The following is a 144,179-nucleotide window of genomic DNA, read 5'->3' on the forward strand; positions in this document are numbered from 1 at the left end:
CTAAATGCACATGCTGAATGTGGAGAGTTTCTTCCTGTGGTTTAGAATCATAGTTGGCTTGCTCCCATGTCCCTCTCCTTGTAGGATCAATAACTCTTGAACATGGTATAAGTGTACTGTTCCATTCCCTTCTGTCAGCAAGGCTGCCCAAGACAGAAACCCAGGAGAGTGAAAAGTAGGGATGTGCAAACTGATTCAAATTTTAATCGATTCGACTCAAATCTGGGTGATTCGAGTAATTCAAATTTGAATCAAATCACTCCTTAAAAGGGCAATTAGATTTGAATTTGAATCAAATTTTTGACATTTGATTTGAGTTCTATTAGAGAGCCATTCCACACCTTTTTTAAACCATTCAGGCCCAAATGAGACACCAAAACAAGCTTGAATCAGATGTAACAACTACCACATATAAAAGATGCCAAAACAGGCTCAAATAAATTCAAATCAAAAATGAATTTTCACATTCAATTCGCATTCAAAACAAATTGTCAAAATTCGATTCGTGCACATCCCTAGTGAAAGGTTATCTATACTAAATGAATATATAAAGCTGTCCCATACTGGTCTACATCCAGACTATCATTGTGCTAGCTAGCATAATGCTGTTGTACTAATGCGAATACATGCAAATTAAGGAATGTCTGTTCTAGACTAGTCCTCAGGCTAGTTTTAGCTGTGGTTTTAGTAACATAATAAACCATGGATTGACTAACACTTGGGAGCTCAGGCCACTTGCTTTCTAATCCCCCTAGAATACTGGTCACTGCAAAGGTTGGACTTGCTGCTGGAATTAAGAGATACTGTTCATAAATGGCTGTGGATAATGGGTTGCATCCAAAGGTTTCTTTCCTTTGGTGGAAAAGGGTCCCTCCAGAGGAAGTAGTCTTCTCTGAAGGATCCATTGCCCCAAGGAAAGACTTTTACCTGGCTCTGGTCTTGTGCTGGAGAAATATCTTTCCTTTGAAGAAAGGGAACCTTTGGATGTAGCCCATTACCTTGGGCATGATGTAATTTGGCCCAGTCCCCCCAGCAGCACAGAACAGGCTCACTCCTGCTGTGACATCTGGTGCACAATAGTAAGACAGAGTGGAATGATGGAATAGGGAAGATGCTAGTTGTTGTTGTAGTAGTTTTTTAAAAGTCAGACGTTTAAAGTCTGACCAAGTTTTTAATCACACTTTTAAAGTAAATGACATGAATCAAGAGTTAATTTACATGTGAGATTTAATAACGCACTCACTGCATATTAATTGTATAGAAATGGATCATTTGCCAGAGTCTTTAATGAGGTGTAACAACTACCGCATTAAAAATTTGCAGACATTATTATTATATCATGCTTAAATCTCTGTAAATCTGGTTGAACAAATGTTAATATTTCAGTAATACCGAGTGACTAATAGATGAGCCATACCTTAACAGTATATCTGTTGTTGACCCCCTATATATGTTTATAGAGTACTAACTTAGGCGGCCAATTCTTTAACTCTCTGCTCTGTCACAATTTTTCAAAGATTACATTGAGTCTCTGACTGTCCCTCTGTCCCTCAATTATTCATTTAGCTATTAAATGAGAGTCATATTTCATCCTGGTACTTTAAGGATTAAAGTATTTAAGATTGTGAAGTGCTTATGTATAATTACAAGGTGAATGTACAGCAGGACCTAAAAGTTACCAGATTTGAAGGGTCTATCTCACCAGTGGCAGACGTGCTTTAAATGCAGAAGATCCCAAGGTCAATGTTGAATGTCTTGTTACCGAGAGATTACTTATGCTTCCTGTAATTATACAGGAAGCAACTTTAGCTGAGAAACAAGAGTTTGATATTTATAAGAATCATTTCAGTGTTGAATCGATTCAACTTGAATCTGGTCAATTTGAGTGATTCGACCTTGAAACAAATCTGCCCAAATCTGCCCAAATTTAAGCTTGAATCAAATCTCCCCAGATTTGATTTGAATATATTCAAGATTTGATTTTCCCTTATTCATTCCCCTGGATTCCCAGATTTCTTTCTTTCTTTCTTTCTTTTAATTTTTAAAGCTAAGCCCTAGCCCTTATAGAAATGGAGTTATGGAGCAAAACGTGCAGTCACTAATCTGCTCAATTTTTGAAGTGTTTAGACTCTTTGGTGTGTTATGGCTTTTCCTCATAATGAATGCCTGTGAGGATTCAGTACACACCAAAGAGTCTAAACACTAAAGAGTTAAAAAAAAAAATCCTTAAAAAATGAACTAACTACATCATTGGCTTGTGTGGTGGGGGGAGTGGCACCCATGTGCCAACATCCCCCAACATGCAAGGCAGTGGGGTACTCAGTTCATGGTGTTTTTTTGGGGGGGGATTTTTGAATTGTTTACTCAGTGTATAATGAAACTTCATTATGATAGCCATAACACACCAAAGAGTCTAAACATTTCAAATATTCCTAAAAAAAATAAATAAGTGGAGTGCCCCACTGCCTTGCTGGTTGGGGGGTAGTTAGCACCCAAGATGCCCTGCTCGCAACCCACTTTTGACCACTGGGCACAACCCACTGGGAATAATGGGCCTGCTTTGAATCCCCATTATTCTCTATGGTGCAAATATACAAAATCACTAAAAACTTTAAACAACAAGAACAACAACAAGAAGAAGAACAACTGAGTGCCCCCACTGCCTTGAATTTTCCATCCCACTTTCTTAGAAAAGCCTGAAAACTCAGATTCTTTTGCTTTTAGGAACTGCAGGTATAAATTGCATGTGCATTATACTGTTCATCGCAAGTCGCTTTACAAGAGTCACCCTCATCCTGCAACAGCTTCATTGGTTACCAGTCCACTACCAAGCTAGATTCAAGGAGCCAGTCTTGACCTTTTAAGCTCTACATGATTCGGGGCTTGTTCACCCATATGAACTTGCCAGGTTCATCTCAGGCCCTGCTCATGCCCCCCCCCCCCCCCCCCCCGGCTATGGAACACCCTCCCTGAAGAGCTTCACCATGTTCCCCACCGCAGGCTTTTTAAAAAACTAAAACCACATCTTTTTAATGTTTCACCTGTTGCTTATATCTGGTAGGTTCTTTAGTGTTTATAATTCTTAGTTTTTAGCTTTTAAAATAATTATTAATTTGAAACTTAAACTGTAATTCTGACATTGGTTTTAGCTTGCCTTTCTAACTTGTTTAACTTAATTTGCTTAATTTTACATTGTAACTATTTTATAAATGTTGTGAGCCACCCCGAGCAGTAGTGTACTGGAGGGGCGGGGCATAAAGATTTTAAATAAATAATGAATAAATAATTCATCCAGACATGGATGTTGTCAATTGCTTTCAGAGGGATCAGCACCCAGGTGGGCATTTGGATGTAGATTCTCATCATTCTCTCTTCCCATTTGTTTATACAAGAGTTTGCGCATCCACTCTCTGGTAATCTTTTTCCCCAGTGGAAAGAAAGCTAAGTAAAATTGATCAGAACATGGGTTCAGGATGATTTCTGCAATAGCAGAACTAAAAATATCCATGTCAGACATGGATATGAAATCTCTGGAGTACCTCAACAATCCTAAATAGAGTCATTTTTCACTTAAACAAGTAGAAGGGATTGTGGCAGCCACGAATATTGTCTGGTATGGACAGCTGGCATGTGAGCTGAAGAATGAATCACACATTATGAGTATATCTACACTACAAACATATATTGATTTTATATTACTTTAACTGTCATGGCTTCCCACAAAGAAAACTGGAAATTGACATTTGGTAAAGTACTGACAATTCCCTACCTGCCTCACTCTTGCACAACTGCAATTCTTGGGAAGAATCGTTAGTGTTAAACCAGTTTAAACCTGTAGATGTCTTTGGAAGAAAGCCAGCAAATACAAAGAGCAAGTAACATGCTGATGCAGGGCTCAGATCAGAATGTGTTGTCCTTGGGACATAATGACGAACAGCTATGGCAGATGACATCCTACCATCGATGAACATAGGATTCCTCTCCTAGGCACACATACATAATTTTTACATCTCAGTTATTGGTAATTCAGTACCAAGGGAATTTTCTTGAGGGATACTGGGACCAAGTGTTCTGCAAGGGTTTACTTAATAGATCCATTCTTTACTTAATGGATTTAGGGGACAGGACCTTATAAACAAGGTCCACTATTTGATTCTTCATGGACCCAGATAAGTACAGAGGGACATTCAAAGTAAAAGTCAGGTTTTATGAAAACAACTTTAATACAGATAAATATGGTCCACTACATGGGCTGATGATGGCTGGAGCAGAGAAACATCAATGCCAGAGAGGAAAAATCAATGCCAGCTAACACTCCTGACATCTTCACCCTGCAAAACAAATGGTCATCAGACTGGATTCATCGACTGTTTTGCCAGTGGAAAATATATACAGAAAACACACCTTCTAAAGCCAGTCTCATGTAATGTGTGCTCTTTCCATATGAAAAACAAATCCAACATATCAGCCAAAATGTTTCCACCCACACCCTTTCCTTCTATTAGTATTTCCATTTCCATACAGCTAGATACTGTATGTATATTTATCTACTACAGATAAGTAGTAGTAGTCGTCGTTGTCGTCACAGTCATCGTCATCGTAGTAGCTGCTACTATATGTATCTAATAGAAGTATTAAAACCATACTGTTAACAGGGTCAGACTGATATATTGGTTCTTTCCCCTGTGAACTATTTCATTTCCCAGAAAAATATGTCACACCTCCATCTGTTAAATTCCCAGAAGCAGCATATGGAATAACATACCTGAAATTTTTAGAAGTGATTGATTTATGATTTTTAAAATGGTATACATGACAAAACCATCTCTCCATGTAAATCTACGGAATAGGAACATAGGAAGCTGCCATATACCGAGTCAAACATTGGTCTATCTAGCTCAGAATTGTCTTCACAGACTGGCAGCGGGTTCTCCAAGGTTGTAGGCAGGAATCTCTCTCAGCCCTTTCTTGGAGATTCCAGGGAAGGAACTTGGATCCTAGATGCTCTTCCCAGAGTGGCTCCATCCCCTGAGGGGAATATCTTTTATAGTCTCCCATTCATATTCAACCAGGGTGTAGGGATATGCAAACTGGCTCAACGTTGAACGGGCTTGATGCCGAGCCAGTTCAGTTCGACGGCTCAGCATCGAACCCAACCACCCAGTGTTCAGTCCATCCCTGGACCGGACCCGGGGGGGGAGGGGGTTCATGAATTTTTAAAATAGTTTTTTTTTAAAAAAAAACAAAACAATTTGTTTGTTTGTTTATTTGATTTATATACCGCCCTTCCGAAATGGCTCAGGGTTTACCGTTTTGTTCCTCGAGGCGGCGGGGGGCGGGGCTGCGGAGGTTCCCTCTCCCTCCCGCCGGCTAGTCAGCCTCTCTGGCTAGTCAGGCCAGGAATTCCTCATAGAGAATAATGAGGATTGCAGCAAATGTATAGCTTCACATCGGGGGGAAAGGGGTGTCCTAGAGTGGAGTGTGGTGGGTGCTAGTTCCCAAGGTGGGCAAGGAAGCTATCAGAATTATTTGAAAGGAACTGGGCAAAAGGCTGATTTTTAAGTGATTTTTGAAGTTTACGCGACTTTAAGGTTTTTCTCCATAAAGAAGCATGGAGGTATCAGCAAATGTATAGCTTCACGTCAGGGGGAAAGGGGTGTCCAAGAGCAGAGTGTGGTGGGTGGTAGTGTCCAAGGGGGGCCAGGTAGCTATCAGAATTATTTGAAAGGAATTGGGCAAAGGGCTGATTTTTAAGTGATTGTTGAAGTTTGTGTGTCTTTAAGGTTAGCAATGAGAGTGGATTCATAGTTTGTCATTGAAAATCTTATATGCTACCAAAGAATCTACACACAGAACACTTCAGAAACAACAAAACCCAGTACCCCATGGGTTAGCAACTCATGGAATTGGTTGGCACCCTTGCTCTGGGCCACCCCAGCACCCCCCCCCCCCCAAGTGCAGTTATGGGGCTGCTGAAACCTCCATTGTTCACTATGGAGAAAAACCTTAAAGCCACTTGTGGGGTGCTGGGGTGGCCCAGAGTGAGTGGTGGTCTAGTGCAAAGAGGGTGCCAACCACCCCCATGGGTTGCTAACCCATGGGGTACTGGGTTTTGTTGTTTCTGAAGTGTTCTGAGTGTAGATTCTTTGGTAGCATATAAGATTTTCAATGACAAACTATGAATCCACTCTCATTGCTAACCTTAAAGACACATAAACTTCAAGAAAAAACCCTGGGTGCCAGCTACCAACCTACCAATTTATGGGTGTCCAAACCGGTTTGAACCGGTTCGAATCGATTTGAACCGGTTCGAATTTGAACCAAACCAGGGGGAGGTTCGAACAAAACCAAAACCGAACCACCCCCTCCTGGTTCAAACCTGGTTCGAATTCAAACCGAACCAGGCAAACCGGTTTTGTGCACATCCCTAGGGGATTATACCTTCAAAAATGTGTCAGATGTACCACTGCTGCAACTCCATGCCATTACCCATGGGGGGAGAGCTGGTCTTGTGGTAGCAAGCATGAATTCTCCCCTTTGAGAGTGTCCGATTGCTTTGGGGTTTGGGTGGCAGGTACCCCTGGGTGCCAGCTACCATCCTACCAATTTTTGGGTGTCTGAACCGGTTCAAACTGGTTCGAATTGAACCACCCCCTGGTTTGGTTCGAATTCAAACCCGCAGCTCGAACCTGATGGCTGGTTTGGTTCGAATTCGAACCGGTTTGCACATCCCTATAATCCCCATACTCTAGCCAGTGCCAGCCACCAAGAATGACTTTGGCACCTTGTTGCCACATTCAGTTAAAATTATGTTCTGCATGGTACAGAATATAATTTTGAGAGAATGTGGGGGGAGGCAAAGTCATACATTGCATAGGGCACCAAAAACCCTAAGGGAAACCCTGGTGTTTGTTGCTGCGACCACCACTTCTGCCCTTGCCCTGTCATAAGTAAGTCTGAGAGAAAAGAAAGGAAATTAAGGAGAGCATGCTGGGAGGAGAGCAAACTCCAGAAAGAGAAAGCATTGGAATGGAGAGCTATTGCTGGAATGGAAACAGAATCTACCGAGGACTCTCTTTTTCCTCATTAGTTAAATCAGAAATTTCTTCCAGCACCATTGGGCCCAGAGAGACTAGAGGCAGACCTACAGGGATGTGTTTACAAATGACTGGACTCCGGAAGGTCAGCTATCTAATGCCATCAATAATTAAAGAACAGCAAGACTTCAAATTAGCATCATTAATTTTGTTGCAACGTTTTAACCTTTCATCTGTGTTCTCCCTTACGTTTTCCAGGAGGTGTCTGACCCTGCTGGAAACGAGGAACTCTCTCACTATTAATTAGTTAGCAGGAGGAAATGTCTCTTCTTGGCCATCCTGTACAAAAGCACTTGATCAAAAATACACCCAACCCAATACCAGGCAAGAGAGGAGTCTTGAGTTCATCACTTTCACACTGCTGAATGTTTTCCTTTTGGCTCTCTGCATCTTAAACCCTGGGAGTTTTTGGAACAAAAGTGGGTTTCCCATGACCACTGATCGACTTCCTAGAGAGAGCAGCCCCATGATAACCTTGCAGTCTTTGCTGTGCTGTAACTCCAACATCAAACGCCCTATAATGATTTCAGCCTGTGATCTCTGCTACCAGCTCATACAGTGAAAGTTGATGATTTCTCCCTCATTTAGAGCTGCAGTAATAAAACACAGCTGGCATTTATTTTCATGAGAGAAGAAGAAGTCAGCCTCTTTCCAGGATTGTGCAGAGGGAACAATACACAATACACAGCAAAGCAAGCAAATACAAGATTTTACAAAGCTCATTTTTTCAACAATTTCTAGGGCAAAAATAGATGAGATGTTTCCTTTTTAAAAATGCTGTTGCAGAAGGGCACAAATCAGGCTAGTATGTAGTACTTATCTTATGTTTAGCAGGGGGAGAGAAACTGGCCCTATCCAGCCCCTGCACTGCATCCCTCCAGTGATGTTTGCTGATGTCTTCTTTATGTTTATTTTTTTAGATTGTGAGCCCTTTTGGGGACAGGGGAGCATTTTATATAATTATTATTGATTTTTTCATGTAAACCTCTTTGGCAACTTTTGCTGAAAAATGGTATATAAGTAGTAGTAGTAGTAATAGCAGCAACAGCAGTAGTAGTAGTTAGAGATGTGCATGAAACAATTTTTTAGATTAATTTAAAATTCAAATTGAATTCCAAAAATTCATTTTGGATTTGAATCAGATTCAAATTTGGTCCAAAAATCCAGTTCAAATTTGGATCAAATTTGAATTGATTTGACCCTGTTTGGGCACCTTTTTAAACCAATCATGGGGACCTGAATGGTATTTTTTAAAGTGCCAAATGGCTCTTTAATCAAATTTGAAATGAATTTCAAAAATTCATTTCGCATTCACATCAAATTGCCCTTTTAATTTGATTCAATTTGAATTCAAATAACTGAATTTAACCAGATTCAAGCTGAATTGAGTCAAATTTGAATCCATTTGCACATCTAGACGCAGTAGTACTTGGGGAGAGTGGATTTAGCACTTTTTCTGACACTGTTTTCCTATCGAAATGCCACCCCCTACAAGCTGCTATCTGCCTTACTGGAGAAAACATAAAAGTGTGTAAACATGTGACATGTGTGTGTCACAGGATAAGGGCTGGAAAAACCCAAACCTCTGCACCATGGCACCAATTGATTTGCCTTATTTTTACCCCCCTGAAAACCAGCAGAACAGTAAAATTCTGTTCAGGAAAAGATATGAGATCAATTCTATTGTGAGCTGAGATTAATTTCTGGCCAATTAACATTGTGGTGTAATAAGACACACATATTTATTTGTTTGTTTGTTTTATATACCACCCTTCCAAAAATGTGTTCTCTGATGGGCAGTAAAGGCCATCAAATATGCCCTGTTGAAAAATGTGAGCGAGGACCAGAATGGAGAGGCGGGCCAAATGCGAGAACAATCTGAAAGCCACACAATTTGGCTTGGAAGTGCTAGCTCTTAGTTCCTAACCTGGGTGTCCAAGTTAGTGGTGGGCTAGTCCCTTTAGCTGAAATTCCTTTCAATAGAAGTATTAAGTGGTGGGAGAGACAAAATATGTTCAAGGGGAGGGGAAAAACAGATGATTTTCAGGTATGGCGAATGTAGCAGCAGTGCTGGAGGATTTTCAGACAGATGGTTCATGTTGGTCCCCAATATTTTTTTACCCAGAATGCACTAGGTACTGAGACATGTATTCCAGGTTTGTTTGTTTTTAAAAGGGATCTTCCAGCAATTCTGGTGCTGCTGCTACTGTGTCTTCTACTGCCTGCACAGAACCATGCTTTTGAGACACTCTGGCTGCCAAGCAGTGCCGCTCACCATTTGCTGCTGCTCTCCACTTGAGGTGGATGGCAACAAGCCACCCTGCTCCCCCCTTTTCCAGCATCCAAAATGGAGGAGCCAATATAGACAAACTTGGTGCTGGAGCAGAAAGACAGTGGAAGAGAGAGAAAGACAGGAGGGAAGAATGGGGAAGGAAGGGAAGGATGGGATGGGGTGGGCAGATGGTGCAGTTGGGAAGGAGGCAGCTGAGCTGTGCTGGCAGATGCTGGAGAAAGGGATGACAACAAGGATAAGCTTGTGAGCTGCTGCTGTATGGATGCTGCCTGGCCAGCCTGCAACACCAAGCATGGTGTACCCTGCAAAAGATGAGGCCAGCAGCAAGGGGTGGCTTTGGGGCCAGTGAAATGGGAGGTAAGACCAGAGAGGGAGGTGAGGAGCAGGAGGGGGAAACAGGAAGACTGGGGGCAGTGGCAACAGGTAGGTGGGGTGATGCCAACAATGGAGTCAAGGCAGAGCGCTCACACTTGTTCCACATTGGTGCACTCACCATCTGAGGCTGTTGCTTCACTTGGCTTCATGGGGAAGTCACCTCTGCTGCCACCACTGCCTCCACTAAACCCCTCAAACCTTTTTGGCAAAAATCTCATGAAAACCCCTCCACCATTTTTATCACCACCAAACCAGGTGGTGAAAATGAGAGGGGAATTTAGGGCCAGCAGTAGTCCAGTGTTTGTAAGATCTTGTGAGATTTAGTGAAGCCAATCAGCACCAGGATTGCATCGGGGGTGGGGGGGTGGGAATCAGAATTCTGAACAATGAGCTACCTGCACAGGCTCTTCTCTAGGACACATTTATTTTATTTAAAATAAACTTGTTGGCTGGTTGGTTGGAACATAGGAAGCTGCCATATACTGAGTCAGACCATTGGTCCATCTAGCTCATTATTGTCTACACAGACTGGCAGTGGCTTCTTCAAGGTTGCAAACAGGAACCTCTCTCAGCCCTATCTTGGAGATGCCAGGTAGGGAACCTGGAACCCAGAGCAAGCTCCATCCCCTAAAGGGAAGAACTTACAGTGCTCACACATCAAGTCTCTCATTCATATGCAACCAGAGCAGACCCTGCTTAGCTAAGGGGACAAGTCATGCTTGCTACCACAAGACCAGCTCTCCTCTATGGTTTGTTTGGTTTGTCTGTCATGTTTATATACTGCCCTATAAAAAAATATCAGGGTGGTTTACAATTTAAACAAACAGCCAACAACAGGTACAATCTAAAAGTCATATAACAGATTAAAATCACCATAAATAAAACTTTAAATTTTTCAAATATCATAAACTAAAAGCCTGATAAAATAGGTAGGTTTTCAAAAGTTCTTTAAAAACGATCAGAAATGGGGAGATTCAGATGTTCTTTGGGAATGAATGCCAGAACCCCAGGGCAACTCTAGAGAAGGCCCAGTTTTGTGTCACTACCAAGTGAGTGAGCGGCAACCACAACCAGACTTCCCGAGGATTTTAATAGGCAGCAGAGTTCATGAAGAAGAAGGCATTCTCTTAGTCTTACATACTAGGGATGTGCACAAAACTGGCTGGCCCGGTTTGGTTCAAAGCCAAACTGGCCTCGAACCCAACTGGGCCAGTTTGGTCTGGCACCCCTTGAAACATCCCCCACCCCAGGTTGGTTCAGTCTGGGGGGGTTCGCAAACTTTTTAAAGTTTAAAAAAAACCCTTAAAAGTGCCCATCGAGGCGTCAGGGGGGTGCATGGATGTTCCCCCTCCCCGCCGCCTGCCTTCAATATGCCCGCCTTGGGCTTTTTAGGCTCATTCTTTGGCCAGTTCGGTCCTTGATAAAATGGTGTGGTGGCCAAAATGGTGCCCGCCGCGCATGCGGAAATGGCCTCTGTGAGGCCATTTTTGTTTGCCAGCCATTTAAAATTTTTTATTTTTTAAAAAATGGCCACCATGCATGCGCAAATGGCCTCTGCGAGGCTGTGGGCCATGCCAGGCCTCACAGAGGCCATTTGCACATGCACGGTGGCCTCCATTTTGGGTGCTGCGCTGTTTTAGCAAAGCCCTAATGGACCAAAAAATGGGCAGGGGGAACCTCATGCACACCTCCCCCACCGCCGCCTCGACGAGCACTTTTAAGGTAAAAAATTTTTTTAGAGAAAACTTGAAAAAGTTCACAACAACCACCACCACCCCCGGAACCATCGAGGTTGTTTGGTTCTAGACTGATCCAAACCATGGGTTGTTTGGTCTGAGGGTTGAAACATCGACCCGAACCTGTTTGCACATCCCTATTAAATACCCTGGGCCCTAGCCATTCAGGGCTTTATAGGTAATAACCAGCATTTTCCATTTCCCCCAGAAACTAATTGGCAGCCAGTGTAATAGGAATAATATGTTCTCTACAGGTGGCCCTAGAGACCAACTTGTCTGCTGCATTCTGTACCAGTTACAGTTTCTGAACTACATACAAAGGCAGCCCAACCTAGAAAGCATTGCAGTAGTCAAGCCTGGATGTTACCAGCATATGCATCACAGTTTTAAGGTCATTTGTCTTGAGAAATTGATGTAGCTGGTGTGTCAGCCAAAGCTGATAAAAAGTGCTCCTGGCCACTGCCTCAACCTGAGGTATCAGCAGAGAGATTTGGGTCCAAAGTAGTCCCAAGATACATACCTAATCTTTCAGGGGGAGTGTAATCCCATCCAGAACAGGAAGAAACCACTGCCAAATTCTGGCCTCCCACAATGATTTCTTCCTTCTTGTTTGGATTAAACTTCAGTTTGTTCTTCCACATCCAGCCCATTACCGATTCCAAGAAAGCCATCTCCTGATGAAGATGAAAAATGTTGGAGCTGGGACTTTAGCAGCATCAGCTCTCAGCAGCAATATCTCCTAATTGGAGATTGGCCTATAATTGCCTAGCTCTGAGGGATTCAATGCAGGTTTCTTCAAACGTAGTCTAACAATTGCTTCCTTGAGACAAGGAGGCATCCTGCCCTCCCTCAAAAAAGCACTGATGAACCCTCTCCAATAATTTCCCTGCCACATTGTAAAAGCCACACAGGGCAAGGGTCAAAAGAACAGGTGGTACTGTGAATGTCTGTAAGCAACTTGTCCATGTCCTTGAAAGTCGCAAACTGAAACTGATCCAACCTAATGCTACAAGAGGATTTGCTGGACATCTTGACAACAAACTCTTCAATAACCATTTTATTTCATTTTATATTATTTTATTTTAAATAAAAATACTAGATAGAGAATGAACTCTCAAAACTTGAGAGACAGAAAGATTTGTACCTCCTTTTGTGATACACACTCTAGAACTATATTATGCTACTCTGAGCTCTTTGGAGAAAGTGTGGGATATAAATGTAATGAATTGCTTCATGTACCAGCAGATCATGCCCTCGCAATAGGATTATCAGGCTGGTCTGATACCGTGTTTTAAGTATTCCTGACATAATGTATATGAAGTGCTTTGAGGAACAAGAAATATAAATAAGAAGTACTATCGTGAAAACTGGAATTGGCTGAGCTTTTGGAAATCAAATCAAATTTGATCGATTCAGCTCGGTTCTAGGTAATTTGAGGGATCTGAATGAGTCACCCATTAAAAAAGCAATTTGATTCAAATTCAAATCGATTTTTCAAAATTTGATTCAAATTCAAAATGAATTTTTGGAATTTGATTCAAATTCAAAATCAATCAACAAATTCATTTCGTTCACATCTCTAGTTTTTGTTTAACAGAAACTGGGCTTACATGTTTAGAAAACCCTAGTAGCTGGTCCAGACTAGGGGTGTGCAATTCGGGATTTCGGGTGATTCGGCTCGGACCCGAACCGAATCACCCCTGTTCTGTTTTGTGCCCGAATCTGGGTCACCCAAATCACCCTTGATTCGGTTCGGATTTGGATTTAACCCGAATCCGAATCTGAATCGATTTGGGGGGTAAAAAGGGGCCCAAAGGCAAAATTTTGGGGTGGGGTGGTAGTGCCCAATGGGTAGAGTCTACCACCCCAATTTCAGGGGGATTGGGCAAAATCCTGATTTTTGGTGAATTTTTAAAGTTTTAGTGACTTTGGGGCAGTTCAGGGGCATAGCATGGGATCTGGGCAAAAGGAGTGGGGTGGGGTGGTAGTGCCTAATGGGTGCAGGCTACCACCCCAATTTCAGGGGGATTGGGCAAAGGGCTGGTTTTTGGTAAATTTCTGAAAATTTCATGTCTTTGGGGCAGATTGGGGCATATTGGGGCAGAAAGTGGGGCCTGGGGCAGAATAGTGGGGTGGGGTGGTAGTGCCTAATGGCTGGAGGCTACCACCCCAATTTCAGGGGGTTTGGACAAAGGGGTGATTTTTTGAGAATTTTTGAAGTTTTAGTGACTTTGGGGCAGTTTGGGGGCAGAAAGTGGATCTGCCCCAAAATAGTGGGGTGGGGTGGTAGTGCCTAATGGGTGGAGGCTACCACCCCAATTTCAGGGGGATTGGGCAGAGGGCTGATTTTTTGAGAATTTTTGAAGTTTGGGTGTCTTTGGGGCAGATTGGGGGCAGAAAGTGGATCTGCCCCAAAGGAGTGGGGTGGGCTGGTAGATAGCGCCTAATGGGTGGAGGCTACCACCCATCCCCAATTTAAGAGTGATTGGGCAGAGGGGTGAATTATGGTGAATTTATTTGTATGAGGTTTGTCTTCATAAGGTGAAGTGTGCTAAACTGATTACTTCCTCATATTATTCATAGTAAAGGAAAGTGTGAAAAAGTGAAAGTGGGGTCATGAGAGTTGTTTAATTGAAAAAAATCTCATTTGCTATGATAGAATGAGAATTTACACCTCAGAAGTCTGCCCCAAAGACACCCAAACTTCAAAAATTCTCAAAAAATCAGCCCTCTGCCCAATCCCCCTGAAATGGGGGTGGTAGCCTCCACCCATTAGGCACTACCACCCCACCCCACTATTTTGGGGCAGATCCACTTTCTGCCCCCAAACTGCCCCAAAGTCACTAAAACTTCAAAAATTCTCAAAAAATCTCCCCTTTGTCCAAACCCCCTGAAATTGGGGTGGTAGCCTCCACCCATTAGGCACTACCACCCCACCCCACTATTCTGCCCCAGGCCCCACTTTCTGCCCCAATATGCCCCAATCTGCCCCAAAGACATGAAATTTTCAGAAATTTACCAAAAACCAGCCCTTTGCCCAATCCCCCTGAAATTGGGGTGGTAGCCTGCACCCATTAGCCACTACCACCCCACCCCACTCCTTTTGCCCAGATCCCATGCTATGCCCCCGAACTGCCCCAAAGTCACTAAAACTTTAAAAAATCGCCAAAAATCAATCGTGCATCGAATCACCCGAATTTTTCATGCCCGAAATTCGGGTGATTCGGCTCGTGCCCGAAAAATATCGGGGGACATCGGAGGTGATTCGGTTCGGCCCCGAATCACCCGAAATTGTTCGTTTCGGGCACAGATTGTTCTGTGCCCGAAATTTTTTGCACATCCCTAGTCCAGACTTGTAAACCTTTCTATTTTCAATGACTATCATGTGCTTTCCCCTCTCCCTTCAACTTGAGATATAAATCTCCTGGGTGATTGCTGCCACTTGCTTCTCAAGGGCCAAATATGTTTCCCTGGTGCCTCTCCTCTCCTCTCCAACCTCACCTTCCATATTTGTTAATACAGTTGAGATTCTGTGAACATGGTTTGTGTAAAATGGGAGCTGAGTGTAGTGCCATACAATGAGGATTCCATGAGAATCCTGGAGCAACAGTTATGTCCATCTTTCAAGTTCAGACACATTCGTAGATACACTGTTCTGTGATAAGTATTTTGCAAAATAAAGCTACCATGTCCTAGTTATAGATGTTTCTCCCCACATGGTAGATGTCATCACAGGAACTATTTATCACCTCTATAGTATGGGAGTTCTTGTTCAGAAGCAAAAGCGAAAGGAAAGACCTGCAAGGCAAGATAAGGCAAACATTTATTTTTTGATACTTTCTTTTGGACCTTTATTATCATGCAATTACAGGTTCATTTGATATGGTCCCTAAATATGAATAAGACAATGAGGAATTTACCCTGGTCTGTGAGCAGGCTGTGAGGAGAACAGCAATTTATATGAGGAAATCTAAATGGAACTTCAAAATTAGGGTTTAAGGCTGCCTAATGTGCCTGTGTCCATGACATCACTACCTCTAAATACATCCTCATGACCCAGCTAATATTTCTAGGCCTAAATATCCTCCCAGAATTCTCTCAAAAGCCTCTTTGACATTTTCATTATTCCTGACTATTTGCTAGGTTATTTTAGTTCTGTTTTGAATGGCACTCTTAATATCTAAAATGCCACATCCTGATATATATTGGGACCCCCCCTCCCTTCACTGAGTCATTTACCAGTATCAAGTGCCATGTCCTTCTCTCCCCTTGCTGATGGGCCCCAAGGTGAACCCTCATGCTAATTGCTGTCTGTACTAGATTTACCATAGCAAATGTGGGCATGTTTATAGTATTGCTAAAAATTAGTCACTCTTGAGTGACCTCAGCAAGCATCACCCTCACTGCTTTCAAGCCAGTGTGAGGCTTTGTTTCCTAAATTCCTTCTCATTAAAATTCATTAAGGCACATAATCCCTATCCAAAAATTCAGATCAGTCGCCAGCCATAAAAGATGACTCAAGGCGAAAAGGATTTTTTGTTGTTGTTTCCTTGACACTTTGCATCAAACAATAGCGCCCCCCCCCACCATCCCGCTCTCTCTCTCACACACAATTTCATACTGTGAAGATAAATGGGACCATTATATGTAGAGTCCCATAGACTAAACTACAAAAAGAAGACCATTATATGTAGAGTCCCATAGACCATTATATGTAGAGTCCCATAGACTAAACTACAAAAAGAAGAAGAAAAAGTATAAGTTCAGTCATGTCACAGGACCATATAGCATATGCAAAATATGATTTTAAATGGACTGTATTACCAATTTACCTCAAAGCAGTTTGGTTTGGGTTCCAATAGAGGGTTATCCTTTTCTATACTATGTTAACAGTTACATCCAGTCCATGCTTTCTTTACAAGTCATTCTCGAAAGACATTCTGCATCAGTGACTGCAGAGGTTTACAAACCCTAAAATTTCCCTACACTGTACTTACTTGGTACTGGTTAGGGATGTGCGAACCAGCTCAAGATCGAGCCAGTTTGCCATTGAAATGGGCCGATTCAAGGGATCGCCCTCATACCGGAATAGGCCCAGTTCGGCTTGACCTTGAGTAGAACCCGCTCAGCTGGCTCAGGTCCAGTCTGGGGGTTCTAACATTTTTTTAAAAAAATGTTCTTTTAAGAATCACTCACTGGTGAGTGACCAGTGGCCTTGGGGGGTGCTGGCGTGGCCATGTTGGGTGTCCACAGTCTCCCCCCCGCTGGCCTTCCCCCTGTCCTCTAAGGGCTGTTTCGGCCCATTTTGGGGCCATTCAGGCCCTTTCCCTGGTTGTAGTGGCCATTTTGGAGGATGCTGCACATGTGCCCTGGCCATTTGCATGGCCTGGGTCAGACTCGAACCAAACTAGGCAAACTAATTTTGTGCACACTCCTAATAGTGGTTACCTTGACAATTCTCCCCCAGCCCCGGGACATTTTCAGATAGCAGTCTTCACCATGAGTATACTGTGAGTTTTACTGCGAGTTTGAAGTTGCCTCCCAAAACCAATGCAAATGTGATTTTTTTGTAAACTCCAGGTATTGGGATATACTCTAATGTGCAATGAAAAACCCAAATTGTGCGTGAATTGCTCCCCAATAACTCGCAGGGACTTTAGGGTAAATCTGGCCAATATGTGAATGCACACCCTCCATTCCAGAGGAGATGCAAACTAAAAGCCTTGTGTGAAAATAACTCTTGGTTTGTACTGGTGCATTTTAGATGAGCTGCATCTCACTGTATGTTATTGTACTTTTTACAAAACAATAAAAATAATAACAAAGAGAATAATTTTTCAATGCATTTAAAGGAAAACAAAACAAAATGAGAAGTAGAGTACACTTGGCAAAATTTAAGGCACTTTCATATGAAAAATAGCATCTACAAGTCTATTTACAAATTGCTGTATCTTAGTTATTTCTCAACAGATCTGCACCAAATCTGGACAGTTAGTGGAATTTATCATGTAGTTGCTTTTTGCCAAATTTCTGCTTGCTTGAACAGGTGGTTTGAATGTTGTGACCGATAATACATACATATATACATACATGTATAGTATGTATATATACAATATGTATACTATACAATTTGTACTAACATATTGTATAGTATTGTATTTTTGCAGATATCTCCTTCTTCCTGCAACGTTCTGTGTCTCCAGAAAATATGTTCCAGAGGGTCTCTCAACTTTCAGGGACATATTTTTGGAAGGCACAGTGGGCAGCAGAGGGAACGGTCAATCTGTGAAAATCACTCCTTCCCTTTGTGCACAAAATGGTTTTCAGTGCATGCAATATTAGCCAGGATGTCAGTCAGTCAGTCAGTCGTCATCATCATCATCATCATCATCATCATTAACAATATTGTATGGATTGTAATAGTCCATGTAAGATATAGAATTTGAAGAACTGGGTGGGAGGCATACAGAGACCTTCCATCCCTCATAACACCCCTATATTTTTTAATAGATAAATGCAGAGGGAAGAAAAAGACTGATCCAAACTTTTTATCATTCTGAGTTTTCTTCCCTCTAAAGTGGAATAATATGAACAAAGCAAATTTTCACTGTAAAAAGCTGGCCTTATTTTTTTCCAGTTAGTAAATGTAGCGGGACTGTGAGTTCTTTCATCCTTTCACATCCAGGTCACTAATGGAAAATATGAAGATGGACTGGTGTTGACAGTTGAGTTTCACCTGAGAACCAGCCTGTTTTGCCAGCCTAAATGAAAAAGGAGATGGCCTCATCTTTGTTCTTTGTCCCACTATTTCTGGATATAACCTTGATGTCTATAATAGTGAGAAATTTGCTTCCTTTAAGTTCTGCCTAGTGCAACTCAAAGGTTTTGATACATTAACATCAACAAAATTACAGCAGAAGTTGGTGAACTGAAGAAAACCATTGTATCCAGACCTGCCTGAACAACCTGTTAGCTTCCAAGTTTGCACTAACCATGGGTCTTGTACAGGGGTCTCCTGAAAGGCTGAGAAACCTAATATAGCCTGCTGTGCCTGGATCAGCAGAAACAGAGGGATTGTCCAGCCGCTATCAGACCCCAGCACGTGGTTACTGCACCGCTTTCTGGGGATGTGCAAACGGGTTCGACGTTGAAAGTGTTCTACGTCGAACCTGTTTGTTTCAACGGTTCAGGGTTGAACTGAACCATCCCCTGGCCTGGGTCACACAGAGGCCAATTGCAGGCATGGTGGCCTCCAAAATGGCCACCACACCGGAGGGGGGAAGGCCTGAATGGGCTGAAGAGCCAGCCAAATGGGCCGGTTTAGGCTGTAAGGGAGGCCGGCAGGGGGAGGGGGTACCTCTACAGACACACACACACACACACCCCGTTTCCAACAACTCCCCCAAAGGGGGTAAGGTAAATTTATTTATTTATTTATTTATTTTTAAAAGGTCCGCGAACCCACCCAGCCCGAACCAAACGGAGGGGGTGCTGTGCCGAACTAGCCTGGTCTGGTTCGTGTTTGATCCAGACTTGAACTGAACCGGGCCAGCTGGTTCCATGTACACCCCTACTGCTTTCAACTTCCTGGTTATCATGTTGTGCAGGCCTGACTGTACCTCTGCAGAATGTCTTATTCCATTTCCCTTATTATGATTTTCAGTCACACCTAATAGTGGAGTGTAAATGGCACATTTCTGGTCATGTGGCTACTGAGAAGTTGGGGTTTCTGACTGTCCATGATGTCCCTGGGGGAGGGCCTTCTGGTGATATAGGAAGCTGCCTTCTACTGAGTTGGGCCATTGTCCATCTAGCTCAGTATTGCCTACACTGACTGGCAGCAGCTCCCCAAGATTTCAGGCAGGAGTCTCTCCCAGCCCTACCTGGGGATGCTAGGGAATGAATTTCAGACCATGTCCTTGCAAAGCAGATGCTTGAGACGTCAGATGGAGAAACTAATGAAAGACAAAACAAAAATATTGATAATCTAACCTGTTCTGGTGTGTATGTGTGTGGCGGGGAGGGGGTGTTCCTGGCCTCTTTGATTATGCTATAAAGAAATTATGACACCTCCCCATTATTCTTGGTTGTGGGAGAATCTTTCTTTGGAGGTCAAATATCCAGAAAAATAAGCATTTCCATATTCTAAGTTGGTCTGGCCTTAACTGATTCACTGATGCCCCAGAGAGTTTGCTGGACTCTGAAGATATATCACAGCACAGAAAAAAGAACACTTAGTTTTAAGTTGCAAATTCATAAGTCATTATAGATAAGCTGTCCCTAGGATAGCATCAGAACTAATATAGTCACTAAGATATGTGTGGGGGAGGGGAGTACCCTGAAAATAACTTTTCCAGTTATTCTGATAAGGCCGAAATAATAATTGCACAGATTTCACAGCACATCTATTTCTTCAACTCCAGTTAGCCAAGGGTATACAGTGATAGCCATATATAGGTCATTGCAATTTCCAACTGGAAAGGCATTACAAAGGAGAGCCAAGCATTGTGGGTAGTAGCATGTAAATCACTCTATCAGTAACCCTAATTAAATTTAGGCAAACTTGCAGAAGGAGAAAGGAGTGAGGGGGTGATTCTTCCATTTAGGCTGTCTAATCTGAGGCAAGTCCATTTTATAGTCTGTTCTTGTTCAGATGTATCGTATAAGTTAACGAGTCGAAAGAAAGACACGTATTTTGGAAAATGTAGAGCCAGGGATTTTAAAAAGAATTCTGTCAGAGGACCACAATTTATATAGTATGTTGGGTAGTTATCCTAATTACTTCAGACAAAGAACAGGAAGGACAGTTCACTTCCCAAGAAGAGTGGCTCATTGGTTAAAATGCATTATACTGGCACTCTGGCATCTGTTCTAGCTTTCCCCAGCTTCCTGGGCCCAATTCAATATCCCAGATTTAACCTGCAAAGATCATTAAAAGGATGGGCCCTATAAAGAATGTCCCATTTTGTTTTCCCCAGTGTAACTGAACTTTACAGCTTCAAGTATCTAGGCTATATTAACCTGGTTTGTCTTTTCCTTTGAAATGTTCTCTCCTTTCATCACTCTACAGAGCCAATGGGAAGTCATAAGAACATAAGAACAGCCCTGCTGTATCAGGCCCAAGGCCTATCTAGTCCAGCATCCTGTTTCACACAGTGGCCCACCAGATGCTGCTGGAAGCCTATAGGCAGGAGTTGAGGGCATGCCCTCTCTCCTGCTGTTACTCCCCTGCAACCGGTACTCAGAGGCACCCTGCTTTGGAGGCTGAAGGTGGCCTATAGCCCTCCGACTAGTAGCCATTAATAGACCTCTCCTCCATGAATTTATCCAAATCCCTCTTAAAGCCATCCAGGTTGTTGGCTGTAACCACATCTTGTGGCAGAGATGTCCATGCAATAACTCTTCCAAAATGATTACTCACTATAAACAGGGTGGGATGGGAGAAAATACCTACAGTGAACTGATGGAGGAGGTAAAGTAAAGTGTGCCATCAAGTCGATTTTGACTCCTGGCACACACAGAGCCCTGTGGTTTTCTTTGGGTAGAATACAGGAGGGGTTTACCATTGCCTCCTCCCACGCAGTATGAGATGATGCCTTTATATATCTTCCTATATCTCTGCTGCCCGATATCGGTATGAGAAAGTCTGGGAAACATACCAGTGGAGATTCAAACAGGCAGCCTTCTGCTTGTTAGTCAAGCATTTCCCCACTGTGCCACTTAAGGTGACACTATAGAGGAGTGTACCATAATACAATTACTATAATTGGTTCAGTTTATCCGTGGGCTGTCCTGTTCATGTGGGCTTGCCTTTATGTCAAGTGATCAGATCTCTTTGTGTTTGTTTGTAATAATCAATGAATTGCCCCCACACCCCCAGTTGCAAGGATGACACACAAACCAATACGGATGTGCAAAAAGGTTCGATGTCAAACCTGTTCGACGTCAAACCTGTTTGGTTCAAACCATCCCATTCAGTCCAACCCTGGATCGAACATCCCCCAACTGTACGGGGATTTTTAAAAATTTTTTTTTAAAACTTACCCTCTTCAGGGGAGTTGTTGGAAGTGGCGGCGGGGAGGGGGTACGTTATCACCTCTTCCTGCTTTTACTCCCCTGCAATTGGTATTCCGAGGAATCTTGCCTCTGAGTTTGGAGGTGGCCTATAGTCCTCCGACTAGTAGCCATTGATAGACATCTCCTCCATAAAGTTATCCAAAACCCTTTTAAAGCCATTCAAACTAGTAGCCAACACCATATCTTGTGACAGAGAATTCCACAAGTTGATTATGCATGGTGTGAAAAAGTATTTCCGTTTGCTGGAGCTAAATTTCTTGGCAACCAATTTCAGGTGTCCACCAGCTTCAGGTGTCCACCAGCTCCCCAGTGTTGAAGGAGGACACTTTGCCCCCACCGCTGCAGGTGTCAATTATGACATCACTGTTGATTTCTCTATTATGATGTGCTCATTGTCTCCTTGGTGATGGCTAAAGCTCAATGGTCAGGCTCAGTGGTGTGGAGGATGCAGAAGAAGCAGGATCTTGCAGGGGCAGCTTGATTATCCTATCCCAATAATAGATTGGATAATCATGGCAAAGCTGTTGTGCTCATTTTAAATACAGAAATGAGTGTAAGGTAAGAAATACTTTTCTGTTCTACAACAGGAATTTGTAACAGCTGGAGGAGGTTTGAAACCAAGTGATCCAGCAGATGAGGCAAGTATTTCAGCACCTCTAAATGCCAAATTCTTCCTCTTCCCTTTGCCAAAGCTTAATTCTAGAGAGAGTAGGGGAAAAGATGCTACATTGCCTGGAGAAGAATGCATGGTTTTCAATTAGCTCAAAAATTCATAACAAAAAGTCTGATAATACACATCATTTCACTGTTTCAGGAAGAAGGAAGTGTAAATGATGATTACCGCCAACTTGGAGGTAACTTCAAGGTGAAACAGCACCAATATGGACATAGAACCTTTAGAAGCAATTCATTTATTGCTAATGGAACTGGCTGCTTGGTTCCATTTCTAGTCCACTTTCAGACCACTCACTGAAGCCTAGCCCGATTTTGGCAGAACGTGAGAACCACCGGGCTCACAGGTGAGCCCAGTTTCTCCAAAGCGGGTAACCCGCTAACTTACCTCTCCCCTTAGATGAGGTTAGCGGAGCAAGCGCTCCGCTAACCCTGTCTTTTTGATCATGTATTACTGCGATGTGGCTCTGCTCCACAGCAACACATGAGGAGACCCCCCTGCTGGGATGCTGAAACAAGCCTCCCGGCCCTGGGGATCTCTCCAGGATGCCTCACACACTTGCACGGGGTTTCCTGAAACTTCTGGGGGCCATGTGGCCCCCGATCCCCACAGCTCTCTGCGGCTCCGTGACAGAGCCGGCAGTCATGTGGGTGGCTGATCCTGCCTGTATCATCTGCGGGGAGAGCAGGCCAAGCCCGCTCTCCTCGCTGACCTCATTTCGGTGAGTCTCACCGATCGTGAGACTTGCCTCTAAGTGTGCAGACTTTCAAGGATATTGGTTTACTCATTTTAATATTTTTTTTCAAGTTTCTAAAAGGGTTTATAAATGCCATGGCTGCTTTGTTTCATGGCTGAAAGTTACAAAAATTTCTGGAAATTAATTCTCCATACTGTCCATTATCCAAGCCTCATTTGCAGAAAATTGATCCTTGCCTTTATATAAAAGGAATAGTAACCCCATTTTCATACCCCATACTATAACTCCAGAATGACTGAGCAGAAAGATCTCATAATTCATATGGTAGTAGGACTTAGAAACATAGGAAACTGCCTTCTACTGAGTCAGACCATTGGTGCATCTAGCTCAGTATTATCTACACTGACTGGCAGCAGCTCTCCATTGTTTCAGGCAGGAGTCTCTCCCCCAGTTCTACCCGGAGCTGCCAGAGATTGAATCTGGAACCTTCTGCATATGCAGATGTGCTTTCACTGAGATATGATCTCATCCCCTAAGGGGAATATCTGACAGCGCTCACATGAAGTCACCCATCCGAATACAAACTCTGCTAAGCAAAGGGGACAACTTGCTTGCTACCACAAGACCAGCTCTCCTCTCTTGACTTACTTCTTAGTAAACATTCATAAGATAACACCAGCTGGCATCCAGAGCAAGGATGTACAGTGAGTGAACAACCCAAATGTCCCTGAAGGTTGTGTAGTCCTTGCAGACATATTTTTGAGTGGTACAGAGAGCTTCCTGGGGAAAAGAGGGCATCAAAAATTGCCACTTCCCCCTGCACTAGTACATTTAGTTTAAATGTTATGTTCAACTAACTGCACTCTTGCTGCACTGGTGCATCCTTGCTCGGAATATCAACTCTGGATGTCAGCCAGTCTTATCTTATGCATAAATAAGTAAGCCTTATTTATTAAGAGGCTACAGGAAAATTAGGAGCTGTACAATGGATGATAAAGAGAGGCCTTTGCCTGCTGCTGAATAAAATTGCAAAATAAGTGATGTTGTTTTGTATGTAGCATTTAGGAACTCTGCTTGTGATGAAGAGAATTACTCCGTCTGCATCATAAGACAATCACACTCATCTTTGCAAAGGGGCACTATTAAGAGTAATTCATTAATGTCTTTAAATGTTTACTTAATGAGGACGGCTGTATAATTGCAAGCTATTATTGTAATTATTCCTTGTTCCAGGCAGGGATATGGCAAGAAAGGCTCTTTTTTGTGGCAAAGATCTGAATAATTCATTTGAAAACATGGATGGGGAGAGATCACACTGCATTATATCCAACATTTTTACACACACCTCTGACTTTTCAACGTGTTTGCTCATTATATCCCATATACTGTTACTTGGTGGGGGGAGTACAATAATACACAAGGATGAAACAGTATGTGAAAGGTGAAATAAGGGATGCAAAAATAGAGTTTGAGGAGCATATAGCTAGAAGTATCTAGAGGAATAACAAAAATGTATTTAAATATATCAGAAGCAGAAAGCCTGCCAGGGAGGTGGTTCGACCCTTAGATGATGAGGGCATGAAAGGGATTATTAAGGGTGATAAGGAGATAGCAGAGAAGCTGAATTAGCTTTTTGCATCTGTCTTCACAGTGGAAGATACTGACCATATACCCACTCTATAACTGAGCTTTTCGGGCTTGGAGGCTGAAGAACTGGCCAATTAGAGGTGATGAGAGAGAATGTTCTAAACTTTCTTGAAAAACAAAAAATTAACAAATCGCCAAGGCTAGATAGCATCCACCCAAGAGTTCTGAAGGAACTCAAATGTGAAAGTGTGGCTCTCCTAGCAAAAATATGTAAATTTTCCCTACAGTCAGACTCTGTTCCAGAGGACTGGAAAGTAGCTAATGTAACTCCGATTTTCAAAAAGAGATGGCCAAAGTTGTGCACCCCTCTTGTAAAGTTTACTGAGTTTCTTTTCAACTTTCTCCCCTTTCTGTAGGAATTCCTCAGGGATCAGTGTTGGTCCTTCTTCTCTGTTTTTTGCATTCTCCTCCTTGGTCCCATTATTTGGCCCATTTATAACAATGAACCATCTTCTCAATCCTTTGGCTATGCAAACCGCTTTTACAACTATTTTTTTGTTGTTAGTAAAAGTGGTAGCAGTAGTAGTGGTGGTGGTGGTGGTGGTGAGAAGAAGAAGAAGAAGAAGAAGAAGAAGAAGAAGAAGAAGAAGAAGAAGAAGAAGAAGAAGAAGAAGAACCAAATTTTATTTTTAATTAAAATTTTATTATATGCCGCCTCCTCCAAAGACTCTAGGCACAAAATGATGTTTCTCTCATGCAATAGGGTTGATGTTCATCAATCCATCCCCTCTATGCCTCCCAAAAATATGTCCCTGAAGGCTATAGTATCTTCAGGGACATATATTCTAGAGGTACCAAGGGCTGTAGAGGGAGAAGAGAATCAGTGAAAATTGCCTTCCCCTGTTGTGCATACAAAATGCTATTCAGCACATGCAATGTTATTATTACCTGACATGGAGACTGATGGTGAAGATGATGATGAACACAGGAACATAGGAAGCTGCCTAGTATACTGAGTCAGAGCACAACCCATAAAGTTCAGTATTGCCTACAATGACTGGCAGTAGCACTCCAGCGTTGCAGACAGGAGCCTTTCCCAGTCCTCCCTAGAGATGCTAGAGATTGAAACTGTGACCTTCTGCATGCAAGGCAAATGCTCTGCCACTGAGCTATAGAACCAGGGAGACCCAAGTCCCAATCCCCATTCAGCCATGATACTTGCTGGGTGACTCTGGGCCAGTCACTTCACTCTCAGCTTAACCTACTTCACAGGGTTGTTGTGAGGAGAAACTTAAGTATGTAGTACACCGCTCTGGGCTCCTTAGAGGAAGAGCGGGATATAAATGTAAAAATATAAATATATTAAAAAATGCCTATGAAATTGGGGGGAAAGAAGACATTATGTTGCCCAACCTTGCCTGTCTACCACCACAAAAGAAATTTTTAAAAACCCTAAGCAACTTCCTCTCTTCTGGCCGTATTTGATAGTGTTAAAAAGTGCCGCCATCCCTTTAATCTGCACGGCACTTTTGTATTTTAAATCCCTCATTCCTAACTCTCTGTGGTTATTAATAGGTTTTAGTCAAACTGAGGCTTTGGCTCGGTAGGCAGTAAAGTCAGCTAAATCCTTCAAAAGCTGTACTTCATGGAAATCACGGAGGACACAGAGGTCATTGCTGCAGCTCTCTGCCCAACCACAGTGTGTAAATAAGTCTGAAGACTTCATTGTATGAACAATAGCTGTCCATGAAGAACCATTTTTTCCTGCATATACAGCAGCCCCCCCACACACACCTTTTAACAAGTTAAGTACAAAGAGTATCCCTCTGAACTATCACCAAGAAGATTGGAATGAGACTGTCATATTTCAGTGGCACTGGCTGAAATCTAAAGTAACTCCTCTAATGTTGGTGATCTGTCAAGGAAAGGAGGATTTGGCTTAATTCATGTTTACGATCTGATGACCATCAGAACAGTTGGGGTTGTATCTATTCCTAACTTATCCTTGCACAACAGCAAAAGTGCAAGTAACTTCCCCACCCCTGCTTCCCACAATAGCAAGGGCAAAGAAAGTTTGGAGGCAGCCCTAGGACAAAAACATGTTCTGGGGCCCTGCCCTCTCACCCCACTGGTTTCATCTTTTGAGAGGCAGGAGGGGGGAAGCTGGCAGGCACCCTCTACCTCAGGGCCCAAGGACATTTGTCCCCCCTCATTCAATTATAGCTATGCCCCTGCACAGATATCCCCCAAGCTCCAAAATTGTCACTCCTATGAACTGAGGACCCTCAGAATTGGTGTGAGGTGAGGTGTGGGGAGTTGCAGAAGGAAAGGGGAATTCCCCTCAAATGGCACAAGCACCTCTGCTCATGAAACATGGGTGTAGCATCCATTGGACAAGGAAGTGCAAATGTCCCTGGGCCTGGAGGGTCAAGGGGCCCACAATGGCCTCACGACCCCCCACCCGCTGCCATTTCCCATTTACTCTTGGTGGCAGGGTGGGTTTCTGCCCCCTCCCCGGCCAGCATGTGGGCCTCCCATTCCCTGGCTGGCACCCTAGCTTCTCTTGCACCTGAGCATGGGCTTCCCCATTTGAGTAGGGAGAGTGTTGTGTGCCGTGACATCATGGGGAGAAGCTGGTGTGCTGGCCGGGAAGAAGCCAGCACGCCAAGAAGCCTGCCCACCAGCCACCACAGCCACAGGTAAATAGAGTGGGAAGCGTGGCAGGGTGGGGTTGGAAAGTAGGGGGTGTGGCTTTGGCACTGGGGCACGTGGGGAGCCCCACAAATAACTTTGTTCCTGGGCCACCAGGACTCTTTCATGGAAAGTACATGCACCCAGTTTGGGGCAAATCTCTCTCCCCCTGCAAGTCCCCATGTCCCATCTCACCCATTCTCAAAGGTTCACCAACCATCAGGGGGATTGGGGCTGCTATGGGGAGAAAGGGCAGGGAAGCTCACTTGCACATATTCATGCTGCACAAGCATGTGGACACAATGCAAGGATGTCCTTTCTGATTCAGAGCAGGACTCATCCATCCAGCTCAGCAGTGTTTCCAGCAGTGGCCACACAGAGGCTTCTGGGAAACTGCCAATAAGAGTACAAAAGGGGTAACCATTCCCTATTATTTGTTCACACCTTCAGCAAACCAGGGGTATACTGCATCTGAACATGGAGGTTTCATGTATTTCATGTTTTTATTGTGTTTTCAACCATGCTATCATCAGCTTGATAATCCCACATTGTGGTGTCTCATTTTTATTTTATGTTTTGGTACTCAACGCTTACACCAATTGGACAGTTCTGTGTAACTCGTGAGCGTGTTACATTTCCATAGGCTAGTTTGTTCTTTAAAAGGAATTACCTCTTTCAACTGTTATTTGAGGCCTAAAGGAACATGCTTGGGGCGGGGGGGAGGCATTATGGTGACAGGCTCCTCCTCCAACTAATTTACATCCATTAGAATGAATATCTAAGCATGTCTATTGTCACCCTTGTTCTGTATCCGTCATTTTGTTGTACCAGTAACAAACTTGATTGGACTTGTGTTTCAAGGCAACAAGAAGCTACACAAAAGCCTGCCCTTCTAATGTGGTTTTCAGCTCTGTGGAGATGGCCTGAGACCTCAACAGGGTCATCCAAAACATGGGAAACAGAATTCCCAGTTGCTGTTTTTTTAATTTTCAATCGAAGTGCATGAATTAAACCACCATACAAAGCATTCTAGCCTACTGAATTAACTGTCCCTGTGTGTGATGGGAAGAAACAATCTTTCTGCCTTCATCCTCTCCGTAGGTAGCATAAGTCAATCCAGTTGCCTTTGACAGCAACCTTTGAAGTGGTGGTTCTATGGGAATTAACTTAAGGGAAAATAATTCCATTACCCAGATATCGCAGCTGCTTATATCTATCATCATTTAGAAAAGGGCTGAAATGTTACCTGGAGGAAGGGACCATAAGGAGCTGAATAAATGCTAAATTGGTTCTGAAGGCCCTCTGCTCATGGTCGGCAGTGGAAGGTTGTAGATCTTTTTTTTTCAATCTCTCCAGCTATATTCAACATTTATCCATTATTATAGAAACAACTCAATTAGCGACTCCACTGGGACCAAGGCATAGCCCTGCTATCTACAATTTAATAGCTACCATACATCATAGAAATCCAATTCCCAGGTACAGTAGAATGTAAATGGCAGCAGCCTGTAGATAAAATAAAATAAAAATCTTAAATCATTGCATCTTAGCAAAGCTCTTGTAATCTGCTCATGTTTTGCAACTTGTAATTCCCATATAATTCACTCCATGCATTTCACAAATTAATAGTACTTGGCCACATTTGCAGTGAGACTCCTTAATTTTCTGTTGCGTCATTAAGTGAAAACGATTTGTTTGCCAATTTGAACTTGTTGGCATTATGAATGAGCTGGTCTTCTGGTAGCAAGCATGATTTATCCATTTAGCTAAACAGGGTCCACCTTGGTCGCATATAAATGGGAGAATACATGTGTGAGCACTGTAAGATATTCTCCTTCGTCCTTAGGGGATGGAGCCACTCTGGGAAGAACAGAAGGTTTTGAGTTCCCTCCCTGGCATCTCCAAGATAGGGCTGAGAGAGATTCCTGCCTGCAACCTTGGAGAAACTACTGCCAGCTTGTGTAGACAATACTGAGCTAGATGGACCAACGGTCTGATTCAGTATATGGCAGCTTCCTATGTTCCTATGAGTGGTTATCCCCCTACACACTATGCCTATACTGTCCCTTATGTTTGAGATGGTCTTCATCATGCCATTTCTTTCAATTGAGTAATGCATTTCCACTGGATTTTTTGGTTTTTGGACATGCTCATTTAGCATTTCTGAGACCTAGAAGTCACAAAGTCACATATAGATGTAACCCTCACCATTATTACCAGTATTATTGTTAGCTTATGGTGTCAACAATAGAGGCTCCCTGAATTTAGCAAGCAAAGGGTGTTGTGATCTCTCCTCCCCTTTCTTAATTGGTAGTGGAGTCAGTATGCTCAGAGAGGGTCCTTAGAATTTTCTGGAGGTTCCAGCCCCAACAAGAAGAACTGAGAGGGAGAAAAGGAGATTTTGGAAACCCTTTGTGTTTTATGAGCTTGCTTCCTTATTGCAGGTAAAAGAGAGAGGGTCCTTCCTTTCAAAAAGGGAAGGGTAAATGGTTTTATGTAGGATAGTATTAGTCAGACTCTGAGAATAAGCAGAGTTGATTGGAAAATTGATGTTGATGTAGCACAATATTGCTAAAAAAATATCAATGAATGCATATTTTAAAGGTTATACGCATTTGTGTGTAGCAATGCAAAAGTTTAAACAGATGGTCTTTGGAATAGGAACATAGGAAGCTGCCATATACTGTCAGGCCATTGGTCCATCTAGCTCAGTATTGTCTACCCAGACTGGCAGCGGCTTCTCCAAGGTTGCAGGTGGGAATCTCTCTCAGCCCTATCTTTTCCCTATGGGAAAAAGCTTAAAGACACATACACTTCAAAAATCATTTAAAAATCACCCCTTTGCCCAATTTCTTTTTGAAATTTGGGTAGTAGCTTCCACCTATTGGGCACTACCACACACCCCACTTTTTTGGCCTTGGAACCCTTTTTTAAAATCCAAATCTATTCAGATTCAGAAAATTCGGGTACAAATAGAATCCGGGGTGATTTGGGAGGGGAGGGTGAGATTCAGACCCAAAACAAATCAGAGGTGTTTTGATTTGGGTACAAATTGAAACAAAAAAATTGGTTTGTGCACACTCCTATCCACCCCCCCAACTTTTCCTCACTCCTTTTTGCTGCCGCTCTCAAGGGGCAACTGCTTCTTGGGGGGGAAAGTGAGGGTCATTTTTCTTGTTGGCTATTGATCCATCCAATCAGAGATCATGAAACCACTTTGATGGGCTGTGTGACCCCAGGTCAGTAAGGGCCATGGGATCTAAGAGGATCCAGAAGAGATTTATGCAGCCATCATCATCTACCACCTGTGCTCCCCACATGTTAGGAAGAACAAACCACATGTTAGGAAGAACAAATGAGAGGCTACAAAGGATGAGGGCTTGGAATGGTGGGGTTGGCCCCAATCTTAGTCACTCCTGGGCTGAGAGTACTGGGCCCTGCCTGCTCAGAATCCCCTACAGCTCATAAGGAGTTGGACTGAGGAACAGAGCGGTCTAGTGGAATGTGAGAGACTTGAGCAAGAGAAGGAGAAACTGAACCTGAAGGAAATACAGTATTGTGTAGACGATCCAGTGCTACATCCCCCAACTATTGTGGCCGCAGCTATCCCAATCCTGCTGTATGCAGATGCTGCTGCTATCATCTCACAGACTCCAGTGGGCCTTAGTAAAGCACTTGGGCTCTTGGCTACTTACTGCAAGGACAATCACTTGGTAATTAATTTCCAGAAATCCAAAGTGATGGTCTTTGACAAGAGACCTAAGAGATTTAACTGGCATATAGAAGGTCATTGTATAGAGCAGGTCAGTAGTTTTAAATATCTGGGTGTGATTTTTCATGCCACTGGGTCACGGAAGGCCTACATGGACTAAGTTGCCCAACAGGCACAGAGGAGCGCTTCAGCAACATTAAGATTCTTTCACTCCAAAGGTGGAGATGTTATCCCTGCAACATTAAAGCTATTTGCTGCTCAATCTTCGGCCCAACTTCTATATGGTGCACAATTGGGCCCCTACCCTAATTATAGGCCATTGGAGATCATCCAATCTAAGTTTATTGGAGCAGTATTTAGGGCCCCTCGATGTATCTCTAGTGCAGCGTTGAGGCTGGAAATGGGCCTCCAGAGGAACAAAAGCATGGACTTTAATCCTCAGTTATTAGCTTCGGATCCATTTCTCCCCTCTAGGACTGATCCCTCTGATGTTGGCTGATAGGTTTCAATCTCCCTGGACATGAGCACTATGGGCAAACTGTAATTACTTGGCCTTTCTACTGAATATTTGTCATTACTAGATTACAGTCAAGCCAAGGAGATCCTCAAACAGAGGATCTTGGACACTGAACATCAGAATGATTCAAGCTCCTTCTCAGAGACCTGCTAGTTACCTATTGTCCCTTTCTTTACCAAACCATCACAGGGTGTTTCTCAGAGCAAGATATGATGCCTTTCCGTCAGCAGTTTTATCTGGAAGGTTTTTGAAAACCCCTCTGGCCAGTCTGTTTTGCCCCTTTAACTCAGGTGAGGTCAAATCTGTCCCTCATGTGCTGCTGTTTTGTCCTTTTTATAATGATAGCTGGTGCAGTCTTATTTCTCCCCTGCTATCACATTTTCCTAGCCGCACTGCTGAATTTTAAGCCACACTCCTTCTGGGCAGATAAGAAACTTTCTATCTCCTACAATGTTACCAAATTTTGTGCAGCTGCTGTTAAGACCCACCTTCTAATTTCCAGCCCTTTATTTTGAATGCTGCTACAAGAGGCTTCTATGTTGGTGTATTCTGTATGACTTAACTTTTATCTGAATGCAGTATCATCCATTTGTATGTATAACTGATCAATGATTGTAATAAAATCATTTATTTAGTATTGTGTAGAGCCCACATTAGCCCTGAGCCTTAGAGGGAGTGGCAGAGGTAGAGGATAGCCTTGTGGAGGTGACAGAAGGTCCAGGGGAGCAACAGAGGCAGTGAAGTAATGAGAAGTAGGGGGTGTGCATGGAACTGTCTGGCCTGGTTCGGTCCAGCCCCCATCGAACCACCCCAGTCCGGTCCGGCCGGTCCGTGAACTTTGTTTTGTTTTGTTTTGTTTTTAAAAACTAAAGTAGTTTTTAAGTACCTTTAGCCCCTTCGGGGGGCTTGCTGATGCTGCAGGGTGTGTGTGTCCGTGCGGGTTCCCTCTCCCTTTGCTGGCCTTCCTCATCACCACCGCGGCCCGCCGCGGCTGGGTAACTGAGCTTTTTCAGCCCTTTCGGGCCTCCGTACGAATGCGCGGCCGCCAGCCCGAAAGGGCTGAAAAAGCTCAGTTGCCCGGCCACGGAGGTGATGAGGAAGGCCAGCAGGGGGAGAGGGAACCCACGCAGACACACACACACACACACACACACACACACACACACACCCACGGCAGCAGCAAGTCCCCCGAAGGGGCTAAAGGTACTTTAAAACTACTTTAACAACAACAACAACAAAGTTCGCGGACCAGATGGACCGGACCCAGCGGTCCAGTTCCGGTCTGACAGAACCAGGGTGGTGGTTTGGTTTGACCCCGAACCCCTGAACCTCCAGACCAGACCGCTGGACCGGTTTGCACATCCCTAATGAGAAGACCAAGTTAACCCCTCTGAAGGGCAGGGAAGTAACAGTCCTGTCTTGTTACTACTGACAGAGGAAAGAAAGGCAATAAAAGTTATGTGTTTGAACATTTGCTGTGTCAGTGAGCTGTGTGTCCCATGCTTCCTAGACCAGTTCCCAACCCCTACAATGTGGAATCACCCCATAAAGGGAAAGTGAACCCACAATGTGGCTCTGAAACTGTGGAACTCATTACCAGGAAGTTTAAGACTGAGAAAAGGAAGCACTTTTCCTCACTTTGCTGGACTAGGACCGGAGACACCTGAGTTCAAATCCCCATTCAGCCATGATACTATCTGGGTGACTATGGGCCAGTCACTTCTCTCTCAGCATAACCTACTTCTCAAGGTGGTTGTGAGGAGAAACTTAAGTATGTAGTACACCGCTTTGGGCTCTTTGGAGGAAGAGTGGGACAAAAATGTAAATATAATAATAATAATAATAATAATAATAATAATAATAATAATAATAATACAATCTCTGGAATTCTCTGCCAAATGCTGTGGTGATAGCCACCAGTTTGGATGGCTTTAAGCAGGAAATAGATAATTCCATGGATGTCAAGTTTATCAGTGGCTATAGGCTACCTCCCTGTTCAGAGGCAGGGTGCCTCTGAATACCATTTGCAAGGGAGCAGTGGCAGAGAGGGGGCATGCCTTCATCTCCTGGTTGTATGGCTTCCCAAGGTACTCTGGGGTCACTCTGTGAAACAGGGCACTTCACTATAGCCTCTAGTAGGGATGTGCAAGGAACCAGCGACAGCTGGTTCAACGGAGGAGGGGTTTACCTTTAAGGAGCAGGGAGGGTGCTCTTACCACCTCCCACTGAATTTCTCCTGCCGGCACTGTGCTTAAAAATGGTCCCATGGGGCAGCAGTGTACCTCCTTGCCACCCCGGTGTGCATCAGACAGGAAGTGCCATGTGCGAGGTGTGCATATGCACCAGGCACTTCCAGTTCGATGTGCACTGGGGCAGCAAGGAGGTACACTGTTGTCCCTCAGGACCGGTTTCAAGCACAGCGCTGGTGGCGGAAATGTGGCCGGGGCAGGGAGTAAGAGCACCTTCCCTGCTCTTTAAAGTTAACCCCCCACTGTTGAACCAGCCAAACAGCTGGACCTTCAAACTGGTTTGGAGGTCCGTAAAAGGGCCTCTGAACTGGTTTGTGCACATCCCTAGTCTCTAGGCCTGATCCAGTAAGCCTGTTCTTATGTTCACTAAATGCATGGCTGCTTTCTCCTACCTCTCACATGCATTAAGTCAAATGCCTGAAGAGTGCTAATCAGAATCCCAACACATCTCTAACAACAATGAAATCGATATATACAAGCTGGACAAAAGGAAATAACAATGAATCCTCAAGCCTATTACAGTGGCAAAAGCTATTGTTGCACTTAACAATGGCAAAAGCTATTGTTCCACTATTGTTTCCTCTGTGGATTTGGAAAAGAAAATACACAAAAGACATCTCTTGATAAAGACAGTTTTGAGATTTCATCTCTTTGTTCTTTTTTGCTCAGCAGGTTTCCATAATCTGTGAAGCCCTGATGAAAAGAGCTCTTTCAACCTCAATCCTGCAGCGTTTAAAAGTCCATCCGTCCACACTTTGGAAGGTAGGGGCTCATTTCGATTCTGCTTTTGTGTTAGGTTTACATTTGCTTAACATGGCCTCCGGAATTTTGGGTAGAGGAGTACAGAAAACTGTAATACATGAGATAATTATTAGATGTAACAGACTTTTATTTTGCCTTAGGATGTCTGGCACTTCATATAGCATCTGAGCTACATCAAACATGACTCATACGTAGGCAAAACAAATCTTGAAGGAGGAGGAGAAGCCATAGAAGATGTGCTTTGCATCTTGAGAGTCCCAGATTTAATCACTGGCATCTCCAGTAAAGCATCTCAGGCATCAGAGCTGGGGGGGATATGTCTGCCTCAGAACCTAGAGAACTACTGCCACTCAGTGGACCAATGATCTAACTTAGTATAAGGTAGCTTCAAAATACAGCATATATTAACTTGATTGATTATCATGGACATCATCATGTTCAATATGATGTACCTTCATTGACCACCCCTAATTCATTCCTTGGGCTTTGGCACATATTTAGTTTTTTGTGAACTCTTAACTCTCTCATTGGGAGAGAACCAGGAACACTACCTCCCCCCGCTTGTTGTTCAGTTTATTTATAGTAAAGAGTACATGTTTGAATAATTCAGTGTATATGTTTTTTTCCTCTGAATATATTCCAGTTCTTTCTGCCTGTTATTTTGCTGTGAACACCAGGAAACTCTGAGGTATCATGTTTTCCCACAGCTGTTTCATGCTTTTCTTCAGAGATGAAAGGCCATTTTTTATTATTTGCCTTTCCTGATAGCTTTGGCAAGTGCATATAAACATCTCCTCCCTTTCAAAAATATTTTTGCCACCCTCCAGAACAGATTAATTCCAAGCTTGTATACTTGGAAACACTGAAAGTTTCAGAGTTTGTGTGATGGTCCAAGACTGAGATCAGGCTGATCCACTGGAGTATGGCAGCTATTATGTAGTATGCAGAGAAAAAATAGACCCAAGATGTTTGCTTGGCATTTGGCTCTAAGGTCATGTGGCTGGAAAACAGTTGATGGGACATGTTAACAGAGCTTTAATAGACATGTTAATAGAGCTTTTACATTTACCCCTAATGTTGACTTCAAGCACATGAGTGTAGAATTGCTCCTGGAAAGGTGAGATGTCAATAACAACCACTACTACTTCTTCATATGTCCACCCCATACCAAATTGTTCTCTGGACAGCTCACAAAATGAACAGTAAAAAAAAAATATCATTAGAACACGTAAAAGCAAACAAATACAGCTAAAGAGACTAAATTACCCCAGGTAATTGAGCAGAGAGACACCTTTTAAAGTGGTGATTCTCTTATGTTTAGCAGGGGGAGAGCAACTGGCCCTATCCAGCCCCAGCACAGCACCCCTCCAGTGGCTGTTGCTTATGTTTCTTTTTAGATTGTGAGCCCTTTGGGAACAGGGGGCCATCTCATTTGTGTAATATGTATTTTTCTGTCTAAGCTGCTTTGAGAACTTTGATTCTCAAAGTAAAGGTAAAGTGTGCCATCAAGTCGATTTGGACTCCTGGCAACCGCAGAGCCCTGTGGATTTCTTTTGGTAGAATACAGGAGGGGTATTGCCTCCTCCCACGCAGTATGAGATGATTCCTTTCATCATCTTCCTATATCACTGCTGCCTTATATAGTACCAGTGGGGATTCAAACCTTCTGCTTTTTAGTCAAGAATTTCTCCGCTGCGCCACTTGATTGAAGAGCGGTATATAAATATTAATAGTAGTAGTAGTAGCAGTATTAGTAGTAGTAAAGGAGTAAACCCCTGCTAACTGTGCCAAGGCATCTTTTAAAACCTCCCTGAGCCTTTCTGGAAGGGCGGTATAAAAATTGAATGAATGAATGAATAAAATGGTGATTATCTTATGCTTAGTGGGGAGGGGGAGCAACTGGCCTTATCTAATCACAGCACAGCATCATAGGAAACTGCCATATACTGAGTCAGACCATTGGTCTATCTAGTTCAGTATTGTCTTCACAGTCTGGCAGCGGCTTCTCCAAGGTTGCAGGCAGGAATCTCTCTCAGCCCTATCTTGGAGAAGCCAGAGAGGGAACTTGAAACCTTCTGCTCTTCCCAGAGCGGCTTCATCCCCTGAGGGGAATATCTTACAATGCTCACACATCAAGTCTCCCATTCATATGCAACCAGGGCAGACCCTGCTTAGCTAAGGGGACAAGTCATGCTTGCTACCACAAGACCAGCTCTCCTTTCATCCCTCCAGTGGCTGTTGCTGGTGTCTACCTTATGTTCTGTTTTAGATTGTAAGCCATTTGGAGAAAGGGAACCTTCTTAATTATTTACTTTTTCTATGCAAACTTCTCTGAGAACTTCTGTTGAAAAGTGGTATATGAATATTACTAGTAATAGTAGTGAAGTTGTGTCGTCAAGTCGGTGTCGACTCCCAGTGATCCAGATCCATGTAGTTTTCTTTAGTAGAATACAGGAGGGCTTTACCATTGCTATCTCCTGCACTGTATAAGCTGATGCCTTTCAGCACCTTCCTAGATTGCTGCTGCCCAATATAGGTGATTCCCTAGTCTGGGAAACATACCAGCGGGGATTCGAACCAGCAACCTCTTGCTCCCTAGGCAAGTTACTTCCCTGCTTTATTTAAAAGCCTGGATGAGCAAAAAGGGTCTTCTTCTGCATCTAAAAGAGCATAGTGGTGGTGTCAGGCAAGCCTCACTGGAGAGGCTATTCCATAAATGAGGTGCCACCACCAAAAAAGCCCCCTCTCTAGTTGCCACCTGCCTCACTTCATTTGGTGGCAGTGCTCCATTCACTTGTAGCAGGGCCTCTGTAGAGGACCTTAAGGTCCAGGTAGGGATTTATGAGGCAAGGCACTCTTTCAGATAACACGTTCCTAAGCCATTTAGGGCTTTAAAGGTTCAAACCAGCACTTTAAGTAGGGCTGGGAAACAGTCTGGGAGCCAGTGCAACTGACAAAACACTGGTGTGATCACAATGTCCACTCCCAGTTAATAATCTAACGGCTCTGTTTTGGAACAACTGCAGTATATCTAAACCATTTTTAAAGGTAGCTCCACATACAATACACTGCAGTAATAGAAACGTGAGATACCAAAGCATGACTGACTGTAGCCAAGCTGTCTCCATTCGGCTAAGATTGCAGGTGGCCTATCGGCCAAAGCTGATTACAGGTGCTCTGAGCCACAGAGGACACTTCAATGGGAACCCCAGACTGAGAACCTGATCCTTCTAAGGGACTGCAACCCCCATTAAGAACAGGCTGAACATCACTCATCTTGGTGGATGAACCACCAATGAGCAATACTTCCATCTTGTCTGGATTGAGTCTGAGTTTCTTCATCCTCATCCAGGCCCTTATTGTGCCCAAGCATTGATTCAGGACAGTCACTGCCTCACCTGTATCTGATGAAGAACTGAGATACTGCTGCCACGTCTCAATGTGCCAATGTCAGGTGGAGAATGTTGGTAACCCACCACAGCCTGACATTTTAAGTTTGCTTGACAAAGTTGGACTGAGGTGGGTTACCGACATTCTCCACTAAACTCAGGTGGGTTTGGATGTTATGGAAGTGGTGGCAGTAGTGGGATCATGCTCCTGGGAGGAACTGATGGCTCTTCCATACACACTTGCCACTGTTATTTGTGAAGCCAAGGATAAGCACAGCTTCTGCTTTCACTACCATTATCACCAGTACACTTGTTATGTAGTATTTCACTTCTTTGAAACAGGAGAATTTTGCTGAGAGTCTTAATACACTTTCCCCTCCATTTGTTATTCCCAGAGAGCCAGATTCTTCTGTCTGACTTCCAAGGCTACATCAACTAATTCATGCCAAGAGTAAAGCCAATAAAACTAAGAACACGATGTGGCACCTCATCCAAAGGCTGCTGGAAAGATGGGGATTGTGTTTTTAAATAGTGTATACATACTGAGACCTGGATCAGACTCACAGATAGACCAAGGAGGCACATCTTTTGTTCCCCTTTAATTTTACTTATCTTCGGACATAAAACATGTATTCACCATTGAAGCTTTCCAAATAAAAGTCACAAGCATAAATTACTCTAAAGAAAAGTTCTACAGCACACCAGGTTGTGTTCGCACATCTCTTTTCTCAGCTCTTGATATTGTTCTGAATTCAGAACACAGCAAAACAAGCTTTCGTTACATTTTAAGGGATAATTGCTACCGAATAATTTATGGGTGCCAAACGCTACACACAGGGCAGAGAATACAGCTACTTATAACTCGGTAAATTAAAACCAGCCCGTCTGCCTGCCTAGTATCTTGCTCCAGATTAATTGGATCGTATCAGCAGGCTCACATTATAAAGATCAAATGCAAGGAGGAAAGACATAAACTTTGGGTATGCATCAATGTATCCCCAACTCAGCAGTTGCTGGTTATTTATTGTGCATGTAAACAGATGCTCTTTCTAATGTGGCGATAGAACTTGCATAGTGGGGGTGGGATCCCTGCCGTATGCTACAGGTATACAGAAGAGGCCATTTTCTGAATTGTGCTGAGCACTCTAAGATCAGAGTGCTTTCAAATGGAAGATAATTATGCATGAACAGACCAAAATACATAAAACAGATGAGAACAAATGCTGTTTTCAGTAATTGTTAAGTGTGATGTGCAGTTAACACTACAGTATAATGAAATCAACATGTTTCTTGTCCTAAAACTTGACAAAACACCATCTTACCTTCCTCCTGTTCACAGATCATTTGTTTTTCTTTATAGAACCTCTTGTGTTTAATAAGCCTATTTCTACTTGCAGTTGATGAGTAGCCTCTTTTATTCTGCTGTGCCTTATTTGGGTTTAGGGAGTCTTTCCCCAGAAGACTAAAAATGGGTAACAACACGTAGAAACTCTACAACAGGGAGGAAGATATAAAGCTTGTCAGATCTACTGCCCCCCCCCTGCCCTAAATTCACCACTCCAGGTCCACCAGCTGGAGCCAGGTGCAAAAACAGTGGCATAAGGGACAGAGCAAGAAGCAAAATGGTGGCTTTGTAGGCAGACGCAATTACCCTGCAAGCCATATACTTAGATGACTTGACTATACAAGCACAAATCTACTCTTTCTATTACCATACTATTACTATTATAGCACTGTTCAACAAAAATAGTTCTCAAAGTGGGGGCTCTAAAAAGACCCATGAAGTAGCCCAGCAACAGCCACTGGAAGAACTGTCCTAGGGCCGAATAGGGCTACTTGCTCTCCCCTTGCTAAATATAAGAGAATCACCACTTTGAAAGGTGCCTCTGTCTGAGTCTGAATCCAAATCCAATTAATATTTATAAATATTAAAGATTAATATACTGTAATTAACATTTTAAATGTGGTATATAAATATTTGTCATATTTGTATTGAATCCAAGTTACTACAGATCAGGGAATCTAACATAAAGCTCTAAAATTGGCTAGCAGAGCTGTACAAATACCTAGTAAAAAGAACTCAATGAATACAGGCATACCTTATTACTTGTGGGGGTTCTGTTCCTCACCTACTGCTGCGAGTAATGAAACTGTGAGAAACGAGGCCTTATGCCTATGGTAAATGGGAAGTTAGGTTCCAGAATGGACCAAAAAGGTTAAAAAATCATGAAAAAAGTTGGGAAAGTGGTGAAAATAATTCTTTACTACACCATGCTCTGTGGGGTCTATATGGAGTACCCCAGGAGTGCCCCCGAATCTGAAAAATGCCCCCTAAAACCACGAGAAATCACAGAAAAATCATTTTTTTAAAAGAAATGAGCCACAATTCACACTGTGTGTGTGTGTGTGTGTGTGTGTGTGTGTGTGTGTGTGTGTTTAACACTGTGAGCCCTTTTAGGACTGGAAATATTCTTCTATTGTTCTGAGAACAAAAATGTTCTCGAAGCAGTTTAGTTTAAAAAAGAAACCTGTTTTGAGAACATTTTATGTTGAAAACTTGTATAATGTTGTTGTTGTTGTTGTTATTTGGAGAAAAGCAAAACAAGTCCCAGAGGTGTGCTCTCAGATAATTTGCAAACATGTAGTGTATTTGAAGAATATTAGTTATGGTTACTTTTTCATACCTCACAATAACCAGAGATATAGGTAACCCATGAGGAATAACCACATCTCTCCACCTTTCCTCAAAGGTGTCCCTCGTGGGCAAGAGTGGTCATACAGGCAAGGGACAGAGATGACAACATTAGAGTCAATGTACATTGACCCAAAAAGAAAAGACTGCAAAGGATACAAAGCGTAGAGAGAGGAAGCCAAAAATCTTGGTTGTATATTTTAACAGGAGATGTGTTTCATATGTACAAAATGGAGCCCGATCTTATGTAGATTCATTGGAAGTAAATCCTGCAGAGTCCAATGGAAGATATTTTCAAGTAAGGGTATGAAGGAACCCTCCTAGACATACAACATCTATTTTGTAAAAAAAAAAAAAGGAAAAAAAAGGGGGGGGGGGCAGCATTGCACTGAAAAAAGGCATCACATGATATCAGGATATGCTTGCAGAGAAAGAACCAAATTGTGCCTCATTCCATGAACAGCAGTTCCTGAATAAACTATTTATTAGCTCATTAGCAATACATCATCCAGAAGTTTTTATGAGACAATCTTGCTAATGTTATTGTGACGTATTGTTTGTTTAACTGAGGCTGATAATCAGAGCCAACATTTCGAAATAAGCTCTATCCTTTATTCAACCTCAGATTGTACTAATGGACAATCCACTGTAACTAATGCAAAGAAAGACAGCATCATCTGTTCTTAAATGTCCCTAAGAAATGGGGCTTATATCCTCACTACGGAAGTAACAAGCAAAGTTATGCTAGCACAAGAAGAACACACAATTGTCCTTAAAAAAAAACAAAAAACAGGGTAGGGATGTGCCCGGATGGCTTGGGCAGCCACTGGTGGGGTGGAGAGCAGTTCTCTTCAAAAGCAGGTAAGAAGTTCCTTATCTGCTTGTCCGCTGCCTCACTGCTTTTCCGGTGGTGGCGCTCGCTCTCCAAAAGGCTGTGCGCAGCTGCGGCACTGTTCCCTGCGGCCTCTGCTTGGTGTCAGCATGCATATGGCTGGCCATGCACGCCAGCCATGTGTGTGTCGACGCCGTGCAGAGGCTGCAGTGGACATTGCCTTTGGGAGAGCAGGCACCACTGCTATAAACGCGGCAGGCTGGAGGACGAGCAGGTAAGGAGCTCCTTACGTGCTTTTTAAGGGAACCCCTCCCCACCCTGCCAAACCGGCTTGAATGCCAGTGCCCAAGCTGGTTCACACACTTCCCAGATGAGGCACTGAACTGGCTCATGCACATCCCTAACCCAGGGATTTGTGCAGTTGCCCAGGTTGTACAATTGCACAAAAGTATGCTTATGTTATTTATTATTTATTCAACGTATCTATATACCACCCCAAACCTGCGTCTCTGGGCAGTGTACAGCAAAAACAATACAAATTAAACAAAACTTTAAAATGATTACAAAAGCCTAGGTGAACAAATATGTCTTCAGTGCCTTTTGAAAAGTTGCCAGAGATGGGGGAGGCTCTTATTTTGACAGCTAGCACATTCCAGAGCCCAGGGGCAGCTATGGAGAAGTAAAGTGTGCCATCGAGTCAGTGTTGACTCCTGGTGACTACAGAGCCATGTGGGTTTTTTTGGTAGAATACAGGAGGGGTTTACCATTGCCATCTCCTGCACAGTATGAGATGATTTCCTTTCAGCATCTTCCTGTATCGCTGCTGCCCGATACAGGTGCTTCCCATAGTCTAGGAAACATACCAGCAAGGATTTGAACTGGCAACCTCTGGCTTGATAGTCAAGCCATTTCCCCGCTGTGCCATTAGGAGAAGAATTTAAAAGTTCCATTAGTGTCCCAGTTGCACAGTGTTGCCCAAGCATGCCTGCTTTAGTGCAACACTGGTCTGGAATGCAAGCTCCAGACGTAGCACAAGTAGCTAGTGCAGCAGCTTTGGGACAGTTGATGTCCTTCTTCAAGTGTTTCATTAGTCAGGATGTCAGCTTGTCAGACTCTGCAGCTCACTAATGTCTGGAGGGTAAGGGATAAGATTTCGTAGGAGAAGCTTACCAGCCCTGGTTGAGCTGGTCATGTGATTTGCCTCCACATGAAGAATGTGGCTTGTGCCATGTTACCACAAACCACCATAAAGGGGGTTCATGAGTGCCAAAACCTAAAGCCTGAGTGCAGAGGGCCAAAGTCTAAGGCCTCCACAGCCCCTGGGGCCTCCCAAATCATCTTCAGTCTGTCCCAGGTGGTGTGGTCACCTGGCAGAGCATGATGATGCTTAATTTGCAGCGGGGGGGGCTTCAAAGGCCTTTAGGTCCTGGCTCCAAAATTACCTAGGTGCATCTCTGCCTGTGTGTGGCAAAGTGTGTGCATGATTAGTTCAACACAGGGGCGTAACGATAGGTGGGGCAGGCAGGGTACGTGCCCTGGGCGCCACTCTGGTGGGCCATGTGGGAGGGGGCCAAAAAGTGGCATGCCCCCCTGACCCCCCCCCCAGATTGCGTGTCATCGGTGGCGGACGGGAATGAGCGCAGCGGTGGCGGGCAGCGGCGGATCGCCGAGTGCGGCGGTGGCGGGCGGCGATCCAGTGCGGCGGTGGCAGGCGGCGGTGGATCGCCGAGTGCGGCGGTGGCGGGTGGTGGCGGATCGCCAGCCGAGTGCAGCAGAGCGATGCCGAGGCCTGCCGTCTGGCCCGGCGTTGCTTCCCAACTGTGAGGTGCGCCTGCGCAGTTCATTCTATGAACTGCATTCTATGAACTGCACAGGCGTGCCTGTGCAGTTGAGAAGCGACGCCGGGCCAGACAGCAGGCCTTGGCGTTGCTCTGCTGCACTCGGCCGGCGATCCGCCGCCGCCCGTCACCACCACACTCGGCGATCCGCCACCACCCGCCACCGCCGCACTCACTCCCGCCGCCGCCCGCCGCCCGATCTGCCGCCGCCCGCCACCGCCACGCTCACTCCGTCCAGCCCAGGGGGGCGCAGGTATGTGGGGGGGGGGCAGGGGGCGCAATTTCAGGGGCAGAGCTTGCCCTGGGCGCCGTTTCCCCCCATTACGCCTCTGGTTCAACACAAACTAAGAGGGGCAGATGGTAAAGGAATTGGGCTTTGACACTTTGTATGGAAATAGAGCACAATCTATCTGGAAAATGCACAGTGGAAGTCCCATTCAAATAAGCAGGACCATTTCATAAGCACAGTCCGTTCTCCAGGGCTAGAAGCAGCACACATTGCTTCAGACATTGTGCAATGCTAAGGATCTCTGGCTCACTGAGTTATGTGGGTTGGCCCAGGGAACCTGTTAGAGGTGTGCATGGAACCATCTGGCCCGGTTCGGTTCGAGTCCGGACTGGCCTTGAACTGAACAGGGGCAGTTTGGTCTGGCCCCCATAGAACACTCCCCCCCCCCACTGCAGTCCGGACTAGTCCCAGACTGGTCTGCAAACGTTTTTTTTTTTAAAAAATTTAAAATGTAAAGGGTAACTACCTATAGCCCCTTAGGGGGCTTGCTGTAGCAGCGGGGGGTTGTAGGCAGCCTCGCAGAGGGCATTTGCGCATGCGTGGTGGTGGCCGAAATGGTGGCCACTCGCTTTTACAGAGGCCCGAAAGGGCCAAAAAGACTACGTTTACCCGGCCGCGGTGGTGATGAGGGAGGTCGGCGGGGGGAGAGGGAACCCGTGCGGACCTCCTCGCAGCTACAGCAAGCCCCCCAAAGGGGCTACAGGTAGTACCCACAAACCCCCGGACTGAACCGTTGGACCACGGACCACTGGACCGGTTCCGCACATCCCTAGAACCTGTAGCAAGAGAGTTGAAAGACAGAGTACCCTGCCCACCTAACTCTGGTGTGGTGGGATGAGGGTCTGGTCCTATGAGAGACAGTGAAGAAAGCTGCTTCTGGCCAGATGGACTAGAAAGAAAAAGGAGGAGGAGAGCACCCCAAGTCACACTCCCCTCCAAAATTCCGTTCAACTTGCACGCACTTGCTTTCCCTGATTCTGATTTCTCTTCCATCCCAGTTATTGAGTGGGAGCACAAGGGAAAGTGATGGCAGGGAAGGCCAAGGACAGCAGAATGCCCATTTTCAACTTTCCAATGCTCCTATTGAGGCAGACTCAGTTTTATGGTCAAGAAATGGTTAAAGAAGGTCTGCATAACCCAAGCTGCTCTAATTGCAACTTGCCGGCAGCATAATAAACTCCTGTCCACTGTTGGTATGCAGGCAAGGGGGCACCTTGCTATCTGTAGATAACAAACTGCTGGTAGACACTTGCTCAAGGCCACAGCTGCAGGGAGAAGGAGGGGGGAATGCTTAAGTTATAGTTTAGTAGAGAACTGTCTGATTGGTAGAATTGTTAAGATGACGATTAAGTGATGCTTGCCAATGAGAATTGTGCACACTATATGTAAATTTTTATGTGTATAAAAGGCGAGGCCGCAGTGTGATCAGGGTCTTAGCCTTTGGAAATTATTCCGCTGGGGCTATTTGCCGGCAAATAAATAAATCTGCTTTCTCTCACCTTTGGTGTCAATCTCTGTCTCAGAACCCGGGGAATTTCCGCTACACTATTGGCAACATGAAGGGCTCCTAGCATGTTCAAAAGCCTCCAGCATCAGTAAGAATTCTGGGAGCTGCTGCAGTTTTAATTCCTCCTGGCTCAGTGTATTAAGGCATGAGAAATTAAAGTGACAGATTCCAGCATTCCTGGTAGTAGTGGAGGCTTCTGAACATGCCCGGGAGCCTCCCTTTTGTCACCAAGAAACCTGGAAAGCTTACGTTGTTCCTCCACTCTCCACAGCCTTTCTGCCATTGATTTCCCTTTTCTCTTCCTTGCATGGTAAGTTTGAGAATCGAGAGGTAGGGGACAGCAGAGGGCTGGTAGGGAGCATTGGGAACGGGCCTGGACTTTCCTAAGATTTCAGAGAACTTTCAGAAAAAAGCCCACCTTCAACTGAGAATTCTCAGAAAAGGTTTGGGAAGACCTGGCCCACTCCAAATCAAGATTGTGGAGTTTGCTATTTTGTAATGACAGGACAATAGAACAACCTATTAACTGGGGCTGTGGATCAAGCATATAATCAGCATCTGTACTGGTTCTGATCTGACACATTATTTGAATTGTGTTGACAATATACATCGGCCAAATGCATCAAATTAAGTCAATATATATTGGATCCATTCGATGCATTGAAAAGGGACTTCCCTGAGTAGCTGGCTCTCCTTCTAGCTTTTGGCCAGAAATCTGCTGCCTTTCCAGTAGTAGCAGTAGTAGTGTTTTTGAATGTCACCTTCTTTCTCCAGTGTAGCCTCACAATGCACTGAGGAAGGAAGCAACATCATGACATTGCGTCCTTTGTTTGAGGCATTACTGGGGGGAAATATGCTGAACCCTGGAACATAGGAAGCTGCCATATACTGAGTCAGACCAGTCGTCCATCTAGCTCAGTATTGTCGACACAGACTGACAGCAGCTTCTCCAAGGCTGCAGACAGGAATCTCTCTCAGCACTATCTTGCAGAAGCCAGAGAGGGAAATTGGAACCTAGATGCTCTTCCCAGAGAGGCTTCATCCCCTAAGAGGAACATCTTACAGTGCTCACATTTCTAGTCTCCCTTTCATATGCAACCAGGGTGGACCCTGCTTAGCTAAGGGGACAAGTCATGCTTGCTACCACAAGACCAGCTCTCTTCTCCCTTCAACAATAGAGTGCAGCCTCCCCCCCCCATTAGTATTCTAAGGAAAGGATGCAACATTGTGACATTACCTTCTTTCCTGGTGCACTGTCGCACAAGTGTTGGGTGTCTTAAAGCATCATTGCTGCCACTGCCAGGAAAGCAGCAAATTTCCAGCGAGGGAGGTTTTGAGACTTCCAGATTTCCTCAGAAGGGACAGCCCTGATCTGTTTAAGAAAAAGGATATACTCCTGTGTTTTCTCCTACTAAATGGGAACCTTCTTGGTTTGATCTGGATTAATAAGTATCTTGCAGGATACATAGTTGTGGGGATTTTTTTTACTGACAAGGAGCCCCCAATTAGTACTCTAGCCAACTTCTTGGCTCTTCCCTTGCACAATGAGAAATCATGGCCTGGGATTCCATCTCAAAAGTACACAATTCCATCTCAAAAGTACACAATTCCATCTCAAAAATTCAAAGTGCTAGTTATAACTTATAAAGCCCTAAACGGCTTACGTCCTGGATATTTAAGAGAGTGTCTTCTTCACTATGAAGCCCACCGCCCATTGAGGTCATCTGAGGAGGTCCCTGCTGAGTTACGATCCTCCCTATCTCTGGCTATTTTTTTAAAAAAAATTGAAAAACCCTTTTTTTACCCAAGCCTTCTCAGGTTTTTAATTAAAAATACTGTGTGTTAATTTTATGGTTTTTAAATAATTGTATTGTTTTAATGTTTATATGTGTTATATGTTGAACTGTTTTAACTTTTATTATGTGTTTTAATTGTTGTTAGCCGCCCAGAGACGTAAGTGTGGGCGGGGAAATAAATAAACAAACAAACAAACAAACAAATAAATAAATAAATAAGTGTTCCATTTTCTTACTTTTGCCACTTATCAAGCAGCTAGCAGGGTTGAGGTGGGGTCGGAAAGGAGAGGAGGGGAGAAAAGAGCATAAATATAATTACATGTATTTTCCCAAGGCACTATGTCACCCTGTCCAAGCCCTGTGCCACTGGCACAACCAAGCTCACTCCTGACTAACAATGAGGAGCACATTTCATTTGCCAGCACCCCACCAGTGGTTGCATCAAAGGGAATTGGAAATGGGAAGGTGGGTCATCTGCAGTTTGCCAGCACTGCCCAGCTCAGACTGAGAAAGGGAGAGAATGAACAGGGAAAAGCAAGGAGTGGAGGCTATTGCAAGTCCAAGGGGGCAGTTTCACAAGAATCAGGAAGCAGGCTAAGAATCTGCAAGGAATGTGCATGGCTATTTAAAAAGGGAAGTCCAAGGGTGAAGGTGGTGGTGGATGAGTCAAGACTGAGGACCTTGGCTTCCAGAGAGGGACAATGTTCTGTTGCTCACTTATCCAAGGAGGAGGATCAGGATTGATTAAAACCTCCTCTTCCTCCCCCCACATTGAAGTGCAAGGGTTGCAGAGGTGCAAACACTAAGGTGCACACCCCAGTATTCTAGTCAAGAAGCGAGAGGAAAGGAAACATTCATATAATCACATATGGACAATTTCCAACAAACTAGATTACCACCAGATCTGTTGTAATGAAGATTGTCCAGTCCTGTTCCTGACAGGAGTCATATGAGCTTTCCCTTAATTTTAAGCTATAGAAAACTGTGTCCATTTTTCTGACGTTATTTAGCCATTTAAAAAGAAGATGAAATGCCTTTGGCAATTTATTTAAAGATATGGCATTTATTTAAAGACAGAAAAATGAAGCCCTGAACTTACTCTTCAATCCACATCACCCTTCACAGTGGCTGGAATATTTCTCCCCCACCCCTTGGATCCCATTTAAATTAGTAGGTGTGATAAGAAACTAAATCTCTCTTTTGATTGCTTTACTCTGTCAAGCCCATTCGACATTTTATTCATTAATTTTAATTACTACATTCGTAAATACTTTATGGGACTCTGGTTGGAAGCCAAGTTTCTGTCCTCCATCAGCACTGCTGGGGCGATGATACTGGTATCTCTTCCCTACAGCACAAGACACAAAAGAAGTTATTCTGCTAATCTGATCAATTCCATTTTAACATTCCTGGTTTTATGATTAGAATTTACAAGCTATTCATGGCCTTTTATGCCCTTTTCTTTCTATAGTGTGTCAAATAACACCGCAATAACTTACTTTCAGCTTCAGAAAAGAAAAGAACAAATCAAAAGAACCCTGGAGTGGCAAAGAGAGTATCACTTTAACTCCTAGATGCTACTGTTCTCAGGGACCACTGATAAGACAGCATACGCATCACATTGCTACAATAATAAAAAGTTGTATGTGTGTGTGTGGTGTGTGTGTGTGTGTGTGTGTAATCTGCTACACACACACACCTTAGACTCTAATCTGGCAGAGGTGTGTCTCCATCACAGTAACCATCAGAGCTGGTCATTCATAAGAACATAACATAAGAACAGCTCTGCTGGATCAGGCCCAAGGCCCATCTAGTCCAGCATCCTGTTTCACACAGTGGCCCACCAGATGCTGCTGGAAGCCTACAGGCAGGGGTTGAGGGCATGCCCTCTCTCCTGCTGTTACTCCCCTGCAACTGGTACTCAGAGGCATCCTGCCTTTGAGGCTGGAGGTGGCCTATAGCACCCCAGCCTCAATTCCATTAGGTAAGGTCTAGTGATTGTTTCAAGCACTGCATTATTGGGGTGCCAGTGAAGTGTCAAGTTGCCCCTGCTTTATTGCTTCAGCTGCCTTCCTTTGCCTCCCCTGCCAACATTATAACCGTCGTCATCGTCGTCATCCTCCTCCTCTTTTTCATCACTGCCACAGCCTGCTTGAGTGGGTGCAGGATGTGCATGCCTTTATCTATCTCCTCCCTTATGCACTGCTGAGCTCTTTATAGAAAGTGGGAGGAAGAGAAACTGATGAAAGGGCAGTAGAGAGACACTCCAAAGTACTTCACTGTACTTTCCTCATTGCCTATGCTGCTTCCTCTCCCTTTTCATAACTAGTCCAGTGGTGCATGAGGGAGGAAGCAAAGAAGGGTGTGTGTATTGGATGGTGGTAGTGATTGCAACCACAAAGGAGGAGAAGGCAGAGGTAGTGGAACTGAATGTGTGTGTGTGCACACCCAAAATTCAAGGGGAGACTATTGCTACAGCCACCACCACCACTTGAAACAAAGAGGGGAAGAAGGGTGTGTATGAAAAGGGGGCAGCATTTGGCACCATGCCTCAGGTGCACAGAGGTTTTGGCTAACATTACAAACCTTGGTCAATGTCAGACTGCTACAAATGCACATATAAACTCATAGTACATAGACATGTTTTGATTTTTAATTATGAACTGAGATAATATATTTGCTTCCGGGACGTCTCCTGACCTTTTTCCAATGGATTTCTGTCGGATCACATCACATCATTCATCATTCACTCCATTTGCTGAAGAGCAAGTCTGTTTTTCAATTGTCCAGCTGACAATGGTTGCTGTCCAAGCTACACTGTCAACCTGCAATGTTCCAAGGTGCGATGAATTTTAATATCACTAATTATTCTTCTCCTTTGTTTCATGAATATGAAATAAAAAAGAACACTAATTCAGTGAAATGCGTCATCCATATCTCAATTCTCAGTCTGCTCCTTACTCAGATTCATGAGAACAGAGGCTGTGGTGATGAAAAATTAGATAATCCAGGAAATTACACAAAATTTATCAAGTTGTGGGTGCTGTGAACAAGTTAGCTACTATGTGTGTTTTTGCTCTTCTTTTGTCTTTGGAAACAATTCCAAATATTAACAATATTAACAATATAATTTTCTCAAAAATGTACTAGACCTGACTTAGATATTATTCACAGCTGGTAGAATATGGAATGAAGTAATCCAGTATAGAAAACCCAATATCAATATACCCTAAAATCTATCAGATTCAGCTGTCTTAGATTCATGTTTCTGTTTTCTTCACTAACCCCTCCCACCCCACACCACCCCCAAAAGTATTGTGAGTACATTGGTGACTTGCTATCTAATACTATCTTTGTCTTGATTATAACTATGCCAATTAGTAATGCCATCAACTTAATGCCAGTTCAGTTCAGATGTTTTGGGGACAGCCTAACATTGAACAATTGGGGCAGGATGTGAAGCTAATATTTATATTGTTCACTAATTAATTCCAAACTAGCTATGTTGGGGTCTATTGTAGCCAGAGGCACTCTTAGGACTGGACCTCGGGGATCTGGCTCGGTCCTCCACCACTGGGTGCGGGGGCTCTGAACACCCCCCTCCATGGTGGCAGCTGCCCCGCAGCCACCCCAGCAACTGTGCGGGTGGCGCGCTTGGCCTGCCTGGTCAGTCACTGAGTGGTCGGCCTTCAAAAGTAGCAGCAATGTTTGTGCTCCCGTGGGGGGTGGGGGATGGGCTCACGCTGAAAGAAGGGAGGAGGATGAGTCTGTCAATATTTAAAAAAAATTAGATTGTGAGCCCTTTGGGGACAGGGAGCCATCTTATTTAATATATTTCTCTGTGTAAACCCTCCTGAGCCATTTTTGGAAGGTTGGAATAGAAATCCAATGAATGAATGAATGAATGAATGAAAATCCCTCCCCACTATAGTATCACTGTAGCCTCCTTGGACACCCATCCCATTCTCCTTCCTTGCCTTGCTTCCCTCACCCTCTCCATATCTCCCTTCTTTACTTTGGAGTCTCTGAAGCCGGGGGGGGGGGGCGAAGAAAGCAGAAAGGATCTTCACTTCGCTGCTATGGAGTCCTGTATGCCAAATAGGCCTCCCCCACCCGGTGTCAGCAGGCAGAGTGGGACTCGGGAATGGCCATTGGGCTCACGTGCTTGTCCCAGCAGCCCTTGAGAATTGCTAGGAGCAGTTCCAGTGCTTTGAAGCTTCTGCCTACTGATGCCAGGCCCACAGGGGTGTGGGAGGCTTACTGGGCTCATTCATACACACACAAACACGGAGTGTTGGACCATATCGAATGTGTGTACTTAAATCTGGGGACCAGTGATAGACTGGGACTTCTGTTGGTGTACCGATCGCCCTGCTGCTCAACAGCGTCAGCCCTAACCGAGCCGATGGACTTGCTCTCAGACTTGGTGTTGGAGTCCCCCAGGCTTGGGGTGCCGGGGGGCTTCAATATTCACTTTGGGACCAATTTGTCCGGGAGGGCTCAGGAGTTCATAGATGCCATAACGACTATGGGCCTATCCCAAGTGGTCCGACAGATTGCAACATAGAGCTCATTTGAAGACCTATGATCAGGCAATATGTGTGGCAAAGAAGCTATTCTTTTCTGCCCGTATTGCATCCGCAAGTTCACGTCCGGTGGAGTTGTTCAGGGTTGCGAGAGGCCTAGTGAGTGCCCCTCCTCCCTTGAATCAGAATCTGGAACCATTGATTACCCGCTGTAATGTGTTTAATGAATTCTTTGTGGGGGAAATCTCTCGTATTCGGGCCGAATTAAACTCCGTCTCCACACTTACCTCAGTGTCTGATGTGGAGGTGTCCGGCGACAACTATTGTGTGATTAGGTTGGATCGGTTCCAGTTTGTGACTCCTGAGGATGTGGACAAGCTGATTGGAATGGTGCGGCCTACCACCTGTTCTCTTGACCCTTGTCCAACATGGTTTATATTATCTGGCAGGGGGGTTGTTGTAGAAGGCCTGGTAGAGATTATAAATGCGTCTCTGAGGGAAGGTAGGATGCCTCCTTGTCTTAAGGAGGCAATTATTAGACTGCTTCTGAAGAAGCCTACCCTGGATCCCTCGGACTTGAACAACAACAGGCCTGTCTCCAACCTTCCGTGGCTGGGCAAGGTAATTGAGAGGGTGGTGGCCTCCCAGCTCCAGACAGTCTTGGATGAAACTGATTATCTTGACCCATTTCAAACTGGCTTTCAGGCTGGCTATGGGGTGGAGACTGCTTTGGTCAGCCTGAAGGATGATCTCCAATTGGCAATTGACAGAGGAAGTGTGACTCGGTTGGTCCTTCTGGACCTCTCAGCTGCTTTTGATACTATCGACCACAGTATCCTTCTGGAGCGTCTGCGGGGGTTGGGAGTTGGAGGCACTGCTTTGCAGTAGTTCCGCCCCTACCTCTCAGGCAGGTTCCAGATGGTGTCCCTTGGAGACTGCTGTTCTTCAAAATCTGAACTTTTGTATGGTGTTCCCCAGGGCTCCATGCAGTCTCCAATGTTGTTTAGTATCTACATGAAACTGCTGGGAGAGATCATCAGGAGATTTGGTGCAGGGTGCTACCAGTATGCTGATGACACCCAAATCTATTTCTCCATGTCAGCATCATCGGGAGAGGGTATAACCTCCCTAAATGCCTGCCTGGAGTCGGTGATGGGCTGGATGAGGGATAACAAGCTGAGATTGAATCTGGCTAAAACAGAGGTACTCATTGTCCGGGGTTGGAACTCGAGAGATGATTTTGATCTGCCTGTTCCAGATGGGGTCACACATCCCCAGAAGGAACAGGTACGCAGTCTAGGGGTGCTTCTGGATCTGAGCCTCTCCCTGTTCACTTTGGTGTCCCAGGTTGAGGCGGTGGCTAGAAGTGCCTTCTTTCAGCTTCAGCTGATACGCCAGCTGTGTCCGTTTCTTGAGGTGAATGACCTTAAAACAGTGGTACATCTGATGGTAACCTCCAGACAGGATTACTGTAATGCGCTCTATGTGGGGCTGCCCTTGTACATAGTCCGGAAACTACAGCTGGTCCAGAATGCGGCAGCCAGGCTGGTCTCTGGGTCATCTCCGAGAGACCATATAACTCCTGTATTGAAGAAGATACACTTGCTGCCAATATCTTTCCGGGCAAAATACAAGGTGCTGGTTATAACCTATAAAGCCTGAAACAGTTTCGTCCCTGGGTATGAAGAGAATGTCTTCTTCGTCATGAACCCCAGCACCCACTGAGATAATCAGGAGAGGTCCGTCTGCAGCTGCCACCGGCTCGTCTGGTGGCCATTCAGGGACAGGCCTTCTCCGTTGCTGCCCCGAGGCTTTGGAATGCGCTCCCTAGTGGTATAAGAGCCTCTCTATCTCTGACAGCTTTTAAAAAATCTTTAAAAACACATTTCTTCACCCAGGCTTTTAATTAATTTTGTTTTAATGGTTTTAATGGTTTTAATGCTGTTTTAAAATATTATTTAAAATATTTAATTTGTTGTAATGTGTGTGCCCCCCCCCCACTTTTGTCTTAATGAATGTTTTACTTTGTTTTTATTCTGTTGTAAACCGCCCAGAGATGTAAGTTTTGGGTGGTATAAAAATGTTTAAATAAATAAATAAATAAATAAATAATTAAAAAAAAAAACACCCAGGCCCCTGGCTGAAGGCCCCGTTGGACCTTTCGAGGACCCCTGGACCTTTTGGTGCCACTTCAAAAAATGCAGTTATAACTTAAAAAAAACAAAAAAAAACCTTTCAGTTTATTTTAACTTGAGGGGTGTGGCTCCAAAGCCCTTCAGGTCCAGGCACCAAAATTAGCTTGGTGCACCCCTGATTGTAGCCATTTTTGAACAAATGGGATAATCTGAAAAAATGTGTAGTGTTCTTTAAATTGGTTTTTGGATAGTAACCTTGTACTGCATTGGCTTTTAAGTTAGGAGGATGAAGACCCTTTTGAAACTGCCTTGTAAATGAATCAAAACACTGGTCCATGTAGCTCAGTATTGTCTACCCTGACTGACAGTGGCTCTCAAAGGTTTCAGCCAGAAGTATCTTCTCTGCCCTACTTGGATGCCACAGACTGAACCTGGGACCTTATGATGCCAGGCACTGAGCTGTGACCTTACTTTAGGACAGCATGATATTTCTGGAGAAAGAAATTCTAGAGATCTATTAAAGAAGCCTGCTTGAATGCAATGGAAACATATAGCTGGTGGCATATTATTATGAAGGCTTCAGTAACTGCTTTTTCAGGATACTACAGTTGGATCTCTGAAATGAAATCTGCATATTAACTACATTCTAAAAGGCCTGTATCAGAAAACTGCTTAAAGAGCTGGCAAGTCTCAGAGACCATATGACCTCCATTGCCTCCAGCACTCACTGGGGACAAGGCCAGCGACAGAAGATACTCTAGGCTTCGATGCAACAGCATTCCATGCGAATAGATGAAATGCTAATTGGCTTATTGTAGTGCTTTGGTGAAAGTAATTGTCCTCTTTGATCTGCAGTATAATGAGATTTATTTTGAAACATCAAAGTGATCTCTAAAAACTGAACAAGGAGATGAGAAGCTACATAAGCGCCATATTTTCACCTCCTTTGAGGAACGGGGGTGAGCACTCAGCAATACAAGTGCTGAAAGAGTAGAAACTTGCTGAAGTCTTAGAAACAAATAATGGAGATCTCATAAGGGTTTGTCTTTGTCCTCTGTGTTCTGCCAAAGCTACACAAAAGGTTTTCAAATCAATCCTCTTCTCAGTGTAACTTACTTTACTGGAACTCTAATTACTTACACAGCAACTATAGTAGCAAAGGTAGTGGTTTTCAGACTGTGAAGCAGGCCTCACTAAAGAGATGTAGAGCTGGGTCTCACAATCAGTGAGACCCGGTTTTGGAGAGTGAGCTGGGAGAGTGGCTAAGCCTGCTCTCCCTGCACACGAGCAGGGCGGGAGCCCTGGGCATCCGGATTGCCCACCCACATGAATGCCGGCTCTGTGACGGAGCCAGCAGGGACTGGGGGGAGCGGGAGCCGATTGGCCCCCGGAAGCTCTAGCATGCCGAGCGCGGGCATGCTGGCGAGACCCAGGAGCCGGGAGGCGGCTTTTGCCTCCCCTCCATGGATCTCCTCGTGAGTAGCCCTGCCCTGCGCTGCGGCTACTCGCGATTTTAAAAACCAGGTTTGCGGAGTGCTCACTCCGCAAACCTGGTTTTAGGGGAGGAGTACTTAGGTGGGTTAACCGCCTGGGAGCCACCAGGCTTGCCTGCGAGCCTGGTGTCTCCCATGATCAGGCAAAATTGGGCTAGGCTCCCCTAACCCGATTTTGCCTGATTGTGGGAATAGCCCCATAATGTTGTTTGGAGCTCCTCCTTGATACCCAGATAGCTTTTGGGGGTGCTCCCAGGAGCACCCCAACACCTGATTTGGAGCTACAGACTTGTAGTTTCCATTTTGCCTTTCTGAACCCATGGGATTGTGAGTTCAACATTTGGTTCACATGAGCTAACTCATGGGGTATGTCACTTGGCATGTAGCTTGAGAAAGGTGGCTTTAGGTCAAGTTTCCAATTCAGGGGAGGAAGCCAGAGTAGACACAAGTTAATTAACTATTCTTTTAAAGAAATCGCCCCCACTTTGTTGGCACATCAGATCACTTCAAGCTTATCACCTTTGCATGAAGGAATAAGATAAGAGGTAACAGGCTCATCTCCTTCTCTAACACAAGTGTTAATGGCTAGCTCAGAACATGGGAAGCAAGCTTGTTAAAACATTCCTAGGCACTCCCATGGTCCTTCCTGACCAAGAGATAAACTCTGATGGCCCATTTCATTCCACCCTGCACAGGTTTCTTAACCTATTCACCTCATTGTGCTTGTAGAAGCACACCCAGCAAAGTTTGAATCAGACACAATACATTCTTTTGTTCATCACAGTTGTCACCCTTTCCTACAGAAAGGTGTGGTCAGCATTCTGCCTCGGGGCAAGATGAGGCCTATTTCAGCCCTGGTATCCACTAAACCATGGGTCTCTTCCTCGGAATCACTTGTTGTGTGTTCTTGCATTTGGGCATTAGCTACACCACCTTGCTGTCCCTGGACTCTTGTTCCCATCCTGCTTGTCAAACTCCAGATCTGCCCTGCCTCCAAGCCTGATCTGTGCAGCACGCTTGGCTGCACCCAGATACTGGTCTTCCGAGATCAGACCCTCTTTTAATCTTGACTGCTCCTGTGACCCTTCTGTGGCACTTAGGACCCCACTCCTGCTTTCTGCCTTCCCACTTGTTCCAGAATAAAGAGATCTCTTGACATTAGTCAAACTACAAGGGTGCACACACCCCACCGGACAGACTTAGGTAAAACTAATCTTTGCTCTAAAGCAGGGATGGAGAACCTTGTTCCTCCAGCTGTTTTTGAACTACAACTCCCACCATCCCCAGCTGCGGTTGATGGGAGTTGTAGTTCAACAACAGCTGGAGGGCCAAAGTTCCCCACCCCTGCTCTAAAGCCTTTGGATCCCCTCTAATTCTGCTCTCTTTAAATTCAAAGCTGTTCTCTAGGAACATTTCTCTGGTCAGCCTTGAGTGGATTTAATTCAGACCTCAAGCCAAAACACCTCTCTGTGAGCTTCAATTTAGTCCTAGATTTATTAGCCTTGTTAGTTTGGGTAGTTAATATTGTGTTGATTAATCAATATTTCCTTCCTGTACCACGAAACCTTGAAATAAACCTGATTCTATTTTTGAACTTCAAACTCTCCGTCAGTCATTTCTACGACCAAAGCTTTTCACAAATTTATCCTGAAAATGAGCTTCTCCATCTAAATTTGCTAGTTCCCCACACAAGGGGTGTTTGCCAGTTCCTCCAGGAGTAGTGTCATTAACATCTATCTATCTATCTATCTATCTATCTATCTATCTATCTATCTATCTACCAAATTTTTTATAATGCCCAAAACTCAAATCTCTGGGCAGTTTACATTTAGAATATTAAAACAAAACTAAAATATTAAAACAATTTATTAGTAATAATAATAATAATAATAATAATAATAATTATTATTATTATTATTATTATTATTATTATTATTATTCAATTTCTATACTGCCCTTCCAAAAATGGCTAAGGGTGGTTTACACAGAGAAATAACAAACAAATAAGATGGAACCCTGTCCCCAAAGGGCTCACATTTTAAAAAGAAACAAAAGATAGACACCAGCAACAGTCACTGGAAGTACTGTGCTGGGGTTGGATAGGGCCAGTTACTCTCCCCCTGCTAAATAAAGAGAATCACCTCGGTAAAAGGTGCCTCTTTGCCCAGTTAGAATTTAAAACTCATTAAAAGTCTTAACTATTAAAACTGTAAATCTAATTAAAAGCCTGGGGTTGTGTTTGTTTGTGTTTTTTAAAAGCCTGAACCTTTTAAAAGTTGTCAGAGATGGGAAGGCTCTTGTTTCAACAGGAAATCCATTAAAGTCTTGGGGCAGCAACAGAGAAGGCCCATCCCTGAGCAGCCACCAGATGGGCTGGTGGCAGCTATAGACAAACCTCTCAAGATGATCTTAATGGGCTGTAGGGATCATGGCAAAGAAGACGTTCTCTTAAAAACCCTGGGCCTATGCCGTTAAGGGTATTTTGCCCAGAAACATATTGGCAGCCAGTGTAGTTCTTTCAATACAGAAGTAATGTGGTCTCTCTGAGAAAACCCAGAGACCAACCGGGGTGCCACATTCTGTACCAACTATGTACAAAGGCCGCGCTATATAGAGCACATTGCAGTAGTCAAGTCTAGAGGTTACCAGCATGTACCACTGTTATGAGGTCATTTATCTGAAGTAATGAACGGTGCTGGCATACCAGCCAAAGCTGATAAAAAGCACCTCTGGCCACCACCTCAACCTGGTTCACTAGAGAGAGGTTTGGATCCAGAAGAACCCTCAGACTGTATACCTGTTCCACCTGGGGAAGTGTGACTTCATCCAGAACAGGCAGATCAAAATCAACTCCCGAGTTCCAACCCCGCACAATAAGTACATCCGTCTTATCTGGATTCAGCCTCAGTTTGTTATCCCTCATCCAGCCCATTAACATTTCCGGGCAGGCATTTAGGGAGGTTATGCCTTCCCCTGATGATGTTGACATGGAAAAATAGATTTGGGTTTCATCAGCATACTGATAACACCCTGCACAAAATCTCCTGATGATCTCTCCCAGCTGCTTCATGTAGATGTTATACAACATTGGAGACAATTTGGAGCCTTGACACCCTATGAAAGTTCAGATTTTGAAGAACAGTCTCCAAGGGACACCATCTGGAATCTGCCCAAGGTGTAGGAGTGGAACCACTGCAAAGCAGGGCCTCCCACCCCCCCAATCCCCTCAGACATTCCAGAAGGATACTATGGTTGGTAGTATTGAAAGTTGCCAAGAGAGCCAAAAGGACCAACAGGGTCACATTCCCACTGTTGATTCCCAACTGGAGATAATCCATCAGGCCAACCAATGCAGTCTCCACCCCATAGCCCACCCAAAAGCCAGTTTGAAATGGGTCTAGATAATTAGTTTCATCCAAGACTGCATGTTGCTGGGGGGTCACCACCTCTCTCAACCTTGCCAAGCCACGGAAGGTTGGAGACAGGCCTGTAATTGCTTAACTCCAAGGGATTCAATACAGTCTTCTTCAAAAGAGGTCTAATAATTTCCTTCTTGAGACAAGTAGGTATCCTGTCATCCCTCAGAGAAGCATTTATAATTTCTACCAGGCCTTCTACAACAACCACCCTGGCTGATAATATAAGCCAAGTTGGATAAGGATCAAGAGAACTGGTGGTAGGCCGTACCATTCCAAGCAGCTTGTCCACATCCTCAGGTGTCACAAACCTTAACCCCTCCCATAATGTTTCTTGAATCCTGATTAGTCCAGGGATCCGAGTGAAAAGCTCTAAGGTTGTTCCCACAACTGGACAAAGTTGGGTAGTAGTGGGAAACCCAGGTTAGAGAGACTCATGTGGAACCTTGGGATCCCCTCCTGCCTAGCTGCTCTGAAGTAGGACTACCTCATACTTTTACCTTGGTGTTAACCAAGGTAAAATGTGAAAAGCCCCTTCCTACCTCAACAGCCCTGATTGTGGGCACAATCAGGACTGTTTGCAGCAGCTCCTGCCAGCCCAGCTGGCTCTCCACCATTGAGTGCATCCTATAGAACAGCCAGGAAGCTGGGAGTTGCTGCATTGATTCAGGAAGCCTCTCCGCTACCCACACAATGCACTGTGGGATACTGGAAGACTTCCTCCTCCAGATCCCTTCTGCAGAGATCTCCGCCACTCTGACAGTGTGGGTGCACAGCACGGCAGTGCACTGCTGTGCCTTTACTCATGTTGGGGAAGGTAGGAATAGTAATATGACAAATATCTATATACTGCTTTTCAACAAAAAGTTTCCAAAGCGGTTTACATAGATATAAATAGATAAATAAAGATGGCTGCCTGTCCCCAAAGGGCTCACAATCTAAACAAGAAAAATAAGATAGACACCAGCAACAGCCACTGGAGGGATGCTATGTTGGGGGAGTATAGGGCCAATTACGCTCCCCCTGCTAAATAAAGAGAATCATCACTTTTAAGAGGTGCCTCTTTGCTCAATTAGCAGATATGCTCTTACTCCCCCACACCAGACCTCCCTAGCTCAAGGGATTTCAGTCATGTGAACAAACTTTCTGTGTTTATTGCCAATGCTGGTTTCAGTGTGTAAATCATTTCTCTCTTGAAGTTTGCTCCAGCATTTGAAGACATTTTGCAGACCTATATAAACCTACTACTGAGGAAGAAATTCCAGGAATTCAGGGTTTGTTTAATGAGCAGAGGCCAAACCATCCATCAGGTCCAAGTATTTCTTGATCACAACACGCTGGGTGTATCCCCTCCAAGAGCACACCCTCAGGCCTTTGGCAAGAGTCATTTTATTTATTTATTTATTTATTTATTTATTTATTTATTTATTTATTTATTTATTTAAACATTTTTATACCACCCAAAACTTACGTCTCTGGGAGGTTTACAACAGAATAAAAACAAAGTAAAGCATTTGTTAAGACAAAAATTGGGGGGGGGGACACACACACATTAGACATTAAAATAATATTTTAAAACAGCATTAAAACCATTAAAACAACATTAATTAAAAGCCTGGGTGAAGAAATTTGTTTTTAAAGACTTTTTAAAAGCTGTCAGAGATGGGGAGGCTCTTATTTCACTAGGGAGAGCATTCCAAAGCCTCGGGGCAGCAGCAGAGAAGGCCTGTCCCTGAGTGGCCATCAGATGAGCCGGTGGCAGCTGCAGACAGATCTCTCCAGCAGATCTCAGTGGGCAGTGGGGTTCATGCCGAAGAAGGCGTTCCCTTAAATACCCAGGGCCCAAAGTGTTTAGGGCTTTATAGGTTATAACCAGCACCTTGTATTTTGCCCAGAAACATATCGGCAGCCAGTGTATCTTCTTCAATACAGGAGTTATATGGTCTCTCGGAGATGACCCAGAGACCAGCCTCGCTGCCGCATTCTGAACCAGCTGTAGTTTCCAGACTATGTACAAGGGCAGCCCCACATAGAGCACATTACAGTAATCCAGTCTGGAGGTTACCATCAGATGTACCACTGTTTTGAGGTCATTCACCTCAAGAAATGGATGCAGCTGGCGTATCAGCCGAAGCTGATAGAAGGCACTTCTGGCCACCACCTCAACCTGGGACACCAGGGAGAGGCTCGGATCCAGAAGCACCCCTAGACTGAGTACCTGTTCCTTCTGGGGATGTGTGACGCCATCCGGAACAGGCAGATCAAAATCATCTCTCGAGTTCCAACCCCGGACAATGAGTACCTCTGTCTTAGCCGGATTCAGTCTCAGCTTGTTATCCCTCATCCAGCCCATCACCAACTCCAGGCAGGCTTTTAGGGAGGTTATGCCCTCTCCCGATGATGCTGACATGGAGAAATAGATTTGGGTGTCATCAGCATACTGGTAGCACCCTGCACCAAATCTCCTGATGATCTCTCCCAGCAGTTTCATGTAGATATTAAACAACATTGGAGACAATATGGAGCCCTGGGGAACACCATACAAAAGTTCAGATTCTGAAGAACAGCAGTCTCCAAGGGACACCATCTGGAACCTGCCCAAGAGGTAGGAGCGGAACTACTGCAAAGCAGTGCCTCCAACTCCCAACCCCCTCAGATGCTCTGAAGGATACTATGGTCGATAGTATCGAAAGCAGCTGAGAGGTCCAGAAGGACCAACCGAGTCACACTTCCTCTGTCAATTGCCAATTGGAGATCATCCATCAGGCCGACCAAAGCAGTCTCCACCCCATAGCCAGCCCGAAAGCCAGTTTGAAATGGGTCAAGATAATCAGTTTCATCCAAGACTGTCTGGTGCTGGGAGGCCACCACCCTCTCAATTACCTTGCCCAGCCACGGAAGGTTGGAGACAGGCCTGTTGTTGTTCAAGTCCGAGGGATCCAGGATAGGCTTCTTCAGAAGCGGTCTAATAATTGCCTCCTTAAGACAAGGAAGCATACTACCTTCCCTCAGAGACGCATCTCTACCAGGCCTTCTACAACAACCCCCCTGCCAGATAATATAAGCCATGTCGGACAAGGGTCAAGAGAACAGGTGGTAGGCTGCACCATTCCAATTGGCTTGTCCACATCCTCAGGAGTCACAAACTGGAACCGATCCAACCTAATCACACAAGAGTTGTCGCTGGACACCTCCACATCAGACACTGAGGTAACTGTGGATACAGAGTCTAAGTCGGCCCGAATATGAGAGATTTTTTCCGCTAAGAATTCATTAAACACATCACAGTGGGTAATCGATGGTTCGAGATTCTGATTCAAGGGAGGAGTGGCGCTCACTAGCCCTCTCACAACCCTGAACAACTCCACCGGACGTGAACTTGCAGATGCAATACGGGCAGAAAAGAATCGCTTCTTTGCCGCACGTATTGCCTGAGCATAGGTCTTCAAATGAGCTCTATGTTGCAATCTGTCAGATTCAAGCTGAGTCTTTCTCCACTTGCCCTCCAGTTGTCTACCTCACCGCTTCAGCTCCTGTAGTTCTTCTGTATACCAAGGGGCCAATTTTGCAGGTCAGAGAGGACGCTTAGGAACAATCATGTCTACTTCCCCAGTGAGTTTGCTGTTCCAATTCTCCACCAGGGCATCAACAGGATCACCAGCAGAGCCAACACTAAGTCCCTCCAAGGCTTCTTGAAATCCTATTGGATCCAATAACCTTCTCAGGCGGATCATCCTAATAGGTCCCTCACCCCTGTGAAGCTGGGAAGTGATTGTGAGTCCGACCTTAACCAGATGGTGGTCCGTCCATGACAATGGGGAAATCACAGGATTCCCCACCCACGGAACACCACCCTCTCAGAGTGAAAGACCAAATCGAGCATGTGACCAGCAATGTGCGTCGGCCCCAAGACCACTGGGGATAGGCCCATAGTCATCATGGCCGCTATGAACTCCTGAGCCGCCCCAGACAAATTGGTCCCAAGGTGAACATTGAAGTCCCCCAGCACCACAAGCCTGGGGGACTCCAACACCAAGTACGAGACCAAGTCCATCAGCTCAGTTAGGGCTGACACTGTTGAGCAGCGGGGCGATCGGTACACCAACAAAAGTCTCAGTCTATCCCTGGTCCCCAGTCTTAAGTACACCCATTTGATATGGTCCGACACTCTAACAGGGATCCTGGTAAGTGAAAGGTTATTCTTATAGACCACAGCCACTCCACCTCCCTGCCCGCGGGCCCTCACCCACTCCTCAACAGAGTAGCCTGGAGGAAGAAGCTGGGACCACACTGGGACCCCAGCCTCCCCCAGCCAGGTCTCTGTAATACATACCAGGTTGGCACCTTCATCCAGAATCAAATCATGGATGGTTTCTGATTTGTTCTGGACTGACCTGGCATTACAGAGGAGCAAGGTGAGGTTCCAAGGATGATTGGCACTGCTCCCCAAGTTCAAAGAGCTGGCACGACAGCCGGAAGGGGAAACAACTATTAGATTTCCAAGTCCCCTTCCCCTGTAATGGCCCACTGACCTGCCAACATTACTTCTTCTGTTCCCCACCATGACCATTTATACTATTTACAGGCTATAGGATTCTGTACAGAGCCTATCAGAGGCCAAGGTTTTATGTTATACACCAATCATACTAGTACGAGCAGAATAAAACATAGCCGTTGGTAGACAAGGTGAACCAATTACAAGGCAGAAACCAGCAATAATGCACCAATCAGCTTTAGCTGTGCTTATCCCTAGTCAGGCAGGGCAAGGTATGGTCAACAGGTACTTATCTCTAGTCAGGTGGGGCAGAGTATTGTTTCCAGGAAAAGGGGACCTGTAACAGCAGGGTACAGAAACTTGTGACCTTTTGGACTTAAGTAGATGACACAACTAGGTGAAAGGGGATAGTGGAATTTTCCTTCAACACTACCTACTTTGAACTGCTCTAGGAGGAAAGTACTGGGAAGGAGTACACTTCCCAGCACTCTGTGCATGCCTTCTAAGAAGTTGCAGAGGGAGGGGTCTTTTTCTGGCACAACTGGGATGACTGCCTCCACATGACTCCAGGGGGACTGTGCAGAATATTCAGATTTGGCTGAAGCTTTGCACAGGACCAATAAACAATTAGCCAAGGGGCCACACTTCGGGTTGATGGGGGTCACCACTGGCCTTCGGGCCTTACAATGAAGAACACTGGCATAGACCATCAAGGACCATTGGGAGAATCTAAGGCAACCCCTTAGCTAGCAGAGAAACCCAGTTTGATGAGCTCACAGAGTAGATCTGGAAACAATTGCTTAAAGGCTAAAACAAGTAAAGGTTTATTTAAAGTTGCATAGAAAACTTGAATAGAAAAGCTTCCATCCTGTACTGTTACCAAACTGAGCTTATTCTGCCCACTCCCAGAAGCCTCCCTGGTTGAAACTGCATCTCCAGGACTGGAGATTACACTTTTCCTTTGCTCAGGAGCTCCACTGCAATGTGAGCTCCCAGTCTATGTTATACATGGGGAAAAGTTGTTTAGTTGGTAGTGAACTGGTCGCCCCTAGATTTGGCTGCAAGCCCCACAAATTGGAAAGGGGATTAGATCCATCCTCCTTCTTTCCGTAAGGGGCCTGACTAAGCAGGCTCCAGGACTAGCTACTGCAATTGTCTGGCATTCAAAATCATCAGCCTTGGAGTGGAATCTAAACTCTCCTCTTCGTCTTGCAAGAGAGATAACACCTGTTATTGATGAAGCACTCAGGCCAGCAAGGCAAGGAAGATAAGACAACAGACTCCATTACAACAGGGATGAGTTGGTGATGTAACTTTGAAGAGGTGCCCATCGAATCTCGATAGAACTATTGGGAAGCCCTTCCCAGCACCAAAGATTCTTTAAACGCACCTGCACACTCCAGTTGTCCTCACAATCAGCCTTGAATGCCATAGGCAATTCACACACATTCCTACCCCAGGAAGGACTAAGACACAATGCATTAAAAAACAACAACCCCAAAACAGGCTGTCTGGGCTCCCCAATTTAGCAGAGCAGGACAAAAGAAATGTTCCCTCAAGGCACGTTTTGGGATATAAGTATCCCTAATTCCATGACCCAGTGTGGTTCCTTGTGTGATTATACCTGGGACTCCCACTGCAAAACATCTCAGTGTTCCCTTGTGCCTCTCACTCTGGACCCCAGCAGACTGTAACAAGAGACTCCAGCAGACCACCTTGGTGATATAGCCTCTTGCCCGGCTCCTTCAGGGCTGAACCTATCCCTTTCTCTTATTTCTGAAATCTTGCCCCTCTGTCTTAAAAGTACCTCTCTAGCCCACGTGGGAATTTACACATAATTTGGAACTTTAAGCTAAATGTGCCTTACAATAGCCTATTTTAAAACACATTTGCTTTGCTTTCACTTTTAGTCTTATTATTTTTGCTTTAAACAAACTCCTTTTTGATTTAATTTAAACCTCTCTCTAGCCGATTTTCTTGAGTTCACATGCTTGCACAAATTAAGGCTGATTGGAACTGTCTCTTTTGAACTAAATTCCCCACATTTGCCCGAACTAGGGAGTGCAGGCCAATCACCCTCGAGGCAGTTTCATTAACAGTACTAGCCACCTCATGGTGGAAGGCAGAAGAAGGAACAGAGAGAGCAAAGAGAAGGGAGTGTCTAAGAGTGTCAGTCTACTAATCAGAAGAGATTTAGAGCAGATATACAGAGTAAAGAAAGAACAAAGGGGCACTTCTATATTCTCTGGCTGTTTTCTTTATGTCCCTAGTGGTCAGCATGAGTTATTGGTGTCGAGAGTCAACGCCTATGGAGCCAGATCTGCAACACCTACCACCACATGGCTCCTTTATACTGGTCACAACTAACTTGTTTTATTGATTCCAACTAACTGTAGTTGGCTTTCAGACTATTACTATATTCTGTGTCCTTGAATTGTCCTTCTTTGTTGCTGAAACAGCAGGTGCTACATAACTCATTAAAAGAAAATAAAGCAGTAGGGAAACACTACAACGAATCTCCATTAGTATGATTTTTTTTTTTTTTTTGGTGGGGGAGCAAACTATTATAATTTGGGTTTTCATTGAAGTATTATCTTTGTCACATGTGGGATGTCCTGAAACATAAATTTGGAATGCGCCAGAAACAGCTAGGGACTCAAATTTTTCCCTGGCTCAGGAGGTTTCAGTAAGGTACCAGAAGTAGAAAGTTAAGAAAAATGGCTTTGAAAATGCCTTTTTTTTTTTTTTTTAAGATGGCAGCAGTAAAGAGAAGATGAAGTGACTTCCTGCTTAATCCTCTTAAGGTAAAATGAAAGCTGGAAGGAGCAACTGCAAAAATATGTGTTTATTTTGGGAGGGAGGGACTATTTCTAAAGGATGAGGGTTATATATATGATGATGATGAATATTTACATACTGCTTTTCAATACAAGTCCCCAAAGCAGTTTACATAGATATAAATAAATTAATAAATAAAATGGCTTTCTGCCACCCCAAAAGCTCACAATGTTCTTTTTTTTAAAAAAAAAATACATAAAATAGACAAGCAACAGCCACTGGAGGGATACTGTGCTTGGGATGGATAGGGCCAGTTGCTCCCCCACCCAGAGGCATAGCTAGGAGAGAGGAGGCCCGTGTTTACTCTTCTCCCAGGAGGCCCCTTGGAGTGAGGGAGATAATGAAGAAAATAGGGAGGGGTGGAGCTGGGGGGGGGCAGGAGCTGGGGGCCCTGGGTTCTTTGAACCCACCTGCTCAGTTATAGCTACACCTGTGCCCCCACCTTGCTAAATAAAGAGAACCACTTAAAAAAGGTGCCTCTTTGCTTAGTTAGCATGGATTGAGCTGAATGTTGTCCATCAATTACTTTTTGCTTTACATTTGGTGGTGGGGTGTGTGTGAAGGGACAGTGATGGTTCACCTGAAATTGTACCCTAGCTCTCCCCCTCCCTACCACTGCCAGTTTTGTAGTGGTGACAGAACAGGGACATAGCAAGTTTGGAGTGGGCCATGGAACAACAGGTGAAGGTGGGCCCCTTCCCCTTACCTCCCTGCTTTCAGAGACGTGGGAGGAGAGAAAATAGCATGCTATTACTTAGCTGGTGGGCCCACTTTTACTCAGGAGCCCAGGGACAATTATCTCCCCCAGTTCAATTATATCTATGTCCCTGGCTATCTCCCTGGCGAGAAGAGCTAGTCTTGAGGTAGCAAGCATGACTTGTCCCCTTAGCTAAGCAGGGTCCATGCTGGTTGCATTTGAACGGGAGATTATATGTGACCACTGTAAGACATTCCCCATCAGGGGATGGAGCCACTCTGGGAAGAGCGGAAGGTTTCAAGTTCCCTCTCTGGCATTCCAAGATAGGGCTGAGAGAGATTCCTGCCTGCAACCTTGGAGAAGCTGCTGCCAGTCTGTGTAGACAATACTGAGCTAGACGGACCAATGGTCTGACTCGGTATATGGCAGCTTCCTATGTTCCTATGATGGTACTTCCTGTGGCTGCTGATGGCCATCATTTTGATTTTCCTACAAGTCCCTTGACCACAGGGCTGCACAACCTGGGCCCTCCTGCATATGTTGCACAACAACTCCCATCAGCCCTGAGCATTGGCCATGGTGTTTGGGGATGTTGGGAGTTGTTAGAACAGCTGGAAGACCAACGTTGTCCACCATAATGTGATATCATCAGAAAGTTGCCATTTCTTTTTACCCACATCCCCTCATCACAGTGCTATGTGATGAGGGGAGTTATGGTTTTTAAAAAACTGGCTGGGAGCCAAGAGCAGCACCTGTAATTTTTATCCCCATTTCCAACATTCCCCAAAGAAATAACAAGTCAAGGACCGAGCAGAAAAATTGAAAAATAAGCCACTGCATGGTCAATATTTGCACAATATAAGTGGAAAATCAGACATCACCAAGACCTGGCAATGGCTTAAGAATGGTTGCTTGAAGAAAGAAACAGAGGGTTTAATACTGGCTGCACAAGAACAGGCACTAAGAACAATGCAATCAGAGCAAAAGTAGAAAAATCCACAACAAACAGCAAGTGCTGCCTTTGTAAAGAAGCAGATGAAACCGTGGACCACCTAATCAGCTGTTGTAAAAAGATCGCACAGACTGACTACAAACAAAGGCATGACAAAGTAGCAGGGATGATACACTGGAACATCTGCAAGAAATACAAGCTACCTGTAGCCAAAAATTGGTGGGACCATAAAATTGAAAAAGTTGAAGAAAATGAAGATGTAAAAATATAATGGGACTTCCGACTACAAACAGACAAACATCTGCCACACAATACACCAGATATAACTGTAGTCGAGAAGAAAGAAAAACAAGTCAAAATAGTCGACATAGCAATACCAGGCGATAGCAGAATAGAAGAAAAAGAAATAGAAAAAATCACCAAATACAAAGATCTACAAATTGAAATTGAAAGGCTGTGGCAGGAAAAGACCAAAATAATCCCAGTGGTAATTGGCGCCCTGGGTGCAGTTCCAAAAGTCCTTGAAGAGCACCTTAACACCATAGGGGCCACAGAAATCACCATCAGCCAATTACAAAAAGCAGCTTTACTGGGAACAGCCAATATTCTGCGATGATATCTATAACAGCAGCAACAACATTGACAATAAAATTCTGGCATCTCAGGTCCTTGGGAAGGATTCGATGTCTGGGATGGGACAGACCAGTCGATGGCACCTGTCTGGCTGTGTAAAATAATAATAATAATAATAATAATAATAATAATAATAATAATAATAATAATATACTGAGAGTAAAATAACTTGGAGCCAGTTCATAGTTTCAAATCAATATAAGTAATATTTATTAGAGAATTCCATTCTAGATAGGAAAGTGAGGAGCTAGAATCTCTGATCTATCTATCTAGCTGGATGCAGATAGATTCTGCATCTCTGCACACATGGTGCTGGGGAGAGGAGCTTGCATGTTGCAAGGTGGAAGGAAGGGAAGGAGAAGAAGAGAAGAGGAAGTGGAAGGAAGGAAGGAAGGAAGGAAGTCCCTGAGATTAGCAATCTACATATCAAAGGGATAGTGTCAGAGCAGTAGAGAAGAGATGACCAATGTTTTGACCCTCTAGCCCTCTGACTCACTAGTCTGTCCTCCTATGTCATTGAGACGAGAGACAGTGCATAGTCCTTCACTTCCAACAGTTTGGCCGTCATTGCTTTGACATTCCTTGAGACTGTTCACACAAGCAGCCAAACCAAGGCTTGGGCAGCCCTGCCTGGGTTTGGCTGCCTGTGTGAAGAGCTGGGGTCAAGGCCAGTTCCCAATGTTGCCTCCACTGTAGGCCCAGGAATTTACCCAATACTTTAAACTGGGTTAAAGGGCACAGGTGCACCCTTTACCCAAGGTTTTGGGGTAAAGCAGCCCAAGCAGATACAGAGCTGGGTGCCTGGAATTCCTAAATGTATCATGCTGCTTGTGTAGTGCATTTAGGGATTCCTGGAGACTGGGACTCGTTTTCCAAACCTCTAGAGATCCATGCTGCCAGGAGCAGTGTGGATCGTGTGGGCACACGAGAAGCGCACACCGATTCTGGTCCCACATGTTGACCGCAATTGCTTGGGGGGAAGGTAAGCTTGCTCCTGCTTCCCCCCTGTGCCCTCCCTTCCCACAGAAAATTGTTGTTTGTGTGCCAGGAGTTTGTATACTACCAGGAGAACCACCAGAAAAAATCAGGATGTCTGAATCTGAAGCATTCAAACTGAAAATGTGCAAAAGGAGGTCCAAGAGAAGGAAAGATAGATCTAGATCACTAAATTAGTAGAAGAAATATACAGTATACCATCACCACACATTTTTCTCATCTGAGTAAATGTGCCCCAGAAAAATTAGAGGGCATTTAGAAGAAAAAGAAAAAATATCAGTATATATCAGTCTATAATTATGTTTAAAGCTTCTAAAAGGGTAGCATAAGATCAAATCTCTTTTGTATTTCTCTTGTCTTGTCCATTAATATTAATTTTTAAACAGGCTTCAAGCCTCCCTACGATGTTTTTTCTTTGGGCAAGATGAACATGTTGCTGTTGCTTAGAAGCATGCCTCTGTGAAACATGTCAAACTGGACATTTCAAATTACATCTTAGCTGCCAAGATAAAGATGTCCTCATAAGTGCACTAATAACTGGGAATTATATATGGCAGAGGGTTGCTATAATAGAAACATAATCGTAATTGAGACATTTAAGCTGCCCCTGTACAAGAAATCCTTTCTGTACATCTGGTGCTTCCTGGAAACTTAAACACCAGGGACTTCATTTTAATTTGCCTAATGCCCTGTTCCCGTCGGTAATGATGGCTATGAACTATCCCACTAATCTCTCCAATGTCAATTTCACACACAGACAGTGGTCATAGGGTTGTGATTAGATTTCTCCAGGTAAATTCACTTTGCACTGGCAGATCCTACAGCAAATAGACATTACTGCAAGCAGGACCTCTGTGCAGTTAATAAGGAATCCCTTAATTCTTGGCAAATACCAAGACATTGCCCGCTGCTTACCTTCTATTGTAAAAATTGATATGAAACACCATAAGGCAAAATATTATTTGAGCTGGAACATTGTTCGGAACTGATTGGTAATCAGGGATAATGTGAGAGGTGATTATCACTATCAAACTAGTATTTGTCAGTGATATACAGGGCAGTCCTCTCAGAATTGTATTTATGGTGAATTATAAAATCCAGGCAATTCATTCACTGATTGATTCATCCAGATGTTTTGCCTAACATCCAGATTTTACTGCTAAACTTTCTGAATGATGTTGTATTGGCCATCATGTGATAAAATCTGCACAAAATGCAACTCCAACTTAATTGTTTAGGAGAGCGACTGTTGCTCAGTGGAAGAGCATCTGCTATGCATGAGAAAGGGCCCAGGTTTAATCCCTGGTATATCCAGTTAGTCTAGGAAAGACCCCTGTCTGAAACCTTGAAAACTGCTACCACTATATTATCATTTATTATTTATTTATTACATTTATAAACCACCCCATCTGAAGGCTCTGGGCGGTGTACAGTAAGTTTTAAAAAGACATAAGAACACACACCATTTAAAAAACAGTGCTCAAAACAATATAAAAACAATTAAAAAACAATTCAAAACAATTTAAAATCAATTAAAATACTTTAAAAACACACACAATTTAACAACCTTAGACAGTACTGAGCAAGATGAGCCAATAATCTGACTCAGTATAAGACATTTTTTTCTAGGGTTGGAACCAACATTTCTCCAAGGTGAAATCTGAAGGAGAATTTCAGGGTTCCTCCAAGGAGATATCAACATCTGAAAAGGATTTCCAGGCTTTGCACCAGGGAGAAGCATCAGGAATTTTTCTCAGACAGTATCTTCACACATTCATATCCTGCTTCATACATTCATATCCTACTTTCGCTCCAAGGAAGCTCAGGTTGGTGTACAGAGTGTGAAGCACATAAGGATAGCTGGCTAGAAGAGACCCAAATTGAATCCATGATCATTAAATCATCCAAGAGTTGTTTAATTATATAATGCAATCAATTCATTCACTGATTAATTCCTTCACTTAATTTTATGAGCTGCCCCTGAGCAACATTGCATTGGAAGGGTGAGATATGAATATTCTGAACGAATGAATGAATGCAAGATTCATCACTCACCACCTCATCCAGAAACCTGTTTTTCATACTAGCAAACTAGATGTTCTCAAGACTCCCACAAGCATGACAAGAAGACAATGAGGCTATTCACACGGTTGTAGAAGATCATGCTAGCCTCTGCTAGCTCGATTTCCTACAACTGTGTGAACCACCGGCCTCGGCTGCGAGCCCTTTGGTTCTTGAGCGGGTAACCCGCTGCCCCTTAAACCGGGTTTGCAGAGCGAGCACTCCGCAAACCCGGTTTTTGGGATCATGAGTAGCCGCAGTGCGACTCTGGACCGCAGCTACTCATGAGTAGACCCCCAGCGGGCGGCTGAAAAGCAGCCTCCCAGATCAGGGGTCTCCCCAGTATGCCCTGCGTGCTCGTGCAGGGCATACTGGAGCTTCCGGGGGCCACATGGCCCCAAAACTCCCTAGGCCCCGCCGCCTCTGTCATGGAGCCGGCAGTCATGTGGGCGGCCAATCGGGCCGCCCAGGGCTCCCGCCCTGCTCATGTGTGGAGAGAGCAGGCTTAGCCCGCTCTCCCCACTCACCTTTACAAACCGGGTCTCACTGATCATGAGACCCGGCTCAATAGGTTTCCCCTGCTGTTAACCCAAAACAGCTGATATTCAGTAGTACAGGAGGCCCTCTTTATTTGTGGGGGTTCCATCCTCACCAATAAGCATGAATATGGAAACCACAAATAAAGAAACCTTACTCTCATCTGAATCCAGGTGTTAGATTACTTAAGTTTTTTTTAAAACGGCTAAAAAAGTGTGGGGGAGCAAAAAATAAGAGGAAAAAAGCACAGTACCTTGCTCTCCAGGTTTCCAACAAGGCCTCTGAAAACCCTGAATTAATTCAAATTTTTGGTGAATATTCACCAACAAAAATTTTCTTTAGAGAGAAACTTCTGCCTAAAAACTTGGAAAAGTCACTTGCAGTCTGTGTAGACAATACTGAGCTAGATGGTCTGACTCAGTAGAAGGCAGCTTCCTCAGCTCCTAGGTTCCTAGGAAGAGCCACAAAATGGCTCTGTGCTTCAAAATGGCAGCCATAAATGACACTGGAAATCATTTCTGGCCACTCAGGAACCACAGATATGTGATATTCACCTATATTTCCTGCCATGAATAAAGAAACTGGATCTCTAAGACCCATCTACAAACACAGGAAACCGTGATCCACAAAACCATGGATAACGAGGGTCTCCTGTAGGGATGTGCAAAAAATTTTGGGCACAGAACGATCTGTGCCCGAAATGAACAATTTTGGGTGATTCGGGGCCGAACCGAATCACCCCCGATGTCTCCTGATATTTTTCGGGCACGAGCCGAATCACCCGAATTTCAGGCATGAAAAATTCGGGTGATTCGATTCACGGTTGATTTTTGGCGATTTTTAAAAGTTGTAGTGACTTTGGGGCAGTTCGGGGGCATAGCATGGGATCTGGGCAAAAGGAGTGGGGTGGGGTGGTAGTGCCTAATGGGTGCAGGCGACCACCCCAATTTCAGGGGGATTGGGCAAAGGGCTGATTTTTGGTAAATTTCTGAAAATTTCATGTCTTTGGGGCAGATTGGGGCATATTGGGGCAGAAAGTGGGGCCTGGGGCAGAATAGTGGGGTGGGATGGTAGTGCCTAATGGGTGGAGGCTACCACCCCAATTTCAGGGGTTTGGACAAAGGGCTGATTTTTTGAGAATTTTTGAAGTTTTAGTGACTTTGGGGCAGTTTGGGGGCAGAAAGTGGATCTGCCCCAAAATAGTGGGGTAGGGTGGTAGTGCCTAATGGGTGGAGGCTACCACCCCCATTTCAGGGGGATTGGGCAGAGGGCTGATTTTTTGAGAATTTTTGAAGTTTGGGTGTCTTTGGGGCAGACTTCTGAGGTGTAAATTCTCATTCTATCATAGCAAATGAGATTTTTTTCAATTAAACAACTCTCATGACCCCACTTTCACTTTTTCACACTTTCCTTTACTATGAATAATATGAGGAAGTAATCAATATAGCACACTTCACCTTATGAAGACAACCTCATACAAATAAATTCACCATAATTCACCCCTCTGCCCAATCACTCTTAAATTGGGGATGGGTGGTAGCCTCCACCCATTAGGCACTATCTACCAGCCCACCCCACTCCTTTGGGGCAGATCCACTTTCTGCCCCCAATCTGCCCCAAAGACACCCAAATTTCAAAAATTCTCAAAAAATCAGCCCTCTGCCCAATCCCCCTGAAATGGGGGTGGTAGCCTCCACCCATTAGGCACTACCACCCTACCCCACTATTTTGGGGCAGATCCACTTTCTGCCCCCAAACTGCCCCAAAGTCACTAAAACTTCAAAAATTCTCAAAAAATCAGCCCTTTGTCCAAACCCCCTGAAATTGGGGTGGTAGCCTCCACCCATTAGGCACTACCATCCCACCCCACTATTCTGCCCCAGGCCCCACTTTCTGCCCCAATATGCCCCAATCTGCCCCAAAGACATGAAATTTTCAGAAATTTACCAAAAATCAGCCCTTTGCCCAATCCCCCTGAAATTGGGGTGGTCGCCTGCACCCATTAGGCACTACCACCCCACCCCACTCTTTTTGCCCAGATCCCATGCTATGCCCCCGAACTGCCCCAAAGTCACTACAACTTTAAAAATTCACCAAAAATCAGGATTTTGCCCAATCCCCCTGAAATTGGGGTGGTAGACTCTATCCATTGGGCACTACCACCCCACCCCAAAATTTTGCCCCTGGGCCCCTTTTTACCCCCCGAATAAATTCAGATTCAGATTCAGATTAAATCCGAATCCGAACCGAATCAAGGGTGATTCGGGTGACCCAGATTCGGGCACAAAACAGAACAGGGGTGATTCGGTTCGGGTCCGAGCCGAATCACCCGAAATCCCAAATTGCACACCCCTAGTCTCCTGCTTCTGAATATACATTGAAATCCTGACTAAATTACTTGAAGGAATTCCCATTGAAACTAATAGGACAAGTTAGTTATGACTACCCCATCCTTTTAATTTCAGTGGGACTTCTGTTGAATAATTTAATCAAGATGTCAACTACGGAAATTAACTTAGGGTGAGATGAGACAATCACTCTATTAGAAAAATGTTGGGATGTGACAGCATGGATACCAAGCAGGCATGTTGTCTGAACCCACCAAAGTCCAGTTCCCAAGATTCTCCACCCGACATTCTCCTGACTCCTACTCCCAAGATCTAAAAGTTGGGCAGAAAATCATAGCAGAATGGAAGAGGAAGAATCTTGGGAATGGACTTGAGTAGGTTCAGATGTCATACACACTAGGGATGTACACAGAACCAGTAGTTCCGCTGGTTCGATGGCAGTAGGGGTGCCACTTTAAGAGCGGGGGAGGGTGCACTTACCCCTCCCGACGCTTCCCCCCCGCCGGCATCCTCTCTCTTTTTTTTGGAAAGCTAATTGGGGCGGCAGCGTACCTCCCTGCCGCCCCGTTGCCCCCATATGGGGGCAACCTGTTCCCGGATATGGCTGGACGTACCTGATGCGCCTGTGCACACCAGCACATGCACTGTGCACACATGAACATGCACACGTGTCGGACTTCCGGCCATATCCGGCCAATGGGAGCAATGGGGTGGCAGGGAGGTACGCTGCCGCCACAATTAGCTTTCCAAAAAAAAAAGGATGGCGGTGGGGGGAAAAGTGGGGGAGGGGTAAGTGTACCCTCCCCCGCTCTTAAAGTAGTACCCCTGCCGCTTTCGAGCCTCCCTGCCGTGGTTCCGTGCACATCCCTAATACACACAGGGAATCCATGCTCTCATATTCTGACATTTTACTGAGAATTTACCTGCTTACTGCAGTGCCAGTGGTTGTCTGAACCCACTCTCAGTCATCATGATAATATCCTCCATTAATTTTTGTAATCAGTTTTTGAACCCTTCTAAACCAGCAGCCCTCACCACATAGTGCGGCAGAAAAATCCATAATTCATGTGTTGTGTAAAATAGTTCATCTTGTCTGCTCTGAAACTTAAAAAATATATATAAAGAACATCTGAGCTGTAGAATAAAAAACAACTTTATTTAAAATATTAATGTTTTATGTACATGATGATAGAATTTGTGTTTTTTTAAGCTGTCTTGTTTTTAGCAAATATAGAGTACCATTTCTACAAACACAAATTGGAACTTCATAAAAATGCAATTGGCTTTCACATTCCAGAGTCAGAATATGTCTTTATGTGACATGGGAGGAAATACAGGAGTGCAAGTTTAATTTGAAATTAGGAAAAAAATGTGGTCAGGGTTGTAAATTTAAATTTTATTGGATTCTCTGTAGAAGCAATAATGAAACAGTTTTAGAGCATCCCTTTAATATTTTAATCAATACTGTTTCTCAACAGTGGGCGGGTGGGGGGGAGCGGCATTAATCAACTCCACTAACAAATTCTCTGGATCTAAAGCTTGCATATATTCCAGTGCTTAAAGAGGGAGAATGATCATGTCTATGTACCTTAAGAATTGCTTCTATTCATATGAATCTGCCTCACCCCTGTGATCTTCTAAGACATTGCTCTGAGTCCATCTCTCCCATCTGAAGTGTGGCAGGTGGGGATAAGGAGCAGGGCTTTTTTTGTAGTAGCACCACAATGTTCCTGCCAAAGAAGGAGTGCCTGGCCCCACTGCTGCTCATCTTTAAGCAGGCAACTAAGACTTTAGGGTTGCAAACCCTCCAGGATTGACACGGGATCTCCAGGAATCAACATCAGACTCCAGGTGACTAGTAAAAACAGTCCTAAAGATTTTAATGGATATTATGAAAAATATTGTGGTGGGGGGGGGGAATCTCCAGGAATAGCTTCCACCAGACTTGGCAACCCTACAAGACCGTCTTTCTGTTCTTTTTTGTGAGCATTAAATGATTGATTGCTGCTTGAACCAATTGTGATGTGGCTTTCCTGCAGTTGTAACTGGCTTACTTTTTGATCTACAGCTTTTGTTTTGGCATAATTATTTGCTATTTTAAAATATTTGTTTAAGGAAGAAGAAGAAGAAGAAGAAATTAATAAATGTTCAGAATGAATCTCCCAGGGGAAGCCCAACTGCATGTAAGAGAGCAGACTGATGGGAGGCTCAGGTGGATATAACTTGGGTAGTCTGTGCTATCTGTGAAGACTTGGGTAGATACAGGGGCGTAACAAGGTTAGCCTGGGCCCAGAGACAAGATTTTAAAATCCCCGCCACCCGTCACCGCCTTCCTCTCCTTCTCCTGGCCCAATGTAGACTCTGCTAACTATCCCAACTAGTTAAAAGGTGTAAATAACAGCACAGCAGAACCAAATTTATTGACTGCCTGACTCCATTAGACTTGAGGTGGTTTACATAATTAAAACAACAACAGTGGAGCGGGGTGGGGTGGGGGAAAACACACACACACACACACACACCTAAAAGCCTGGCAGAATAGATAAATTTTCAGAAGTTTCTTAAAGGACAGAAGGGAGAGGCATTAGGAATCTCAGGAGGCAAGGTGTCTCAAATAAATGTGAGGCTGGATGGGATGGGATGGGATACAGAATGGGCAGAAAGCAGATTATAATCATGCAGGAAATGAAATGGCCATGAATGGAACCTTGCAACTACTGACCTCTCTCCAATTTGGGAGAACTAGAAAGAGAGGCTGCTTCTCCTTCATCATGTATACTTTTAAAAGACCCATAGGATCTCATATGCAAAGGACAGGTCTGTAATGTTTGAGTGATTTCTCCACTCTCTTACCTAACTTTGTATGTTAAGTGATTAAGAGTCAAAGAACATCCTTGGATGTTAAAAGGGGGTTGATAAACGGAGCCCAGGAACGGTGAAAAGCACACACTTGTCACTCTTCCCCTGTGTGTGCCTCCCCACTTCTGTTTTCCTAACGGGGGAAGGGGGAGTGGAGCGTTGCAATTAAAAATGAATAAAGGCCCTTCGCGACACTCTGCTTCCCCTTCCTCCTCCCCCCGCCCGGTTAGGGAAACAGAAGCGAAGCCTGGGCAGGCTGGGGGGGGGGACCGGGTGGGCAGCCATAATGCCCCAAATAATGAATCAATATGCCCACTCCCACTGCCGGACATGCAGCGGGTGGGGGGAAGCGGGCCATACTGCCCCCAAATAATCAATGCCCAACACGAGCAACAGTGTGAGCAGCACTCTCAAGCTAACCTGAGGGGCCTGAGTCCTGCCGCAGCTCCTCCATCTCCATAACAGAAGAACTGAATTTTTTAGAAGTGGCTGGCTAGCCTGGTGACTGGAGAGGCTACAATTGACCTCCTCTTCCTTGCTCTCTGCGGCATCTGCGGTGTCCAGAAAGCTGAGCTGAACCACCCAGTCATGCCTGCCTTCCCTTTCTTTATCATGTGGGGTGCCACCAGCCAATGGATGGGGAAGGAGGAGTTGCCGACAAGGGGAAAGGGTAGAGAGGGAGGGCAAGGAAATACGGCATGCTCACACGAACATGGAGGAAATTTTTTTAAAATAAAATAATTCAAATTGAAGAAGCTGCTGCAGGCGCTGGGGGGGGGAGGCACGTGACATGTCTCTGGAGGGTCCCCCCAGAGGCCAGGGCCCCTAGACAGCTGCCTCCCCTTGCCCTATCATAGTTACGCCCCTGGGAAGATACCATTTAAAAATAAATAAAGGACTTGTTAGGAAGAGGAAACTGGAGGGCTTGGGACCCAATAGGTGTCATGCTGTACCTGCCTTTCAATTCTGCATACTGCTGCCCCTCTGTGGCAGTCAGCCTCATTGCAAACAGACTCTTGGGTTTCCACCACCTTACTTACAAGAAGGAGGGAGTGATTTTTCCTGAAACTCCTCTCCCTCCCCCTCTCCTCTGAATGCCGAAATAGAGCTCAAAAGAGCTTCAAGTAAACTATCTCAGGGACCCTGTTTGAATCCTGCCCTTATTAAAAAGAAAGGTGATAGAAAAAGAAGGCTGTGGGGCAGGGGCCCATCTTCACCTTTCCCCCCAAGGCCCACTCCAACCTTGTTCTGGGAAGAACCCTTAGAATCCTCTTTGAATTTCAGTGTCTCTTTGAAGGAACACTGAAATTCTCCTTCCAGTTTCACTTTGGAGAAATTCTGGTTCCAATGCTTGGCTGAAATAATATAAAGATTTAAGCAACCTGGGAAGGAGTGGTCAGCTTCCAGAGAGTCACTGGAGGTAGCACTTAAGCTGATTCCATCTGATTCTGTTCCTTGTTGCTGTGACAAAAATAAACTAAGTGCTTTTGCACTTGCTTTGGCAAAGGACACTTTTATTGAGTGTACATCCAGGCCTTGCGTGACACTTCCAAAAAAGCTGCATTCAGCAGGGAGACTGACCATAGCCAACATAGCCTCCAGCTCATAGAGGGAAGCAGACTGCAACCTCAGCATATATTTTCCCAGACCACAGGCTTTCTGGATATCTCCGAGAATGCCCTTGTTAAAATGCCCTTAGAATTATTAAGGAGGCTTCTCTGCTTCTGGAAATGGCTCAATTGCTTCTCGCAGATGTGACATTTTCTAAAGCTGCTCTGTTACTGCATACAGAATTGGAGGTATATATTTAAAATACAGACAAATGAAAGAATTTATTAGGAAAAGAGAAGCAGAACGAATTTCAGTTTAGCAGTCAGGCAATGAGTATATCCTACATCTTGCCATAAAATAATTATCCAATCAAAAATACTAGTGTCTACATCTGGGGGAAACAAGTGAGATGCTGCAATACACCTCTTTATAAAAGCAATCCAACAGCTGATGTGAATGCAAATACTCATCCCCACCTAGGACCACTAATCTAGTGCAAAATGTGCAACTAGGGTCGCCATATGGAAAAGAGGGTAGGTCTCCAATAGCTTTAAGAGATGCACAGATAGGGGAATTTCAGCAGGTGCGGCTTGTCATGAAGAGTTAAAAAAGCTGCACTTGCTGAAATTTCCTCTTCTGTGCATATCTTAAAGATATAGGATACCTGTTATCTTTTCCTTATGGCAACCCTATAAAACTAAAGCTGAATTAAGGCAGTTCTTTATTACCCATTTTACTACTTTTCTGTTTGAATGCTCTGAATCTAAAATAGGAGTGAAATGCCCCACTTTATGTCACTGGAAATCCCTCTCCCTGAGAATTTTATTGCTCCTATGTCAGGAGAGCTGGTCCTATGGTTGTAAGCACAAATTGCTCACTTTGCTCAGCAGCTCTCCTGGAGAGGAGAGCTGGTCTTGTGGTGGCAAGCATGACTTGTCCTGTTAGCTAATCAGGGTCTGCCCAGGTTGCATCTGAATGGGATCCTTGATGTGTGAGCACTGTAAGATATTCCCCTCAAGGGATGAAGCCGCTCTGGGAAGAGTAGAAGGTTCCAAGTTCCCTCCCTGGCTTCTCCAAGATAGGGCTGAGAGAGATTCCTGCCTGCAACCTTGGAGAAGCAGCTGCTAGTCTGTGAAGACAATACTGAACTAGATAGACCAATGGTCTGACTCAGTATATGGCAATTTCCTATGTCCCTATGTTCCTAGGGTCAGCCCAGGTTTGCATTTGAATGGGAGACTACATGTGTGAGCACTGTAAGATATTCCCCTTAGGGGATGGGGCCACTCTGGGAAGAGCATCTGCATGCAGAAGGTGTTTCCAGACAGTCCAAACTCTGGGGCAGTTCTGGCAACAAAGGTTCCAAGTTCCCTCCTGGCATCTCCAAGATAGGGCTGGGAGAGACTCCTGCCTGCAACCTTGCAGAAGCCGTTTCCAGTCTGTGTAGACAATACTGCACTAGATGGACCTACGGTCTGATTCAGTAGAAGGCAGCTTCCTATGAGGCTTATGGTGATGTAGGAACATAAGGACAACATGGACAGTCAGAAACCCCAACTTCTCAGTAACCACATAACCAGAAATGGTTCCAATGAGGGTGCCATTTATGCCCCACCCTTAGAGGAGTTTGGTGGATTCTCCCAACTGCCCTAAACTAATAGGAAGAGATTTTGAACCCACAAACCCCATGACCTGACTTGCAATGTTGCCCTTAAATGATGCCATTTCCAACATGTCCCTAGGACCTGTTTGGCCACAATGCTCTCTTTAAATGGCTAAAAAATACACGCCACATGCCACAATCTGGAATCGGAGGGCCTTGCCACCAATGTTGACATCCATCCATAAAGAGAACGCACCAAGGCAAATAAAGTGATTAAAGTAATGTTTAGTTTGCAGTGGGTAGCATGTCATAGGTTGGATATGGCTCCTACCTACCCTACGACTTCTTTCAGATCTCCTAAACATTTCTGTTGCCAAGCAATAAAAACTACATGGATTTCTTAGTTTTTTTCAAACCAAACACTTTCCATTTTTTTTCTGTCCTTGATGTGTTAACATGATTAACACATCATATCCCCTGCTAACTGGGCAAAGAGGCACCTTTTACCATGGTGATTCTCTTTATTTAGCAGGGGGAGAGTAACTGGCCCTATCCACCCCCAGCACAGTACCTCTGTCTATCTTGTGTTTCTTTTTAGAATGTGAGCCCTTTGGGGACAGGGTTCCATCTTATTTGTTTGTTATTTCTCTGTGTAAACCACCCTGAGCCATTTTTGGAAAGGCGGTATAGAAATCAAATTATTATTAATAATAATAATGATGATGGTGATGATGATGATGATGATTACTAGGCAACAGAACAGAACATGCTATTGAGGCTGTTGCTTTTATTGTATTTTTGTTTAACAATGGCAGAAGGAATTAAAACATTTGTCATGTTTTTTATATATACATTTGGATTGCTAAAGATTCTGAGATTTAAATAAAGTTGTACTACAAATGAAATGTGATTTTATATTCTCATATTAATGGTTTACTTGCTCATATTAACAATTGCATTTAATTACTTCTTTTAGTAAATGCAGACTATAAATGTATTTAATGTCTTTTATTAATAGTGCCTTTCCTCATTTTTAGTTCCAGATTATTTTACCATTGAAAAAAGGTAATAAACACAAAATTACTTTTAATTTATTTTAGTACATAACTTTTGCTTTCAGAGATATAAAGTGTATATATATATATATATATATATATATATATATATATATATATATATACACACACACACACACACACACACACACACACACACATACATACACACACTGTATTTCTGAAAATTAACCATGAGATAGTTGCTATACTTTGTTTAATCAGCATGTATTCTTTCTAATTTATCAGTTATTTTTCTCCCTGTCTTACAACACAAAAACCAGGGGTCATCCCATTAATCTGAAGGCTGGAACTTTTAGGACCAAAAAAAAGAAGTACTTTTTCATACAGTACATAATTAATCTATGGAATTCTTTGCCATGGGAAGTGGTGATGGCCAATAGCTTGGATGGCTTTAAAGCGGGCTTAGACAAATTCACAGATAACATGTTTATTAATGGCTGCTATGGTGGCTATAGGCCATCTCCAGCCTTTTAGGCAAGATACCTGCAAATACCAGTTGCAGGGGAGTAGCAGTAGAATAGAGGGCATGCCCTCACCTCTTGCTGTGGGCTTCTTAGAGGCATCTAGTGGGCCATTGTGTGAAACACAATGCTAAACTGAATGGGCTCTGGACCTGATCCAGCAGGATTGTTCTTATGTTCTTTTTTCTTCTAAAATGTATATCCCAATTATTAGCTCTCACCTGGGCTAATTTTTTAAGTATTGCTATATACTTCCCCTGATTAGAGTCCTCCACGTACCCACTTGGGTCCCATCAGAGTCCTTTCCCTTTAACTTTCAGCCCCAGTCTTTTTCTTTGCAGGATGCAGGCAGCACTGAAGCTGAAGGCAACGGCCTGGTTCACACAGTTCTAATCTAGGTTTAATGTGAGTTACTGACATTAGTGTAATTGTGTGAACCCAAGCCAGGATGCTTTATAGTCCAAGATTAATCTGGGGTTCCTGCTCCAGCATAGGTTCACGCAATCACACTGATGTCGGTAACCCACATTAAACCTAGATTCAAACAACTGTGTAAGTCTATTATTTCATCTGTACTTGAGAGAATGTTGTATATTAATAGTGAAAATCGGAATATGGAGAAGGGAGACTCAAGATTGATAGGTGGATTGTGTAAACATGTTGGGGAAGCAAAGGGGAGATGGACATTTTGGCAAGTGATTGTAATATTATGCTGCAACATAAGACCTAGCAAGAGCAAAAAGGAGGTACAGATGAAGCTGCTTTGCCCAGGGTCAGACAGTTGATCCTTCAATATTATCTACTGAGTCGCAAAAGCTCTCAAATGTTTCAGAGAGGGGTCTTTCCCAGTTCTACCTGGAGATGTCAAGGATTGAACATAGGCTGTGCAACATGGAAAGGATGTGCTCTACTATACCCCCATCCCTATCTTGAAAGGTAAATATCATATTCATAAGTAAACATGCTTAGGACTGGCCTTTGCATGAGGTTAGATTTGTTTCGAATGAACTAATTAATAGGGATGTGCCAGAACATGATTCAGCAGTTAAATCTCTGGCACAATCCCTTTTAAATGAGGGCTTCCACAGCCCCTTTAACGAGGAGGAGAGCAGGTCCACACCTGCTCCTCCTCCACTTGCCTCCATTGCTGTAATATCTTTGCGCACTGGCAAGCCAGCTGACTCTCCTCATGATGCCCACATCCACATGGCTGCTGTGCATACACAGGGGCCATGTACATGCCACTGTCATGTGCAGGGCAGCTGGGAGATGCCTTGCCAGCACGCGAAGATGTCCAGGACAAGCGCTGGGATTACAGCAATAGCAGCGATGGAGGAGCTGCTTTGGACCTGCTCTCTTCCTTTTTAAAAGGCCTCTGGAAGCCCTTATTTTAAAAGGGATTATGCTGGTGAATCAGCTTCCGAATTGTATTTTGGCAAATCCCCGTTAATTTAATGAGTAGAATTTACAAGGGGAGCATCTCAGCAAGTACGATGTTCGATCTTGCTTTCAGTGAGCTGTGTGCAAGATTGCTGTTCTCCATTTGAAATAACCTTGGAAGAGGTTGGTTGTCAGAATAAAAAGTTTAGAATTTACACTCACGACAGACCAACATATTAGAGAGCTTGGGAGGGGAGATTTCTTTATCTGCCCCAGCTACAGTGAAAGTGCACGAGGAAGGGAGCACTGCTAATTAATATTGTCTGGAGGCATGGACCCGGTGGCATGGACCCTGGAATTATAGTTCCAAATATAGGAGTTTGTTTATGAAAACCATCAAGAAGATAGATTGAGTCCTATATGCCTCATTGTTAGCTACATACAGGAAGAAGGAGAAGGGAGAAGAAGGAATTCTGTCTCTCCAAGTGGGAGAATGAAACCTGAGACAGTCTAACAAAGGGTAAATAAGAGTACAGAAAGCATCATCAGGGGGGAATGCCCTTACTGGCTGTCTCCACTCTTGTGGTCAATAGAGTTGCTGGTGCTAAGTGTCGATGCCATCAGAAGCTGCATCTCCAACACAACATCCATAAGTTTACACCCTGCAGTTCAATTTATTGTGATCTTTGATCAAATATACAGATTTCAGTCCAAACCCAGATGAAACAAAACCTTAGGGGTGAATATTGGGGTGTGTGCAACAAACTAAAAAAACTAAATAAACCATTTATAACACGTCATTACATCCATAAAGCGCTGCAGCTTAAGATAAGCTTTGGAAGAAGCTGGGTATCATCCCTGTGTTTCTGATAATGAGTTTCCAGCCTCAATGTCTTTCTTTTCTCTTCTTCTCCAACTTCCTGAAAACCATCAACACTTGGAAATATTCTAGACATATACTTAGGAATAGACACCATGGAGGTGCATAGGAGCCCATTTCTTGCCACTGTGGCTTCTAAAAGATTATTATAGCAGTGAAAAAGATTATACATTTCAGAAATTATGGTTATATGCACTTATATTTCTTTTTATTGATCCTTCAGGGGAGGCTAACTTAATAACTTAGATAAAGCAGTTTTCTGCATTTGTTAGGGAGATTTGTTCCAAGTTATGAAAATGACCTTGTCAAATGGCTCAACTGGTCCATTGCCAACAGACTTCCCGTCAGGACAGAACTGGCAAGAAAAACAAGACCCTATTATTGCTCTACAATGTAAAAACAGCAGGTGCATGAGTCCTCCAGTGTACATGTGCCAGTAGTTCTCAGTCATTGCTCTTCTGCAGGAAAAAAATCCAGATAGTTGTACCTAGTCTAACTAAAAGGGGTTTTCTAATGGGCTGGAGGCTGAAGAGCATTGTGACCAAATGTGGTTGGGCTCACCATTGGTGGCCCCAGGGGCAGAGCCATCATTGTGCGAACGGGTTCAAATAACTCAGGTCACCATGCTCAGAGGCCGTGACTTGCGACCCAGCCATGCCCCCTGTGTCTGACATCAGGTGCAGGGGCATGGCGCTCTTGCAAATGGAGCTGTGCCCCCACCTTTAAGCATATTCTGCCCAGTGCCACATTTGCAGCAAAGCCAGGAGTGGCTCTCCCGGCTTCCAAATGAAATGAAATGAATAAATTAAATTAAATTAAATTAGTTGCAGGGGAGCAACAGCAGGAGAGAGGGCATGCACTCTTGCCTGTGGGCTCCCCAGAGGCATCTGATGGGCCACTGTGTGGAACAGGATGCTGGACTAGATGGGCTTTGGGCCTGATCCAGCAGGGCTGTTCTTATGCAAGTTCTTTACACGTGTGCCTGGTAAGGAGCACTGTGCATATGAAAACAGATTTACAGATTCTGTTTTGGATTTATCTGTACCAACTGGATATTATTTAGGGATGTGAAACCTTTCTCCCCCTGCCCCACCCCGAGATATTGCACTTGTCTTGTAAAAGCTCATTTGGCTTCCCCTGAAAATTCTTAAATATTTCTCCTTGGGAGAATCCCTGAAATTCATTTCAAATTTCACTTTATCGCTGCCATGGTGCCAACTCTCATATTATCTATACTTCTGCATTTGGCTTGGTAGATCACAGCTTGTTTAGATGTGAAAGCTATACTATACTATACTACCTAGCATGAAAGCAAAAGTATATCAGGGTAGCTACTCTATTGCTCCAAGAATAGCAAATTTTCTAATGCTAGCCCACACCAATGTCATCTGTCATCTCTTCATTACTGTTGCTACATTGAGAGGGTAGTGCTATAGCCTTCTGAAAATTACGTACCTTATAAAAGCCTCAGGGCCAGGACCAAGGCCCTTCATTTATTATTTGGATTAGTAAGACCAACCACAAGAAAACAATACAATAAAAGCCCACTGCAAGAAAGATCCATGGACACCAATGGCATTAAATAACTAATAATCAATACAGTGGAAAATGGCTTTTTCTTTCTGTCAGATTTATGATTGGGATGGGTATCTGCTGGCCATGGGAGACTCTTGAGAGTGTGAGGTCATAACAGCAACAGAGATATTCCCCTCAGGGGAAGGGGCTGCTCTGGGAAAATAGGGCTGAAAGAGAATCCTGCCTGCAACTTTGGAGAAGATGCTGCCAGTCTGTGTAGACAATACTGAGCTAGATGGACCAGAGCATGGACATAGCATCCATTGGACAAGGGAAGACATTTGTCCCTAGGCCCAGAGGGTCAGGGGGCCCACAAGGCTTGGGGTATGCCCTGCCACTGCTGCCCTTTCCACGCCAGGTGCTGGTGCCCTGCAGCTGGGGTGCACACGTGATGGGAAGAAGCATGCTGGGGCTTCCTTCCTTTCTCCTCCCTGCTATTTCTCCTCCCAGGAGGATGGCCACAGTGGACTGCCCCTTGCCACTGCTCTGCCTGCCCCATGGCTTCTGCAGCCATGCAGGAGCCGCTGGAGGAGGGGATGCTCAGCCCCAATGCGCTGCACCCCCAGTGGAGGATGGCGACCCCCAGTGGCCCCACGCCTGGCTCTGCGCTGTCAAGCCAGCGCTGCTGCTGGCCACAGTGGTGGTCATTCTGCAGATCCCACTCTGCACTGAGCCTCAGTGCTACCCCCAGCAACAGCTCAGCGGCGGACAGCGGCTACAACAGTGGCGGTGGCTGCAAGAATGGGACCGGCCCCAAGCAGCAAACCAGCCCCGTGGAGAGAAATGAGGAGAGGAAGTCTTGGGTGGGTTAGGTTGCCCCACCCCTTGAGTCTGATGTCATTTGTAGGGGGAGTGGCCTGGGGCATGTGTGTGCTTTGCACACACGATGGAGGCCCCCTGGCTGCACTTTGTCCTCCGGCTGCTGGGAAGCTTGCTACACCACTGGACCAGGGGTCTGCTGTATAAGGCAGCTTCCTATGTTCCAAACAATGGGTGTGTCTGACCTGCTGGGGCTGCTGTGCACATGAAAAGTAGCCCTGAGAGTGTTGTGGCGGCAGGTGGTTCCACAACATCTTGAAACAGTGTGCAGGCACTTCTGCACCACTAAGCAGCATGACACAAGCCCCTGTGCGCTGTTTCAAGTTGTTGTGGAACTGGCCACCTCTGCAACACCTCTGGGACTGACTTGCACATGTGCAGCAATCGCAGAGGGTTAGACCTGTCAATGATGAATTGCACAGCAAATCACCCATTGATGGATATTTCTGTTGATATTCATTATATTTGCTGCCAGCTAGATATCTGGATCATGTCATCATCTATCCTGCAGCTCAGTTTGTTCTTAGTGAAGGGACTCTCCAGACACTTATCCTGGGGAACATATCTACTTATTCAGTTACTTTCATAGGGCCAGCCAGTTGAGATGATACTTAACCTGCTGGCCCTGGCACAAGTGATGAGGATGTGTTTGTGTGTGCATCCTTTCTGCCTCCCAGGGCACTGGGGAACTTTCCCTTACTGAGTGGAGGGCAGCTCATACAAACTGCCCCTCTAAATGTGCTACAAATACTAGTTTAAAGAAGTGGGTGTGCTGGGAGGGCAAAGGGATGTTTTGCCGTGGTTGGGCTAGTGGACATAGCACCATCTAAACTGGCCCATCGCCTAGTATACCGCTGAACTCAGTCAAGCAGTGTCCTTTCCTGCAAGCAGCTACTGTTTACCTAGGAGGCTGATGGTAACAATTTCCTGTACTGTATCTTAACAGCCAATATGTGTTTTTATTTGCACATCCTCATTTCTGCACCAGCTTGATATCACAAATGATGATGTCATTACACCAGCATTGCAAAGCTATTTGGATGGCACTTCATGCTATTGCACTCTTCTCCATTGTGTGGCTTGTGGACCAATGGTGGCCCACACAGATGGCGGCTAACCCAGTGGAGCCCCCCGGGAGACAATGGCGGCTAACCCAGTGGATCCCTCTGGCTTGTCCCTCCCCCTCCCCCTCCTGTCATCTCTAAATCCCATCAGCCACAGCACACACTTTCTCTCTTCCTGCTCCTCGTGCCTCCAACTTCTTGCCCTCTTTTTTCTTTTGTTTCTGCTGCAGCCACCACATTCACACAGGCATTCTCTCTCTTTTCCTCAAGCCCTTTCCCCTGCTCCTCTTGCCTCCACATACAGATGTGTGCTCTCTCTCTCTTTCTCTCTTACCCAGGGGCATAGCAAGGTTGGAGCAGGCCCAGAGACAAGATTTTGAAATGGGCCCCCATTTCAAATTTTAAGTAAAATTTTAGGTTTTGTAAATTGTGGATGATGCAAGTCATTTAATGGTACTCAAGAGACATGCTGTTCTGGTAGCTCCAGGTCTTAACACTCACATCAATTTTGGAGGATGAATACAACTGAAGGAAGCCTAGGAGGGTGTACAGCTGGGGGAGTCAGTCATGTGACTTGCCTCTGGGGGGGTCCCCCAAGGCAGTGGGCCCCCAGACAACTGCCTCCCCTTGCCCTATTATAGTTACGCCACTGCTCTTGCCCCACCATTATGACCACTGCGCTCACACCAGCACTCTCTCTCCCCCCCCACCACACTCCAATCCCAGCGAGTGTTGTGTCTCTTTCTCTCTGTCCTGTGGCCGTGCCTTCTTCTTCCTTCTCCCCCCACCCCTTTGCAGAAGGAGCCCTCTTGGTGGCTGCACCCTCCCCTTTATAAATAGAGAAGCTTACCGTGTTAGTCCTAGGAGTCCCTAGGACTGGGACTTAAGACAACAACTACTACTACTTCCACTTGGGATTGTTCTTCTCTTGAAAGGCTAATCACTTTATGATCTTCTGTAATAGGGAGGAAGGAAGGAAGGAAGGAATGCCTTGTTTTTATAATACTTTTAAAACCACAGAACAAACCGTCTGCAATTTAACCATCAGTTTTCAGTACCTTTTTATAAAAAAACAACTCCCATTTGAATTTGTTTGTCTTTTACTCCCTATTTTGCATGGATGAACAAGTATAATATAATAAGCAAACCTGTGAAAGCAAACTGACTATTATTCTAACCAGTGAAAATGTTCAAGTTTTGTCCTTGCCTGCAGTTCCTTTGGTCACAAGTTTGCATCTCCACCACCACCACCCCCCGCCCAGTTTTCTTGACTTTTAGAATAAGAGAGAACTAAATTTCACTAACATATGTATATTGTGCTAAGATGTGAACTAAGGCAATTCCATCCTACTGCTACTTAACAATCTTGTTACAAATCATGTTCCAAGTGATAAAGGTCACACCTGAGGCAATTCTGCAATGCTAGACCCACAGTTTCCCTTGAGATTTGTTTGAATGTGCAGTATTCCTATAAGTTTGATTTTTACATGAACACTTTTATTCAGATCTCTTTGATAGCAACAGCCTCTGAAAAAATCTAGGAAATGATTCAGTATGTATAAAATGGTTATTTATTTAGGAAATAGCCTCTGCTTTGTCACCCTGGATTTCTCTTATTTCCCAACACCACAGTAATGTAGAAATGTTTGCTTCTGTTAGATATGATACCACTGGAGTGCATTTTTTCCTCTAACAATTCCTATATACAAGCAAGCCAGTGACTAGGGGTTTGAGGCTTCCTGATTCAAACTACAGCTGTTTTAGCTGACTTTTCATCCATCTCCCAAACTCTGAGAGATGTCACATTCCAAAGGCATAAAGAAGATATTTCCAGTGATCAAGGAATATTTTTGTCCTTTGGGGTAAAATCATGAAGCCCTGAATGGCTTATGTCCATTAATGGCCCTGAATGGCTTATCTACCTGAGATTCTCTACAAGATTCCCAGTGCTCACTGAGATCATCATGAGGGGACCATCTTCAGGTGCCACCAGTTCATCTGGTGGCAACCTGGGATAAGGCCTTCTCTGTTGTCGCCCCTGTTGTGGAACAGGCTCCCCCTTAGATATGAGGGGATTATCTTTCTTGGAGGCCTTCAAGAGAGCCTTCAAGACCCACCTTTTAAGCTTGGCTTTTAATGATTTTTAATTTTAATTGGAACTTTAATCTGTTTTAAATTGGTTTCTGATTTTAATTCTTATGTTTTTCTGATTTTCGTGTAAAGCACCCTGAGATACTGTAGGAAAGGTGGTATATAAATCAAATGAATGAACAAATAAAACAAAATAAAACAAAACAAAATAAAACAAAGGTAAAAATCATAAAGATATGCCCATTCATGCTAATCAGGATAACCAAACATATAGACCTTGATAGCAGAATAAATTGTTGGATAGCTGGTTATTTGGCCAGGAGACAGATTAAATCCTGCTGCCATTGACAGTAGGAGGAGAGAGGCTAGAACCCAAAAGCGCTTCAGCCATCGACTGCTGGAGACTGGAGGAGGCCATATGGTACCCTATTAAAAAAAACGGAAATGTTGTGCCATCAAGTCAGTGTCGACTCCTGGTGACCACAGACCCAGCCATGTGGTTTTCTTGGTAGAATACAGGAGGGGCTTACCATTGCCATCTCCTGCAGTATGAGATGGTATCTTTCAGCACCTTCCTATATTGCTGCTGCCCAATATAGTTGTCTGCCATATTCTGGGAAACACTCCAGTGCAGATTTGAACCAACAGCCTCCTGCTCTCTAGGCAGGTTACTTCCCCACTGTGCCATGAGATGGCTTCATGGTACCCTATAAGATATTATTAAAAAGAATTTTCATATTGCCAGCTAGAAGAAAAAGGGCTCCCAAGTTGAGGCTTCCATGCTGTCACAATTAGTTCAGGGGGACCACAGTGAAGCAATTCATTTCTCCCGCAGTCACTGACTCATTTCCTCTTTGCCTGTATGGGGTAGATTGGGCAGGAAGGAATACAATGGCCTTCGTGCAAATGACCTCCATTACAAGTCAGGTTCACACCCTCAGAGGTAGCAAGTTGACTTTAGAGGGCAGTTGATATGTTCAACAGAATAATGTAGTAAAGCCTTTCCTGGATTGTGGCACTTCAGACTGCATGGGAGGGTATATGTTTGAATGCCACCCAATTAAGAGCAAATCCTCCTCTGCCTTAGCAAAACAGTCTGACAGAGAGAAGTCTAGAATCATAGAATTTTAGAGTTAGGACAGAACTTGGAAGGATGAAGCCATAGCGCAAATATGCTTTGCATGCAGAAGGTCCAAAGTTCAACCTTGGCATCTCCAGGTAGTGTTGGAAAAGACTCCTGCCTGAAACCTTGGAGAGCAGCTGCTGACCAGTGTAGACGATACCTAGCTAGATAGACCTATGGTCCGACTCAGTATAAGGCAGCTTTATCTGTTCCTGTGTTCTAATCCAAACCAATTCTCTCTGCAGCCACAGCATCCTAGGTACAGAGGCTGTACAGCAATGTTTGTACAGCAATGGCTGTACAGACTCTTTTTGAAGACTAAAGAAGGAGAGTTCACCACTGTGAGGCAGACCATTCCACTGACATAGAGCTCTTATAGTTAGGAAATTCTTCTTATTGGCCGTATTAATATATAATGCAGAACCACTGGTCCAATGGACCCATGGTTTCGTTCCCCACCCCACCCCACTGTTTGCATTTGAACATAACTGAGAGGAGGGGGGACTGGCTGTGCGGGCTTCCTTCTTGCATGAAGGACAGCCTGCACAGCCAATCACAGCTGGAGAAAGGGAGGAGCTTCCTCCCTCAACTCCAATTTCAGACAGCCCAGCCTGCAGTTCCACATTCAGACATACAGCAGGCAGCTGTTAACCTCGGGTAGGAGAGGCGAAACTACAACCCAAGGGTTCAAGCTGGAGTTTGGAGAGCAAAACCTCAAGTCATTTTCTGTGTGGGACCAGAGTTTCACACATTCAGAAGTACAGGTTTGGCAACCTGTCATTACCCTGGTTGCCTATTCGCTTCCGAGTTCAATTTAAGTTCCTGGTTCTGACCTTCAAAGTCTTGCAGGGCTTGGTGCCTGTCTACCTACAGACTTGCCTCTCCCATCCAGTTACATCCTGTCCGGTTAGATCATCTCAGATGGTCCTCTTGTCGGTCCCTGATTTCCAAGAGGTTCGAGGCTCTCGGGCCCGCGAAAGGGCCTTTTCAGTTGCTGCCCCACTTCTTTGGAACTCTCTTCCCCTCCAGATTCATTTAGCCCCTTCCTTACTGATCTTAAAATCTCTATTGAAGACTTTTCTTTTTTGCCAGGCTTTTGCCCTGTAGTTTATCTTTTTTGGGGGTTTTTTTTTTAATAGTTACTTTAATTTTTAATTTAGAATGTAATTTTTAATGTTGCTTTGTTTGCATGCTTTTGTGCATGGCCCCGAGTCTTCAAAGTGGGCGGTATATTAAATGTTTCAAATACATACATACATACATACATACATACATAAAACCTCTGGCCCCTTCAAATCTGGTTTTGCGTTACACACAAATGGGCATTCAGACATACTAGTCTAAATTTGTCTAGTCTAAATTTGTGTCATAATTTCAGCCATTGGTTCTAGAGTCCTTAGGAGCAAAAGACAACAAGCCTACTCCTTCTTCTGTATGACACACCTTCAAATATTTGCCTAAGCTGAGCATCTCTCTCTCTCTCTCTCTCTCTCTCTCTCTCTCTCTCTCTCTCTCTCTCTCTCTCTCTCTCTCTCATTTTCCTATGTGCAGTTTTATAGAACTGGCCATGCCAGTCATTTCCTTTACCAACCCAATGACCATGACTAAAAAGCTTGTCCTTGGGTGGTGCTTGAGGAGAAAAAGTGCTGTTGTCTGCATCACTGTGACAACCAGGTCCAGGAGAGGGGACCCCCAGATGCATTTGATTCCCTTATGAGACTTTGGACATGTGCATCTTCCACCAGGATACTTAAAGCCAGGACCCAAGAAAGAGATGACTGGGACTAAGTCACCCTCTGGAGGCCCACTCCCTACTTTTTGCTGAGGCCAAAAGGAAGACGGAGGTCAGGTTACAGACAATGAAATGAGGGATGCAGATGGCTTGAGACGGCTTAAATTCTCACCTTTTTTTTTTTAGGGGGAGAGGAAATACACTTTTATTATTTATTTCTTGTTTACACAGTCATACAGGTGTTATTGACTGGTTTGTTTTATCCAGACATCAAGTCCTTCCCAAGGACCTGGGATGCCAGAATTTTATTGTCAATTGTTATAGATATCATCGCAGAATATAGGCTGTTCCCAGTAAAGCTGCTTTTTGTAATTGGCTGATGGTGATTTCTGTGACCCCTATGGTGTTGAGGTGCTCTTCAAGGTCTTTTGGAACTGCACCCAGGGCGCCAATTACCACTGGGATGATTTTGGTCTTTTTCTGCCACAGCCTTTCTATTTCAATTTGTAGATCTTTGTATTTGGTGATTTTTTCTATTTCTTTTTCTTCTATTCTGCTATCGCCTGGTATTGCTATGTCGATTATTTTCACTTGTTAATGTTTCTTCTCGACTACAGTGATATCTGGTGTATTGTGTGGCAGATATTTGTCTGTTTGTAGTCGGAAGTCCCATAATATTTTTACATCTTCATTTTCTTCAACTTTTTCAATTTTATGGTCCCACCAATGTTTGGCTACAGGTAGCTTGTATTTTTTGCAGATGTTCCAGTGTATCATCCCTGCTACCTTGTCATGCCTTTGTTTGTAGTCAGTCTGTGTGATCTTCTTACAACAGCTGATTAGGTGGTCCACTGTTTCATCTGCTTCTTTACAAAGGCTGCACTTGCTGTTTGTTGTGGATTTTTCGACTTTTGCTCTTATTGCATTTGTTCTTAGTGCCTGTTCTTGTGCAGCCAGTATTAAACCCTCTGTTTCTTTCTTCAAGTTGCCATTCTTAAGCCATTGCCAGGTCTTGGTGATGTCTGATTTTCCACTTATATTGTGCAAATATTGACCATGCAGTGGCTTCTTTTTCCATTTTTCTGCTCGGTTCTTGACTTGTTCTTTCTTGTAGGCCTGTTTTGTTTCATTGGTGTTGAATAGTTTCGCATTATTGACCATTTGAAGTGCATCTTCTTCACTGTCCTTGATATATTCTTCAAGGCCTCTTTTCTCCTCCTCTATTGTTTGATGGACTTGCAGCATTCCTCTTCCACCTGAGCTGCGAGGGAGGAATAGCATATCTACATGACTGTGGGGGTGCAGAGCATGATTGATGTTCATGATTTTCCTGGTCTTACGATTTAGCGTCTCTAGCTCAGCCTGGGTCCCGTCTATTATTCCTGCAGTGTATCTGATAACAGCTATAGCCCATGTGTTGATGGCTTGTATGGTGTTCCCGCCATTGAGTTTGGACTTGAGGATTTTTCTAACTCTCCTGATGTATTCACTTCCAATTTTTCTTTTAACTTCAGTGTGTGCGATGTTATCAGCCTGGAGAATGCCCAAGTATTTGTCATGTTCTTTCTCTTCCAGGTTCTTGATCTTGCTTCCATTGGGCAGTTCTATTCCTTCTGTTTTTGTTATTTTCCCTCTTTTCAGCCCAGAGTGAAGTACTACATACTTAAGTTTCTCTTTCACAACAACCCTGTCAAGTAGGTTAGGCTGAGAGAGAAGTGACTAGCCCAGAGTCACACAGCTAGTTTCATGGCTGAATGGGGATTTGAACTCGGGTCTCCCTGGTCCACTCTTACCACTATACCACACTGGCTCTTAGAAAAGGAGAAATGGGTAACTAAGCTGGAGGAAGTTTAGTAAAATGTGTGTGGTGAGGGGACTCATCAAATGCTTAGGAGGAATATGCAGCCTTGTCTGAATCAAGAAGGAGAGAGCAATGGAAGCCCAACAGGGTCCAGAAATCAGGCAGTCGTCTTGTGGCCAGAACCCACCACTGCAGACCAGAGGGGTCAGATAAACTCTGTGGGGGCCAGCATTCGCTCCCCATTCCCGGTAGCCTAAAGTGGTACTAAGCTGGAAAAGCTTTTCTGTGTTGATTCTGCTCATCCTGAGACCATCTCATGAAAAGAGAATGTTTGGAAACATGGATATATTCTATCTACTTGTAACAGAAAATGTACCAGGGTTTGCCTGTGTAGATCTACAGTTAGCCAGCAAACCCTCTGAACCATTCCCAGAACAATATCGAGTGAGTGGTTTCATGAGAGATGATGCAATTTGCTGGGATATTAGCTAATTTCTTCTGGTAACATAAAATTAAAGTTTGATTGGTTTATCCTGTCTAGAAACCTGCAATAAACAACCATTAAATAATTCTTTAATATCATCTTACCATGCACATTATAAAATGGCACATTATTTTTGTAAAATGGATCGTTTATAATTTAAATCCAATGTGTTACCACTGTAGTTTGCTGTAAAATAGGAAGTAATGCAATCATGCCTAATCAACTGCAACAAGAGGTGGTATTGATAACAATATTAGCATGGTTTTAAAAAAAAAATTATTGCTTTCAAGCTTAGATCAAGAAGTTACTTTTTCAGTGTTTTCTGCTATGATTCATAATTTGAGCTTTATTGACTCAGCTATAGATCCAGGCAGCACTATTATCTTTATTTTATAAGGAGCAACGCTTTCTTATTTCTTCCTTGTTGATTGGCACAGGGGGTGAGATTAACATTTACAGCTGTATTGTTCTAGTACATGTACATTTTGATTTCCTTGTAAAAATAAGCAGGTACTTCAACATGATTGTCAATATTATTATAAGTATAAATATGCTACTGCTATTTTGGAAGGAAAATAGTACATTCATTGTGTAACACATAATTAGCTCTTTTAAAAAAATCTTAGCAAGAATGGCCTCTCTTTATGCAAATGCAAGCTTCCCCTCCCCTCTTTTTTTAAAAAGCATGTGTTTAAAAATTTCCCTTGGTACATGGAGAAGGAAAACAAAGTAAAATCTGCTTGTAAATATGGATCAGCTGGGAGATGAGGGAATGATGTCTATGTAGTAGCACATATTTAAGAATAAGCATCTCTGTGGACCAGAGGCAGCTGCATTCTGCTTTTGTATTGCTGAGTTTCAAACCAAATTAAATGGGTGATCTTCAGCACCTGGCCTCAGATCTACACTGTGTAAAAGCCTTATAGAGATTAACACTGTGCTCTCACAGCTGGGTTCCTCCTTGCTAGTGAAGGCAGTATGGAAACAACTAGGGATGTGCAGAAATTGAGTTTTTTGGTTTGATTTGTGCCCCAAACAAATCACCCCTAATTTGTTTTGTATCCAAATGTACCCCCCTCCAAATCACCCCAGATTTGATTTGTATTTGCTTTGATTCAATTTGGATTTGGACCGATTTGGACCCCTTAACAAGGGCCCAGAGGCACTAAATATGGGTGGTGTGTAGGACCCCATGGGTGCCACCAACCACCCAAATTTCAAGGAATTAGGACACTTAGTTGATTTTTAATGGATTTTTTAAAAAGTTTTTACTTATTTTGAACATTTCTGCCATAGAAAACAATGTGGATTCGAAGTTGCCATATCCTATCCCTAAAATGGATCCCCAGCTTTCATTTAAAAAAAGAAAAAGAAAAGCTAAGCTCTAGCCCTTGTAGAAGTGGAGTTATGGAGCAAAATGTGCAGACATTTTTCAAATGTTTGGATTCCTTGGTGTATAATAACTTTTCCTCATAATGAATCCCTATGAGGATTCATTGCACACCTTCATTTCTTCTGCTCATTTTGACTATCACTGGACAGTGCCAACTGTCAACTGTCATGTGCCAACTACAAACCCACCCACCTACCCCACCGCCACTACAAGCCAGTGGGGTACTCATTTTAATTTTTAGGAGTATTGACATGTTTAAATTCTTTAGTGCCTAATTACTTTTCCTCGTAATGAATCCCTATGAGGATTCATTATACGCCTTCGTTTCTTCTGTTCATTTTGACTATCATTGGACAGTGTCAACTGTCAACTGCCATGTGTCAACTACACCCCGCGAAAGACACACACACACATACACGTACTCAGTTTATTTTTTTAAGGTATTTATGAAGTGTTTAGATTCCACATCCCATGTTCCAACTACCCTCCAACCCACAAGCTGCTGGGTACTCAATTTATATTTTAGGAATTTTTGAGGTGTTTAGACTCTGGTGTGTAATGAATCCTCATAGGGATTCATTATGAGGAAAGGTTATTAGACACCAAAGAGCCTAAACACTTGGAAAAAATCCTAGAACATAAACTGAGTAGTACTCCACTGCCTTGCAGGTGGGAGTAGGGTGTAGTTGGCACATGGCAGTTGACAATTGGCACTGTCATGGGAGGAGAGCTGGTCTTGTGGTAGCAAGCATGACTTGTCCCCTTAGCTAAGCAGGGTCCACCTTGCTTACAAATGAATGGGAGACTAGAAGTGTGAGCACTGTAAGATATTCCCCTCAGGGGATGGAGCCGCTCTGGGAAGAGCATCAGAAGGTTCCAAGTTCCCTCTCCGGCATCTTCAAGATAGGGCTGAGAGAGATTCCTGCCTGCAAACTTGGAGAAGCCACCGCCAGTCTGTGAAGACAATACTGAGCTAGATAGACCAGTGGTTTGACTCAGTATATGGCAGCTTCCTATGTTCCTATGTTCCACTGTCAAAAAGACAGTCAACATGAATAGAAGAAATGAAAGTGTGTAATGAATCCTCATAGGGATTCATTGAGGGAAAGTTATTATACACCAAAGAATCCAAACGCTTGGAAAATAGTGAACACACGTTTTCCTCCATAACTCCACTTCTACAAGGTCTAGAACCTAGCTTTTAAAAAAATGAAAGCTGGGAATCTGAGGGAATTAATAGGAGGGATCCGAATCTCAAATTGATTTGAATCAAATCAGGCACGATTCAATTTGTACCCGAATCTAGCCAATGGACCACATCGGTGATTTGTTTTGTATCCAAATCACCTGAAACAGTTAGATTCGGGAACAAATCGATTTGTACCCAAATCTATTTGCACATCCCTAGAAACAATGGTCTCCTTAGAGAAGAATGTGTGGTATTTATTTTCTCATGTTACAGATGTCATTGCTGGTATAAAGTAGATACATTAATTATGGAAGATATATCATCAGGGCTGCTAACAGGAAGGAAAATGGACTATCCTATACTGGGCCTTGGAGGCACCACTTGTTTACCACTACTTCTCCTCTCTACTGGCCTCCTCTGGCCTTGAAGATGTCTGCAGACACACCCTAGGCCAGCATTCTACTGGCCCCAATACACTTCCTTGAGGTCACCATAGTGTTGGTCTAGAGCAGGCCCCCCAGCTGCTTTTGAACTACAACTCCCATAATCCCCAGCCACAGTGGCCAATAGCCAAGGATTATGGGAATTGTAGGCCAGCATCTGCAGGAGGGCCAAGGTGAGCAGTCCTAGACCAGGACTGCTCACCTTGGCCCTCCTGCAGATGGTGAGCAGGGATTATGGGAATTGTAGGCCAGCATCTGCAGGAGGGCCAAGGTGAGTAGTCCTGGTCTAGGACTGCTCACCTTGGCCCTCCTGCAGATGCTGGCCTACAATTCCCATAATCCTTGGCTATTGGCCACTGTGGCTGGGGATTATGGGAGTTGTAGTTCAAAAGCAGCTGGGGGGCCTGCTCTAGACCAACACTATGGTGACCGCAAGGAAGTATATTGGGGCCACTAGAATGCTCGCAGCCCAGTGTGTCCATGGATAATACACTTGTATTTCTTTTCAAGAGAGACCTAGTGGAGCAGCAGGGAAACAACCTGCCTAGAGAGCAGGAGGCTGTTGATTTGAATCCATGCTGGTATGTTTCCCAGAATATGGGAAACTCCTATATTGGGCAGCAGCAATATAGGAAGGTGCTGAAAGACATGGAGGCTCTTCTCACGATTAGTGAGAAGAGCCTGGGGAGGGTTTGTGGGGAGAGAGGGCTTAGCCTGCTCTCCCCACAGACGAGCAGGGCAGCAGCCCTGGGCAGCTGGATTGGTTGCCCACATGACTGCCGGCTCTGTTACAGAGCCGGCGGAGGCAGGGGGGGTCGGGGGCCACATGGCCCCTGGAAGCTCCATCATTCCCTGCACAAGCACCGCAGGGTATGCTGGAGAGACCCCCGAGCCGGGAGGCTGCTTTTCAGCCTCCTGGTCGGGGGTCTACTCATGAGTTGCTGCAGCACGGAGCTGCGCTGCGGCAACTCACAACTGCAAAAACCGGGCTACTTAAGCGGGTGAACCACTTAAGAACCACCGGGCTTGCAGCCAAGCCCAGTGGCTCTCACAATGGTAGAAAATTGGGCTAGCGGAGGCTAGCCCGATTTTCTACCAGGGTGGTAATAGCTTCATCATCTCATACTGCACGGGAGAAGGCGAATGGTAAGCCACTCCTGTATTCTACCAAGAAAACTACATTGCTCTGTGGTCGCCAGGAGTCGACATCAACTCGACAGCACAACCAACCAACCAACCAACTTCTTTTCAAAGGAAGAGTGGGAGGATGAAGTGTGAATAAAGAATGCTTTCGGGGAAGCGAGCCCATTCTGGGAAGGGAGCGGGGAGGTAAGGAAGGGAGTTGCCAGTAAACTATGGGTGGAGGGCCCAACCCACATTCAGAGGCTGTTCTCATGAGCAGCCATGACCAGGCTAGGGCAGCTAAGCCTAGGCTTGGCTGCCCATGGAAACTACCAGGAGGTGCGTGCCTCCTGGTGGGGGTGCCTCGGCAGCAAACCTAGCTAAGAAGTGGGCTCTTAAATGAAGTTAAGGGAGCAAGCACTCCCTTATCCCTGTTTATTTGCCTCTGTGTCAGTGCCAGCTGTCAGTGCCCACCTGTCACTGGGAGGGGGATCCACACAATGCACCACACACTCATGTTGTGCACTGTGGGATTTTTGGAGACCGGGACAATGATTCTTGGCCTCAGAGCAATTCGCCCTGCTCAGTGTTGTATGGAGCAGGGTTGATTGTGTGTGTGGAGCACGCTACCACCAGGCTTGCAACGATCATCTCCCCCCCCCCATCTACCCTTTAGGTCATATGAATGGCCCCACAGTGGACTAGCACCAGAAAACCCTGTGGACACACCTGGAAGATAGTAAAATGCACTTGTTCTTGAAAACTGTGGGCAAATTTCTTGACAACTGTGGGCAAATCTTTCCAAATACCTCTGCAGACAAATGCTGTGACCTATCCTCCACTAAGTGAGCGAAGAGGCACCTTTTAAAAGTGGCAATCCTCTTTATTTAGCAGGGGGAGAGCAACTGGCCATATCCATCCCCAGCACAGCATCCCTCCAGTGGCTGTTGCTGGTGTCTATTATATATTTTTTGTGAGCCCTTTGGGGACAGGGAACAATTTTATTTATCTGTTTATATCTATGTAAACTGCTTTGGGAACTCTTTGTTGAAAAGCGGTATATAAATATTCATCGTATGTATCTGTGTGGGGAGTGGGGAGTGGAGGGTTTTCACGCTATGAAACTCACACTCAGAGACACTTATATGAGTTCTAGAGTGTTTATAACATCTATAAACACCTAGTGCTTATAACATCTAAAGATGGCTCTTATTTTACTAGATATGCTATTTTTAAGATTAAGAAAATTTATTGTTTGGACATACAGAGTGCAGGTTAATCCGTCATCATCATGCAAACCCAGGAAATTACACATCTGATACAGGCATATTATGAGGAACAACCCTTGATACTGAAAGTCTGAATTAATATCAATATTAATTTTGACTATGCAGAAGGTGCTTGAGAGAAATGGATGACTTATAATTTCTATAATAACTCGGAAGGCACATCCAATTCATCTCGTTACAATTGTTTGCTATGGATAATCCGGGCAAAGTAATGGGTCAGGCTTCTGTTCATCAGTCTCTTGTGACTGGAAATAAAGCTTGAGGCAAGGGGCTGCTACGCTACAAAAGGTACTGAAATAATTAGACTATTCCACAGGAAACCAATGCACTAACATTGCAAAAGAAGAAAACAGCCGGTCTCTGAATGAAGAAAACAGCCCTTCTTGTGAATGAACTGACTTATGAAGTAAGAAGAGTGATTTCAGGCAGGGGCAAATAACAATGGGAATAATCAACTGAAAGTGCTGTAATATTATCCTTCTTATTTGGACAATGAATGGTCCAGCACACTAAAACCCTCCATGTGGAAGAAGTAATGTCTGATTCAGTACAACCAGACTGACAAGTGCTGCTGTGCTGTATAGTAGTTTGTTTAGTATTTTTATTTTGTTTCTCTGTTTACTCTCAATCCGGAAGGATCCCCATTTCTATGATCTTTGCAAATTAATGGCTGACATACCACACAAGGGTAGGACAGCCAAGTAGAACAGCTAATATACACTATGATCTATCTATCTATCTATCTATCTATCTATCTATCTATCTATCTATCTATCTATCTATCTATCTATCTATCTATCTAATTTATATACCACTTGACTAGACAGTTCACAAAAATAAACACAACAAAAACAAAAAAAGACAAACTGTTAAAGCAATTTAAAACATTCAAAGATTACTAAAAGCCTGGCTTTAAAAAAAAAAGTGTCTTAAGGGCTCTTTTAAAGGCTGTAAAGATGTTAAACCATGAATGTCTATTGGGAGCACATTCCATAGCCCAGGAGCAACTACAGGGAAGGTCCATTCCTGAAACAACACCAGCATCCAGAGACAGACCTCTCTCGATTACCTTAATGTGTGGTGCGGATCATGCAGAAGAAGGTGATCTCCCAGGTATATGCAAGGCCAGCCAAGTAAAACTGCTGACATAAAGTATATGCAATTTGTGCAAACGCCAAAATAAATTGCACAAATGTTACACAAAGTCCATAATTTCAAGTTGGTGTAGTCTTGTGTAGCATTTTTACAATTTTTACATAAGTGGTATAACTTGCATACACGTGTTACTGGGCTGAGGTACCCTTGCACATTATGTCCGCCAGTTACATGAGCATAGCTTCTAGGCCCTCCAACACATTGTGGTGAATTAGAAATGCTTTCAGGATTCTTCTTAGCCTCATTCAGATATTATAAAATCACCCTGCTAACAGGGATCCCCAGATGTTGACTACAACTCCCATAGTCTCCAAGCAAAAGTCATTGCAGCTGGGGATTCTGGGAGTTGTAGTCAACAACATCTGAGAATCCCCATTAGTGGGAACACTGGTTGTGAGGAATTTCACTTTTATCAGGAACATAGGAAGCTGCCTTATACCAAGTCAGACCATTGGTCCGCCTAGTTCTGTATTGTCTACATTGACTGACAGATGCTCTCAAGGTTTCAGGCAGGAGTCTGTCTTGGTCCTATGTGAGATGTGATGAAGGGAAATTCCACTATCCCTTCTAACCCAGTTATGCTGCTTAGCAAATTCTAAAGTTTACAAGTTGCTGTACTTTGCTCTTACAGGGCCCCTTTCCTGTTGACCATACTTTGCCCATACTTTGTCTAAAGATAGGTATAGTTAGAACTGTGACTAGAGACACACACAGGAAATGCTGACTGGTGCATTATTGCTAGCCTTGCACTTTTTGATTGGTTTTCCTTACTTACCAATAGGGATGTTTGAATCGATTCGGGTACAAAATGATTTGTGCCCCAATCTACTTGTTTTGGGTGATTTGTGGACAAAACAAATCACCCATGTGGTAGCTGGCCAGTTTCGGATAGAAAACAAATTGCCCAGATTTTGGACCTGAAAAATTTGTAGATTCAGACCTCCATTTTGTGGTGATCTCTCTTGCTGTCTCCATTTTGTGTCAGGAAATTTTTTTGAAAATCCCGCCCTCCCAAGCTTCAGATTGGTGACTTATAGTGTGCAGTAATTGGCTGGCGATTCCCCGCTGATTCTAGATTGGCTCGTTTCCATTCAATTTTTGTGTTGCCAAGGATGACTGGCCCCGCGTTGGCTAGGGCAAGGGCCAAAGAAGGGACAAGGGTGGGGGAGTTCGAAGAAGGATTTTCAAATGTACTTAAGGAGGCAGACAGCCACCATTCTGCATTTCTGCCTCGTGGGAGAAGAGAGAGAGAGCCAGAAGAGCTTTGCTTTGCCTTGCCTGCCTGCTGCCTGGAGTGGATTCTCTGCTTTTTGTTCCTGCTTTCCTGATTGTGGAAAAGAGAAGATAATTTTTTCCACCCCCTTCCTGCTGCTGAGAGAATCGCTGTCTGCACCTGCTGTCTGTGCAAATTGATTTGGGTACAAAATGATTTGTACCCGAATCTATCTGTTTTGATTTGTGGACAAAACAAATTGCCCCTATGCTAGGTGGTCAGATTCGGACCCAAAACAAATCAGGGGTGATTTGATTTGGGTACAAATCAAATCAAAAAATTGATTCATGCACATCCCTACTTACCAATGGCTAAGCCTTATTTTGCATGTACTAATATGATTAGTGTATATCATAAAACTCTAGCCTCTGATAGGCCATAGCTTGTATGTAAACAGTATAAAAGGCTCTTGCCAAACGCCTGAGAGTGTGCTCCCTTTCCTGGAAAGGAGACACCCAGCATGCCGTGATACATAAATGCTTGGACCTGATGGCCTCTGCTCATCAAACAAACCCAGAATTCCGAAAATTTCTGTGACAGAAGCCAGGGATTGAAGCTGGGACCTTCTGCATGCAAAGCAGATGTTCTACCACTAGGTTATGGCCACATCACTTCGGATCAGCACCAATTCATCTTTCAAATTCACCTTTTCAGTTAATTCAGTGGTTTTAAAAGATGAGGAACAAACATTAAGAAATTACCCTCAGCCACCTCCAGTCATGATGTAAGCCTGAACTGTGGCATCAGTTTTATATAGGTCCTTCCTAAGATATATTAAGTTCATCAGGAGGTAGACATTATACATAATGTAGATACCAAATAGGCTGATCAAACAAAGGATAAAACAAATTAGCAAAATGAGAGAACTAGAGATAACAGGAGAGGGATCTTGGGGTTGTGGTTGGCAGTTCATTGAAAGGAATGACTCAATGTGCAGCAGCTGTGAAAAAGGAAAATTCCATGCTAGGGACCATTAGGAAGGCATTTGAAACTAAAATTGCTAGTTCTACAATGCCTTTATAAAGATCTATGATGCAGCCACATTTGGAGTACTATGTACAGTTCCGGTCACCGTGTCTCAAAAAGGACATTATGGAACTGGAAAAGGTGCAGAAGAGGGCAATCAAGATGATCAGAGCTTTCAGCACCTTCCTTATGAGGCAAGGCTACAATATCCGGGGCTTTTTAGTTTAGAAAAAAGGCAACGAAGGAGAGACATAATAGAAGTATATAAAATTATGGGGTGGAGAGAATGGACAGAGAGAAAGGTTTCTTCCTCTCTCACAACACTAGAACCAGAGGTCATCCCATTAAACTGATTTCCAGGAAATTTAGGGTGGACAAAAAGAGGTTCTTTTTCATGCAGCATATAATTAATCTGGAATTCTTTGCCACAGGATGTGGTGATAGCCACCAGCTTGGATGGCTTTAAAAGGGGCTTGGACAAATTCACAGAAGACAGGTTTATCAATGGCTACAAGTCTGATGGCTATAGGTCACCTCCAGGCTCAGTGGAAGGATGCCAGAATACCAGTTGCAAGTAAGCAACAGCAGAGAGAGGGCATGCCTTCATCTCTTGCCTGCGGGCTTCCCGAGGCAACTGGTGGGCCACTGTGTAAAACAGGTTGCTGGACTAGATGGACTTGGGCCTAATCCAGTAGGGCTATTCTTAAATTCATATGACTCAAAGACACAGCCTGATAAGTGGAGGTTTATTTTTAATTTTCTATCACTTGGAATCTAGGGATGCTAATATCTCCTTGCCTCATTGAGTATGTTTCTGTTGGAGTCTTTCATTAATTAGTTAATGCTTGCAATGTACTTGGGGGGTGTTAACTATTATTCACAGAAATTTACAGGTGCAAACTGGTGTTTGCTAGATTAACCTTCTTGCTGTACAGGCAGGCCTTTGTTTACAAACATCTAGCATACTTATTCTTTTATAGCTGATAAATGAGACAAGGAGAAGATGTGTACTAAGATTTGGGGCAGTACTTTATCAGGAAAAATGGAGTTCATTCACGGCAAACTGAGAGATGACTCTGGCTACTGAGCGACAAAGCTGACATTGCTGTACAATATGTCATGGATGGGGGGGGGCAGTGTTCCCTCCGCCCGTTCCCTGGCCCAGAATCCCCAGCTGCAATGGCTTTTGCTTGGGGATTCTGGGAGTTGTAGTCAACAACATCTGGGAATCCCTGTTAGAGGGAACACTGCTGTGGGGTGTCTCTATCTGGGATTACTTGGCTTGCAGTGAAGCAATTGTATGAGGGTTACATCATATGCTGTGTTCAAATTTCATCCATCTTTCCCTTGCCTTATTAACCGACTTCTAGAAGCACTTCCAGAAAGAATGACACATTACAAGAAATGAGGAGCTGCTGTCAGAAATACATCTCCATACCTTGTTCTCCTTTATGTAATAAAACATACTGAGGTGATCATACTGAGTCAGTGAGACTCGCCTCTAGGGGGTTAGCGGGGAGAGTGGGCTTAGCCCGCTCTCCCCACAGACGAGCAGGGCGGCAGCCCTGGGCAGCCGGATCAGCCACCCGCATGGCTGCTGGCTCCGTTATGGCTCCATTACCCACATGACTGCTGGCATTCCCCAATAACCCTTGCCAGGCAGCTCCCACTGATCATTGGAACCGCCTCAGTATCTCTGAGGTGCAGAAGAAAGGTATAAGCTTACCAATAGGTAGAAAGAAAATGGGGGGCATGTAGTCACAGGTTTCTTATGTGATCCTCTTGCTTATTGTTTTGATCTTTGCTCTTTTGTGCTTAGGAATATGAGATGCTTTATCCTGCCTAATGCTTCACATGCAACTGTTTGTTTGCATCTGAGCATTGTTTCCATGCCTAATGTGTTAATGTTTTAAAGAAGAAGAGTGTGACTAATCCATTAAAGGCAGCAGTGTACTGTGGAATTAGAGAGTATATTGGCATAAGGGAATGACAAGGACAATTAAATGAATGCACCACGATAAGACGTCTGCCACCACTGGTGTCAAAGCATATCACAAATGGAAGAAAGTGAGCATCATAGCATAATGCAGAAATTACAGCAAGGAATTTTATTCCAGAGAGATGCAGACTGTAAGGAATCTAGAAACTGATTTTTCCTACCTCATTTTGCAACCCATAGTAAAATAATTTAGGACATGTTTTAGCCAGAGTTCAGCATTTTCAAATCTGGTTAAGCATATGCTTAACTCTCCTGTTGAAAAGAGTAGGGAATTAAAAGTGTCTCAATCTCACCGTTTAGCTTCTAAGGTGCCACCACACATTTTCACCTATACAGAAAATCCTCAGACATACAACACAATTGGTTCCTGAAAACTCTGTCAAGTTGAAATGTCCTAACTCAGAACTGATTTTCCCATTGGAAACAATGTTATGGATGCAGGGTTAACACCCTTTCCCCCCTGATGCTGTTATGGTGGAGAATCAGAAGTTGCTTACTTGCCGGTCACTCCCTTCATAGTCCCTTCCTGGTTCTTTTTCACTTTGCCATGGAAGGAAGGGAGGCTCATCTCTGGCTCCTTCTCCTGGGCAACAGTTAGGCAGAAAAGGGAGGAGGGTAGATGGAAAACAGCATGTGTGCTATGAAGGTCAGGCTCTCCCCCTCTTGCCGTCACTGTGCAGCAGCTGAGCTTGGAGGAGGAGGAGCAGAAGTGGTGGAGGGGAGAACATCTTAGATGAGTGTGTCACCCAGTCCCTCCACAGCCTCAGACACAGGCTGCTACCAAGACTGTCGGTCTCAATGATGAGTGAGTACAATTTGCCCATTATTGGCGTCTCCTCCTCTAGCCTACGCACCAGCAAGATTTAGCAGCAGCACCTCTCCTCCCACAGCAAACGTGCTAAAGTTGAAATACAGTTGTAAAGTTGAAGCAAGATGGCAATTTACTGACGTCTTAAATGTCACTAGTCTTAACTCTTAAGTTATGGACTGCCTGTACTGCCCATTGAATATTATAAATGAAACATATTCCGCTGTCTGAAGTCTCATTTTTCTTGCATCTATTTAAAATAACCCATGTATGTTTGTTGCTAGAATCGTGTGCTGTCTCATGGTATCCAGGCATTACTCTTTCTGAATTTCTCCAGGCTTCTGCTTTTCTCCCCCTCCCCATTTTTCCTATCTTCACCCTCTACTTACACTTTATTTTCCAAGAGTTATTGTTTGGGCATCATAAAGAACCACTCCATGTTCTATGTCATGAATCAGAGAGTTGTGTTCGTGTTTGCTAGGCAGAAACTCTAATGTATATGGGAAGGGTAATAGTAGGTAACCACAGAGCGGGGGAAATAATGTGAAATTATGTCACTAGCAGGTTGTCAGCTCAGTTATGAAGTTTGGATGGCTGCAGTTACAATATTGCAATACTACAAAATGAGCTTTCCATGTAGGACCTCCAAGTTTATGTGGTGTCTATCTGCACAGAGAGATGGGCATATGTAGCACCCAGTCATGTTGTTTAAACACATTGCCACCCATCTGCTTCCCCATATTTTCAAGCAGCTGTAAAAGGTAACACAGTGATAACTGTCTCTCTATACTGTCAAAAATACCACATAGTAAGACTCCCCCCACACACACCTTCATGCATTGCTTCCAATTATCGAAGAGCCAAGATACGTCCTCAGTAGCCACTTCATTCCCTGCAGCCTCAGTCCCTGTACTTACAAAACAAGCAAGTAGAGGAAATTCTATCTAGCCTTCTTCCCAATATACTAGTTTTCTCAATAGAGAGAGGAATTTGTATGGGGGGAGTTCTGAAACCCCGCACCTGAGACTTGCAGTGGTATAGTCCAGCAAGAGCTACATCACATGACACAGTTGATTACTTGCTTCAGCTCTTAATCCTTCCAGTGTCAATGCAGAAATCTATAGGATGGGGCCATTAAAAGAACTTTGATCAGAAAACCCATGACATCTATTATGGTCTTTGCGCAATAATCTTTCTTAGCTACGTGTTTTCCAGATGTTAATGTCAAGTCTAGCTCTGTGCAAGTGTGGCTCCCGACATTTAAACCATCTTATTGCTGTATATTTTATATGCTGACAAGCAGACCACCCTCTTGGGAATCGACTAACTACCAAATTAAATTTAATCACCTAAGATTTTTTTATTATCACTTTACATGATTTGCTGTTCTACGTTGCTTGAGATAATTGTACCCACCCACCCCTTTTGTGTTTGTGGAACAGTTCCATGTTTTGTTTTTTTTGCTACAGATTATCTTCATGATGTGTTCAGCTCCAAACCAAGATTATAATAAGAGAAAATGAAACACATCAATCCTCCTTGGCACAGGAAGAAGCTAAACAAGAGCCCTTAGCTCTTATATTTCTTGCAATTAATGCAACTAATATTTTTTCTCCTCCTCCACCATCCAGTCTATTTGTTCTTAGCTTTCCTACGTGTGTGTGTGCGCGCGCGCGCGCGTGTGTGTGTGAGGGAAGGAGGAGGGGAGGTGATTTGTGATAGAAGAATTAAGTGATAAACACTGGCCTGGTTCACACAATCATTCAAATCTAGGTTTAATGTGAGTTAGCAACATTAGTGTGTGACTGTGTAAACCCATGGCAAGGTGGGAATCTCAGATTCATCTTAGGCCATAAACCACATTGGCATAGGTTCACATAATCATGCTACTGTCAGTAACCCACATTAAATCAAAATTCGGATGACTGTGTGAACTGGACCCTTGTGTACTACTTTGGAAATCTGCAGAACTGCATGGCTGGCCACAACCTTTTTAAAATAGACATCAAACCAGTAGCCAACTGTTTTTGTGTGTGAAAAAAATGGCTCTGTGCAAGTAGCAAGATGATATGAATGACTAGCTAACAGTCTCTGAAGGACTGATTAGAAACATCCTGCCAGAGTTGTCTGCCACTCCCTCACTGGGTATAGATTTGGAGATCCCCATTGTGAAAGCCCTTTCATAGAGCAACCTGAGCAACAGGAACAAAGTAAAACTACAGCCTTCTCTGTTAGCAATAAGTGTGAGGACACTTCAATAACTGTGCCATTTGAGGCTGTCTCAGCTCCTAAAGCAACCACCATTCAATAAGCTGCTGTTCCTTCCGAAGTTCCCAGGTCCCTCCCCCAGCCTTCTAGCCCCTGAACGAACATGTCTTTGTGCTATCTCACCAAGTTATGACAAATAAGAAAAGGCAAACAAAATAAGCCAAATTAGTTAATTCTTTAATCCCCTATGAGGGCAAACCCTCCCTCCTCCAAGAGAGTGAAAGTAAACATTCCCTTATGGTCCCTATAAAGAGCAACCAACGAATAGCCTGAAAATGAAACACTGAAAGCTAAAGCAACATAAGAACAGCCCTGCCGGATCAGGCCCAAGGCCCATCTAGTCCAGCATCTGGTTTCACACAGTGGCCCACCAGATGCCGCTGGAAGCCACAGGCAGGAGTTGAGGGCATGCCCTCTCTCCTGCTGTTACTCCCCTGCAACTGGTACTCAGAGGCATCCTGCCTTTGAGGCTGGAGGTGGCCTTTAGCCCTCCAACTAGTAGCCGATGATAGACTTGCCCTCCATGAAGTTATCCAAACTCCTCTTAAAGCCATTCTGGTTGTTGGCTGTCACCACATCTCATGGCAGAGCAACATCGTCTTGCTCAAGCCCATGTTCAGGATTCTACGAATAGGGATCCTGATGGTACTGATGCACAAGTTGATTATGCGTTGTGTGAAAAAGTACTTCCATTTGTTGGTCCTAGATTTCCTGCCATCAATATCATGGGATGACCCCTGGTTCTAGTGTTATGTGACAGGGAGAATAATTTATCTCTCTCCACTTTCTCCACACTATGCATGATTTTATAGACTTCTATCATGTCTCCCCGCAGTCATCTTTTTTCTAAACTAAATATCCCCCAGGTGTTATAGCCTTGCTTCATAAGAAAGGTGCTCTAGGCCCTTGATCATCTTGGTTGCCCTCTTCTGCACCTTTTCCAGTTCTACAATGTAATTTTTTAGATGTCGTTACCAGAATTGTACACAGTATTCCAGGTGTAACCACACCATCATTTTGTATAAGGGCATTATCTTATTAGCCATTTTATTTTCAATCCCCTTCCTAATGATCCCTAGTATGGAATTGGCCTTTTTCACAGCCGCCACCCATTGAGTCGACAATTTCAACGAGCTGTCCACCGCAACCTCCAGTCAGTCACTGACAGCTCAGATCCCATCAGTGTATACTTGAAGTTGGGTTTTTTCATCCCAATGTGCATCACTTTACACTTGCCAACACTGAAGCGCATCTGCCACTTTGTCGCCCACTCCCCCAGTTTGGAGAGATCCTTTTAGAGCTCCTTACAATCCATTTTGGTTTTAACTACCAGAAAGAGTTTGGTATCATCTGCAAATTTGGCCACCTCGCTGCTTACCCCTACTTCTAGATCCTTTATGAATAAATTAAAAAGCACCAGTCCCAGTACAGATCCCTGGGGGACCCTATTTCTTACTTCCCTCCATTGTGAAAACTCTCTATTTACAGTATACCTACCCTCTGTTTCCTGTCCTTCAACCAGTTATCAATCCACACATGTACTTGTCCCCTTATCCCATGACTGCTAAATTTTCTCAGGAGTCTTTGATGAGGAACTTTGTCAAAAGATTTTTGGAAGTCCAGGTAAACTATGTCAGCTGGATCACCTTGATCCACATACTTGCTGACACTCTCAAAAAACTCCAAAAGGTTGGTGAGGCAAGATTTACCTTTGCGGAAGCCATGATGGTTCTCTCCCAGCATGGCCTGTTCTTCTATGTGCTTTACAATTTTATCCTTGATGATGTTTTCCATCAATTTGCCTGGAATGGACATTGAGCTAACCAGCCTGTAATTTCCTGGATCACTCCTGAATCCCTTTTTGAAAACTGGTGTTACATTGGCTACTTTCCAGTCCTCCGGTACAGAGCCTAATTGCAGGAATAAGTTATATATTTTAGTTAGGAGGCCAGCAATTTCACATTTGAGTTCTTTGAGGACTCTTGGATGGATGCCATCAGGCCCTGACGATTTGTTAGTTTTTAGTTTTTCCATCTTCATACTGGTTTTGTTGGCAGTTTACAGTATCTAGAGATAGTTTATTAGTCTCAGCTGTAGTGGTCAGCTATTTAAAGGTCCAAACAGCCTTTCTCAAGAATAGGAGGGAGTGATTTTTACTTACGTTCTCTTCTCCACCGGGCACCTTGTGATCACCAGGGCTTGTTCCAGGCTTCCCCACACACTTCCAGATAAACGCCTGCAAAACTCCAATATCAATATCTTGTCCGCTATGCTCTTTTTGCTATGCTCTCAGGCCCTCACCTCTTATGTAGAGAGTAGTCTTCCAACTGAGACACAGGACGTGGGTCAAAGGAATATCAAAGGAATGTGGGGCCTCTCACAGTCCTAGATGACTCCACCCCCTCCTGGCAGGGACAAACAAAAACACTGGAGTTTGCTAGCCCTGGCAAATGCTAGCCCTGGCAAATAACACACACACACACACAGACTAGGACTTATCCCTTACAGAGAAACTAGCCCCTCAAAATCTCCCCCTCCTCCTGTTAGTTAGTTTGAAGGAGGAAAAGGCTAGATGTTATTCTGTTCTCTTTCACGTAAAGAGAGAAATATGCAATCTGAATGGTGTACCTATAGGGAGTTGTTATGTTTTCAAGAGAAGGGCTGCAAATTAAAAAACCCAATCGAAGTACAAAATTTGGTTAGTAACTGGTTTCATTATCATTAGCTAAATGAAATTTACAAGAAGGATTTTAAAGTTGGATTTGAGGATCAGATGTCGAGATTTGAGAAGGAGTTGTGTGAAAATGATGAAAAATTAGTCTCTAAGATGTATAAGTTGTTGCTTTTGGAGGAGACAAGAGATGAAGTGGTTAAAACGACTATGATAAAATGGGTTCAAGATGTGGGTCATAATATATTTATTTATTTATTTATTCATTCATTCATTCATTCAATTTTTATACCGCCCTTCCGAGCTGGCTCAGGGTGTTTTACAATTAAAAAACAGAAATCATTAAAAACAATTAAAACAGAAATACAAATAGAAAAACCAATTTAAAAACATCTTAAAAAACAATTAAACTATCAAAACAATTAAAACCCTGAAAACCAGGTTAACATTAAAACAATTTAAACTAATTAAAAACCCTGAAAGGCCAGGCCAAACAGATGGGTTTTAAGGGCTCCCTTGAGGGACAGTAAAGAATTAAGATTACGAATTTCTGCTGGGAGTGCATTCCACAGCTCAGGAGCAGCTACAGAGAAGGCCTACCTCTGTGTCGCCACCAAACGAACCGGTGGTAACTGGAGACGGATCTCCCCAGATGACCTTAACATGCGGTGGGGATCATAGAAAAGAAAGTGCTATCTAAGATATCTTGGACCCAAGCCATTCAGGGCTTTAAAGGTAATAACCAGCACTTTGTATTTTGCCTGGAAACGTATCGGCAGCTAGTGTAACTGTTTCAAAACAGGCATCATATGGTCTCTCTGGGTTGCCCAGATCTGGCTGCCGCATTCTGACCTAACTGAAGCTTCCGGACTACATACAAAGGCAGACCCATGTAGAGCACATTGCAATAGTCAAGCCGGGAGGTTACCAGCTGATGCACCACTGTTTTGAGGTCATCCTCCTCAAGGAATGGACGCAGCTGTCGAATCAGCTGAAGCTGATAGAAAGCACTCCTGGCCATGGCCTCCACCTGAGAGACCAGGGTGAGGCTTGGGTCCAGGAGTACTCCCAGGCTGCACACCTGCTCCTTCTAGGGGAGTGTAACCCCATCCAGCACAGGAAGATCTAACTCACCCCTCAGATTCTGAGCCCCCACAATGAGCACCTCCGTCTTGCTTGGATTCAGCTTCAATTTGTTATCCCTCATCCAGCCCATTACTGCCTATAGGCAGGCATTTAGAGAATGGGTGCCATTTCCTGAAGATGAAAAGGAGAAGTATATTTGGGTGTCATCAGCATACTGATAACACCCAGCACCAAACCTCCTGATGACCTCACTCAGCGGTTTCATGTAGATGTTAAAAAGCATTGGTGACAGAATGGAGCCCTGAGGGTCTCCATATAACAGCTCCTGTTTTGAGGAGCAACTGTCACCAAGCTCCACCATCTGGAATCTACCTGAGAGATAGGAACGGAACCACTGCAAAGCAGTGCCCCCTATCCCCAACTCCCCCAGGCGATCCAGAAGAATACCATGGTCGATGGTATCGAACGCCGCTGAGAGATCCAGAAGAACCAGCAGAGTCACACTCCCTCTGTCGATTCCCCGGTAAAGGTCATCCATCAGGCCAACCAAGGCTGTCTCAACCCCATAGCCAGCTCTAAAGCCAGTTTGAAATGGGTCTAGATAATCAGTTTCCTCCAAGACTGCTGGAGCTGGTCGGCCACCACCCTCTCAATCACCTTGCCCAACCAAGGGAGATTGGAGATTGGTCTGTAGCTGTCCATTGTTAAGGGGTCCAGGAAAGGCTTCTTTAAGAGTGGTCTAACCATTGCCTCCTTCAGGCAGGGGGGCACCCTACCCTCCCTCAGTGATGCATTTACGATATTAATATAGATATGGCAGCTTGGGAAAAAGTATAGAAAACTGATTTAAAGTTCACTGCATGTTATACTTTAAAAGAAAATTATTATAAGATGATGTACAGGTGGTAATTGACACCGAAAAAATTAGCATTGATGTATAAAAATGTTTCAAACAAATGTTGGAAATGTGGACAATGTGAAGGAACTTTTTTCCATATGTGGTGGTCATGTGGGAAGGCAAAAGCCTTTTGGGATATGATATATAATGAGCTGAAGAAGATTTTAAAAATGACATTTCCTAAGAGGCCAGAATCCTTCCTGCTGGGAATAACTCAAGGAGAGTTTTCCAGAAGAAAATTACCATTTTTAATGTATGCAACTATGGCAACTAGAATAGTATATGCGCAGAAATGGAAAGACAATAGCATGCTCTCAAAAGAAGACTGGTTGATAAAACTTTTGGAATATGCTGAGATGGCAAAACTTACAGCACTTATAAGGGATGAAAACTTGGAATGTTTCAAAGAAGATTGGGAACTATTTTTGCTTTATTTAAAGAACTATTTTTCTAACATGGACCTTACAGCAGGGTTTGAAATTTAGTAATTACAGGAGGTTGGGTTGGGTAAAATCGAGTTGCAATGTGGAGTATATATGTTTTGAATTACTACAGCAATGGTTTATATGTATAGCTAACATGAACGGCACAGACTGGTAAGCGGGAAGTCAATATTCACTTAACTGAATGTAATTGGATTGTTAAGATATTGTAAAAACCAATAAAATTTTCAAATGCCAAAGATGTTATTCTGTTTAGAAAAGCTTGCTCACCTCCTCAAGCTGTGTCTGCTCTTCACAGAGTAGGATTCCAAGGAAGGGCAGATGGGGTGCAGTGCATTAATCGCCTCACCTTCAGCCCAAACAATAAGCAACATGTTTTATAACTGCTTCCCCTGTAAACATGAATAAATCTTATTCTGGTTTAACTAAGGCTTTATTCAGAAGCAGCTCCATTTTCTTCCTCCCCCTTTGTTTGTTTGTTTGTTTGTTTATTAAAACATTTTTAATACTTTCCCTCCCGTTTCTTTCTGACTCCACCCCCACATTCTTTACAGGATCCCCACTGGGACAAATGTCTAAACAATAAAACACAAAAGATTGCTAGACAGAATATAGCACAACAGTAGACTTTCCGCTTACGTAAGACCTTTCAGGAGAAAGTTCATTATTAAAAAAATAAGCTACAGTGAATATATGACATGCCAACTCCTTGCCTTGGAGCAAATGCAGTATGTTTGGACAACTCACTTTTGCATTCTCTTTGCATAAGTATCAAATGCACAAAATCACAAAACAAATGTAGAAATGCAATACTCTGGCAAGCAACGTTGCAACTCTAGAAAATGTTCAGCATTGCTTAGGGATGTGCACGAATCAAAAATCTGGATTCGATTCAAGTTTGAATCCAAACATGCTGTTTCGATTTGAACACGAATTGAATCAGCCCCAAACAGTCCGATTCTATTTGGACTTGATTTGATTCAAATCTTATCTGAATTGATTTGACATTTATGGGGGTAGGGGAGAGTGAGGGAGGAGAGCCTCCTTTCTAGGGTTGTACCAAAATGATTTGAGCTGCCACATTTGAATTGTTTCTCTGTGTGTGTGTGTGTGTGTGTGTGAGAGAGAGAGAGAGAGAGAGAGAGAGAGAAGTAGCTTTACAAGGAAGCATGCAGGTCTTACCTGCTCCACTGCTGCCCACTACCACCCCACCACTATGCTGTTGGTTCTAAAAAGCCACACCACATGGCTGCAGTGCTGCTCCCAGTGGCCCACTCACAGTGTTGGCACACAAATGGTTGCCGCACACACACAGTGGCCATGTGCGTGCGGCTGCTGGGAGGAGCACCGTGGTGTGGCTTTTTCGAACTCGTAGCACTGCAGTGGGGCAGCAGGGGCAGGGGAGCATGTAAAACCTGCGTGCCTCTCTTTAAAGCTACTGGTCTCTGCCTGCCTGCCTCCCTGCAGCTGCATGAAATGCTTCATGCACATCCCTACTCCTTTCACCATTTTTTTAAAAAGAGAAAGAGGTGCCAAGGCGCTGGGAAGTTACTTTTGATGTGCTGAGCCTGCAACGTTGGGGGGGTGTGACCTGATCCAGCATTCCCCTGTGGCCCCACTGGCCGCTGCTTTAAAAACCATTGGCGCGGAGGCATCTTTGAACCACTCCCATGAGTAGTAACTGCAGAGCATGCAGTGGTGAGTATGCAGCAGTGACCCAGCCTGCCATCCCTCCTGTCCCTGTCGGGCATTCACACTGGGCTGTCCCTTTAAATGGCCTCTGTGCATGCACAGGGAGGCCATTTGAAGGGATAGGCTGGTCTTTCCCCCCCACTAGAACACCAGTGTTCTTGCACAAAAACACCAGTGTTCTAGTGAAAAGGACACTGGGCTATCCTTTCAAATGGCCTCCCCATGAGTGCACAGAGTGCACAGCCATTTGAAGGGATAGTCCTGTGTGCATCTTTTGCACCTCTTGTTTTTAAGAGCAGTGGACGGTGGGCTGCAGGCGGATGGCAGGTTGAGTCGCCACCTCCCCCTCCCCTGCTGTGGGCTCTGCACATTAAGGGTAATTTCCCATCAACCTTTTCTTAAGAAAAAAGGAGGCTCTCCTACCCCTCCCTCCCCCCATATAGGGCAAAACAATTCAGATTGTCAATTTGAGTTGGAATCCAATTCAAATTTGAATTGCTTGAATCAGCCAGATTCTATTCGAATTTGAATCAATTCGCACATCCCGAACTTTGGGTGTTTTATATTCAGTAGGCCCGTGAAATGACACCTCTCTCTCTCTCTCTCTCCTCTGAGTGCACGCCATTCTCTGTGTTGTTAATTGTTGTTCTTCTACTGTTTTTAAAATATCATGATGTTAGCTGCCTTGAGTGCACCATTTGGGAATGCAAGTGTGGGCTTATCATCAATACAATTATGCACTAGAAAGTGCTTTCATAAATACTCAGATACAGCAAACATTACACATTCTGAAGAGGTGTTGTTTGTATCAGTTCACATCTTTAGCATAGAAGCTCATTATAAATTCCCTTCTTTCAAATTTATTTGTTATTATCACTCACCCATGCTTCTATCTTAAATTAGGCTGCCATGGAGTTGAAGAGTACTGTTCATATGCTTCCTTTGTTAATTCTCCTTTTCTCCCTACTCTCCCAGTGCATTTCTTTATTGTTTGCTAGTCCTCAAAGACTGAAACTGAATATGTAAAAATATGTAAAAATGCTTCTTAAGAGATTATTCAACCTTTACTGTCAAACTCAATAAAGTCAGGCACCACATTATTTACAAGAGTAGAGAAAGAAAAGATCCCCCAAATTTCAAGTATTTTCTCAAATGCTCTGTGTTGAAAATTAAGGATGAGTTATTGAAGTGTTTAGAAAGCTAAAAGATATTTAGAAAATGGAACTCACATAATGATTTTTCCATCTGGTGTATTTATTCTGAATCCAATGGTCATTAATAACTAAACTCGGGAGAACTGGAGGCACGAATTGAGGGTTAACCTTCCTACTGTTTGTATAGAAAAGATGAAATTGAGATCATCAGAGGGAAAAATAGATTGTTACAGTAATGCTGTTTTCTCCCATGCCTGCCTCAACTGGATTTATTAATGTGTGTTAAGCAAAACAACACTGCAAGACAAATACTAGCTGTTGTAGGGTTCTTTTGCGCATCACATTTATTCTGGCCTGTTGATACACACAGATTTATTTATTTTTTAAAACCATGATACAGCTTTTATGACAGTGCCTGGGGATGGTGTTTTATTTCATTCTGTGATGTTTTGATGAAAAGTGGAAAAACTCTCTAAAATGGATTGAAGAAGCCCAAAAGAACTCCATAATTCACTGGGCTACTTCCCATAATTACTGGCAAATCTGTTGCCTGGGAAAAGTCAGGAGCTGAGAGTGTGCACTAATGATGGGTGTGTTTTGCGAACCTGCTCAATTCCAGTTCCTGAGCTATCTGCCTGACATTCTCTGCCTATCTGGAACCAAGATTTGAAGTAGGGTAGAGAAAGTTGGTAGAATGTCAGGTGTACGACTTGGGAATCAAACTTGGGCGGGTTCGCACAACACGTCCGCTGAGAGTGTGCGCTCTCAGTTTCTGACTGTTTCCTGGGAACTGGGTGTCCTGGAGGTCATGTGAAGCCACCCATTATAACCATGCATAAAGGTTTCTGATGCCACTGTACATGTGAGGTGGCATACCAGTACAGGCAGAGGACATTGCTGAAGACATCCTTCAGCCATGCTATGTTTGTGCACTTCACATGAACAATAACATAGCGGTCATTCTCATGACCAGCCCTGCCCAGGTAGGACAGGGCTAGTCTGGGTAGGGCTGGTTGTGAGAAGCACGGGGATTGCTCCTCAACCCACTGCTCTTCCCCCAGGTAGCCCTGCTTTTCTACCCAGGCATACAGTGAGGTAGTAGGATGCATGCCTTTTGCACTTTCTACCTCATTCACTGGTCATGTGGGTTAGCAGGCAACTGGCAGCAACTCCCAGGCTGCCAGCAGCCAACTTACCTGTAGAGTCAGGGTGAAGGAGTGTCCTGGCAGAAGGGAGGTATCCCAGTGCACCATGCTGCTCATGTGGTGCACTGTGGGATATAGTTCCCCCCTCCCAATTGCTGCTGGGCTCACCATAGCACCATTCACGTGGGGACATGTTGCAGCAGAGCCCAGGCGTGGCAGAGATCAGGAAGGCAGCTCCTCCCCAGCCCCAGCATTTATGTCCATGTGAACAACCTGAATGTGTGGTAAGGTGGTCAGAGTGCAGTTGTCTCTGCCCTCCATGTTGCCTTAGAGCTTGCATGGCAGAGATCTAGTCTAACTCAGGGACAAGACAGAATTCTTCTGATACACGTTCTCTGGAATCCACCCTCTGGTGTTCCACTTCCATGGAGAGAAGGGCTGTTAACCATTAAGGTGAGGTTTCACAGATTATTCAGCTGATTAAAGCTGCATGCATGTGCATACAACAACAACAACAAATATTTATATACCGCTTTTCAACAAAAGGCTCCAAAGCGGTTTACATAGAGAAATAATAAGAAAGCATTCTCAGGAAAACATACTTTATTTTTAGATTATGCACACACGTGGCTTAGCTCATTTTCTTAGAAGAAACATTTCCCCTTCCTCACAAATGGGGGTATGACTCTTACAGGATGGCACTCGCTATCTGCAGTTTTCATCTATATCTAAATCTAAATCTAAATCTAAATCTAAATCTAAATCTAAATCTATATCTATATCTATATCTATATCTATATCTATATCTATTAAAAATGGTAACAACAACAACAGAAAATTGCTGCCTGGTTCATTGAGGGCATCTTTTTCTTTATCAAGCCCCAGATGGAAATCTTTTAACTTACCAAGCCCCAGATGGGCAGCAGCTGAAAGCTGCACTTGTGTGATGTAGTGGTTAAGTGACTGAGCTATGAAAATCAAGACTTCCCTGGTTGTGGTGTAGGAATTGTAGGCTCTTTTGGGACTGTAGCCATCGCAGGCCTATTGAGTTTAGTGGGGCATACTTCCAGTGAGTGCTGACAAGCATGCAGAAGAACAAGGTGTGTGTGTGTGTGTGTGTGTGTGTGTGTGTGTAATTTCCACAGTAAAAGCTGGACTCTGCTGCAGCTTGAGGAAGAAGTCGTGATGTTTGCAGCCACCCTGCTTCACAATGTTTTCTTTTGTGCTTTTAGTCTAGCTATCTCCAAGTCTTCATAATCTGGTAGCACTCACACAGCTTTGCTTAGGACAGTAAAGAAGAGCACAGCTTTCATTCTCTTCTCTGGTTTCCCTCTTGTCTTGCATCAAGGAGCAAAAACTATATACAGTACAGTTCTCTTCTTCCACAGGAGCACCATCTTCTAGAAGGCAACTTGGGCAACAACATTTTTTTCTTAAGACAAGGCAAGGTTTGAATTGTTTTATTAAAGGACCCTTTCTAAGACTTATCTTTTAAAATACTAGACTTGATTCAACAACATCAAAACAGCTCAAAATAATTGACAGTTTCTGAGAGAAGCAATGAAGCAGGGCACACCTGTACTGAGATCTTGGAGTGGGGGAGTCAGAGATGGTCTGGGATGCAGATCCAGGTATACAAAGCTACAAGAGAAAAGGCACAGACATTTTGAGGGAAGAAGAGATGCCTGAAGTTGGTGGACCTGGCGGAGTGCAGGGTAATGCCAGAAATATTCCTGGGATATGTAGTATCAATTGGTTGGTGTTGATATGGGAGTAAGTTATCTGTTCAGCATAAAGTGCATCTTGTTTCCCTGTTCTCCAGTTAACACACTGGAGAGTGCCTGGTGGCTTCAAAAATAGGACTCTTTATTATCTTCAAACATGAGATCTTCAGGACTTGTCTAGAATCTGCAGGAACTGCATTCTTGGAGGAAACTCATAATCTAGACCTATTTCAAACTGGCTTTCATGTGGGCTGAGGGGTGGAGACTGCCATGGCTGGTCAGTCTGATGGATGATCTCCTGTTGGGAATTACAGAGGGAGTGTGACTCTGTTGGTCCTTTTTGGATATCTCAGCAGCATTTGATACTATCAACCATAGTATCCTTGTGGAGCGTCTGAGAGGGTTAGGGGTGGTAAGACTGCTTTACAGTGGTTCTACTTCTACCTCTTGGGCAGCTTCCAGATGGTGTCCCTTGGAGACTGTTGTTCTTCAAAATCTGAACTTCCATATGGTGTCCCTCAGGGCTCCGTATTGTCTCCAATGTTGTTTAATATCTGCTTGAAGCAGCTGGGAGAGATAGGAACATAGGAACTTAGGAAGCTGCCAAATACTGAGTCAGACCATTGGTCTATCTAGCTCAGTATTGTCTACACAGACTGGCAGCAGCTTCTCCAAGGTTGCAGGCAGAAATCTCTCTTAGCACTATCTTGGAGATGCCAGGGAGGGAACTTGGAATCTTCTGCACTTCCCAGAGGGGCTCCTTCTTCCCCTAAGGGGAATATCTTATGGTGCTCACACATCAAGTCTCCCATTCATATGCAACCAGGGTGGACCCTGCTTTACTAAGGGGACAAATCATGTTTGCTAGCACATGCCAACTCTCCTTTCATCAGAAGATTTGGAGCAGGGTGTTATCATTATGCTGATGACACCCAAATCTATTTCTCCATGTCAACATCATAGGGAGAAGGCATAATCTTTCTAAATGCCTTACTGGAGTCAGTAATGGGCTGGATGAGGGATAATGAATTGCGACTGAATCCAGATAAGGTGGAGGTACTTATTGTGCAGGGTTGGAACTTGGGAAACGATTTTGATCTGCCAGTTCTGGATGGGGGTCACACTTCCCCAGAAGGAATAGGTATGCACTCTGGGAGTGCTTCTGAATCCAAACTTCTCTCTGGTGCCCCAGGTTGAAGAAATGGACAGAGGTGCTTTCTATCAGCTTTCTATCAGCCAGCTGCGTCCATTTCTTGAGATAAACTACCTCAGAACAGTGATACATATGCTGGTAACCTCCAGACTAGATTACTGCTATGTGCTCTATATGGGGCTTCCTTTGTACAAAGTCCAGAAACTGTTGTGGGTACAGAATGCGGCAGCCAGGTTGGTCTTTGGGTCCTCTTGGAGAGACCATATCACTTCTGTATTTAAAGAGCTATACTGGCTGCCGTTAACTCTCCAGGCAAAAGACAAGGTGCTGGTTATAACCTGTAAAGGCCTGAACAGCTTAGGCCCCAGGGTATTTATAAGAACAACTTCTTTGCCATAGGATCCATTGCTCACTGACATATGGAGATGTTCATCTGCAGCTGCCACCAGCTCGTCTGTGACAACTGCAGAGAGACATGATAGAAGTCTGTAAAATCATGCATGGTGTGGAGAAAGTGGATAGAGAGAAATTCTTCTCCCTCTAACATTACACTAGAACCATCCCATGAAATTGATTGCCAGGAAATCTAGGAGGAACAAACGGAAGTACTTCTTCACATAATGCATAATCAACTTGTGGAATTCTCTGCCACAAGATGTGGTGACAGCCAACAACCTGGATGGCTTTAAGAAGGGTTTGGATAACTTCATGGATGAGAGTTCTGTCATCGGCTACTAGTTAGAGGGCTAAAGGCCACCTCCAGCCTCAAAGGCAGGATGCCTCTGAGTACCAGTTGCAGGGGAGTAACAGCAGGAGAGAGGGCATGCCCTCAACTCCTGCCTGTGGCTTCCAGTGGCATCTGGTGGTCTACTGTGTGAAACAGGATGCTGGATTAGATGGGCCTTGGGCCTGATCCAGCAGGGCTGTTCTTTATGTACCTTGGGGACGGGCCTTCTCCTTGCTGCCCCGAGGCTTTGGAATGCGTCCCCTGTTGAAATAAGAGCCTCCCCATCTCTGAAAACTTTTAAAAAGGCAATTAAGACACATTTGTTAACCCAGGATTTTAATTAGATTTACCTTTTTTAAACAGTTTTTAACATGTTAAATTATAAATTGTTTTAATGTTTAAATTTTCTAATTTTGTTTTAATTTGTATTTTTTAATTGTTAACTGCCCAGTGTCATAACTTTTGAGCAGTATATAAACATGTTAAATAAGTAAATCTATCTCTAGATGACTATAGAAAGGAAATGTGCCTGTAGAGATAATCTGAGTTTGTTTTGGTAAATAATTTCTTCAGTAATTTTAATATTTAGAATTTTTGGCAGGAGATAGAAGAAGAGAGAAGGAAAAATAATCATATTCAAGGTGTATATTTTTTGTTCCTATGGTCTATTTTGTACTTTTAAAAACATAAAGAGAGCTGAGAGAGAACTGGGAACAAAGGCCATGAAGGACTTCGAAGGCAAGGATGAGGTGGTTTTTGCAAGATATGGGAAAGGAAAGGAAGCTAGTGCAAGAATCTGCAGGGTGTTACATGCTCAGAACAAGTAGTAATGCAGATGTTTAAGTGGTGTCACATGATCAGAGCAAGTAGTATTTAGACTGCAAATGTTTGTATATATATTTGTTTATATTTATATTTAAAATGTATGTTAAGATGTTCCTCCTAAGCTCTTGCAAAGATTTCACCAGAAATGTCATGCCCTGCAACATCTAGCAAGCTGTGTTCATGGTAGGATATGTTAAGAAATGCTCTAGCCAGTGCGGGGTGGGGAATAGCACTTTGTTTAAACAGAGCCAAGAGAGCGGTTTAATAATTGAACCAAAAAAAGAGAGATAAATCATCATGGTCATATAATTAACTCAAAATTACAATGGCAATAAAGGTACAGTTAAATTCTTATTGACACATTAAAATTGTGGGAAATGTTAATACATTTAATTGGCATTTAACAAGATAGCTGCAGCTAGTTAATTAGATATCAATTTACATACTTAATAAATGTCAGAACATTTAACTAGTATGCCCACACCCATCAGAAAAGGCGTATATTTGATTGGACCTCTTATTATTGCCTTTTAAAGATTCACTTTAGCTTATATGGAATTTGCAGCCAAAATGTGCAGAGGTCTAAGAGAGAAAGCGTGTCTTTTACTGTGCTGATGTGTTGTACTATAGACTGGCATGGCACAGACATTTGGGGGACATGAAAGGAAATGGGATCTACTTGAGGTGTCCATCAAGCAGTAGCGGAGCCAGCTGAACGGTGGCCTGTGTTCTGCCCCATCCGGTGGCCCACCAGTGAGGCCCCATGCACATGGCTCAGGTTCCAGAGAGCCCCAAGCAAGCTTTCCCCTCTTATTTCAGGCAGCACTTGCTGCCTGGCAGGGTTTATGTCTGTTCCTATCCCTTCAGGGAGAGAAAAGGGAAATAAATGCTGTCAGGCAGCAAACACTTCCTGAAATGAGAGGGGGAGAGCTCACTTGGGCTATCCCAAGCCTGAGCCACATCCCCATGCACATGATGTCACACAGAAAGGGTGTGTGGCCCAATTGCCAGAAGGCCCTCCCCAGTCCTCCCCATCTCATTTCAGGCAGCACTTGCTGCCTGACAGCATTTATTTTCCTTCATTTCCCACATTGCATAGAGAAGAGGGGAAATCAATGTTGTCAGGCAGAAAGCGCTGCCTGGAAATGAAACAGGGAGGACTGGAGTGGGCCTTCTGGCAATTGGGCCATGCCCCCTTTGCATGTGACGTTACTCACAATGGGAGCTTCAGCGACCCTTTTCATTGGCGGTCCTGGTTCTTTGAACCTATTTGCTCAATGGTGGCTCTGCCTCTGCCATCAAGAGATTAAAAACTGATTTAATTCCCAGGGCTGGGCCACCCACAGAACTGATGGGACATTTGGGGCCTGGGTTTTTTGAAGACACCTCTCACTGGAGTTAGGAGCCTACTCTAGCAATGTGAAAAAAGCCACTAGATACAAACTGGTTATGTTGTGTTTCTTGGTAGAAACCAGGAAAATATTAAGGGCCACCCTATCTGGCCTGCAAAGAGACTGGCTACAGACTGAGGGAGCTCTGTAAACCTTTGACTTTAAATAAAACATTTAATTCGGAAGGCACACATATATACCTAGCAGGCAATTTTGATGAGAGTGGGTTTTGGTTGTGGTTGCTGGGCAACACTGACCTTCCTCCCCATATTATTTCAGCATGGAGAGGGAAAATGCTGACATACTCAAATTAGCATGGACTAGTAGAAATGGGTATGTATGTATGTATGTATGTATGTATGTATGTATGTATGTATGTATGTGTTTTACACACTTGTATACTGCCCCACACTCAAATCTCTGTGTGGATGATGATGATGATGATGATGAAGATGAAGATGATGATGATATTTATTTATTAACATTTATATTCCACTCTTCCTCCAAGGAGCACAGAGTGGTGTACAGTATGAGGAGATTCTGAAGTCATTTCACTTGTTACTATCAGATCAATAACAAAAAGAAGACTAAATGAGATGGTATTATCAAAGGTACTACATTTTTGCTTTTACAAAAGCACCCAAGAGCATTATTTTCAAAAGAAAGCGATTTAAAATGATAAACACCAGAAAAAAGGAAAGAGACAATCACTTTAAAAAGCCAGGAGGAACAATAAGATTCAGGCATCCTATATGCCAAATGCCTTGGAATAAAAAGCTCTTCAGGCATTGTCAGAAGGTCATGAGGAAGAGAGCCAGAACTCTCCTATGTGGAGAGTTCGACCACAAAATAGGCATGGTAACAAAAAAGATCCTGTCACATTCTCAGTTGCTGGGGTCAAGGACATCACAATGGATTATCCCCCTCATGTGCTCCTAGGCAGGACTTTTTGAAACTAGTTTGAAAAACAGAAGCCTCTAGAGCCTGAGCGGGATGACTCCACCCCCAATTCTTTCAGTCCTGCGTAGCTCCAGGCAGACTGTTTTTACCTGTCCAGTTTTTCTCTGACTACCTCCTAATCTTTGGCTTTTCTCTTGAAATCTTTCCTCTTCTGTTAGATACCTTCAAAAAAAAATTCCTCCCTTTGTGTTCCCTCAGTGCTTTTTCCTCACTCTCTGTCTGTCCCTCCCCTTCTCTCCAGTCCCCTGCCATGGTGCACGCAGGGAACGAGAGGAGTATTTGTGTGCTGAGGGGGAAAGTGCAATGTGGCTTTCCAAATGCCACGAGAGCGCCTGGAACGCCTCCCCCGAACGCGCTGAATCCGGCCGCTCACAGGCTGTCCAACGAAGCACCACAGGATGCCTTGGTGAGGCTCCCACCTTCGGGCCATGAGACCCACAGTAGTGCAGCAAGGAACCCCTGGGGGGAGAACGCAGACAGTGCAGAGGCTTTCTTGCCGTCCTCCCGTCTCACTGCCATGCTGCGACAAGTGGTGGCAACCCCCCTAGCGATGCCACCACCAATGGGGGAAGAATTGAGGGCATGGGCGGCTGGATTGGGCCCTTCCTGAGCAACCTTGATGGTGGCAGAGTGCAAGCCCAAAAATGGAGGCCGTGCTGAAAAGGGCACGAAAATGCCCAGCTCCTCAGGAGGAACACAGAGGACCCCATTAAGCTGCACTAGGGACCAGGACCGGGACCAGGGACACTCAGGATTGCCGGTGAGACTTCTCCTTACTGAGAATAGCCCCCATATGGCTCCCTCAATGCCAGTCCCTAGCTTTCCCAAAGCAGTTTCCCCAGAGTGGCAGACTTGGTTCAAAAATGCCATCGTTGATACTGTTCAACAGCTTAAGCCTCATGTTAAGACTAAAAAATCCAAAAAGTGAAAGGAGAGTTCCTCTTCATCTGGGGAACCTACCTGGAGGTCATCTAGCCCAAACCTCAGGAAAGCAACAAAAAAGAGAAAACATTCAAAAAGGATTAGAGATTTTAAATGCAAATCCAGAGAACAACACTCCTCAGATCATTCAGGTCTAGATTCAAGGGACCCTAACACATTGAAAACCAGACCCATTCTCCCTGGTAAGTGTAAAATGCCAGTTACCCAGTTAATTGACTTGGAAGCTGACCCTGAAGGGGAACCAGATGGGGGAGATGAAAGAAATCAGGACCAGGACATAGGATCATAGGATCATAGGAAGGTGCCATATACCAAGTCAGACCATTGGTCTATCTAGCTCAGTATTGTCTACACAGACTGGCAGCGGCTTCTCCAAGGTTGCAGGCAGGAATCTCTTTCAGCCCTATCTTGGAGATGCCAGGGAAGGAACTTGGAGCCTAGATGCCCTTCCCAGAGCAGCTCCATCCCCTAAGGGGAATATCTTACAGTGCTCACACTTCTAGTCTCCCTTTCGTATGCAACCAGGGCATATCCTGCTTAGCTTAAGGGGACAAGTCATGCCTGCTACTACAAGACCTGACAAGGAAGAAAGGGAATGGTCAGGGGGGGAGATCAGGACTCAAATAATGTTTCTCAACGTCTATTCGTATCTGAAGATTTTAACCCGCTAATGACCAGGGTCATAGCAACTATTGGTCTACAATCTAAGATAATACCAGAGTCTACCCAGACAGCAAAGGGAGACCTGGTATTTCCCAAAGCGAAGACTAGGGATATTTTGCTGCCAATGCCTGAATGCTTTACTGAGGCAATAAAACAAGAATGGCTTCTACCAGCAGCAAACAGAAAGCCTATGGCTTTGGCAAATCATTATTATTCCTTTTTACAGGAGTCATCGGAGTTACTAAAAACACCTAATACAGATGCCCCAGTGACACAATTGGTTTCTGGATCCTTACTCTCGCAGGATGGAGAGGCAACCTTAAGGGATCCCTCTGATAAAAAAGCAGAAATGTCATTTAGAAGAGTACATGATAACTCTTCTTTGGCAACATGCTTCTCCTCAGCAGTGTCAATCATGGCCAGGGCATCCTTGCTATGGGTTGATGACTTGCTCAGTGATACCCATCAGATCCAGTTAAAATGAGGCAACAACTGCTTAAGATCCAAAAGGCTCAAGCCTTAGTGGCAGATGCCACATTAGATACTATAAAATTTGCTATAAGGGCATCTGTCACTTCTGTGGTGGGCAGGAGACACCTTTGGCTAAAAAGCTGGCAGGTGGATGCAAATTCCAAAACAAACTTGACTGCTGTGCCTTACAATAGCACTAAGCTGTTTGGGGAGGAGGCACTGAAGGAGGTCCTTGTAGAATCCAGGGATAAAAGAAAAGCCATGCCTTCAGCACCACAAAAACCAGATAAGCCAATGTCTAAACAACCTTTCTAGCCCTTTCAGAGCTACCGCCCCTCTTTTAGGGGGTGGGATAGGGATTTCAGGCCTCAGTGTGGAAACTGGAACCGTTAACGCTTCCGGAACAGGAGCTTTAGAAGCAAAAGTTAAACATTTAACCAAAGCAAGCAAGCTAAGCAACAATCATAACTCATAACAACCACGGCTGGGGGACTGCCTGTCACAATTTCTCCAGACTTGGAAACATTCCATAATGGACAGGTGGGTTCTCACCATAATTCAACATGGCTACAAGATAGAATTGGAAGCCCCTCCTTCCCACAAGTTCCTCCCAACTCCAAGACCTCACTTTATATCCAGGCAGTTAGAATTGCAAAAAGAAATGTTATGTCTAAACGAAATAGGTGCAGTAGAACCAGTACCATGAAATCAGGAGGGAAGGGGAATCTATTCCATCTTCCATCTATTCCATCAAAAAAGGAAGGTTCCAGAGGAGCAGTACTAGATTTAAAGTACTTTAACAGGTGGGTCAAGTGTGAAACATTCTGGATGGAATGTCTAAGATCAGTAGAAGAGGCCCTACACCATCTGGATTTCCTCTCCTCTGTGGACCTGAAGGAGGCATAGTTTCATACACCGATACACCCTAGCAGCCGATGCTTCCTCAGGTTCAAATATTCAGGAAAACACTACCAATACACGGCACTCCTGTTTGATCTTTTGTCGACCTCCGGGGTCTTCACAAAGGTCTTAGCACCCCTAATGGCTCATCTCTGCCTCCAAGGGGTTCGGATCTTTGCTTATCTAGATGATCTTTTGATGTAGTCATAGTCCAGGGAAGAAGCAGAAACCAATCTACAGAGCACACTACAAGCCTTACAGGAACATGGGTTCCTGGTGAACTACAAGAAAAACCAACTGTCTCCATACACAAGCTATAGCACCTGGGGGTGGTGATAGACACAGTCCAAGACTGTTTATTCTTGCCACAGGACAGATATTTTGATGATCATCTAGGAGGTCAAAGATGCACTGGCCACTCCTTCAATACCACTACTTTCATTGGCAAGACTCCTGGGATTGAAGGTGGCAACGTTGGAGGGAGTCCCATGGGCGAGACAACACCTCAGGGAACTGCGGTGGTTTCTCCTTCCTTTTCAAAGGGCTATAGTTAACAAAATGTGTGTGCTATTGGCACTATCTCCCCAGCTACATCACTCTCTCCAGTGATGGCTATCACCACAAAATCTACTGAGATGAAAGCAATTTTATAAGGAAGCATAATCTGAATCTGCTTACAAGGAAGCAGATTCAGGCTAGACATTTTTAGGAGAAATTTCCTAATTATTGTAACTCTTTGACACTGGAACAGTCTGCCTAGTGCATTAATAAGTTCTCTTTTGACTGAGGTCTTTAAAAAGGGACTGGGTGGCTATCTGTCAGGCAGAACATAAGAACAGCCCTGCTGGATCAGGCCCAAGGACCCTCTAGTCCAGCATCCTGTTTCACACAGTGGCCCACCAGATGCCACTGGAAGCCAACAGCAGGAGTTGAGGGCATGCCCCCTCTCCTGCTGTTACTCCCCTGCAACTGGTATTCAGAGGCATCCTGCCTCGGAGGCTGGTGGCCTATAGCCCTCTGACTAGTAGCCGATGATAGACCTCTCCTCCATGAAGTTATCCAAACCTCTCTTAAAGCCATCCAGGTAGTTGGCTGTCACGACATCTTGGGGCAGCAGGGAATTACACAAGTTGATTGTGTGTTGTGTGAAAAAATGCTTCCATTTGCTGGTCCTAGATTTCCCAGCTATCAATTTCATGGGATGACCCCTGGTTCTAGTATTATGTGAGAGGGAGAAGAATTTCTCTCTCTCAAAAACAAAACAAAACAGTGACACATGGAGGCTGTTCTCATGCATAGCCTAACCCAGGTTAGGGACGCTCAGCCTCGGTGATGCTGCGCATGAGAACCACCGGGATCAGGCCCAATTCTGGCAAGGCGTTGCCCCCGAGCCCGGCTTTATAGCCTGGCTTTTCACCGGGTTTAAAGGTGCCATGCCGACACTAACCCTCACTCTATGATCATGTGTGAGCACAGGCTGCTTCCAGCCTGGCTGCACACAGAGATGGGTGCTTAGTGTGCCTGTCACAAAGTGTGCAATGGGGGATGCCCAGAGGCCAGGATGCATTGTCCCAGATTCCAGAGCTGTGCCCTGCTCTGCAAAGCACTCCTCATCTGGGAGCACAGTCCACACTCCCAGCAACGTATGTGTACTCATCCAGCAGGAAGGTAAGGTTTGTACAACCTTCCCCCCACCTGCCCACTTCCTGTGACTAGCCCTGTTGTCAATGAGTTCATCATTGACGTTTTGAGCCAACGGCTCCCCAGTTCACATTCATAGCCACTATGTGGCATCAGTTCTACCAAGGATGTTATTTCATCAAACTCTTGCCCAGGCTTGATAATGAACTATTTTTAAATACCAAGAATTAATTAGGTTTAAAAACTGTGCACAATAATGTGGTGTCCTAAATGCATCCAATATCAAACTGGCAAGTAAGGATAAAATTCTAAATTCCACTGGGATTAACAGAGTCATCCAGTGAACATGGGGATGGGGCCATAGCTCAGTGGTAGGGTATCTGCTTTGCAATCAGAAGGTTTCACTTCCAATCCTTGGCATCTACAGGAATGGCTGGCAAAGACTCCTGCCTGAAACTTTAGAGAGCCTCTGCCAGTCAATGTGGACAATACTGAGCTAGACAGATCAGATGTCAGACTCAGTTTAAGGGAATTTCCTACGATCCTTTTCCACGTTTCGAGCATAGTGGTTAATTATCAAGCTGTAGGTTGTGAAGACAAGTGTGAAGACCTCATTGACTGTCTGTAAAGGCCAATAAGGGGGCTGTACAGCTTTCATCCATTCACCAAAGGATAACACAGGGCCTAATTCCTAAACCTAACCACGGAATGCAGCGCAAAGCTTTATCTTCCTATATAAGCCTGATCTTGTTGCTTATTGGTGCTCTGGTGTACATAAAGAGCTTTTGAATGTCAAAGGATTTCCCATTTCATCCCAGGGCGTAGTTATAATTGATTATTTTATTTTTATGCAGTTTATTTTATTTATTTATTTATTTATTTATTTGATTTATATACCGCCCTTCCAAAAATGGCTCAGGGTGGGTTCAAATGGGTTCAAAGAACCCGGGGGGCCAAGATCCTGAAGGCCTAACCCTAACCCCTCTCTATCTTCTTCATTATCTCTCTCACTCCAAGGGGCTGCCAGGGAGAAGGGTGAACATGGGCCTGCTCACCCTTAGCTATGCCCTTGATTTCATCCAATCAGAGGGGAAACTCCTTGCATGCATCCTTGTTGTGTGCTTGGGGCTCTCTTGATATTGGAATGAATGGCAGATGCCCACCCATGTATGCTGACAGCTGCTTCTGTGCAAAATGGATGTGAGAAATCAGAAACCACCCACCTACTTGCATTCAATTTTTAATTCTAAATCAGATTTTCAGTTCCTCCACTTGCACACTAATCATGTAGCGTGTTTTCTTGGGGGGAATTGCCCCCGAAGCCAAGTATCATTTAGCAGCAATGAAATAAATGACATTTCCATACAGTTCAAAATTAAAGAAACATTTATTTAAGAAGCGGCCAAATTTCTCTTCCCATCTTCAGATATATGAATGTGGCATAACTGTTGGTTAAGAGCTGAGTTAATAGCAATGATGGTCTTAATTTAAATGAATGTAATGAAGAGCAAAATTTGCCCTTGGAATGTAAGTGTAATAATCTTGTAACACATGTCAAATATTCCTCTGTAAAGTCATTGGAACACTTTTTTTGTGCTAATCAAGACTTTATTTACATTTTAAAATAATTATTTTAATGAAGCCACTGCCAGTATGAAGTATTCCTAGGAATGAATTCTAAATCTGAAAGAGTACAGTTTGGCATACAAATTATTCACATGAAGATAGTTTAGAGTAATAATAATATAATCTGCTATTATTATTTTATTAAGATGTGATTATGATTGCTGTGCTGAGCATCTAATATGGTCTACAAAGGATAATTTTGCATTTTCAACATAATTCTTGGAATAAGAACTTTTTAAAAAAGTATTTGTAGAACTCATGACTTGAGAGAAAAGCCTACAATTATTATTAGAAAAGACAATCTTCCTTCCTTCCTTCCTTCCTTCCTTCCTTCCTTCCTAAGATATAGACGGTTTTCTGTTAAAAATGGTGAAGGTAAAATTCTAAAATATTGATGTTTCTGTTTTGATTTTGGTCATCAAATATGGCCAGTTAGCTTCCTAGTAATATGGCATTCATATAATGTGTCCCCAAGCTTCATCTGGAAGGGGTCAGGCTTCGCTTAGGTTTCACAGCAACAAGGCAGTGGATGAACTGGGAAGCAAAGCACACATTAGCAAGGCAAGGGCCACGTGAGACAATAAGGCAAAGTTCTGGCTGTAAGGCTTCAAGTCAGCAAGGAAGCTCAATAATTTCCAAGGAGGACTATTGTACCTGCAGTAGGTGGCTAAGATAGAGAGGGCTAAGTAGGAACAAGGTGGTCCCCACCAGTGTTCGGTCTAACAGGAATACCTGGATGTTGTTTACTACAACCCCCCAAATCCCCAGCTGTAATGGCTTTTGCTTGAGGATTATGGGAGTTGTAGTCAACAACATCTGGGAATCCCTGTTAGAGGGTACACTGGTCCCCACCCATCTTCTGCCTCTTCTCAGTCTCATTTCCCACAGTTGAGAGAGGTGTTGTCTCCTCCTCACAAGATGACCTCTCTTCCTGCAGAGAACTTTCCAAGGTTCACCTGCCAACTGCTAGGTGAGCACACCATAATTGCTGCTATAGTTGGGCACAGGCTCTGCATTGGTGCTCTTGAGGGTCTGGTGGTAATTCTGGTAGTCTTGCACCCAGGACTAGATCTGGGGTTTGGGGGAGTGATCCTCCAGGGTCTTGAGATGGCAGATGGGTCTCAGGCTCTGGATCAGGGAGTGGATTGGTCATGGGTTCTGGATGAGGCAGTTGGCTGGCCAAGAGCTCTCCCTTTGAGGATTCACTCCAAGGGATTCACATCTGAAGCTTTTTCAGTCAGCAACTTTATCGCAACTTTACTTTGGGAGGATGGGTGAGCGTTCACATATCAGCCAGATTTACCCCAAAGTCTATGTGATATTTCAGAGAGCACTTCACAAACAATTCAGGTTTCCCCCTCCATATTGGAACCTAGCCCGATTTATGTCCGGGGTAAATAAATCCTCTTTTTGCATTGGAGTATCCACTATAACCAAAACTTGTAGTAAAGCTAGGTGGTAAATCCAGCTGTCTGAAAAGCCTCCTGGTAGACTCTCCAGAGTCCCCCTCAACCATGGGTTCCAAATCAGACAGAGGTTCCTTTGTCAATAGAACAATAAGAAGTACCTCCACCCATGTTGGTAGGTTTCTGTATTATTTTTATGGAATAATTTTATGTATTATAGTTTGAAAATATCAGCAATGATGTGGCCAGGGCAGGGGGAGAGGCTAAAAATATTGCAATGGCACTGCTGATGAGAGGTGACTGAAGATCTCATCTCTTTACCAGCAGGAATCACTGGGCAGTGGCTGATGATTGGTGAGCTCTGTGGGGTTTAGGGTGGTTTAGTGTGCTGTGTTTCGAGGATAATTGAACTTGTAGGAGTTTCTTAGGCTATAAAGCTTCCATAATGCTTTCAACTCATTTCAGACTCACTGTGTTGGTAAGCATAGCTTGGCATGAGTAGGGAACTGACAGAACTTGCACAGACCAGACCAAAGAAGAATAAAATTTATTTCAAACAGATGTTTTTGAGGGTTTGTTTATCTCTACAAGGCTTTAGGGTATTGTACTTGATGGTATTACAAGGTTACACTTTACTTTGTTGCAAGGTACTCCTTAACCTTTAAATGAAAGTCCACATGAAGCACTTCCACAGAAACCAAGCACTTTTTTCAGGCTGTCTTATTCTTTGAGTCAGAGAACATCTCCACAATAGGGAGGAGAGCGGGCCTTGTGGTAGCAAGCATGGACTGTCCCCTTTGCTAAGCATGGTCCACCCTGGTTTGCATTTCAATAGGAGACTACAAGGCTATTCACACGTGGGTGCAAAATGGGCTAAGGAAGCCGTGGCAGCAAACCCACGGCAGCAAATCCGCCGATGGATTTGATTGATTGATTGATTGATTGATTGATTGATTGATTGATTGATTAAGTGCTGTCAAGTTGGTGTCAACTCTTAGCAACCACATAGATAGGTTCTCTCCAGGGTGATCTGTCTTCAACTTGGCCTTTAAGGTCTCTCAGTGGTGCATTCATTGCTGCTGTAATCGAGTCCATCCACCTTGCTGCTGGTCGTCCTCTTCTTCTCTTTCCTTCAACCTTTCCCAGCATGATGGACTTCTCCAGGGAGCTGGGTCTTCGCATAATGTGTCCAAAGTATGATAGTTTGAGCCTCGTCATTTGTGCCTCGAGGGAGAATTCTGGATTGATTTGTTCTATGATCCATTTGTTTGTTTTCCTGGCTGTCCATGGTATCCTCAAAAGTCTTCTCCAGCACCAAAGTTCAAAAATGTCAATGCTTTTTCTATCTTGCTTCTTCAAAGTCCAGCTTTCACATCCATAGAGTGTCACAGGAAAAACCATGGTCCGAATGATTCTAATCTTTGTAGGTGCAGACACATCACAGCATCTACAGGTGAAACTCGGAAAATTAGAATATTGTGCAAAAGTCCATTAATTTCAGTAATGCAAATTAAAAGGTGAAACTGATATATGAGACAGACGCATTACATGCAAAGTGAGATAAGTCAAGCCTTAATTTGTTATAATTGTGATGATCATGGCGTACAGCTCATGAAAACCCCCAAATCCACAATCTCAGAAAATTAGAATATTACATGGAACCAAGAAGATAAGGATTGAAGAAAAGAACAATATCAGACCTCTGAAAAGTATACAGTATACTGTGCTTGATTGGCCAGCAAATTCACCTGACCTGACCCCATAGAGAATCTATGGGGCATTGCCAAGAGAAGGATGAGAGACATGAGACCAAACAATGCAGAATTGCTGAAGGCCACTAATGAAGCATCCTGGTCTTCCATAACACCTCATCAGTGCCACAGGCTGATAGCATCCATGCCACGCCGCATTGAGGCAGTAATTGCTGCAAAAGGGGCCCAAACCAAGTACTGAATACATATGCATGCTTATACTTTTCAGAGGTCCGATATTGTTCTATTCTTCAATCCTTGTCTTCTTGGTTCCATGTAATATTCTAATTTTCTGAGATTGTGGATTTGGGGTTTTCATGAGCTGTACGCCATGATCATCACAATTATAACAAATTAAGGCTTGACTTATCGAGCTTTACATGTAATGCGTCTGTCTCATATATCAGTTTCACCTTTTAATTTGCATTACTGAAATTAATGGACTTTTGCACGATATTCTAATTTTCCGAGTTTCACCTGTAAATATCCTTTCCAAGGTCTTCATTGCTACCCTACCAAGTGCTAGTCTGCAGCGTATTTCTTGACTACTGGATCCTTTACTGTTGGCAGTCAATCCTAAAAGGCAGAAGCTATCCACCACCATTGTCAATTCTGAGGCTGGTTGCTGCACCCGTTGTCATTAGTTTAGTCTTCTTTACATTTAATTGTAGTCCCATTTTTTTCATTGTGCTCTTTGACTTTCATTACTAGAGCTTGCACAGCATCTGCATTCTCAGCTATCAGCTATCCCACCAATGGAACCTCCCCCTAACACTAGGTTAAGAAAGCAAGCACTCTCTTAACCTTGTTTTTTTCCATCTCCATGGCTAGCAGACTGTGGAGCTCTCGGGGAAGGGAGGAGGATCCCCATAATGCACCACACACTCACACAGTGCATAATTGGAGCTTCAGGTGAGATGGGGCAATGTATCCCACCAATCCTCGGCACCCCAACTCTCTGAGCTACCGGCAGCAACAGTGCTTGTATGGGTGGGTGATCCACCCGCCCAAGGAAAGGGAACTGCTTGTATGCAGGGAGATAAGCTCTTCAGGGCTTCCTCCCCACTCTCCATATTGATCTTTCTCATTGGTCATGAGAAAGGGCTCTACAAGTGAGTGATGTAAGATATTACCATTAAGGGATAGGGCCAGTGTTCCCTCTAACAGGGATTCCCAGATGTTGTTGACTACAACTCCCAGAATCCCCATCTGCAATGGCTCTTGCTTGGGGACTATGGGAGTTGTTCAGCAACATCTGGGAATACCTGTTAGAGGGAACACTGGATGGGTCCTCTCTGGGAGGAGCACCTACATGCTTGCATGCAGAAGGTTCCATGTTCCCTCCCTAGCATCTCCAAGACAGGACTGAGAGAGACTCCTGCCCAATGTTCCCTCTAACAGGGATTCCCAGACATTGACTACAACTCCCATAATCCCCAAGCAACATCTGGGAATCTCTGTTAGAAGGAACACTGCTCCTGCCTGCAACCTTGGAGAAGCCACTGCCAGTCTGTGTGGACAATACAGAGCTAGATGTACCAATGGTCTGACTTGGTATAAGGCAGCTTCCTATGTTCCTAGACTGTCTGTAACCAGACCCAAACCCCCAACTAACTCTCAGCTAGCTACTGCAGCATTGGCAAGTGGGAGGAAAGAAAGAAGCTGCCTCCTTCAGTGCCTAGTTTGCTTCTATGCGGCAAGCCAGGCATAAGTAGTCCCGGGGAAGTATAATTTCAGCAAGGGCTACTGACAATGCAGTAGCACTTGTGGGGGGGGGATCTTACCCAGGGGCTACATGTGCTTAGCATACTGCATGGCACCACACTTCCTTCCCCCCTCGTATTTTCCACAGGAGCAACAGCAGCATTCTCCTGATAAGTGGTTTAGAGAGAAGGGGGAAGGCTTATGGGATCACTGGTGAGGGAGAAATTTGGGGGCTGACTGAGTGGGAGGGGGAAAGGTGTGGAATTCTTCTTCAACTCGGATAAAAATCCAAACTGGGAGAGTCAGTCTTGAGGTGATGAGCATGAATTTTTCCCTTTGCTATGTAGGGTTCACCTTGGTTTGCATTTGGAAGGGAGACTACATCTGAGCACTATCTGTGTAAGATATTCCTTTAAGGGTGTCATGGACCTGAACCCACCACTGCACTATGCAGAGGTGGACAATGAGAGTTCAGAGGAATGAAGCATCACCCTGGACTCTGAGTCCCCTGGAGATACTTTTTCACACAACACATAATCAACTTATGGAATTATCTGACACAAGATGTGGTGACAGCCAACAACTTGGATGGCTTTAAGAGCGGTTTGGATAACTTCATGGAGGAGAGCTCTATCAATGACTACTCATCGGAGGGCTATAGGCCACTTTTAGCCTCCAAGGCAGGATGCCTCTGAGTACCAGTTGCAGGGGAGTAACAGCAGGAGAGAGGGCATGCCCTCAACTCCTGCCTGTAGGCTTCCAGTGGCATCTGGTGGGCCACTGTCTGAAACAGGATGCTGGACTAGATGGGCCTTGGGCCTGATCCAGCAGGGCTGTTCTTATGTTCTTATGACACCCACACAATCCATGCCCAGGACTGCTCTCTTGAAACCATATGCATCACCAGCCACATCGGGTCAGAATCCAGAAAGCTCTGAGGATGAGGAAACTGAAGAGACACTTGTTCCCAAAGAGCCTCCACCCATGCCTCACCCCAAGGATACTTGGTTGCCCATATCTTCTGACTCAGAAGATGACCTTGACCTTCCTCCAGAGGCTGAAGAATCACCTCCTCTCCATTGAAGCCTGTGGTTAATGTACAGAGTTTAGCCCCACAATCTCTGCAAGAGGGGGAAGAACTACAGACTGTAACCAGCAGCCAGACTATATAAGAACATAAGAACAGCCCAGCTGGATCAGGCCCAAGACCCATCTAATCCAGCATCCTGTTTCACACAGTGGCCCACCAGATGCCGCTGGAAGTCTACAGGCAGGAGCTGAGGCCATGCCCTCTCTCCTGCTGTCACTCCACAGCAACTGGTCTGCACATGTGCAGCCACCATTTGCGCGGTCAGCATGGTATTGCTGACCATGCAAATGGTGCCTGCTCATGCGGTAATGCCATGTGCATGCTGGCGCCATGCGCGGGTTCTTGGGACAAGTGCTGCCACAACAGGAAGCTCTGCTTTTAAAAAAAGATCCTGCTCCCCTGCCCATAGTGCCAAACCAGTGCATCAACCTCGATTCGTGCACATCGATATTCCAGGTTCACTCCTTGGCATCTCTAGGTAGGTTTGATAAAAAAACTCCTGCCTGAAACCTTGGAAAGCCATTGCAAGTTAGTGCAGACAATAACTGAGCTGAATGTACCAATGATCTGACTCAATATAAGGCAGCCTCCTATGTTTCTAAGATATCAAGGTCATGATACTTCTTCAACTCGTATTATGAGCCAGAAATAGAAGTCAACGCCTCTAGCAATGGTAAAAGTGGGGTCGGTGGGTGGGTGGATGGAATGCTTGAGTGCATTCAGATATCTCTTTCCCATATGTGTGACTTTTTCTGTGGTCAGATCCATGTGAAATATGCTTATCTGAAAAGGGCACCGTATAATATGCTTCAGTGCTATCCCACATTTCATAAACCACAAAAGACAAATTATTGCTTACTTCAAGTCTATCAGAATTGGGGTAGGATAAATAATGGATGCTGTTAGACAATCTTATGTAAATAGCTTATTTAGACATTTGAGTTTACATGCATACAGGTGTCTTTACGCATGTACAGTTTTTTGTGTGAATGTGTATGCATTCACTGAAAAGCGAACTTGGGTACAGTTCCCCTCAATGCATGGTACAGATAGGAAGTATTCTACTCTAGAAGTCTTGAACATAATGTACACAAATCTGTACATGTGTACAGATCTGTAACTGTGTACACTGTACATACACAGATTGTACCTGCATGATATGTGAATAGACTACTGTACTCCTATTATGAGGTGATTGCATAGAACAAAAAAGATAAATAGTTTGATTCATCTTCCACGAGTCCTCATACACATATAGTAATATATGTGATTTACCATGCCCTAGACTAATTTAGTTTCTAGCAAATCACCAGGGAGAATTAAATCTCAGATTTGACACATTTGAAAACATTCCTATGGCATTTTCACCAAATGAAAACAATGAGAAAAGCTACACTGCTTAAGAAAACAAGCTATTTGCTTTATAAATTGTGGAAGATAGCTGTAGCTATGTCATTTTGCACATCATGCATCAATGACTGGTGACTCACATTGTATACCCAGCAGATCAAGATGTGTTTGATCCAGGGCCATCAGCATAATTTCAAGACAGGTGGTATTAAAGTAATTAGATTTTTAATTGATTTTTTCAGGGTTTTTTTCTGCAGTAGAGAAAATAACATCGATATTCATTTTGAAAATGAGATAACAATGTCTTTTGAAACACTGCCAGGTTGCCAAAATAAAAAAAAAGTCAATATCAATTCATTAGCAAATTAATGGGACTGTGAAAATTATTGTAAATAGCAGGTAAGTGTGCAGCCCTCAGCAATGAACAAGCTGTCACTCAGAGCATCACACGTGGATTCAGAGAGAGACAGAAAAACTGTAGTAAGGTTGCTTGCTAATATGCTGATAGATAGATAGATAGATAGATAGATAGATAGATAGATAGATAGTGTGTGTATAGATATAGATATAGATATAGATATAGATATAGATATAGATATAGATATAGATATAGATGGGTGTGGGGCTTCCTGTCCTGAACAGGGCTGGACAAAGATCTCCAAGATCCATTCATTCCCACTCTTAATTCTGTGATTCTATGAATCTATGACTTATATGTTGTCACAACCCTGGTCGTTCTCTTGTTTACTTTGCCTTCTTACCTCCCCAGGCAGGGCCTCGGAGTTTTTGAGGGAAGGGGGTTTGGTTCACCCAAGTCCTCTTCCTCCAGACTCCTTGGGTTCACTGTGGCAGTGAACTCTCTCTCCGGAGGCCTCCACCACTCGCCCTCCAACCTCACCTCACCACTGGCTGAGCCCGCCTTAAATCCCTCCTGACAACTGATGCATCCCACACCCCCGCTAATTGGACCTCTGCCCTGCCATACCAGGCTGCTCTCACCCTTATCCCCCTCAACTGTTACTCTGTCTGCTGCTGCCTCCTCCCTCACTCACCCCCCGCCTTTCCTCCGGCCCCTCTAGCCCAGCTCCTTGGTCCCACAGCGTCTTGGCTGGCTGCTCGTTGGGCTGTACTGCTCGGATGCTCACTCTGCCTGGGGATTCTCTGGCCTCAGCTGCCGAGGGAATGTTGGAGCCAGTAAGGCTGGCGGGTAACCCACTAGACACATGTCTATAAACATAGGTTGCAATTCTTCACCCTATCAGAAAGAAATAGGGCTTCTCATAAGAAGGCCTCTCCCCACAGACCCCTGGGTAAGTGGCTTTTCCCGGTAGAACCAGGAACAGAATTGTATAGAAGGACCTTGACAAGAGCTGTTAGATACCTTAAGACGAGGCTGGTGGGGACCTCTATTTAGAGAGACAGGCTTCTAAGAGAGCATTTGTGCATGTATCATGACCCTGGGTCTGGGACTTCTCCAACTGGGGGAAGAGTTGAAGAGAAGATTCTATGAGTCACACACACACACCCCCAGAGAACCTAACCACTACCTCCACCATGACCAAGGACTTGCCAGTATTAGTAAAGTTCCCCTGGCACCACTGGAGTCAGCACTTAAAAAAACAAGGCAAGGCTCTGTAAGCTTTCCCTATGCAAGGGGTGGGGCCAATTCACTACCAGGCAGCAACCATAAAAACTGACAATCTGCTCCAAATCGTCACTGGAACAACATCTCTCCTGCCCACCCTTTACTTCAGTGAGGGAATAGCTGGTCCTGGGATGGGTCTAAGTAGGATGTTTTTATTCTCACCTGATTGGCTGTTGATGTGGAAAAAAAATTCACCTACTCTTCACTGGAGTCCTTTTTGTTGTTGGGGCCGATTGTTAGGAGAAGAGAAAGGGGTAGATTCTTTAACTTATCATTGGTCACACTGGAAGGTGAGTTTGGGTAGGAGCAAGTAGTTTTGACTTTGGTGTTCAACCAGAAGCACAATGAAGGTGAAAGGGATATCCTGGAAACAGCTCCTCATGGTTTTGTAGCTCAGGGGCATCTGGGAATAGAACCCCTTTGGGGCATTGCTCAGCTTGCCCGCTTAGAGTTTGGGAGGTGGTGACTTTGGCTCCCGCCCCCCCACACACACACAGCATGGGAACCTGTGTGTGAGGAGCAAGTCACCTTTGTCCTTTCTTCATTGGGGCTGGGGGCAACAGGAGACAAACAGGGGAAGGCCATCACTGTCACCCTCCACTTGTGAGATCTCAGATTTATCAGGCTGGCTACTGCTGGAAATTTAATTCTGGAAAAGATGAACCTTGGTCTCTCATCTAGCAAGGCCCTTCTTATGTTCTTCAGAATGGTAGGTAAGGAAAGACACTAGTGTGACAATCAGGCTAGATCAGGCCTGCTCAGCTTTGGCCCCCCCAGCTGTTTTTGGACTACAATTCCCATAAGCCCCAGTCACAGTGGCCAATAGCCAGGGATTATGGGAGTTATAGACCAACATCTGCAGGAAGGCTGAAGTTGAGCAGCCCTGGGCTAGATGATCCATGAGGTATTCTTCAAAATTTGACAGTACTGTTCCCAGGTTAAAACATGTTCAAGGGCCTTGCTGTACTTATAAATGCAAAGGGATAGCTGTGGTGTGAATAGGGAGATTTCTGAACTGCATCAAGTTTATTGACATTCGGAAAGGGGCAAGGAGCATCAGGGTAGTTCAAGCAATTCAATCTTGCTCATTCCAGACACCCTGCATGAGTTCATAAAATGACTTAAATCTGCTGAGAACAATCTCAGGGTCATGGCATGACAGCCCTCCTGACACCAGCCAAAGCAAATGCCTGGAAAAAGAGGATGAAAAGCCTGATTACTGATTAGCTTCAGTGTTATTTCAATCAATCCCCTGAATGAAGTTAGCAATCAGCAAGGCAGTGAACAATGAAGTGGTATTAAAGAGCCAATATCTGTTGGGGGAGGAAGGGAACAGTCAATTTGGAAGACTCTGTTCTCTTAAACATTTCTGACTACTTTTCCTAAAAAGTCAATATGAGAGAGAGAGAGAGAGATTTGAGGACTCTTTAGACATAGTGTCACTTGCTGTTTTGACCCAACTTCAGCTTGAGTATCTTGGTTGATTTCAGTGCCATTGGCACCAAGACTGCTCTACTGTTCGACACCCATAAGATATTATTTGAAAGGCCATTATTTGCTTCAACAGGCAGAGGAGAGGTCATTTCATGATACTCAATCAACCTCAGAATTCATCTTCTGAGCTCTAAAATGCCCTAAAAATTCCTGGACCAAGGTAGGCTAGCTGCTCAATGACATCTAAAGAGCTCAGCCAATGGCTGCTTAAAAGATCAAGACTAATTGAGCAGGTGGTGGCTTCTTAGCACCAGACAGTTTTGGATGATGCATATTATCTGGACTAATTTAAAACTGGCTTTTGTGTGGGCTATGGGGTTGAGATTGCTTCGGCTGGCCTGATGGATGATCTCCAACTGGCTATGGACAGAGCGATGCCTCCTTTGCCATAAACCCTGCTGCCTATTACAAACTTCTGGAGAGGTCTGGTTACAGTTGCTACTAGCTCATTTGGTGGTGACCCAGGACCGGGCTTCCTCTGTGGCTGCCCCAGGGCTTTGGAATATGCTCCCTACTGAAATAAGAGCATCTTCTCTGTTTGTTTTCAGGAAGACCCTCAAGTTCTCGCAAGCTTTAATTAGAATACATTTCAGTAATTTTAATTGTTTTAATAACTGTTTTATACTATTGATTCTGTTGTGCCTCGTGTATTTTAATCTGTGTTGACTTTTAAATATTATTTTAAATTTTGTACACTGCCTAGAAATGTATATATCAGGTTGTATAAAATATGATAGATAGATAAATAAATAATAAAAGAACAAAGTGATGAAGCCCGGTGAACTTCACTAGGGAGGTCCAGGGCATTCCTTTGATGTCATCGTGGTCCTGTGACATCAGGATAGCGCGGGTTAAGCTAGTTTATAATATTTACCAGACCCTCTCTGCTAATATGATTATCAGTTGAGATAAGCCAAGTTGGGCAAGGATAATCAGAACAGCTTGTAGGGTGCAAAATCCGAAGCAGTATGTCCATTTCCTCAGGAGTCACAAACTGAAAATGGTCCAATCTGATCTCATAAGAGATCAGTAGACTCTGCAATAACTGTGGAATCCAGCTCGGCCCAAATATGAGAGATTTTATCTGCAAAAAGTCATTTAAAAACATCACAGTGTGTGGCCGATGCTTAAAGGATTGGTTCCAAGTTTAAATTCAAGGGGGAGGGGCACATATAAGGCCCCTCATAACACTAGACAGCTCAGCTGGATGAGAATTTGCGGAAGCAATGAGGGCAGAAAAGAACTGCTTCTTTGCCACCCGCACTGCCAGAGCATAGATCTTCAAATGAGCTCTGTGTTGTGCCCAATCAGATTTGTGCTGAGTCGTCTTCCATTTGCACTCTAGTCGTCTACCTCAGCACTTCAGCTCCCGTAGTTCATTCAAATACTGCAGGGCTGTCTTTAAAGCAAATCGGAGAGGACGCTTAGGAGCGATTGTGTCTACTGCTCTAGTGAGTTCATTATTCCATGTTTCCACCAGAGCATTGACAGAATCACTAGCAGAGCCAACCCTAAACCCTTCCAAGGCTTCTAGGATTCCTATTGGATCCAATAATCTCTTTGGACAGACTAATCTAATAGTTCCTTCACCTCTGCAGAAGTAGGTTGTGGCTATAAGTTCTACCTTAACCAGATGGTGATCCTTCCATGACAATGGGATGATGACAGAAGTCCTCACTCACGGAACACCACCCTGATCAGAGCAAAAGACCAAATTGAGTGTATGGCCAGCATCATGTGTTGGTCTAGAGCAGGACTGCTCAATTTTGACCCTCCTGCAGATGTTGGCCTACAACTCCCATAATCCCTGGCTATTGACCACTGTAACTGGGAATTGTGGGTGCTGTAGTCCAAAAAACAGCTGGGGGGCCTAAGTTGAGCAGGCTTGGTCTAGAAAGAGGGATAAGCCCAGTTATCATGACTGCTATGAACTCTTGAGCTGCTCCCAACAACCCGGTCCCAAAATGAACACTGAAGTCCCCCACAACCCACAGCCTGGGCCACTCCAATGCCAAATCAGCAACCAGGTCAGTCAGCTTGATTAGGTACTCCACTGGGCAGCGGGGTGATAGGTGCACCAACAGAAGTCCCATTCTATCCCAGGTCCCTGGACTTAGGTACACACATTCAATATAAGCCAAATCCCTGACAGGGATTCTGGTAAGGGAGATGATATTCTTATAGACCACAGCCACTCCACCTCCCCACCCACATCTTCTCACCTGCTGCACCATGGAGTAACCCTCTGGGAGAAGCTGGCCTCTCTGAACCAGGTCTCTGTGATACATACCAGGTCAGCTCCTTCATCCATAATCCAGTCATGGATTACCTCAGATTTATTTTGAACTGACCTGGCATTACAGAATAATAAGGTGAGGCTCTGTGGGTGGTTGGCATTGCTCTCCAACATCAAAGAGGTGGTAGGCCTGCTAGAAGGGGAAACAACAATTATATTTCTGATTTCCCTTCCCTTATAACTGCCCGCTGGCCTACGAATGCCATAACCACCTAGAGCCTTTGGAGTCAGGCAGTATAAAAATTAATTAGATATAAATATAGATATAGATATAAATATAAATATTTGTCGATTCCCCACCACCACTGGTATAGCTGCCTCAGGTACAACCCTCACCTTCCCATCTCTGTTCAGCCCAAGACAAATACCTGTAACTAAGAACTAGGCAACAATGAAGTGAGCAGGAGTCTTCCTTCCAGCAGTCCAAGATAATAAGTCAGCCCCGGCCGCAGCCCCAGGTCCCACCCCCAAAGGCTGTCACAAAAGGCTGGCCCCTTTGGCAGCTGGCTTTGGTGGCTGCCTGCAGGTAGCCTGCGCCCCTGGCTGCTGCCCACCTTAATAATGGCAAAGAAAATCAGAAGCCCAACTGGTGAGGCCCTCACCTCCACCAATCAAGCAGCTTGGCTCAGGTGCAGGATATTAAAACACAATTAGAGTGAGCTCAGCCCCAGATAGCAAACAGGCTGAAAAAAGGAGGCAAAGAGCACAGCAAAGCCTGTGCTAATCCCTTACCCCACCCAGAAGGAGAGTGGAGCATAGATGCCAAATAAAAACTCCTTACCACACAGCGTGTCTTCCAGTTAACCTCCAGCCAGTGGGCAGCCATTTCCTTTTTTATATACAATAACCATTATGCAGTGCCTTTGTTTTTGAGATGCTTTAATTATAATTATAAAAATGTTGATTAGAACGATTTAGAAACCCCTCTTCAACCTCATTCATTCATTCAAATCATATACTGTTCTTCCTGAAGTGGCTCAGGGCGGTT

At 44.2% G+C, this 144,179-nt stretch overlaps 1 long non-coding RNA gene across 2 annotated transcripts; it reads left to right on the plus strand.

The window, feature by feature from the left end:
- Nucleotides 1-22,018: 22,018 nt before the first annotated feature.
- Nucleotides 22,019-70,861, plus strand: LOC128340246 (uncharacterized). Of its 2 annotated transcripts, none has more exons than XR_008313548.1 (4): nucleotides 22,019-22,136; nucleotides 34,377-34,466; nucleotides 65,628-65,678; nucleotides 70,620-70,861. It is a non-coding gene; the product is annotated as an uncharacterized LOC128340246 (long non-coding RNA). The 2 variants fall into 2 exon arrangements; XR_008313547.1 differs by having other exon boundaries at nucleotides 22,025-22,136; nucleotides 34,374-34,466.
- Nucleotides 70,862-144,179: the final 73,318 nt, after the last annotated feature.

The sequence above is a fragment of the Hemicordylus capensis genome, chromosome 1 (assembly GCF_027244095.1).
Source record: "Hemicordylus capensis ecotype Gifberg chromosome 1, rHemCap1.1.pri, whole genome shotgun sequence".
In the NCBI taxonomy this organism is placed as follows: Eukaryota; Metazoa; Chordata; class Lepidosauria; order Squamata; family Cordylidae; genus Hemicordylus; species Hemicordylus capensis.